The sequence below is a fragment of the Hesperophylax consimilis genome, chromosome 2, assembly GCF_061612785.1.
Source record: "Hesperophylax consimilis isolate HC1 chromosome 2, BYU_Hcon_1.0, whole genome shotgun sequence".
Taxonomy (NCBI): domain Eukaryota; kingdom Metazoa; phylum Arthropoda; class Insecta; order Trichoptera; family Limnephilidae; genus Hesperophylax; species Hesperophylax consimilis.
Window position 1 is genome coordinate 1,450,518 of NC_142837.1, and position 144,179 is coordinate 1,594,696.

General features: G+C 35.6%; 2 protein-coding genes across 2 annotated transcripts; both read left to right on the top strand.

Moving 5' to 3' along the window:
* Positions 1–1,155: 1,155 nt before the first annotated feature.
* On the top strand, positions 1,156–63,218 carry Mfap1 (Microfibril-associated protein 1). Its single transcript, XM_089640815.1, has 9 exons — positions 1,156–1,389; positions 1,992–2,194; positions 20,990–21,237; positions 43,274–43,446; positions 45,137–45,321; positions 47,863–47,984; positions 50,326–50,469; positions 52,554–52,650; positions 58,125–63,218. The coding sequence occupies exons 1-9, from the start codon at positions 1,320–1,322 to the stop codon at positions 58,317–58,319; spliced, it is 1,437 nt and encodes a 478-aa protein (XP_089496941.1). The 5' UTR covers positions 1,156–1,319; the 3' UTR covers positions 58,320–63,218.
* LOC149425616 (uncharacterized) lies at positions 15,587–16,453 on the top strand. The gene is made up of 3 exons (XM_089644184.1): positions 15,587–15,650; positions 15,740–15,817; positions 16,174–16,453. Exons 1-3 carry the CDS (start codon positions 15,587–15,589, stop codon positions 16,422–16,424), a joined length of 393 nt encoding a protein of 130 aa, XP_089500310.1. The 3' UTR covers positions 16,425–16,453.
* Positions 63,219–144,179: the final 80,961 nt, after the last annotated feature.

The window sequence follows — 144,179 nt, forward strand, 5'->3', positions numbered from 1 at the left end:
GTTGTAGGTATACATTTATTATATTGTTATTATTGCTATTGTGTAGTGCTTTTATTGATTGCTTCTGTGTTGAAATTTTACAATACATAATGTTTTGAATTTTAGCTGGTTATTAGTATTATAGCTGGTTATTAGTTACAAACACAGACATAGGAATTAATAGACGAGAAGATAATGGCGAGGGGTAAAATCAACTGTTGAAGAACGAAGGGGGTTAAGCTGACTGTGATTCGTCAATAAATCAATCTGACAGTAAATAGGCATCTCGCATTATAATATCACCATTTAGTTCTTAAAAGTAAAATCTGCTTTTAAATGAATAGACATTTTTACATGGGAGCGCAAATTACTCGCCACGTTATGAACTAATTTGCGAAGTCCAAATTCGGCAAAGTAAATTTCTTCTGTTTGCAGAGTCGTAGTTAGTTTCAGAGTATTTAGTTAAGACACTTTTATAAATGTTCATAATTTACTTCCCAGCAACCAACCAGCTTTGTGTTTCGCGTCCAGACGTTTCTCGATGTGATAGTAACAACTGATTCATATTATACGATGTGAATATGCTTAAAATAAAGTAAAATAATGCTTTTATATGGAATGTAATACGACAATTGGGTTTATTCTCTTTTTCACAACTATTTTTACAAGTTTTCATAGTACAAGTCAACATTTTGCCGTGTTATTACGTAAAATGAACCGATGATGCCTCGACCATAGTTCGCACAAGAATGATGACGTCACGTTTTCAAATTATATTTGAGGCCATACGCGAGCCCAGCCGGCTCAATGGAACCGGTATGGGGAGTGGGGATAATACGCTTTTAATCACTTAGGGCAGGTCTACTAATATTCATATGTCTATGGTTACAAACAATATAATTTTATTAAAAAAATATGAAGTTAAGGGTTAGTTTTAATCTTGGCTTAATACTATTCTTAAAATGTAATTCTTCGTTCGTGAATTCAAGTCACGTAGATACTAGTTGATTTATGGTAGATACCTAGGAACATATCAATATTATAAATGTTTCGATCCTGCAAATCACTACCACAGAGCATAAATCAACTATCTCTGCAGAGTGCCAAAAATAAGTCTCTCTGGAAACCATTTTTGTCTATACTCGTCTTGTTTATTGAAGTTTGTTGTGAGTGCCTTTATTTATGAGTTTATTGTTTATGGCATCAATCTGTCAAGCAGTCAAGATTCAAGATCCGAAATCTAAATTCTCAATATTTTGGTTTGATTTCGATGTAACTGAATAATATTAACTTGCCTATTTTTCTATTCTAGTGAGTTTGTTTATTCTAGTTGATAAAAGATGAATAATTCCTCGCTTCAAATGGGGATTCAAAGTACTGCTGGGGCCATTCCAGTGCGGAATGACAAAGGTATTGCTTGCGTATTTCCATAACGAGTACTTCTCTCCACATTCTGTTGGTTTTATCTTAATAATACTATATTATTAACAATATATACTCGATTTTAACATAACAATGTCTATATGAATTCGTAATAACTCCTTCGCTTAACCTCAAAAGCGTTTATTTACATCAGCCACAACAAACCGTTTGTAATTCTCGAGAGAAATGTTTAATTTAGTAACTTAATAAAACAATAGCGGTAAATGTTTTCCCGACCGCCGCACTTTTCATAGGCACAGATTATCCAAATTCACTATTCTAAATTCACTCCTTTATCAAAGTTCAAAATTTATCTTTTATCACGATCCCTTTCCTTTACCGCCATTTCGGACTTTTTGTATGGAGTGACAATAGCGAAAGTTTCGTTTCAATCTAAATACACATAATTTACTTAATTAACCCAAACTAAGAACCCATTTTGTCGATAGTCGTTTCTCTTAGTAATAATTGTTGAAACAAAGTGTAACTTCCAAATAATTACGAAATTAACATAATACATCAGTCTCATGTACGCTTGTTAAATTTAGTTATTAGAAGTTGTGATATTCACGTAATTTCCAACATTCAAGGTGAGGTGTCTATGCAGAAAGTAAAAGTCCAGAGATACATTTCTGGAAAGCGGCCTGAATATGCGCCAGCCTCCTCATCTGACGAGGAGTCCGGGGCGGAGGACTTCATGGACCAGCAGAAGTTGGAGAAGAGACATCACTTCCTCCCGCAGGTGATCAAGGATCTCAACAATGAGCCAATGGATGTGGACGATGAGAAAGAGGTAAATTGTGTGAATTTTTTTCAAAATATTTTGATCATGGACAGGGCATATAGTAATGTAGTAGGTACATTACTGATTGTAATAGATACGGTCTATAGTACACAACTGCCACCCTGTACAAATCGCAAGTGAGCTCCAATGTTGAATAGCCCTAAGGTACTAGAAAAAACCCTTGAATGTGCAGAAACAGGCCGCCCTTAACCTTTCCACTTTCTTTTGTTAAGGAAATACAAGTACAGTCAAACTTGGTTATAACGAGCACGAGGAGACTGTCTAAATTTGCTCCTTATAGCCGAATCGTTACATCCAAATCGGTTTTTTAAAAGTCGTATGTACCTACCTAAATGCCTCTACTATCATATTTTATATATGATTATATTATATCAGATATCAGTATATTTTCAAAATACGAGTAGGTATTACCAATTAAAAAAGAAATTAGAAAAATACACTTGTGTTTCTTTAATTTATTATCTATGATTGTTTTATAGATTTCGCTTTCTTGCTTCAAAAAAATCAGCCAATTATAACTATCATCGCCTGTTTCAAGGCTTCCAAGAAAAATATCACTAAAATCTTTTTATCACTAGCTTGTGCGTGGTAAAATTGTTTTGGTTTTCGGCTGCAAAAATTTACTTGTCACAAACCTGTGATGCACAACCTGCAGTCTCATTATTGCGGCCCGCATATCAATTTCATATGGCCTTCTTGGCTATGGAGAAACATGAAAAATCATAAAAGAAAAAGACAAGTATCAATTTCTAACTGAAAACCGTACTCGACTTAAATATATTTTTCCATGCCCAAAATTAAACACTTCCTTTGCACAAAATTATTACACTTACTGGGCAACAATTTTTTTCAATCGACTACCTGAAGAAATTAGAAACATTAATGATAACTTCCAAATAATAAACACTGTGAAAAAATATTTTAAAGACAAACTTACAAAAAATAAAAATGTTTCCAATTGAATTAATCTTAAGAATACTCACTTCAAATAAGTTTAAAATCATTTTATTTTTAATTACTTACTTATTGTAATAAAACAATGTACACTCCTCTTCCAGCCACAAGCTAATGCTTCTATGGAAGAGGGGTCTTGAAATATTTGATCATATATTGTAACAAATAAACAAAAATGTACTTATATAATAAATAAATAATAATATTTAAAAAAAAATAAAAAAAATGTAAATGTTTTGGGTAATTGAAAACCCTGGCTGAGAACATTTTTTTATAAAGTTTTGGTTAATTTATGTTGCATTTCGTAAATGGAACCAAATTTGAAGAACTGATTTGCATAACACAAAATTTAGCAGAACTCCTCTTGAATTTTGCTGTACACCCCCTCCCCCTCAAGAAAACAAAAAAAAATACCAGTAGATATGACTTTGGCTAAGAGCAAATTGATTAGAAATGTTTTTCCGTTAGCTTCTGATAATGTGTTGTCCCAATGAGAGTCATCTTTCAAAAGACTGATGTTTTGCATGCTGCTTGATAGGTATTATAAGTAATTTCCTGTATGGTTTTGATGTATCAAAAGATGTTGGGCCTTTTACAACAAGAACAAGAAGTAACATTCTCAAGTAAAAACATTCGCTTTTGTTGGGATAAAAACCCTTAGACCCTCCCAAGAGCATCTGTTTTTTTAACTCCAGTAAAGCCATCAACTGGAGTACTTTGCTTTCTCCGTTGGAAGGTTTTGGCAGTCTGATTCCACGCATAATAGCTTGGAACTTTGTCATACATCTCTGTTTTTGCGAAATCGTCTTCGCACATTATTTAAAAAAATACTGTTAGTGTTGTATGCCGCAGATTGGTAACAACATCATTAATGTTGTATTAAGTAAAATAAAGCCTCTGTCCATTTTCTAAATGAGCGGCAAGGTGAGCAATCGTGGGTGCTCGATCATGCACTTTGAATGATAAAATCTTACATACTGCTTCGGAGCTGCAGATGTAACGACCAAAATATCATTTGGTGATTGTATGCGGAACGTAGCTTGATCGGTACCTTTATTTATATATTTAGTAAGGTATTGGATTGATTTTACTGAACTGCACAACTCAAAGTTGATGGGAGCGTTGAAAATTTTAATAACTAGTGAGTTATAGGGAACGACCTACCGGTTGTCAATTTCATGGTTTCGCACAGTGGTAGATTGTCCACCTTCGTCTGGCGACTGTCGACGATATTTAGAATATCCGAATAGCCGGTAGATGTTAGGCTCTGGAATGGTTTTGGAATTTTTTTAATACATTTGCCTTCCCACATACATGGAGAATAAGGATTTAAGGTTCCGCAAGGGCCGTGAACCAGGTGTTTTTTAACAATTTCGTAGAGGGTTGGGTCTTCTTCTTTATTCGGTAACTCTGCTGAAATAACGCTGTCAATTTGGTCCGGTCTAATTTTATTCACTAACTACACCAGCAGATGGACATGTGGTGAACCACGTTTCTGTCATTCTTTAGCGTTCATGTGGCATCGCGGTGGAACAACTATATGAGCCTTGTTTATGAGGTACATATAGGAGTTTCTGTACTTTTAAATGGAATACTCTATTCACTATATGGTAACTGTCTTGTGGAGGTAAATAGATGATGTTATTTTCCTTGATTTCTGTCCAGTTCGGGTTACATGTTTCAGTTATAAAGAGATCAGATTTATCGTGATGTCTGGCATAAGTCATTGCGTCCTGCGATTTTTAGTAGTACATATAACCAATTGTCCAATGTCGCTGCTGTTATGCATTCGACCTTAAAGCATCCTAAAGATGAATGTAATTTTCTACTCTCAATTTATGTTGGTTGTTAGGGATGTAAGCTAATCGCTCTGATTTGATATTTTGCACATTTATCGACCAAGGTTTGTTAACATTCCATATCTAAGTAAGGGGTTAGAATTGTTGTATTGTATACGATTGTAGTTAATGCATGAAACCGTCTTACGTAGAGGTGTTCCACTAATCGGGTCAACTTGAGAAAAATTAATGGCGTATCCGTTTTCTCCCCGATGTAGCATCAAAAGATACTGTGAGCTGTCATAAGATCTGAGCAACTCTGAGATTTCTTGCAAATTGTCATCACGTCTGCAAAATATAATTTCTCTTTTATCAAATTGTTCTCCAGCTATCACAACTGCTACTTAACTTATGTATGGGGCATAATGACGGCCGCTGTGTTGATTATGAAATTGAAGTCGCTTGTGCCTAGTGGAACGCTCTTAAGGCCCAGTAGTAAGCGTTCAAAGATGGTTTGAAAGGGAGATATATAAATACGAGAGGGCGCACTAATATTAAAAAATGATAATAATTAAATGAAAATGGTGAAAATATTTAATAAAACACGACTCGTTTGAAATAGAGCAAAAATCTCTTGACAAATGCTTTAGTTACATTTAAAGATATTGTTAATTTTTTCATGCCTTTAACATATTAAATAACAGAACAAAATGTGTTTTTAAAAATCTTCGGAGCTTACTCTGTGATTTTTTTCTGTCGCGGGAATTTCACATAATTAAAGTTTCGGCACATCAAATGTATAGATATTTTCTTAAAAAATAATATATATTTTTTGGAACTTAAAAACTTAAAGAGTTAACGTGAAACGTTGTTATAAAACGGTGGAAATTGGGTATGCGGAGGTTTAATAGCAGTTTTGAAAGACTGCGTGTAGTTGTTATGGGAATGTAACATATGTTGTAGAGATCTTACCAAACCACCATCAATTGGTTGTGCGACACTGTTAGGCCACGTCCGCACAGGCAGGCGGCTTGCTTAGCGCCTAGAGCCTAGTGGCTTGCATTCTGGCTACTTGCTAGGATACACGGTGTCCGGACTGAAGGTGGTTTGCGTGGTGGGTCGCTAGGTGTCTTGGTCATTTGCTTGTCGTCTAGTTGACGAGATGTCACTTTCAAAAATAGCTCTAAAACTGCTACTTACAGAAAATTCATCTTTAAAATATACCATTTCACGGCCTTATCCATCATGTTGGGTTCATGACATAAATAAGCCACGGTCAAGTCATGGGCAGTTTAATGTTCTGTATAAATAATTGCGTAATTTTGACGAATTTTACCAGTGTCCAGCCCAGAGAATCATTTGATATACTTCTTAGTATACATAATCCAACGCCATAACCATAATTAACGTCTCATTGTAAAAAAAATTATGACATAATTATTATTATTTTTTTTTAAGACAACTACATTTTTATGTAGTTCATTAGCTGGATTCCACAGAGGTTCTCTTTTAAAAACAGATGCAATTAATATTTCGTCCATTTTTCTCTTCAAAAATGCCTCGCGCCTAGTGACAAAAAACCAACACGTTCGTTCACTTCGATACCCGCAAAGCGACTAGCATAGCGACTAGCTAGACGCCAAGCGCGCAGTGCGGCCAGTCGCGAGTGTTCTAGTACGTTTGTTTTACTAAGCTACTCGCTAGGTGACTCGCTAGACTCTAGGCGCTAAGCAAGCCGCCTGCCTGTGCGGACGTGGCCTTACTCTTTGTTGATGCTTGTGTTTCTGGATCTGAGATAAAATAAATTTGCAGAAATTTTTGATCATTGTGCTGATATGATTGGTACTCTGCTAAATGATAAAATGCCCCTGAATTTTAAATGTAGGCATACAATCCCGCTCAACAACCTGCGTACTCTTAAAAGAGGTAATTTGAAACGCGTCGTTTTTTAGATATAGGATGATCACCCGTCGGAAAAGAGTGTAGTGGTTCGGGTGGATTTCCTTGATTTTTTTAATTAATTCCTTGAATTTCCCCTAACGTTACCTTTCCCTGCAAGTAACACATACCTTTAGATTCATCCTTCCATTTCAGAGCAGAGCAATGTTCAAAGACAACAGACATTGTACCTATTGAAACTACAGGATCATTCTTGTATTCAATTAAAGAATCGTAATTCATTGCAGCATTAACTTTATTTGAACACAAATAAGAAACCTTCATGAACCGGTGGTTATTTTGTCTATTTTGGAAGATTCTCTGGCTTTCTAGGATCTATGCCTATCCCGATTAAGACTTAGGCGAGCCTCACATTCAACAGACGATTCTCTATCTCTTAGCAAAAAAGTACTTTCACTGCTTTTTTTCCTTTCTTCTCCATTTTCATCATTAAGACGTTCCAAATGCATTCGTTTTGCATTCCTTGAACCATGACCTATATTCAAAATACTATGTTTTTGACACATTTTTTAGATACAAAACTGTGATCAGGAAAATAAGCGACAAATAATTCCAACTCTCATTCAAAACTCACAACAATATTTTAACATTTAAATCTCAAATAAAAAGCTGGATACAAAACATGGGAGATCAGAAATAGATAATATCGTCAGTATACTAATAAAACCCATTAAATTCAGGATTAACGTTTTTGAGAAAAATCAATTTGAAAGATTGACTGTCTAAAAGTCATGTTCACATCATAAATTTACAATTATGTAAAATGCTGTTATACCAATAGTTTTATTAACTAGCAATTTTTATAAATCATTTCATCTTACAACATTGTTTAACCTCCAAAAAAAAAAAATCCAAAGATGAAAGGGTGAGATTTTAACTGTTTTTATCAGTACACAATGTAAACCAAAACTTTGAATTTATTGCTCAAGAAAATGTTAAATAGCTTTAGAGGATTTTATTTGTACATACATTATTTTATTAATCCCTCATTCTCATTTTTTATTGAGTGTAACAATAAAATGTTGAACAAAACAAAAAATTACTTTTTTTTTGGTTTTGATGCAAATCGTATGAAGCACTCAAAAGATTATAATATAAAATATTTTGATGTTATAAGGTAATATTAAGCAAGAAAGATTGAATTACTGTTGTGTTTTCTCATCCTCATATTCAGCATTAGCAGCCTCAGGAACTTGATCCTTTACATCGATATTAGTACGGAGTCTGTTGTACTATCTAACTCCCTTGTGACATAGTTTCAGTAGGTCAGTTTTCTTGGCCTGACTTATCGCCTGTGGTTCATCATAGATTTGTTTCAAGTCCCGGAGAATAATATGGGAAACTCTTTTTATTTGTGAGCCAGGTGAAGTAAGAGAAGATCTTGTAATTAACTTTCTATTAGATCTTCTGCAATATGTATGTGATGAAATGTGTCCGATGTATAGTAATTAAAGAAGATTTTGTTAGTTTTCCTTTCACATACCGGATTCTTTTTATTTTTAACCATTTAATTTGGTTACCTTGGTCGTCCATTGTTCTGCTCATCATAACCTTGTTAGTGAGGTCTTTCAGATCGATGAAATCGTTATGTTTGAACTTCGTTAACTTTGTATGGGCAGACGGTAACTGTTTTCTGGTCAATTCTGCCCTTTTTGTGATCTTGCTCGTTTGAAGATATTAATCCAATCATGCATAGTATACACACCAGAGTTCTAATATGTTCTATGCTACTATGCATTGAATTTGCTTCCACATTCGTGTGACCAGATTCTAGACATTTCAGCTCAATTATGTGGATGTGCTAAAAAAGTTGTACGACCCAAAGTAACATTATTGCTACATATTGGTTCCGGTTCTGCCCTCCACATGTGTCGGGGAACAGGCTTATATCCCTAATATTGTGTGGATATGTTATTTTTTGAGGTAGTAGTACAGGAGAGAGCCTATTTCGTAACTCCCATGCTTTCTATTTATTTAGGACCATGGAAAAAAGTAAGCATTGTTGGGGGCAGGTGTCTCATATAATGTGAGATTATACACACACAATTTTCTTACATAGTAGAGAAGACCGACTTTTCCGCTTGGGATTTGTAAAACTGCCTGTAGATCAAATGTTAGCGACATGAAGTTTTTTCTTTGTTCGATCTCTCTTTATCATTTTCCTTCTCCTTATTGCAAATATCTTTCCTTTCCACGTGTTTTTTGTAGTTTTGTCTTAACAGTAGTAGAGATTAGGCACTGATACTTCTTTGGTACGAAGAAACTTTAATTATAATTTTTTAGAAAATATTCATTGATACGTTATTTTTGTAACAGGCTCGTTAATATCCATTCCTTTGAAATAATCCAACTACAAAGCCTGCATTTTCCTTATGAAGAGAGAGCTGTCTAAATACTCACGCTAAGAGGATTTTCTCACACAGTGAGGCTCCACTCTTGGAAATGATTTAATGTGTGATCTCACATGATCTAAGATGTTCGTCATAGTTTTATGTGGAGGCTCTTTTTGGTTTCTCTTGTCATCTTGAGCTTAAATTTCTAGTGCGTTTTTATTTTTTATTGCTTGTATCTTCCAGAATGCGACTATTACATATTGCTCAGTAAAATTTAACCTTCAGGCCAGTTCTCACAGTTCGTATTTTTAAAGTTAGTGTAGCTTCCCACATTTGCAGATTCGACCCTACAATAAAACAATTCTTTGGCCTGGTATTTTTATAAACATATTGTCTTATTTGTATCATTTATGATTTAAGAACTCGTGACATTTTATTTCAAGCGGCGGCAGCTTTCAAATAGAGCTGTTCGCTCTCTATTTTATGATGACCCTAGTTAAACCATTATGCCTAAAAATATTTTCCAATACCTTTCCCACCCCTGTCCTATAGTAATAAAAACCCCAAATAAAGTTTCATCTCCCTTAAAATATTTGTATTGTTTAAGTCACGTTTGTATCATTAAGAATAGTTAAGTGCATTTTATTTTATGTTAAGAATGTTGTTTGCCAACGAGCGGGTGGAACATCTTTATTTTGGTAAAATGTCCTTCAGAATTTAGTTTAAATACAGATACCTCCCAGAAAAAGGACAGTATTACAGTATTGCTATAACGGGTAGGTACAGACGTACCTACGCAGGAGCTAGTATTGATATAACTGGTAGGTACATGTGTACCTACGCAGTCAGTTGTGAGATAATTACTAGGTTTATGTAAACCTAGAGAAAACTGAAGAATAAAGGAAACTAGACCTTTATTTCTATCAGTTTAAGTTTGAGCAGAGGAAAATAAGATCCTCTGCAATTATATTGTGAATTAATAAATTTATATGTCAAGAAGAAGAAGTGTTTTCCTGCATTCCATCTGACGGCGTGTTCTCGTACCACGATAGCAGAAACATTGCTAGTTTTGTTACTTCGGGCGATATGCATATTTGACGATGAATTTTTGACAAACTGCTATCTTGTCATTCCCTTTAAGGAGAAAACATTTTTTCGATTACAATCTTGGTTTTTTGTATCTTACAACCAGAAAGCATTTTGTTTCTTGAAGATGCACATTAGCTAACAAGAAATATTTATTGCCTTTGAAGTCAAGCTCCCAGTAGTAGTGTCTGTAAAGTGTAATAAGTTCATCCAAAGAAAACTTATCATTGCATCTATACCGGCATTTATCACAATTAGCCGGCTTGGGCACCTTTGACGGATATAAAAACAAATGGACGCACGCGTGAACCAAAGTGACAGTAAACATTGGTGTGTTATAACTCACGGTGCGATCGGCACATTCTGTCTTGCTCATGCACTATAGACATTCCGTAAGAGTGAACAGGACGGTATGAAACCTGAGTAAACATGGCATCGTCGCAACTTTGCGACCGTACCTTCATTCATGAACACTGAAATATTCCTCTAAATGACAAACTGTCAGATAGTTTTGCGCAAATACAACTTATCAAAGCTGATAATGACTTATTTCAATAGTCAATACTTAACTGTTAAAACGTCGCTATTATGGTCTGTTAAAATCACTTATATGTAGAGACACCCATTCATAGCTTTAATTTTGCATGTTGGTGCAAGCCTACTTTTACTTGCTAAAAGAATAGCATCTGATCGCTGGACATTCTGACCTACAATCGCAGGATTAAACATTTAACCTGCGTACTCCAATAATAGATTAGTGCTGTTGTCTTGACGGTTCAGCATATAAGATGCCAGTTTCACAGAACTCTTCTGACACCTCCCTCTTATTTGGGTTAAGACAACCTGGTTCTTTCCCCCCTGCACAGCCTTCAAGGTTTTGGCAGGGAAAACACCATCACTCAATTTTTAAGTAAGGCTTACGGACACCAAGTCCTGCAAAAGCAAACGAGCGTATGGATATTTTGACCCTTCTAATACATTTACCAATTTGACAGATTGGCCACACACTTCGTCAACAAATGTCAAATGAATACATATCAGAGTTGCCCTACTACTATCTGCAAACTGCTCTCAAATGTAATCAATACTCGAGTTTTTGGGTTCATACTCCTTCATGAAATGGATGAGAGCATCCTTTTATTCAGCTAGATATTCGACTGCATCAAACCACGTGTTCATTTCAGGATAATTCTCTTTTAAGAAATATAAATACGCTCTTTTTCTGCCCGAAAACAAGCACCCATATAAGGAGCAGAGTCAGACACAAGCCCGTAAATGTTTTCCCACTTGATATCATAACTGCGCAAACAATCCATGATGGCTTGAGCACATGAGGAAAAATCTGCTCTGTCCAGGATGGTGCAGGAAGCTAGCTGAACCTCCTGGCTTGCAGTAGAAGTAATAGTCCTAAATATGGTTGCCAAGACACAGCGTCCTTTGCAGTCAGTGGTTTCATCCACAACGATGACGATTGGTTTGTCCTTGAAATTCTGGCCCACTTCCTCACGAATTTGCTCACCACAGTGATTTAGATGTGTTCCCCGTAATGTTTTCGCCGTAGGTAAATCCCCAAAGCCTGGTATGTAACTGTCAGTGACTTTCAAACTAATTAATACTTGTGCCAAATAATAATAAATTAGGAATTAGTAGATGGTAAACGTGTCATATTCGATAGTCGCAAAAGTCAAAAAACAATCTAAGTTCATAATTTCATAAACAATAAAAAAATTAACATTTTAGAAATACAAGCAAAAATTTAAAAAAAAATACTTGATTTCAACAAACTACAAATACGCAAAAATTTTAAATAAAAACATACTCGATTTCAACTTAAACCTCAAATACGCAAAAATTAAAAAAAAACATACACGATTTTAACTTACACTACAAAAAACAATAATTATTGGATACCACTGACAACGGTCAATACACACTTTTTAAAAAAAACCTTTTTATTTAGCTTAATTACTATTAAAGATAACTATTTTGCATTAAGGGCGATGGAAAATATTGCATTTTAAATTTTAATTACTTTAAATTAAAATTGGCTTTCGTCATACGATATGACAGCCGCTTACGACCATTTACTGTCATTTTGATTTTGCCATGTTGGTAATCCTCAATTTAAGGGCCAGATTCCTAGAACAGAGCTTACTTGTTAAGGTATTCTCGCATCGCAAGATGGTTCAGTTTTTCCAGAACAATGTTCGCTTTCATGCACAGCATCACAGTGTCGTTTATGAAAGAAGTCTTTTCTGTTCTCGATTTTTTCATTTTTCGTTCAGGTCTTGTAATGTAGCCTGTCGTTTATGAACCAAACCAGCTTCTTCAGCCTTCTTGGCAACAACTTTTATGTTAGTATACCCATAAGTTTTTATGTTTTTGTTTAATGTATCCACTTTCTCCCAGTCCAAACGGCAATTACAGTAACCACACATTAACACTTTTGAACCACTAACAAAAAATTTATCGCCTTAAAGCTAGTAACTCGATCGTCAATTGTAATAGATTTTACTCGCCCCATGATGCTAGGTAGTACGGTACGGTGTCAACGTTAACAGTCAGAACGGCATGGCGGCTAGACAAAAGTACATTTTCAACTGATTTTTACAAATTTTGTCATTTAACTGGTTTTAACAGTATACTGACGAAATACTGACACCAAATACAGGCTGAAACTGAAACCACTCAACTGAACCAAAAAACACCCTTTTATTTATTTATAATTATTTCAGAAAAAACACTATTCAATATAAAAAAATAATTATAAGCAATAATAATTAGTCATCCGAAATACCAATACAAATTGAAAATATCTCCCGAGTAAAAATAAATGCCACCAACGGGAATTGCACCCGTGCCTTCTGATGTCCGGTCAGGTGCTCTGAAATCACTCAGCGATGTCGGCTTATTTCCAACCCGCCAAATGATTCAATATGTACTAGTACCTCAATCAACCATTACTGCTTATTATATTTTTTTTCACCTGTAAACAACCAACTTTATTTTTGTAGGAAATGCTTTGTTAGTGCTAAATTTCCCACTAGATGGCGTCGAGACATATGATATCTTCATTTATTGGTGAAATATTTTTGACTTGTTCCCGTTGGCTGCATTTATTTTTACTCGGGAGATATTTTCAATTTGTATTAGTATTTCGGATGACTAATTATTGCTTATAATTATTTGTTATCCTTTATGCTATGCATAAAACCTTGTCTTATAAACGTTAGTTTATCAATAACTATTCAATATATTTAAAATTACTTTATATTATCTGGATCTTCCAGAATGCGACTTTTACATATTGCTCAATAAAATTTAGCCTTCAGGCCAGTTCCCACAGTTCGTATTTTCAAAGTTAGTGTAGTTTCCCACATTTGAAGATTCGACCCTACAATAAAACAATTCATTGGCCTGGTATTTTTATAAAAATATTGTCTTGTTTGTGTATCATTTATGATTTAAGAATTCGTGACATTTTACTTCAAGCGGCGGCAGCTTTCAAATAGAGCTGTTCGCTCTCTATTTTATGATCACCCTAGTTAAACCATTATGCCTAAAAATATTTTCCAATATCTTTCCCACCCCTGTCCCATAGTAATAAAAACCCCAAATAAAGTTTCATCTCCCTTAAAATAATTCCTTTAAAATATTTGTATTGTTTAACCTGTCCGGTGGTGAGTTTCTGGAAAGAAAACGGTCCCGCTGGAGGGAGTTTTTTCAACAATCAAAATATACAAAAAAATAAATGCCACCTCGTAGAAGGAAAAAATAAAAACAATTTGGCAGAAATCGCCAACCATCGAAATCGGAGCAGATTTTTGTGTTTACTTAATAAAAATCAAATTCACTTATAATCAGATTACTTCACAGTATTTTCATTATAGTCAATAATTACGATAAAAATAACACTATTCTAATTATTATGTACACTATCTTAGGAATAAAATTGTCTTCACTAACTAATACTGCTTTTTCGTATGGTAGTCTTCGAAACATGGATATACGCAAAATGCTAGATTGCAGTCGGTGCACATATATTTCGTGTCACTTCTTTTTTGAGCTCGAACTGCTGTATGTCTACACACATGGCATTGTCGTTGAGTTCGCTTTCCTTGGGCTGCAGTTTCTGGTACAGGAGGAGAAAATGTTTTCCTAAAAGGCTAGTTGGTTGATCCACTACTCTCCTTCCTCCAGATGATGCCGGCCTTGGGGTTTGATATTTTTCGATCATTTGAGACACTAAGTTTTCCCGGAATTCGCTAAATGATAAAACCTTTTGCGTTTTCAAACGATGCAAAAAGAAAGCATTTACACCCATATGCATAGTCGGTTCCTCGAGACCTCCTCCACTCGACCTTAGTCGAGGTCACCTCAAGGAAATCTTAAAAACTCCCTTGAAATCCAGTTACGGCTTCACCCTCCAGTGAGGAACCTCCAGTAAGTCGAGTTGAGGTTGAGTGAAGGAATGACGTCATTAAATTTCTTATTATTATGTTGGCAAACTGTAGAGAATATGTTTATGGTTCACTTTTTTTATCTATGGGCTGTCTTCCTCTGAGATTGTGTTCTGTTTCTGTGGTGCTATCTGTCAATTCTGTTATTCAACTCAACGAACTCAACTGTCGAGTGCGAAGATAATTTGGTTAATTTGATTTCGTTCGTTTAGTGAGACAATTGTTATGGCCGGGAGGCAAGTTTTTAGTGAAATGGAAAAGGCGTGCTTGAGGGAATTAATTATAAAGTATAAATTGAACACCACGGGAACAATCGGGGCAGGAAATCCGAATGTAAACAAAATAGCATGGGTCCGGCTTACCGAAGAATACAATTCTATTGAAAATAACAGCAAAGTAAGTAGAATACTTTACAATTTTATTTATATATTTAACTACTACCTATAATCTTATAGCCTAACCTAAATAATGTTGTTTATTTTAGAGAACAGAAGTCCAACTTAAAAAATGTTGGGATAATTTGAAGACAAGGAGGAAGCAAGTCCTAGCCCTAGAAAAAAGGGAACGAATGAAAACTGGAGGCGGGGCATACATACCTACACCGAGTTCCCAGGACATTGACGATGCCCTTCAAGACCAGACTGATGTGGAGATGCAGTTTGTCCGTGACAGTGACTCTGTGCTAGATGAAAGTCAATGTAATTTGTGTTACTTTTCTCCCTGTAGAGTTATTAGTTCCCTTGAGATAAACAATTTTTAGCTTCAATACAATATCATTAAAACATTTCAGGTATTGAAGTGGTGGATGAAATGCAAGATTTCCATCATGTTCAAGCTCCAGGTCAAAGTCTTGAGCAAGAAAGCATCGAACTTGGTTAGTTTATTTATGCTTATATTTGTCATTAGTACCTAATACATATATTTTTAAACTTTTGGATAAACATGAGATATATCTTTTGACAGGACGATCTGTGGAATCTCCTCCTCGTCGACCAGAGTCACAATTACCTGACCATGGTGCTCAGGCAACTCAAAGACAAGGTGAGGTTTTGGATTTTATTTTATATTATACAGTGTGTAACAAAAAGGTAGTCATATTTGAGGGCATGATCCTGCTAGGGTCATATGTTTGTATGATGAATACTGACATTTTTACCTGACTTATGGATGTTTATATTTATAATGTGTTTATATCAAAGAAAAAGTATTTATGTAGAAGGTATATTAACCATCCAGAATCTACAACACAAGCATGTAGTTGTTACAGTAGAACTGATGGCGCTCTGTGTACAATTTCCAAAATAAAAAAGTATTATTTATTTATTAATGTACATTAGTAATTAAGGGAAACTCATTGGTACGTGATCAATCTGCAATTGTGTATTTACTCATTTCAGGTGCAACAAATACACGTGCCCGTGTTATTACGGAAGAGTTCAACCTTAGAAAAGCGCAATATGATAAAAATCAGCGAATGGATGAAGAGCTACATAAATTGAAGGTTGCTGAACAAGAGTGGTTAGTAAAGGCGGCACAAGAAAGGTACAATAAGGCTCGCCTGGAGAGAGAATGTGCAGAAGAGCTTCTCCGTTTAAACCAGGTCCAACGGGAGGAGGCGGAACTTAGGTTACAAAAGTTAAAAAAATGATTTTTAAAATTTTATTTATTTTGTTGTTGTTGTGTTCTACAGAAAAAATAAAAAAAATAAAACACAAACCATTGTGTTTAAATTTTGAAATTTTATTAAAAATAATTAAGTAAAATGTCTTATAATAAAGTTATTTCTAATAATGCTACCACGTTCATTTTCCTGTACCACAGGTAAGGCAATCTCTGGTTCTCTTAGTGGCTCTGGCAATTCTTCATTCGTTTGTATACTAATATTATGCAAAATAGCACAAGAAACAATAATATTTGGAACAGTTGTGATTTTGTTTTGCAGTTTCCTGCTTAGGCATGCAAATCGCCTTTTCAAAACACCATTAACCCTCTCTATGATGTTTCTTGTGCTGATATGTGATCTATTATAACGCTGTTGTGGTGGTGTTTGAGGATTGAGAATCGGGGTAAACATGTAAGATGTTTGGGCATATCCATTGTCACCTAACAGTATACCACTATTTCTTAGGTCACCCTCTTCAAATCGCATCCTGCATCGACTGTTGGTAAATATACGCGAATCATGTACAGAACCTGGCCATCTTGTCACTATGTCATATATTTCCATATGTGGGCCGCACACAATCTGAACATTTAAAGAAAAAAATCCTTTTCTGTTCCGATAAACTTCTCCATTTTCCCTCCTTGGGTTCTTGATTGGTACATGTGTACAATCTATAGTACCAACAACGCCAGGAAATCCAGCCTGTTGATAAAATTTTCTTTTAACATCTGACCTCTCGTCTACATTGGGAAATTTAATGTAGTGTCCGATTTTCAATGCAAGTGCTTTAGATATTTTAGTAACTATTCGAGATACCACAGCTTGACTCAGTTTGTGGAGATCTCCACATACAATCTGCAAACCAAACAAACAAAATCATATAAATTGTTTGTGTTAAAAATAGATTATTAGAAGGTAGGTATACATATATTTGCTTGCATCACAATACCTAGGTAAATAAATAAAGTTGTACCTAGCCATGTGTATTGTGTACTCACCTGAAAGTTCCCTGTGGCATAAAATCTCACTGCTATGAGAAGTTGCAACAGAGGTGGTATTGGAAGACCTCGGTTATTGGCACTCGGTGTTAAATTCAAAAGTGGCAAGAGGACATTTATGATTGTATCTTTTCTAAATCGAAATCTTCTTCGGAATTCCACATCATCAAAATATTAAAGCGGATTTTCTGCATCCTGTAAATACCGCTTTGTAGGACGATATTGGTACAAATCTTCATAAATGTAGTCAATAAAATCATGGAAATTATTCATTATGCTAATTAACCTCAGAAATAATGTGGCTGCGCGCTGTTAACAAGCTTTGAGGAGGCCTCAAGGTAGATCGCGATGTACCTTGAGTTTGACAGTTCATTACTCGACTCGACTGAGGAATTTGCTCAAGTCGAGGATAGTTTTTTCAATTCTGCATACCAACTTTATCCTTGAGGTTGAGTCGAGTCACAGTCGAGTGGAGGAAATCTCGAGGAACCGACTATGCATATTAGTCTTAGTGTTCCAATGTCTATCAATCTAAAGAAAATTTTCTTATACCATTATAGAGACTTCCTGGAACTGCTTGCGAAGCCCAATATGCGGTCCACTTTGTCAACAGCTCCCATATTCTTGGTATAATCTAAAACTACCTCTGGTTATATTTTATTTTCTCCCGTAGAGAATTCAATTTTATCAGTAAAAATCATTGCATCTGTATGTATGTTACTAAGCATAAGTAAATCCCTTTTATCGTGCCATTTCAGCGCCATGAGAGTGTTCGAATTCAAAGACTTCATTTTCACTTTTTTCATATTCTCCTTACCAAATTCGTGCATATCTTTTCGGTTTGCTCTAGCCGTTCCACATGCATTAGTTTTTTGTTTATGCAGGAAATCGAACAGGGAAAAATAACTTGTATACCAATTATCTACAAACATTCTGTGACCTTTTTCCAAATAATCTGCAAGCATAGTGGTAACGACTGATCCTGATATACCAATGTCGGGATTCATTTGTATGTCTGATTCAGAGCCAGTGTACACAATTACATCCAAAACATAGCCGGTGAGTGCATCACAGTGTACAAACAATTTGATCCCAAATCTATGTCGTTTTGAGGGAATATAAATTTTGAATGAAAGTCTTCCCTTCCACAGCAAGATACTCTCATCTATGCACAGATTTTGATATGGGTAAAAAGTTGATTTGAAAATGGTCTTCAATGGTTCCAGAAGATTTCTTATTTTATATAATTTATCGGTTGTTGCAGTATCGTTATCAGAAAAATGAAGAGCTCGGAGCAAAAAAAAAAATCTATCTTGCGAAAATAATACTTAAAAAAAAGGTGTTTCAATTATATTGGATTATTTGTCCAATATTTCTTCAGCGAGTTTTTTCCCACAGGTCCCATAAGCATAATCGTGACTAAAAATGTATATATTTCAGCCTCCGTGGTTACTTTCCACTTCATCATTTTATACTTCATAGAAATGTCTAAAGAAATTTTTGCTGCGTATTTATTTGTTTCGCTGACAATTATTTTTACTATATCAAGTGTGAAGAATTAGTCAAGAATATTTGCTCTTATACCTGAGTTAGTTGAATCGAATTCATGAATAATGGGCGTAAACTTACCCTGATCCCATTTACGATGGTCAACTTTTCTCTTTTTGGATGTTGAACAACTAGGGAGAGTTTCATCCTCATCAGATGTATCAGATTCGTCGGATGAGCTATCCGAATGTATTGGCAAATCATTAAGATCCTCGTAAACATCTTAAAATATCAGCAATGTCTTGTTCATTCAAAGGGTTAACCATTTTTTATAAAAGTAAAATATATAAATTGAACAAGTTATTAATACAAATCACAAAGTCAAATCACAGTAAAACACTGTCCAAATTATGAATAACCTAAAATGATAGAATGTCAATGATAATAACAATATAACGAATAATATTTCATAGCACTAAGATTCACTATTGAATTTTGTTCAAACTGTCAAAAACTGTATTCAAACTGAAAACAAACACTGTCGGTACAATATATGTAATAAATATTCACATTCAAACACGTGAGGTAATTTTTAATGCAAGACGATTAGGTTATTCAGTGTAAAAACAAACAAAAACCACAAATTTCACTTCACAAAAGACGTCGCTCCCAATAAAAATGTTGTTTACCCCCAACTACTAGACGGTGACGTCACGGAATATTTTAATTGTGAATAACTCCGTTAGTAATGTACCAAAATCGCTAAAAACTTTTGCAAGTTATGACAAATTGTCCCTAGATGGCAGTAACTATCGGTATTCCGGAAGAAATTCAATAATTAATTAATTTTAGGCGCAACCGTACGGGTACGGTCATACTCCTTACGAGGAATTTTTTTCTCACCGTACCTGTACGGTCATACCACCGGACAGGTTAAGTCACGTTTGTATCATTTAGGATAGTTAAGTGCATTATCTTTTATGTTTAAGAATGTTTTTTGTGGAACAACTTTATTTTTGTAATATGTCCTTCAGAATATAGTTTAAATACAGATACCTCCCAGAAAAAGGATAGTATTCATATAACTGGTAGGTACAGGCGTACCTACGCAGGAGCTAGTGTTGAAATAACTGGTAGGTACATGCGTACCTACGCAGTCAGTCGTGAGATAATTACTAGGTTTATGTAAACCTAGAGAAAACCATGAAGAATAAAGGAAACTAGACCTTTATTTCTTTCAGTTTAAGTTTGAGCAGAGGAAAATAAGATCCTCTGCAATTATATTGTGAATTATTAAATTTATAAGTCAAGAAGAAGAAGTGTTTTCCTGCATTCCATCTGACGGCGTGTTCTCGTACCACGATAGCAGAAACATTATCCATACTACAAAATTTTTAACATGTGTAAATGAAATCCCCAGCAAGGGAGATCCCAGTGAGGATATCATTGTATCCATTTGTTATATCCTTCACAAAAAAAGATAATACACTAACTTTTATAATACATTTATCTAATTAAATATGTTTTTTTAGTTTTGTGTAAAGTGGTAATTACCTTTTACACAATAATAACTATCACGGAGTGACATTAAAAACTATTTATATTTGCATTCAAAATTTTAATTATGTTGTGTTCGTACAAACAGATCTTCAACTCGTCGTGGAAGGAGTTTTATGAATAATTGGTTCTTTTATATTAATCAGAAATTTATTAATACTCCGCTTATTATATTGGTGACTCGATAGTCGACCTAACTAGAAGCTTGCTAATTGGAATCTGGGCCAGTGAGAGCCTTCGAACTGGCCCTGGCGACTACTGGACACTGGCTCCATCTTGCGGACTTCCCTGCAAGCTCTATGCACTGCCATCTGTGCGTGCATCTATAAAGCACTTACTTCCCGACAAATTATATGTCTATTTGTATACTCAAATCTGAAAAAGTCTTTCATCTTTCAAAACCTGTATTTGATTTTGAAATAAGTTCCAAAACAACAAATGTTCTGGAATCGATGTAATGCGAAAATATTTTCACAGGTATTCACTTAATATACCGTCTTTCTCCAGACCGACGATCCCCGTCTCCGGCGCCTGCGAGCGGCGCGTGCCGCCCCTGACGAAGAGGCGGGCGAGACGGGCTCCCGGCGCGCCCGCCACACCGTGGAGCCCGAGGTGGTGGCTGTGGCGACGGAGCCCAGCGAGGCGGAGCTGCGCGAGCAAGAGCTGCAGGAGCGCAGGGGTGCCCACACCAGCGGGGACGACAGCTCCGGGGAGTCCGATGAGGACTTGGATGAGGAAGAGATTGAACTCAGAAGGTAACCATTATTTTATGCTTATAGGTGTTTTGGTGTTTTAAACTCCGAAAACGAAAACAAGGGTAGTATTCGAGAAAATGGATTTAGTTTTTAAACAGCTATACCGGGTGTCCGGGGTGAAAGTGCAGTAACTTCAGGGTGGTGAGTCTACATGATGGTAGAAGTAAAAAAGAAAAATAAGTTTTTTGAAATTTCAACTTTTAGATGTACTTTTCAGCTATAAACGAAAAAATTGCGCCAGCGTGTGCGTACTGCATTATTATTGCTTTTGGATCATTTGAAATCGACTGGCCGATCCTATCACTTTACGTTTACATACTTGCATGCAAGCTGAAGGTGGACATTTTAAAAATCTTTTAATTTAGTAAAAAAGCGATGACATTAGTTAAGTGTTTAAGGCGTCTTAACCAGCGGACGAGAATTCAAATTTCGTTAAAAGACGGTCTCGCGATCGGAAGTTTTTTTAGAACGACACAGAAATACCGAATTCATTCCGCTGCGAGCCGTACAGCCGCGCGGCTGACGAAAACTACAGCATGGTTCCGATGAAATAACAATTATTGTTGTTAAATTCTCGGTTGTAGCTTTCTTCCTAATAAGTAGTTACATACATATTTGTAAATTATACGTCGGAGTGCCTAAACATAAATAAATATAAATGCAGTGCGTTGACATGGTAAATATTACATGGTAGATTTAAATGCTTCTACATTAATTTAATCAAAAGTATAATAAAAAAGTTAAGTGGATCACTTCAGTTTGTGAAATAAAGTGTAGTTTTGTGCTGGCTATCGCTGTGTGATTTTAGCTTCTCAATTTTACACCCACAAGTTTCACAATTGTGTTTTTAAATTAAAACAAAAAACTGCCCACCAGAGTTTTAATAAATACTAAATAAAGTTCATCAAAAATCAAAACAAAGTGATCAATATTGAATAATTTACAATATTCGGTGATTGAATTCACATTTTTCACCATAAAATATGGAGAAAACATGCAGTACGACCAGTTCTACTTCTACTTCTAACAAAGAGAACTCTGCAATTCGTCACCTCAGTGCTTAATTGTCCAAACGACCATTTGCAAATTTTACAGGAGGAGGTTTTCTTTAATTATTTCAATGAAACATTATGACAGGTGTTTAAGATGAAGATATTTCTGTCAAGCTAAAGGTCTCATCAGTTTAAGTAATTCTTTGTAAATTGACTAAGGATAGTTTTTGATACTTTTTTTTACATTTTAAAATGGAGATTGAACAAAAACGCACCACCAGAATTTTGTAAAAGGAGATTGAACAAACTGGAATTGGAGATAGGGCAACTTTTGCGTAGAACTTTCCGTGCTTGTTTGTTCAAACGACCACCTTTAGTTATATACAGGATGAGTTTTTTTTCAATATTTCTATTTTGGATACTGACAATTCGTGGTGAAATCTATATACACGGTGTCCGGAAACTCGTAGTACAAGCGGGAAACTGGAGAATCTACACTACATGGGGAACCCAAAAAAACATAAAGTTTTTTGATTTGAGCATTTTCAAAAAAAAACCAAAAAAAAATATTTTTCGGCTATTTTAGGGTTAAAGTTTTTTCTGGTGTTTAGGGTTGAATAACAGATGTTTTAACCCTGCAGAGCAGAAATATTTTATGATTACACCGGGTTAAATGAAGGGTGATTTCAAAATAATGCTTCAAATCCGAGTTTCTTCATTTGTTTTACTTTCAAATAGTTTTAATTAGTTGGGTACTTTGATCTTCAGTAATAATTTATAAGAATTTGATTAAAAAAAAAAAAAAAAAAATCAACTTCAAACTCGATTTACTCGATAACGAAAGCTCAAATAAAAAAAAAATATACTACAAAATCGACTCCAAATGTGATGTAGATTCACCAGTTTCCCGCTTGTACTACGAGTTTCCGGACACCCTGTATATAACAGTATTTATAAAAGTGATTTTTTCTTCGTTTGTTCCTTCTTATTTCCTATACCTTTTCTATACACAAAAGTGAGCTCTGGCGTTATGAAATTTATGTACAAATTCACATCTTATTTCCCATACCACTCTACCGACTGCGATAAAACTTTGTAACTTTGAGTTGTGCGCACGCCCGCGAAGGTTTCCCTATATTATATTGAACTATAGGGTTGTGAAATTTGTATAAAGATTCTCTTATTATTTCCCATATCATTCAACCGATTGTGATGAAACTTTGGTGAGTTTCTTTGCGCACGCCGGCGATGGTTCATATACATAAAGGTGAACTCTGGCGTTATGAAATTTGCATTCAGATTGTATAATAGTTGGCGCTCGAGTTGTTATAAAAATGTGTGTATTATTTCTTGTAGCTTAGCAGTAGGGACTGAAAGAGGGAAGGGTGAGGGTAATCCGTGAGGGGAGAGGGTTCGTGGCATGCGGGACAAATCTTTCTTTGAGTGGCATTGAAACACGTGCCAGGTACTCGACAGTTCCATTATAATAATTTACTTCCATGATAATAATATATCAAACAATGTCCAACTTTTTTTATTAATGACCGTGACCGGGTTTAGCCTATCAACCATCTTTAGACTTCCATCTTCGTTGTTACGACATAGCAACAAAAATGGGATATCCATATAATTTGAATAAAATCATTGCATTCCACCCCTTTTAATCCCCCTCCCTAAATTTAATGTATATAAACCACAGTTTAAGGAATATCTGTACCAATCTGAAGATGACCTCAGTAGGCTGAATCTCTTACTCCTCACAAGAGCGTCCCTGCCAGTGTACAGACAGGGGAAGTATGTAACCACCCGGTTGGGCGGCGTTGTGAGGCGGGTTAAGGTAGGGGCTGTAGAAAGGGATTTATTAATGCGGGCCTTGAAGAGGCTCGGATTATAGGAGAGAGATGCCGGTAGCTCGTTCCACATACGAGCCGACTTACAAAAAACGAGTCGTAAAAACGACCCGTTCTCATGAAGCTAACGTCAACCGTAAACGGGTGTTCCGCTCGTGTCCGTCGTGTTTCGCGCACGTGCACCGGTGCATCAGGGAAAAATGCTGCTAGCTCCTTGGAGCAGGTCCATTGAAATACCTGTAGAACATACACAGCATGCCCACATTGGGTCTATGCAATAGAGAAGGCAATCGGTCTGTTAACAACGGATTGTCAATCAGACGGATCGCCCTCCTTTGCACAGATTCAAGTAGGTTAATTAAGTATTTTGGGGCACCAGCCCAGAGGTGGCTCCCAAATTCAACTGTTGGGCGGACTTGAGACTTGTACATGGTCAGCAGCTGGTCACTGTTGAAGAATCTCCTAGCCGTGTACAAGACGTCCAGCTTCTTGGAAGCCAGATTTACTTGGGCTTCTATGGATCCTCGATACTTGAGCCGGTCTGATATAGTAACTCCATGCATTTCAATGGAGTCTTTATTGGGGAAAGTGCTCCCATCAAATTGCACCAGACTTTCAACGATATATTGAAGATATCAACGATAGCGTCGTCATATACTTTCATGATGGAGACTTTATTACCTTTCTTTAAAGAAAGGTCATCAAATAAAGAAGGTGGATGCGAAGTATATTGATCTCCCTCTTTGCCGAAATCGTACACGCTTGGGTTTTTGAGACGTTGAAACTGACCAAGTTGGCCTTACCCCAGGCACGAACCATCTCGTTTTTACTTCAAAACTTCCCGAGTTGTTCGGACATCATAGGTGGAAGGAAGCCTGTCAAAAAGATAACCCTCGTGAACGGTGCTGTCATCAGCGTAGCAGGTGCACATTCAACGAGATCGTTGATGTGCAACAAAAACAGCGTCGGTGACAGCACAGATCCTTGTGGCACCCCCACATTGATTTGGTGCGGTGAGGAAGAGGAGCCGTCAACCACGGTTTGAATTGTTCTTCCCCTCAGAAAGTCCGCAGTCCAACTATGCAGGGTTGGGTGGATCCCATACGATGGGAGAGTTGCGATTTTGTGGCACGCACGAATCTGATCATAATATTAATTTATTAAAAGTGGATGGTAAATGTTCTATAACGCTCTTTAAAAATTTTACTAAGGCGCTTGCCAGATCGTCTCCACTTCTGCCATTTGTTGTTTCATCCCACAATGCGTTATTCTCTGGTCTTAATTTCCCTTCAATATTTATATATTCCTCACCTTCTTCTCTCAGTTTTTTTAATACATTTCTTTTCTATTAGTCCGGTTGCCTTAATCTTTTTCTCGTTGGTGATATTATCTGTTTATTAATTTTGATTTCGTTATTTACAATATCATCGTATTCATGTAAACCATCATTGGACAACGATGGAATATTATGTGGTGTTTCTATAGGAAGGAAAATAACATTATTTTGACAAACAGGTTCAGGTTCACCGGGTCCATCGTTGTTTTTGTCGTCAAAAAACAATATTTTTTTCACTTTTGTGATCCTGTAGACAAAACACACAAAAGTGATGAGAATCAACACTAATAATACAACATTCTAACAAAATCTGATAGTACTCATTCAGGTAATTATTCCATAAGCCGCCGACGTTTTGGTATAACTTATTGAAACTACACTTCGCTTCAACAATAACTATATGAAACAACAGTTTACAAGCACAAAATAGGTTATTAGGTTCGGTGTTTGGGTAAATTATGTAAATACAGCACATTTGAGCAATAGGCGGCTTATGGAATATTTACCATTAAAAAAAAATAAAACATAATTCTATGATTAGGTACAAAGGTAGGAACTGACTTACCAAGCCACAAGTAACTTTTTTAGATTTTATTATTTAGGGTGGATTTCATAAAATATAATATGTGATATCTACACATAAAAAGTAAAATTTAGTACTCTTTTTCGTTTTTGCCGTCAATTTCAAATTCATTCATCAAACTTCAACTAGGAATTGCGCCTAAACAGTACGCGTGGCCAAAAAACTAAATCACTTAAATTATATGAAATTTATGCAAATTATTTCAGTGAATAATATACCCATACATGTTTTTTTGGCTAAAATTTAAAATCCTACCCTTTTTGTTTGTAATACTCAGATTAGTAATCAAAACCCCAAAACACACAAATGAGGAAAAAATCAGAATTATAATTTATTATATAACTATCATTTATTATATAACTACAATTTATTAGGTATATATCTATAATTTATTTCATCAAACTGCCTAATCACTATAGATCAATTTGTAAATCTCAAACGGCTACATACAAATACGGATATACTGAAAATTTCGAATTGAAATACTAAGTTTAATATGAATCGTCAGTCAACAAAACCAATTTTGACAGCAAAAACTTGCAAAAAGTAGAGTCTGAGCGAAAACAGAAAAATGAACACGCTGTATAGCAAAGTTCATTGCAATGTAAAACACAAAACAAATTTGGTATTGATAGAGATATTTAAAACTAACACTTACCGCTCTATTTCCGCACTGCTGCGTATGTATGCACTTTTGTAATTAGTTATTGACTATTTTCCTGTTGTTTTGTCAATCAAAAACTCCTTGGTATATATTTAAATGCTTTTTTACTTCCGCGTAACAACATAAAACAAACACCGTTGGAATGTAAAAACATAAGATGGCGGCATCACGTGATCCTCGCATCGTGCTGTAATTGGTCGGTTGGTGGAGTTTGAACAAACTAGCACGCAATTTTAACTCTCGACTCTAGGAGGTTGGCCTAATAAGGAGATTGGCCAAACAAGGACTCACTTTTAGAATATCGTTGTGGACATTGACATTTTAAAATGCTTATAATTAATTGTAGCAGGCTGATAAAACTATTTTTTCTTCATCGAACGACGCGTAATTTGATCCTTAACAATATTGCGTTAAAAAGTCATTTTCGCTAAAATGGTCGTTTGGACAATTAAGCACTGGGGCGACGAATTGCAGACAGCGGTAGTAAACCAGGCTCACCTCCAGGAGATAAACAGTACTCACTCATTATGGAAGAACTCCGTTCAATTAAATCCGATCTTCAAGGATTTAAGAACATACAAACTAAAGTGGCAGCATTATTCGATGAGTTTTAAGAATTTAAGACCTCGATAACCTTTTTTAATACAAAAATGGAGGATTTTGAGGCAAATCTGAAAAAAACAATGGAAAAAATTAAAAATATTGATGTTGTCCAAAAAAAAAATTCGGAACTTGAGGCTAAAGTAATGATGCTCGAGGCTAAAATGGATGACCAAGAACGACAACAAAAAAATTTTGATATCGAAATAAGAGGTGTACCAGAGATTGAAGGTGAAAATTTGCAAAATATATTATTCAACATAAGCAAAGAGATTAACACAACCAGCACGACAAATGACATCGAAACCAGTTTCAGGGCTCCGGGCAGAACCATTCCAACAAAAACTAGACCAATAATCGTAAGGTTCAAACACGTACATTTAAGAAACGATTTTTTAAAGTGCACAAAAAAGTATAACATGAATGCAGTATTGAAGGAAGATAAACTTAATACCAGCTCCATTGGCCTCTCTGGACCTCGAACCCCTGTATTTATCTCGGAAAACCTAACATCTACCAATAAACGATTATTCTACCTAGCGAAGAAGACGGCCACAGAGAAAAAGCTCGCATACGTATGGATAAAAACGGGACGTGTATACATTCGTCAAACCCCAGAATCGAGAGCTCATCACATCAGAAAACACCCTTCTAACTCTATGACTCAATATGACAACTAGAGAAAAACAAACAAATGGCCGATACAATTGCAAAAAAGGAAGATACTGCTCCAAAAATAGGCGACAAACTGTATCCTTTAATACTCTGCTCTACCTTACAATTACCTTACCACCTTTTACCATTAAATTTAACCCTTCTGCATTTTGCTGGTACTCATGTAGGACTGTCTATGCAACTACTTGGGAATATGTATTTAAACCATAGACATATGAATATTAGTAGACCTGCCCTAAGTGATTAAAAGCGTATTATCCCCACTCCCCATACCGGTTCCATTGGAGCCGGCTGTGCTCGCGTATGGCCCCAAGTGAAATTTGAAAACGTGACGTCATCATTCTTGTGCGAACTATGGTCGAGGCATCATCGGTTCATTTTACGAAATAAAACGGCAAAATGTTGACTTGTGCTATGAAAACTTGTAAAAATAGATGTGAAAAAGAGAATAAACCCAATTGTCGTATTACATTCCATATATCGTCGACGGCAGTGGCGGTTTTCTCTAAAGTGCGTTTGTGCGGCGAACCCCCATTAAAAAGATGAGAAAATAAAACAAACTTGTTTTATAATAATATAAGCACATTATAGATAGCACGCTATTAAAATTTCGCCTTCAAAACCCGCGCCACCGAAAAATACGATACATATTCCAAATTTTGTGCGAGTTGAAATCCGCGCCAAACTCTTCATACAAAAGAATTTTAGCCGGTACAGATCCCTATGACGGTGACATATACAAAATTTGGTCTTTCTTTGCAAAAGTAAGACAAATTGTGTGCGCCGAACACGCGTTGTGTTATCACGTGACCTCCGAACATTGACGAATGTAACCGAAGAAACCCGAGAACTTCGCGGTCGACGTTTGACCTTTAGGGAAGCAAGTGTTATTTTTTATGTTATATTATGGTATTTAACTTTGTAGTCATTTTTGTACATATTTTTGTTTTCTTGTTTCTGCATTTCTCCAACCGTTTGCTTATGGCATTTGCAAATCTACTACCTATTGAAGTAGACTTAGTAAATTTATTTCGTGCCACCTTTATTTGTTTTTTTTTTATGTTTTAAATATCTATTATATGTATATTCTACGAAATTATTCTTCTCGAAAAACAATAATAATTAGCAACATACATTGAGTGCTATAAAAACATTAAACAATTTAATTCCTATAAAACTTTTCTCATTATCTAATATTTGTGTCTAGTGAAGTGATTTAAAAACAATAATATGTAGGTACCCCTCCCACTAACTTTATTTAAGTTGTGTGACTGCTGCCGTATTCGACTATTTGACGAAGGACAACAGTAAGTAAATTTTAATTAGATATGTTTATCTTCTCTTGAATTTCTGAACCCCCTGTTAAAAAGACCACGAACCGCCACTGGTCGACGGCAATCCATCACCGCGTAAATCATATTTGGCAACTTTTCAGGAGAGACATAAAACCACTTTTCTTAATATATTTACATCGAAATCACGGCAAATCATTTTATTTTTCATGTTCAATTGTCTTTACAATTATTTATTTAAACACATATACGTTTTTAACCGAAAATAAAATAATAAATGACTTAAGCGGTGATGTTCAGTAAAATACGGCAAAAGTTTAGACTTACGCGGAAATTTATTCTTGTTGGGAGTTAGGTATATAATATCATTATAGTTTTAAAACACGGGAACGTGGAAACAAATGTTATTTTTTTTATTTTTAATAATAATAATATTTTACAACAACGTAATATTACGTTACATGACATTATTTAGACAAATAAAATAGTAGATAGGTACCTTATCATAAAAATACACAAAATTAGTAGTTACTCGATGACACCGACAATCATCAACGTAAAAATTTAGCTCATCAATTTTTTTATTTAAAAAAAATAAACTTACACTGTAGGTACCTCGTGTAATGTTAAAAATATATAAAAAATAAAGTTATTGTTATAGTAATGAATCATAATAGCTATTACAATCTTGCGGTATTACAGATTTCAGTTCCTGTAAATGTTTCCACTTGGATTCTTTTATTTTAATTCTATCTTTGTAAAGTTTTGGAATCTATATTATCTTTAACTTTTTCTTCATGTGCCTTATTTTTACGTACGATGTGTCTTTTCCAAACCTCATCGCTAATATTCCCAACGTCGTGACCACAACATGTGTCACACCGATCTTTTTTGGGCATAAAAATACTCATGTTTTCTTTTTTAAACACATTTTCGAAAGTTCTGCAACTCATGGGACTTCCTACATTTTCCTTACAATAATCTAAATAAATATCATACAGTTGAGCCAAGCTTTTGATTATTGGTTCTAAGTACAGCTTTTTTGTAGATTTACGACAATAGTGCGATTCAAGTTTTGGAAGATCGTGAAAAAACTTTAGTAATAACATTTTTTTAGAATTTTCTCATGTTGTTCGTCGCCTGTTCTGATTCGTCATGGATGACATCGGAATCATTGCAGATTCTGATTTTTCTGCCCAATACCTCACGGTCCATTCCTTAATCTCCAGGGTATTCAAAAACGACATTTTGCAAACTTGGGCTGTAATATTTTCAATGGGCAAAAAATACACCGACGTGCCTTGTCTACGAGAAGCACTTGTTTTCGATCTTCTTTGTTTGGGTTCTTTTTTCATTACATTAGATGCAACAAATTGTTTTCTCTGATCCCAATTTAGTTTTGACCAAAACATTTTGAAAATAGATTCTCTAGAACCTTGGTTAAGTTTGGGACAGTTTCGTAGTTTTGATCGAATGCACATTTTGGATTTGCAAGCTGGACCCATTTGACGAGCTTCTTTAGGCACATTGTGTACCATGTTGAATTTCCCATCTTGCAGTAAACTTCTTCTGTAGCCTAAATAATCTTTCCCTTGCATCCTCAATTTCTTGTTTAATAATCTTGATGAATCTGCGTATATGTCGCCATCACTCGGCCGATTTGATGGGGATGCTATTATTTCCGAAGGAGATAATATAGTACCTGGTGTAGGAGTACTGTAATCCACCACCTGCATTTCAATTGAAGTTGAATCAACTATAATCTTTTCATTATTTATTATTACAAAAGATGTTGAATTATTATTAATGCTATGAATATTTTGGCATATGTATTCAGGAGATACCATCGAGATCAACTCCGCACTGTCATCTGTTGTTGGTGGCTGATTTTGGGAATAATCAAGAAAATTCCAAATTATTTATATCAATGTTTTCTATATTTTCATTTGTAGAACATTCACCAACTTTTTTTCCACTACCCTGTTTGTCAGATAATGTATTTATTCCGAGTTCTTTGCACATGGCATCAACAAATAACTCATCATCGCTAGAATCGAACATTTTGTTACTGAAATAAAAAAATAATTAATATATTTGTTTCGCTATATACTATTAGTAAATTAATAGTAAAGTATAATATATAATTATTAGTAAAGTCACAAAAATTAAAAAGGACAAATCAAAAAAGAATGAATCAGCGCGTATCTCACGTTTTCCGATACAATGAAACGAATCATTGCGAAGTGTATCAACGCGTAAGTTCATAATGATTAATAATAACGTCTACCGTGTACACAAAGCAATACATAATTACTTAGTCTCATAATACATACCTTTTGTAAGACATCCGATGAACAGAAAAAACATAAATTAAAAAAAAAACTGTTGTAATCAGCAAAATAACGTGTTGCGGCAATGACTGTTGGTCAACGACTGAGATAGGCGATGATTTTACCCAAACGGAAGGCAAATGAGATGCGCGGTGATACTATTTTCGTTGTACGACTATTTCCTTACATTGAAAAAATCCTATAATAATCCCAACTATGTAGGTTTATGACCGCCGTCGAATGGCATTTCAGGATGACTTACGCGGTGATGTTACATACGCGGTGATGGATTGCCGTCGACGATATAAGCATTATTTTACTTTATTTTAAGCATATTCACATCGTATAATATGGATCAGTTGTAGAAACATAATATACTATCACATCGAGAAACGTCTGGACGCGAAACACAAAGCTGGTTGGTTGCTGGGAAGTAAATTATGAACATTTATAAAAGTGTCTTAACTAAATACTTAAACGAAATATTCGACTCTGAAAATAGAACCGAATTTTTTTGCCGAATTTGGACTTCGCAAATTTGTTCATAACGTGGCGAGTAATTTGCGCTCCCATGTAAAAATGTCTATTCATTCAAAAGCAGATTTTACTTTTAAGAAGTAAATGGTGATATTATAATGCGAGATGCCTATTTACTGTCAGATTGATTTATTGACGAATCACAGTCAGCTTCACCCCCTTTGTTCTTCAACAGTTGATTTTACCCCTCGCCATTATCTTCTCGTCTATTAATTCCTATGTCTGTGATTTAAACATATATTATTCACATGCATTGATATTTCACATTCTTTTAACTTATATGTAATTATGATTATGTCTTACACTCCTGTCAAAAAAATAAATTATTATTTGTTTTACATACCAGTTGAATTTATTTTTAATTTGTTTTATATAAGTGCTTTATTTTTTTTATTACGGTCTCTATACAGGGTGTATCGGCACTAACCCGACAAACTTTAACCAGCTATTCCTTAGCACATTTGGAGTAAAAAATGTTATGTACACTTTGCTGTCCGGTAACATTTTTTTTCTTTTAAAAACAAAAAATAAATAAAATTTCCACACTCCGCTACTGCCCACAGTATAGGGGTAAAATAATTGGCAACGCCGCGCTACTGTCATCTCTTTCACACATATTCTGTCTCAAGTCCCGTGTGGTTCCCGCCACCCCGTCTCGTATCAGTGGTCAGTGCTGTTTTGGGAGTTCGCATGTCATCAAGTTTCTAGTTTCGTTTTTGTTTTGTTATCTAAGTTTTTACTGTTGAAATATGCCCCTCAATTATCCACCTGCCGAGCAAGCAGATATTGTTTTTGTTTATGGATTTTGCAATGGAAATTCACGAGCAGCCGTAAGGGAGTATCGCATGAGGTTTCCTGGAAGACGCGTCCCACACCATGCTACCTTTGTCCAGGTTTGTACCCTATCAATTGTTTATTGAAACTATTTACATTCATTGATAATGCCAAAAAGCGCTTTTGAAATTTAAACTGGGAACATTAAAAACATAACAAGGGGCCACCAACTTTAAAAATGTAAATTGTACTTTAGGTGATTTGTGTTCAGTGGTCACTAAACGGCGTTTTAAAAAGTTAATTAATTTTAATCTCTAATAAATGCATCATTCACTGCAATTGAATTCACTCCCTTTCTCACCATGGGATTATTTAAATTACTTGAATTCAATTTCACCCCTGTGAATCCAAGATATCAACCGTACCTAGTTAAGAAAATTATAATTTAAAACACTTTGTTATACATTTTACTATAAAAAAATGAAATAAATGAAGAGAAAACGTAAGTTTTCTGATATGTGCCTAAAATAAGTGTTCTTTAAAAATAAAATGAGTGAAAAAGCCCGCGATTGTTTATTTGACATTATTACTGAGCTGAATAATAAAAGCAGTTGTTATTTGTTGTTTTGTTTCAGATGTATCAACAATTGCGTGACTGTGGCATCGGACGGATTGAAGGCGCCGGCGGAGGACACAACATCGTTCCTGTGGCAGTTGAGGAGAGAATCCTGAACTTAATTACCGAAGACCCCACGCTGTCCGTGCGTCGGGTCGCTCTGATGATAGGACACAGGGAACACATGGCGGTATGGAGAGTTCTGAAGAAGCACGGGCTCAAACCTTTTCACTATAGGCGCTGCCAAGGCCTCATGGAGAATGACCACTTTTCCAGAGTCGTGTACTGCAGAAGAATGCTGCATAATGTCATAAGAGATGCAGACTTCATGAAAAACATATTGTTTACCGACGAAGCACAGTTCACTAAAACAGGAGTGCTAAATGTGCACAACTTGCACCATTGGGCTGAACAAAACCCCAAGCTTGTTCGGGAGTCGTCGAGCCAGGACAGATTTTCCATCAACATGTGGGCAGGAATCCTGGGAAATCAAATACTCGGTCCAATCGAGTTGCCTCCCAGACTAAATGGACCGATGTATTTGGAGTTCTTACAAGTGCAACTGGGCGAGATTCTGGAAGATGTGAACCTCGAATTACTACGGAGAATGTGGTTCCAGCACGATGGAGCCCCACCACACTATTCGATTGCCGTGCGGAACTACTTGGATGTCGAGTTTCCTGGTCGTTGGATAGGCCGTGGAAGTCCGGCCATTGCTTGGCCACCAAGATCACCCGACCTGACCCCCCTGGATTACTACCTGTGGGGGGCTCTCAAGGAAAAAGTGTATGCTAAGCCAATAGCCTCAAGAGAGCAACTGCTCGAACGAGTGATGGAAGCCGCTGCAGAAATTAAAGCAAATCCTGCAAACTTAAATAATCAAAATATAACAAGACTACACGCTTGCATCGAAAATAATGGTAGTCACTTCGAACAAATGCTCCAATAAAAAAATTAACATAAACTACATGTCCGCATTTTCATTTATTATTTATTGGTAAAATTCTCACAATGTCATTCATTTACACATCAATATTACCTACATATCAATATTTAATAAAATCTGTAGAAGAGTATGCCCGTCGGCATTCAACAAGTTTTTCGACAAGTGTGTCGAAAAGCGTCTTCTCTCTTTCCTACACACTAAATATTAATGGTTAAAAATGAGACGACTGATGCTTGTAAGCGCGCCAATACGTAAAAACAACGAAACTCGAATAAGAATTGCCAGGTGGGTTTTTTAATCGCTTTAATCTGACTTTAAACAATAATTAAACACGTAAAAATTATTTAATATAATATTACAGTACAGTACTTTGAACCTTCGCAATAAATTTATTTGATTTTAAGTTTAGTTTGTAGAACTCCATTTCAATTTAGAGATTTTTTTTATTTTAACAGTCTTATTAAAAAATTTATAAAAACAGTGTGTTTATAAACAAGTTCTGCTAGTTGTAATTATTATTACGCGTGACAGCTGTTTCACCTTCTGACGGCATTATCAAACTTTGGTAAAGCCACTTACAGACGACGTAAGTGATAACTTTCTTTTTTTATTATTCTGGCTTTATTGATTTCCGAGTAAATTGTCGTAAATTATTATTTGCTAATCCCAATATTATTTGCTAATGCTAATAATTAAGTGAAATTTTAAACAATGCAATAATAGGATTATTGCATTGTTAATTTCACTTAATGTCGTTGGTATTTCCAACTGATGACTCAGGGGTTTATTTCCCTGAATAATTAAGTATTTTGGGGTCTAATTATTATGCATTTCATTACATCCGATAATTTAAACAATTTTTATGTTGAATTGGGGTAAGTTTTATGGCTAAGGGAAGGAGTGGAAGGTGAGGAAGTACCTGGATATTCAGATCTGGTCACCAAATACGGCTAGTCATTTCAAGCAACGTTTAAATTCTAAACCTGGATATTCAGATCTGGTCACCAAATACGGCTAGTCATTTCAAGCAACGTTTAAATTCTGAACCTGGATATTCAGATCTGGTCACCAAATACGGCTAGTCATTTCAAGTAACGTTTAAATTCTAAACCTGGATATTCAGATCTGGTCACCAAATACGGCTAGTCATTTCAAGCAACGTTTAAATTCTGAACCTGGATATTCAGATCTGGTCACCAAATACGGCTAGTCATTTCAAGCAACGTTTAAATTCTAAACCTGGATATTCAGATCTGGTCACCAAATACGGCTAGTCATTTCAAGCAACGTTTAAATTCTGAACCTGGATATTCAGATCTGGTCACCAAATACGGCTAGTCATTTCAAGCAACGTTTAAATTCTAAACCTGGATATTCAGATCTGGTCACCAAATACGGCTAGTCATTTCAAGCAACGTTTAAATTCTGAACCTGGATATTCAGATCTGGTCACCAAATACGGCTAGTCATTTCAAGCAACGTTTAAATTCTGAATTAATTAATCAATTACGAAAAAGCGTGGGGTTAAGAATATTTTTTTTAAATTATAGTTGTAATTTATTGTCGATTTTTTAAAAAAATTGCGATATTTTAAATAAAATTTAATAATTATTGTTTAAATAAATTAGCAATCTGGCAGCATTCATTTGCAGGTGGTCAATCCAATGCAGTCATGACGTTTGTGTGAGTGCTTTCCTTTGTCTCAGTGTGTTGCGCAGCAGTTTTATATGAACCGTTTTTTGATTCATCGGGATTGTTTTTAAAACTATACATTCTTTGTACCTTCAAATTAGTGGAAATAAACTTAAGTGTGTCAAGCTGCTCGTTATATTCCGGTAATTCTGGAAGGCTTTTAACATAAGCAATAATATTCATAAATCACATTCCGCGAAGTTGTAAATAACTAAATTTATTAAAAAATATACGTTGTAGGATAGCCTAGCAAGTAACATTTTGACAGAGCACTTACGGTGATTTAAAAAACAACGGCGCTGTTCAAATAATCCAATTATTATTATTGATAAGTACCTAAGTGAGGAAAATTGTTTTTAAAAGTGCTCAGAATTATTGGACTTCGATTATAAATTCAGGAAATCTACTAATTAGTTTCTTAGTTTCAAAATTAGACTATTTAATACGTGAAACGCGTAAGAGGTGAAACCAAAGCATTCCAGAGGTGAAAAAATTTAGATACAAAAATAAAACTGATGTGTACAATACAAGAAGACAATCAGTGATTCGCATACGAAAAATGTGAATAATCATTATTGTTAAATAAAATATTTCTTTTCTGGTACTGGATTATGTAATACGGGCTTCGTTCGCAGCAACACGCGAGAGTTGCGATGTTGCTTTCAAATTTTGACAAAGGATAAAACAGTGGTGACATGTGGTGAAAATATGTTTAATTAATTTTTTATTAAAAAAAAACGTTACCGGACAGCAAAGTGCACATAACATTTTTTACTCCAAATGTGCTAAGGAATAGCTGGTTAAAGTTTGTCGGGTTAGTGCCGATACACCCTGTATATATATAAAAAAAATTATTAACGGTCTTACCTATCAAATAAAGTTATTTTTTATTCGGGGCCGTTCAAGTATTACGTAAGCAGATTTATTACAATTATTTACCCCCTCTCCCCCCTTGTCATCAAAAGTAAGCAAAGCTCTTACCCCTCCCTACCATGCTTACGTAAAAATTGATACCTATATGCATTTTTCTGTTAATGTATTCTGTTTTTTAAGCGAGTACCTAAACGTATGAATTATGTGTGGGCATCCCCGAATATGTATTCGGTTTTCAAACATAGACAATGTGTAGGTTGCCAATGTGTAAAAAAAAATAACTACTGCTGAGCAGTGCTGACGTAATCACTATCTCGACCCCCCCACCCCCCCATGTCATCAAAAATAAGCAAAGCAAAGACCCCCCTGTCCCCCTATAGTGCTTACATAATACTTGAACGGCCCCTTCATTCTTTACACCAGTTAAGTTTACATTCAATCAGTTTTCAATTATTGTTAAAATTAAATTTTATCTGTTATCTACATCTACTATATTATCTTATTATCTCATGTTATTTATTAAAACTATTGATTTTCTATTCCCTATACCATATTGAATTATTTGTTACTTATTTTATATTTTATCATAAGTTGCTGTTTTTGAGGGTAGTCTTAGCTACTCATCGTCAAAACTTTGGAATAAAATACCACTGCCTATTCGAACAACAACATCGTTGCAGTGCTTTAAGAAGCTCTGCAGCGAATGGTTGCTGACAGCACAGTCAACCGCACAACATCATCATTGATCGAATTTAAAATGAAAACCTACTTGTGATTATTTTTTATTTTATTTTATCTGTGTATTTTATGTAAATTTAATCCTGAATTTATATTTTATTTTATTTTAAAGAAATTTGTATTTTTTTTATATTTGATTTATTGAATTTTGATGTTTTATTTAAATTATTAATTAAAAATTAAATTAAATTTATTATTAATTGAAAAATTGAATTATTATTATTATTAATTAAAATGTTTTATTTAAATTAAAAGATTTATAACACATTATATTAAAGGCACTGCTGAAAACCAGCTACATTCCCGGAGAAATCCGGAATGTACAGCTGAGCAGTTGCCCTTTTGGCAATATAATCATCTAAATGTATGTATACTAACTATATGCAAACATGTACAAATTATTGTCAAATAAACGTTATTATTATTATTATTATTATATAAAATATGTAGGTATATACATTTAAAAAAAATTTCAAATATTTGTTTAATTTGTTTTTGAAAAATTTATTTTACATAGGTTTTCCAAAGGTGAGTAAAAATCTTTTGTTTTACATATTTATTCGTTTGTCCGAAAAGTATTACCGGTAAGTTTTATTTATTATTTATTTATATTACATGATTTGATACGTATGACATTGAAAATTGGGTTTATTCCTTACAACTGAAGTATAGTATAGTAAGTATAGTATATATATTAAAACTAGGTTTTATTTCCAACTATTTTCTACGGTACCTACCTACATAATATGTAGTTATGCGATTGCATAATATAGATTAGGGTACTCATCTAGCCGTGTAACGTGTAACGTAACTGATACTGTATCAAGTGAGTACGTAGGCGCGAGCCTACTGCGAGCCGCTCGCGGGTGGAGCGCAGTGTGATCGCAGCGAGCCGCCGACGGCGGATTCACTGCGATCACACTGCGAGCACTAAAGGCGGATCCGGGAGCTCGTAGCTGGATACGCGGTTACCGTGGACGAGCCATACCCACTTGCAGATTGATACAGTATCAGTTACGTTACACGGTGCTACACTCTTGGTGAGTACCCTGCTTTGTATCGCTTTCATGTATTTGTTTTCATGGTTAACGGAGCGACCTGACTCGTCTAATTTTCGAAATGTTATTAAATTCAGGTAAATTTCGATTGAAAAATCATAGGTTAGTATGTCAAAAATAACCTTGTCTTTTTTCCTAAAACAAGAAGCTCAATTCACAATACATTATGAAACTGACAAAAAATATTAAATATTGTACTGGACGGGAGTCCGCACAAGACTGTAGATTTGGGCGCCGGTTCCAAACCGTGTCTTCAACCGATGAAAATGCTCCTTTACGGCCAATGATGATTATAGTTGAACAAATTTATGAAAAATCTGCCTCCCGCACCCGGTGCTTGGTGAATGTTGGGCACTGGGTGTGCTTTCGTCTCTGCTCGCTTCTGGCGTTGGCGGTTTTCCAGAGTAGGGCCGGCTGATCTTGATGAGGTAACGCCAGAAGGTTTGGAGCAGAAGACTTGGCGAGGTGAGGCAGATGGTGGGCAGGAGTCACTTTGTTGATAATAAAACGCTTGTTTCGGTGGTAAAGATGAACTGACTTTTATTTTTTTATGTTGCTGCTTATATGCAATAAGCTTGACTCGCAGCCGACATTGGGCTGTGAGTCAAAAAGTGGTGGGGATTCTATCCGCGCCAGTAATGTGTTTATATGCCCCGGCAAAATGTCGCATATTCATTTTGCCGGTGGTATAGCCGAAGGTAGACGCTTAAATTTGCGAGTTTGTAAAGATTTTGCAGGCTCTCCTGAATAAAAATTACATAGTTTAATTACATAGCAGTTATAAGAATGTGTATCTTGACAACTAGATTATTATTTTGCCAAGATACGACAGAAAATAAGAAAAGTTTGTTAATAAAAGTGTAAAAATGATCTTGAAGCGATCAAATTTGTAAATATGGTTATGTTAGTATTTTTATCAGGTCCCCTGTAACATAGCGCTCAGAAAGAGAAAAGATTCACTATGCTACGAGGTTCCTGGATTTTTGTACAGGCAAAAAAGGTAAAAATAATTGTACAAAAATGGTTATACAAATATGTTAAAAACAGCATTTTTAATATCTCCTCAGTGGTAGCACATAGCAAATAGTGTTTATTTAACTACCGCCGAGGAGATGTACAAGTAAAATATAGACATTTGCAACATTTAATAAATTGATATTTCTTAGTAAATTGTACATAGTAAAATTTGATCATCGTTCCGCTCGGCAGAGGTAGGCGCGCGATGCGGTATCGACGCCTTTCGGAATCAAAGTTTTCAGGCCGGTTTGTCCGAAAACGGGAACAAAATGACCAGTGGCGGGGAGTGATGATTTCGCCAGTGGCGTGGGGTAGGCACATTTTATAAATGTAACATATTTTGATGAAAATAAAAATGTGGCCAACGACGTCCGTTACAAATATGTTGAATTATACCAATGTAATAGTGAATTGGACAATAAAATAGAAATTATGAACAAAAAAATGATTTGAATCGCACATCACAAATCGAAATTCATTTGGTTCGTGGCACTTTTTGACTACCAATCACAAACAGTTTCACGTACTTTGGCATAAGTTTTAATATTTATTCATGAAACATCGATGACAGACATAAACTCCTGTCCATAGTTGATTATTTTCACTGGAAATTAAACAACACAAAATTATCTCCAAATGTTATAAAAAATATGTGCTTATTCTGACTGATTCTTTCGAACGATCCTGTAGCATATAAGTACGTACAATGTACACGGATAATTAAATATCACTAACCTTTGTTTTTTCTGAAAATATATCTCCCACGTACGTTTTTGATGTCGTAATTTGTGCTTTCTAATAAAACTTTTTTCCAAGGGTATTTTCCTCACCATTTTTAAGCGAGGAATTTCTTTAAAATGTTATCAACTAGACCGGCGTGGAATAGACGTCCGCTCGCCGCCGTGTCGCAGCGAAGAATGATAAAATTTAGGCTTGCGCCAAGGTAATCACAAACAACGAACAAACAACAAACGCGAATCGAAATTAATTACTATTATATACTTTAAGAATATATTTTTTGGTCATAAATTATTTCTAATGTTTCAATAATGTCTTGGTAAATTATTTTTCTAAAAAAATCTGAAATACACCAATTTGTAAGACCATAAATTAATTACTATTATATAATTCAATTGAGGGATTTTCGTCACAAAACGCGTACTCGGATTTATTTATTAGTAATTTTATTTGAAATAAAAACAAAATTCTTTTACATACATGATAGATAATTTATTGATTGTTTATACTGTATTATTATATGATTTGAAATATTTGTTGTACAATACAAATTCACCTTTGAAAATGCAACAAATCTGCGCATCGTCCAACGGTAACACTTTATTATGATATGAAAATAATATTATTTTTCAAAATTTAACATCTTACTTTACTAGATAAAATAACGATCTTTCGAAATCAATTTGTGTTTTTTTCTAGAAAAGTGTCCATATGTCTAAAACTGGCCTCAAAAATGCCAAATATCAGGTCAAGTCTACCTATTTCGCCTTAAGTACTTCAATTATATAAAGATTTCTTTGATAAGAATAATAGCCACAGTTAAATTTAAGCAAAAAAATTGCCCTTGAGGTGGTTTCTCAAGATAACGGCGCTATATAAATTAGCCAAATATTATTATTATTAATTATTTATGTGGGAGTACTAACCGTACCATCAGTTCGAACTACAACAGGACAACATCAGTATTTATTTAACATTATTTAATAAATTACCCCTCGATATATCTGAGGAAAATTACCTAACTGAGAAACCAATTATAGATTTCCCCAATATACTATTCCATTATGTATCTACAAATTACACTATACTTACAACAACTAAAAAATATTAAATTTATCCAAGAAAGCAAACACTTTGTGGCTTGACATTATACAAAATGAATCAAATACTTTGTTTTCAACCACTTTATGTTAATTTATTTTTCTTCGACCGGTTTCGATTGAACCCAAAGATCGTGTTAAATATAGACATGAATATTAGTAGACCTGCCCTAAGTGATTAAAAGCGTATTATTCCCCACTCCTCATACCGGTTCCATTGGAGCCGGCTGGGCTCGCGTATGGCCTCCCTTGAATCTTGAGAATGTGACGTCATCATTCTTGTGCGAACTAGCATCAAGCTATGGTCGAGTTCATTTTACGAAATAACACGGCAAAATGGTGGCTTGCGCTATGAAAACTTGTAAAAATAGAAGTGAAAAAGAGAATTAACCCAATTGTCGTATTACATTCTATAGGTAAGCATTATTTTACTTTGTTTTAACCATATTCACATCGTAAAATATGGATCAGTTTTAGAAACATATACTATGATGGACGCGAAACACAAAGCCGTGCACAAGAATCAGGGATGTGCCTTCGCCTTTTGCGCTTTGATAAAATACATAATAGTATCATTTGGAACTCCGTCGTATTAAGAGCGATGTTTTCGCGGACGAAATTTCGACTCCCGCGATATGTGAGATTTTTTCAAAAATATCTTTCATTTGGTCACAAAAAATTGCCAAAGATGCCTCGTAAAATCGTCATCTTCTGGGGCCTATATTCTATAATTTAAGGCAAAAATCGAAAATCTGATCCATATCTGTACTTTATATATACCATGTCTTTTAATTAAAAAAAAAAAAGTTTACTCTAGTATTTTAGCCGTAAATCCAAATTTAAATTTTATATGTCACTAATGTTTAAGACAAGATATTTATGCACAGCACAAAAGGTAACAATTACTACAAGCAATAATTTTTAGCCTGAAACACTAAATTTACGCTATGTAACAAACAAATAATATACGCTCGGACGCCAACATAAATTATTCAGTATGGACGTGATACCTTTATTAGAAGAGTTAGCAATATACGGAAGACGTAACAATTAAATTAGAGTGAAAGGACGTGAAACCTATATTAAAAGGAACCTTTAATATACAAAAAAATATATACCCGGACGTGAGTATGTACGTGACGCAAGAAATGTATGAAAGTATAATAAACATCAAAACCTGCATTATTATGAATATTAAAAAAAATATGATATAAGCGATTATTGTGAGAAATACATAGTGCAATATTCACAAAAACAATCTAAAAAAAAGAACTAGAAGTGCTGGACGCCCAAAGACGGATTTACGCACGGACGCAATAAATCTAGCGGGGCCTATATATATATATATATATATATATTATAGCTACTAGTAGTACATTTTACTTACACTTTTTTTCCTACTTCTCTTGATTCTATATGTATTTCTACAATAATATAATGTACACTCCTCTTCCAACCACAAACTAATGCTTCTCTGGAAGAGTAGTATTAAATATTGTCATTGTAAATTGTAAACCTTATTATTTATATGTACTTTTTCCTTTAATAAATAAAAAATTTAAAAAATTCCTTGGCACCCTAAGGATTGAAAAAAAAGTAATTTTTTGTGTGATTTATTTGTATAGGAAACTTCTGCGTCAGAAGCTCATGTCCCGGGCAGTAGAGGACGAGAAAGAAATCCTTGAGAAGGAGGAGGAGGGAATCCTGCCCGGAGTGGCCCCGCCCCTCCGAGATGATGATGAGGATGCTGATGACGATGCTGAAGATGATGAATACACCGACAGTGAAGAGGATACAGGTTATTTATTGTCGTTCTCCATTCTCTCGAGAAATCTACTAAGAGAGTTTCACTGCAATACTTTTTAGTACATAATTTAGGAGGTATTTCACCTCCTCAGAGCTAAGTCTTGTAGAGCACTACTCGTTGAGTAGCTTATATTATCTGTTTTACCAGGGTTGAGTAATGCTACCCATCATGTAAATGTGTGTTACTCGATGAGTAGTTACTCAACAACCCTGAAATACCCTCTTATTCTTTTGATTGTCTGCATGATGATGAAAAGTCACCATATTTCTTCTGCTGCTCTCTCCTAGGTTGGCTCTCGGAGGTTGGCTATCATCAGTGAAACCCTGCAGTCTATTACCATTCTAACAACTTAAAATACATTAATGCAACTAGTAGGAAACCATCCTAGATATGTCTATTAAAAACAATGGTATTTATGACTCTCGACTTAGACGGGTCACATCTCTTCACCTTGTTTACTTACTTTTATATTGTTTATCCAATATCTTCAATATAATGGTATTTATGACTCTCGACTTGGACGGGTCACATCTCTTCACCTTGTTTACTTACTTTTATAGTGTTTAATATGTTCAAAACATCGCCCAATGCTATACACATTTTTTAATCAGGATTCCTAAATTAAATAAAATAAGTCACTTTTACACCATTTCTCCACATGCGTGTAAGCAGAGAGGAAGGACCACCAAACAACTCTGACTTGGCACACACTCCTTGATTCATCCAAATTCATACATACTCTTGATTGTTCCGTGTCTCTTGGGCATTCACGACTTCTACTTGTGGCGGAACAATATGGACTAGATAAGCCACGTTGTCGCCATTTTAACATAAATATTTTAACCACTGTTGTAATAATTTCAAATAACAGTAAACCACGATAGGTTACCTTGTGAATATTGTGTACGGGAACCAACATCGGGAAGTTACAAATGTAATTAATAAAAGAGATAAAATTATAACATTTATATATTACTATTTCGTACAAAAGCCAGAGCAAAACAAGAGATCTCTAAATTTAACATAATTAAAGTTAAAACATAACCCAGGGCGTGTGCGTCAGATCGAAGATCTTACGCATCGGATATTAATGAAAATAGGTAGCAATATTAAAAAGTGTGACAAAGTAAGTGACCAAGTATTCTTACCTGATTAGTGAGAAGAGGGCGCCAAATAACATTTTCCATGTTATTAAATTTAGATTTAAAATAACAACGACCAGCTAAAACGATAATAAACTGCTGCGTAGTATGTCGTAGTATGTCGAAGTATGTCGAAGTATGTCGTCTGGAGTGTCGCTCGTGTCCTTCTGGAGATGGCGTCTATCCCAGCTGGTTGCCGATTTGGTTCTGCCTTCGTAGACCGGACCCGGTCGAGTCGCCGTCTCGAAGTATCTTCTGGGAGTGAGTCCAGTGTTTGCATGTTGCAGAAATAATAATGAAAGGTAGCAGGCAATAAAGAACTGCTACATACTATTCACATTTGCATCATGTATTCTCCTTACACTCGTTTCTTCGTTCGTTTGCTCTGCATGCCCAAACCATCTAAGCATCTCTTTCTTAATCTAGGATTAGGATTATGCAAGGATTCCTCATATTAACATGTACTATGATTTAGTTTAATTTAGCAAGTTTAGTGATTGAATGGATGATGAAGGTAATATAGTATGTATTTATTTCAGGTCCCAGATTGAAGCCAGTATTTGTCCGAGCGAAAGATCGCCTCACTGTCATAGAGCGGGAAAAGGCGGCCCAGAAACAGAAACAGACAGAGACAGAGGCTAAGAGGGAAAAGGAGGAGAGGAGAAGGGAAGCTTTACGATTGGTGGAGGAATCTGTAAGAAGAGAAATGCAAGATAAGACAAAGGTAGACTTTTACTACTTATTTATTTACATATAATAACTTTATATCGAATTAGAAGAGTACAATGTGTAGTAACAATGGTTTTTTCATAAAGACAAAATAATTAAACATCAAATGATACATGGGGCTTGGTTAGAAGTTGAAGAATTGAAAAGGCGATTGAAAAAACAAAATGGTATCTTATTTTATTTGCTGTTTGGGTGGATTTTTCAAATTTCCGTAGATCACAAACAGCAAATAAAATAATGCGAGCTCAAAATAGACAGAATGGTAAAATTTCCAAAGTGGTAGAAACTGTCAGTATAGCCTGGGTAAAATGCCACCATTCAGATATTAGAAACGTTGCATGGCGCTAACGGCTAACCGTGTTTAGTGATCAATCTGAACTGAACTGCGAGGTAATTCCCTTCTCAAAACATACCCGGTTTGGGGATGCTGTAGCCCCACTGGCTCTGGCTCTGGAAAGTTGGTACCTATGTGCAGAATTCACATCAAAAATACAAATGTGTGCTAAATTCATGATGCTAGAAACTTTATATTATATTTATTTCTTCATGTTCTCCATAAAAAGCTTCTACACCAATATACTACGGAGAAGATTACAAATTTGAGGTCCATGTAAGTGTTCGAGGAACGAACAAGGGTTGGGATAGCCGAATTTTGAAGGGCTATTCCACACAGATAAAGCATGGATAAAGCCTATGGCTTATGACAGGCGAATGCGATAACACAATTCGTAAGGTTAATTCACAGTCAACTTAACGTATTTGAATATTCCTTAGTATTTTGAGAAGTTGTTAGAGTGGTACAGGCAATGACTGAATAAAATACACGTGGATACATGCAAATCATTTTAAAGAAACTCTTCCTTGAGTAGTAGGAGTACTGGATTTTAAATTTTTTTTAGTTTTTATTTGGCTAGCTGACGAATAAAAAAAATCTCGTTTGAACATAGTTGTTCAAGCTAGAATTTTGTTTAGTTTGTTTTGCAAAGATCAACTTTCAATAGGATAGAAGAGTGTGTGTAGCCAATACCTCCTAGATCCCCACTCGGGGGTAACAGTGTAGCGCGCAGGTACATTTAATTGAATCATATTTAGCATCTCCGGGAATTGAAATAGTTAACTTATTTATACAGGAATAATGAACCAGTGTAATGCCTTCTTTCATTCAATGAATAAATTTTAAAGTATTAAGATTCCTCTGCATAATTATTAAATTTCGGTGTGGAATTCGGCAATATTAGTGAAAATTCGCCATTTTTTCCATTGTGACATTTATTGGATTTCCCGCGCCCGGCGTATTCCCGCAGTGTTGCCAGCCCACGCGATAAACCAAAGACAAATATAAACATTGAGTACGGTACGAGCAGGATGGCGAATGAAATCTGCATCTCGAGAGGAACGGTGATCGTTGTACGGTAGCACTCGTTATGTTGAATTGGATTGCGATAGTTGCGATAAAATACGTTTAAGGGATTATTCCGATAAATAATCAGCGATAGTACACACATTGGTTTTGACAGGACGAACGTTTTGATGCGATTGTACGGCTCACGGCACTCCGTGGTTATAGCAGACGTGTGTGAATTTAAACTGTACAGTTCAAATTCTGACCATACTATTGGTTAGCACACGGCCTGTCAAAAGCAATCGGCGTGACGGAACATGTAAGTATAAAAAGGTCACGGGGCAGTTTTATTATTTTGTGACATACCCCAAAAGACAGTTGCTGAACTGTCTGTAAGTGATGTCGAAAATATCAATGGTCAATGCAGAATCGTTATGCAGTTGAGTCGCTCTGTTGATTGGCACTTTCTGATAGGCAGATTTTAAGTAAAAATAGAATTATCGCTCGCTTTTAGAGCATAAAATAGTGTTTGAGGTCTCCCATGCGTGTACTTGTTAGGCACGTATAAGCTAACCTCTTCCAAAATAGATGGATTATAGTATAATAATAATAATAATACTTGGATGACTTGTATAGCGCCGTTTTTGTGCAAAAACACCCCAAGGGCGCTGTACAAACTTATAATACATTTCTACAGTGATCTATGTTATTACTTAACTATTTATGGAGAAAATATACAGTACAATACTTACCTGGTAGGTCATTTGAGATTAACACTTTATTAACATTATCTAATTGTTTATTGGCGAAATTTAGATACAGGATTTAGGACTTAATTGAAAAATTGAATATAACTGGACTTTCTCTTAGAATTGGTATATTTAATTTAAGGGTACGACAGCTTAAAAAGGTAAGTTTTTAGTATAGTTTCCGAGTTATAGGTAGTATAGTTTCCGAGATTAACTGGCGGGCTTCTAAAGTACCGAAATCTAACATTCCTGTTAAGAACAAGGATGAATCAGGAATGGATAGTATGTATAATCCCTCATATACAGGTAACGCTTTATGGTTTTGTTCTGCCCATGTTGGGGCCCAAATAATGGAGCTATATTCCAGGATACTGCGAGCAAGTGCTTCATACGTCTTATATCGTGTTTGTTGTTGAAAGTAATATGATGTTTTATTTTATTTTAGGTTGACCCCGAGAGTAACATCAACGACGTGTGCACCGACGATGAGAATGATGAAGTAGAATACGAAGCGTGGAAACTGAGAGAAATGAAGAGAATTAAACGAGACAAGGAAGAGAGAGACACGTTAGTACACAGCCACATAGTACAAATACCAGTATTTCACTTTCTAACTAAATATAAGCTATATGTATAATAATTAACACACAGTTTTTTACTTAAATTTACTTATTCGATTCTCCGTTTTCAGGCATCGGGAAGGAGATTGTAAATGTCTAAACCCTCATGGCCTATGCTCATCTTACCACTTTCAGTCTTTACTGTATAGTGTACAATTTATTATTTGTATAGTTCATTTCTTGGGTGTATCTGGGTTATAGTTTTTTTATACATTTATTCTGTATCGTTTGTAAATTGTTTAAATATGTAATGTGTGTGTTTCCCCATATTTATATTGGATTATTTTGGTGGGACCAGATCAAGCTATAATATAAGCCTCTCTTTACTTCTGTTGGTAGAAGATGAGCGATTCTATATTTGATTTGTAATAATTAATGTGTAAAAAGGCCACTTGTATCACATTTTTTTAAATTTAGTTTTAGTTTTAGAGATGTTCTGCTTTTTTTAGTTTTTTTAAATGTATTTTTTCTCAGCTTTTTTAAACCATGCCGATTTTTTGACGGTTATCCACTGTAAGAAGAATGTTTCTCTTCTTCTTAAAGAGCTCTTTGTTCTAGTCCGAAATGTATTTTTGAAAAATCTCGGATGTCATATATGCTTTATTGTTTACTGTGTAATAGACAAGCAGTTTCTTGTTCTTAAAACATCGGGGTATTAAGGATTTTCCGATAACAAACGGTTTTCGTTTGCCCGTTCCGGTCATATTGGCACACACAAGTACTGTCAAACGAACCTTTGAGCTGTTCCACCAATGCATTTTTCACCTTTGAATTTAAATGTGTTAAATTATATGTCTCATCCTCATTATAATAGTCCTTTTCATCGAAACCCCTTCTCAATTCTGACCAAACACTTTGAACCCACGCAATTTATATTACAGGATCCACAGATGTAGCTTCACTGTTAATTTTCGCGTGAACAGTTATTTAAACGATCAAGCCAACCATTGTTACACTTAAAATTGTCATTTCCGAATTGGTTTGTGAATTTGAGACTTTAATATTCATCGATAGCAAATCCAGCACTTGTTTGTACACTAAACAACTTCAGCAACGCTTTGTCAACATCAGGAAGTACGCACTTTCTTATTTTTCTACAATGTATCTTCATCAGAAGACCACAGAGAAAACTTCCTATACACTTCCCGAATAATATGGACTTAATCGCGAATTGAGAGACACTTCCTCTTGTTAGGGGACATGTTTGCAATCGAAGGGTTTATTTATTACTGATTTAGATTTGGTTTCACTAAACTTACCCCGTGTAAATACATACTTACTCATACCTGCCTGCATGAACATTAAATTTATGGTTTTTAAAATGAAATTTGGAAACCTGATACAAATTTGACATTGAAACAAAAGAAGTTATAAAAGGGGAACAAAATTGGAAAGCACATTTTTCATACGACTTATATTTTATATGACACTTTTACATAGTGCGCAATAGTGCTGGATGGATGCGTTTTGTAAAACGGCAACACGGCCACCACTGTCTTCTTTATGACTTGTTTGGAGAATCGTTTTTTTTTTCAGACAACTATCTATGTATTTATCTATTTAGAAATTGTGTTGATAAAATTATTTGTATTTTATATCAATGAAACAACCACTCTTTTTCCATATTTGTATTTCTAAATCTGAATACCGCACAAGAGTCCCAACATTTTCCTGCTAACCAGAGCCAGTGAGACTATGGCATGAAGGGTTTGGGGAGGGGAAGACAAAGGTGGGGAAGTACCTGGCTATTCAGATCGGCTCACCAAACACGCTTAAAGCCATTTCAATCAATGTTTGCATACTGAATGGTGGTTTTCACTAGGGCGATACTGAAATTATTATTAAATTAGCACGTAGCATTCTGCTGATGCTCTCATATCTGATTTCACAGTAAGTTTAACAGTCATTGAGTTGTTTTAAATTTTAAAATAACTACTCTATTTGCAAGAAAGTGTTTCCTGGGATAAAAGGTGTCCACTGAGATTTACATTTCTGTTCACCTGAAGATACCTTGGATGCCAGGTCAACAATGGTCTCAATCAAGTCACCCCTTTCTTTTAACGTCAGTAATCTTAGTTCCTTGAATCTATCTTCATATTGGCAGTCTTTCAAAGCTCTTGGTATTTGTCATTGTAAATCGTCTCTGTATTCTCTCCATTAGATCTATTTGGAAAGCACATTGCAAGAGAGATCACCGTGTCCGGTGAATTTGCTCTTTTGACAATCCCAGTAGTTGATCAAATCCAAGTCCCTTCCAAATTATTTTATTGAATATTTGTGTTTTTCAGGTTGGAGAAGGAAGCCTTAGAAATAGAGAGGATGCGCAACATGACAGAGGAGGAAAGAAGATTAGAGCAGAGAGTTAATCCTAAAGTAGTCACCAACAAAAGCGCAAAGGGCAAATACAAGTTCTTGCAGAAATACTATCACAGGTCAGTTCATACTTCCCTTTTTACTATTATTATTGCTCAGAATGAGATGTATCAAGCCTGTCACAAAAACACAGTAATGTCCGAAGTTGGCAAATTTGAGTGTGGGAAGTTATTAAGTATCGAATTTCCTACATTTTACGTAAAAAAAAAAAATTTTACTTACTCTTTTTTCATGTTAAAAAAAGATGTTTTGATGTTATCACAATTTCACCGCTGTTGGTATGCAAAAACGCATTATTTCTGTTTCTGTAAATAAAAACTCAGTGACTTTGCTGAAAGCACTGTGTTTAAATTAACATTTACGAATTTTCATGTATGTATTATTATTTATCTACCATCTTGATATGGAGCCAGTGAGAATATGGCATCCCCACGCAGGGTATGTTGTATGTTGTGAGGCTGAAGGTGGTGGGTTGGTGATGGAGATGGGGAAGAAGGAGGTGGAGGAGTACCTGGCTATTTTGATCTGGTACCACGCACGGCTAAAGCCATTTCAGGCAACCTTTCAATTCTGAATGGTGGTCCTACACCAGGGTGATATATCTGCACATTCACATTCCACTCTGGAACATTCCGCAGCCCATACTGTATATTATTTTAAATGTATAAATTGTGAAATAACACCAATTCATCAAATAAAATTTACTTACGCATGCCAGAATTTGAACCCGCGACCTTCCGATTGCTAGTCGATCGCCTTAACCCTCGACCATGGAGGCCATCGAGATAAAATATAGACTGCTCTGAGAAAACTTTGCACGTCATTTATAATAATCAATAAACTTTTATTTATTTTTAACTATTATTAACATGTTCGGCTCCTCGCAAGCTAAAACCCGAAAGCGATCGTGATCTAAAAATAAGCGTTTAGTATTGAGTTAAAATTTAAAATTAAGTTATTTTGCTGTTTCCTAATGTCCTAATAATCACAGATTAAAAATATTTTAGAATATGCATTTTTAAGAAGTCCTGTAAAAATATTTTTAAATTTTGGGTTGTGGATGAATGCACTAAATTCATATATCTAATACATTTAAAACTAGTACTACGTTAGAAAGATACATTCTTTGTCTACAAATTATCAATAAGAATAATTTTGATTTTTTGATCATTTGGTTTGGGAATTTCTCGCCCTCATTCAGAAAATCGTACCTTACAATTTTAATATGGAGACATTTACTTAGACATTGACTTATTTAGTTTAATTATTCGTTTTCCAAAGACATCCTGTTTGCTGCTTTCTAAATTGTGACTTATTAAAACTAGAAACATGGTTTTAAATTAGATATACATATGTAATTACATTACACTATTCCTTTATATAATACTTACCTAAAGTTTGTAAATCCTCATTGACACCATTTGTCAATCGTAAAATTACAGACTTATTCATTCCAGAAAATAAAAATTATATCTGTTTCTTCGTTATAAATTACTCTAACTAAATAACTTCCACAAAAACTGCACAATAAGGTAATTATTGCTGGGTTGTAAAAAGATATCAAAACAACACTCTTTGCACTTAAAAACAAACACACTAAACTTTTGCATCAAAATCGCCTTATTTTTTAATCTCACAACTTCAATTAAGAGAATTCAATAACGATCGCACTGATATACATGTAATATATAACTTAAAACAAACGCTTACTGCATTTTTTAAGATTTTCGAATATTGGAGCAAATAACTACACATTTTATCCAAGGATTTTTCTACAATATTTTTTTTGTTTTTATCGGAGACAAGTTTCTTGTAAACAGTTGGGTGACATAATGGTGAAATCATTATCTCATTTTGTCACTGACCAACAGAGCGGGCTGCAGAGTGGGCTGCGGGAAAGTTTAAATTTATTCTTATTCATTTTGCAAAGTAGTCGCCCATATTGTGGCCGCCTGGCGTTCGAGTATGAAAGCCATATACCCACTTTGTGGGCGCCTAGCACTCCAGTGGATAGCTTGTTTGGTATGCAAATCATTGTGTCTTTTATTTGGAGTTGTCAGATATAAACAATTTGTTGTATTATAAGGTTGGCGTGTGTCAGTTTGAGGTGTAAATTACTTTATTTATGTGTTTGTGTTTTCAGAGGTGCCTTCTACCTGGACAAGGACGAAGAAGTTCTCAAACAAGATTTCTCAGGACCAACGTTGGACGATCACTTTGACAAGAGTGTGTTACCAAAGGTACTTAATTTCTAAAAATATTATTCTAATTATCACCCCATTGCTTTATTATTGTACAGTAGAACCCCGTTAATTCGAACCCCGATAATTCGAAAAAACGCGAAATCGAGATTTTTCGCCAAAAAAATTTCCGCAGAAATTATTTTTCATACAAAATGGTTTTTCAATTCGAAATTCGTTAATTCGTAATTCGAAATTTATTTTTGTCCGCGCACGAAAATTTGTTCGTGTAATTCGAAAAAAATTGATTTTTGCGAAAATAAATCATAATATTTCGTAAATCTGAATCTAAAAGTCAGCCGTGGCGGTAAAACGACGAAAAATGTATTTTTACGTGGTTATACATCGTCCTAATTAGTATTATTATTTTGTAAATCTGAATCGATTTACACTGGAATGTCGTATTTTTTCAAATTTATTTTGAATATCCGAGTTTGAAGGGCCGAGGAAATACGTTTTACACGGATATATGTCGTAGTTTTACGAATTTACACCAATTAACTGAATTTAAAGGGTCGGCTGCGAAATTTCGATTAAATTTATCGTATATTTATGAATTTATTTCGAATATTTGAATTTTAAATGGCCCGCCGCAACTGAAATCGGCCGCGAAATCTCGATTTACGCGTAAATATATCGTATTTTTACGAATATCTGAATTTTAAAGGGCCTGCCGCGACGGAAATTGGACGCGAATTTTCAATTTACGCGGAAATATATCGTATCTTTATGAACTTTACTTTGAATATCCGAGTTAAAAATACGGCGCAGCGGAAATTGGCCGAAAAATTTCGATTCACGCTGAAATATGACATATTTTTACGAATTTACTTCAAATATCTAAACTTAAAGCGCCGGCAGCGATGAAAAACTGCCGATAAAATTCGATTTACGCGGAAATATATCATATTTTTACGAATCTACATCAAATATCTGAATTTAAAGGGTCGGCCGCGATGGAATACGGCCGCGAATTCTCGATTTACGCGGAAATATATCGTATTTTTACGAATTTAAATTCAGATATTCGAAATAAAGGGCCGGCCGCGACGGAAATCTACCGCGAAATCTCGATTTACGCGGAAATATATCGTGTTTTACCAATATCTCAATTTAAAGGGTAGGCCGCGACCGAAATCAGCCGCAAAATCTCGATTTACGCGTAAATATATAGAATTTTTACGAATTGCGAATATCTGAATTTAAAGGGCTGGCCGCTCCGGTAATCGGTCGCGAAAATAAAGAAATAATTGGTATTAATACGAATTTACTCCTAAAATAACACCCAGATTTGAAGATGCGGCCGAGAAAATCGATTTGCGGCATATTTTTTTATTTTTTTTTTCATAAAATTTCGAATTACGTGGGAATTCGTTAATTCGAAATTTGATTTTTGATGTCCCGTGGATTTTGAATTCACGAGGTTCTACTGTAAAGCTAAATTGCTAAATTGTTGCAATGGTTTGTTTCTTATTACGCATTTCTAAATCATTGGCTTGCGAGACTTTTGGCGACTTTTTTGTTTTCTTTCTGCTAATGAGTGCAGGCGTTCGTTTTCCACCAAACGAAACCATTCTTTTCGTGTTAACTACTGCTACTTGCTGTTTGCACTAGATCATTTTACTCTTCATTCAAACTTTCATCTTCTTCTTCGCCCCCAGATATTTCATTCTCTTCGTGGATTTCTTCTTCAATAAAAAATTTAAATCAAGCTCTTCCTTTTCCTCCAACGATAGCTGAAATTATTGACATCAGCTGACGTTCCCATAGCCTTTTTCTTCCTTATTGGTCTATTGCTGTTAGACAGTATGGTATTATAGTTATTTTACTGATTACCTAAGTCCCGTGAACACCTAACGGCTGCAACTCCTCACGTGCAATCACCGCGGTGCCGATGCAATACTCAGGAAGGTACTGAGTGGGACAACGATGCGCTGTGAATTGGCAACGCAGCAACTGCACATAGATTTTGCGCTGTCTCGACAGAGTACGTAGTAGTAGACGTAACGACAGAGGGTTAAGGGGAGAAGGAGAGGAAGTTCTGGGAGGGTAAAAGGTTTGAGGGTTGGGTAGGAATCTAGGGATCAGTATGTCCAGGAGTGACGGACGTATGAATATATCCCTCTTTAATATTGTGGTCAGAAGGATCGAGAAGGTAAATAAACCGTCGCAATTAATACTTTCCATTAAAATTGCGCCGCAATAATGTATTCAGGTTTGGCATTTTGCGAAAACCCTGATAAAAATGCATTATTGGAATCTGAAAAAATGCTTACAAAAAATAATTATATTTCATAGAACCGACTAGCGGTGGAATTTAGAAGTTCGATAAATTTACTTGAAATAATTGAAAAGACGATTTAAAGTCGTTGCATTTCAATTTCAATTTCTAGCAGTAGGTTGGAAACGACCTAACCAGCGTAGATTCTTCATGTGATGTCCTTTGTAGGGTGGTATAAAAGGTATTTTCAAAAAAATTCAACCTGATAATTATGTTTGGTATCTGCTTGGATATTCTACATCAGAATAGATTGGTGTACTGAAGCGATCTTCCGAACAGGCCCTCCATTGATATGCTTGGTGTAACTATAAGTGACCAGCTCAGGTACGGGGGCTCCATCGAAGCCAGAGTAAAGTTGGCCTCTCAGTAGCTGGGCGTACTGTACAGGGCCCGCAGATACTTTAATAGTACACAACTGCTGACCCTGCACAAATCGCAAATGCGCCCTATTGTCGAATTTGGCAGCCATCTCTGGTCCGGAGCCCCTAAATACCTGAAAAAAACCCTTGACTCTGTGCAAAAACGGGCGGTCCGTTTGATAGATTCCCCAATCTTAACAAACGGACTGCAATCTTTAGAGCACAGGCGTCAGGTAGGTATGCTGTCCTTGTTCTATCGGTATTACAATGGAAGATGCTCTGAGGAACTAGCGTCATTGATCCCTTCGGCACCGGTGCGTAGTCGGGATACACGCCAAACGCGCGCCCAACATTTGTACACGGTTGACATTTGTCACATGAGAACGGGTCGCTTCTACGATTCGTTCTTAAGTTCAACAGCTCGGCTGTGGAACGAGCTGCCGGCCTCTGTGTTTCCTCCCTCCTACAACATGAGACTCTTCAAGACCCATGTTCACTCTTTCCTCTCCACAAAAAGACCCTCCACACAGCATCCCCAAAGATGACATAGGCCCTGAGGGAAATTATTTTCTTCAGGGCCTCCTGTGTGGAGTTAATATAAAAAATAAAAAAAAAAATAGGTAGGTACTGTAAATAGTAACTATTTTTGATTAATTATTTAATCAATGGATCCGTAATGAACTAGAGATGAGTATCAAAATATGCGTCTCGACATACATATGGCTGTACCGATTGACAAATTGCTGTTTCTCAATGACGTTTCGTATGAATCATTGTATGCATCAATACACACAATCCCAAGAGTGTGTGTTGCATAGGTAAAGTAGGTAGGTATTGTAGGTTGGTACCGTAGGTAGAGGCCGTAGGTGAGTACTGAAGGTAGGTACTGTATATGCATCAATACACACAATGCCAATAGCGTGTATTGTGTAAGTACTGTGAAGTTTTCTTTAAATATTTAATTGATGGAACCGGAAAGTAGCCAATATGGCTATCAAATAACGCATATAGAAAATCCGTAGAAGTGTGATCTGTATCGGTTGACAAATTGCTGTTTCTCAGTGACGTTTGGCATCAATCATTATATGCATCAATACACACATCCCAAGAGTGTGTGTTGTGTTGTCTGCAACGGGAAAAGGCTAATTGTAGGTATACACTCCTTGTTTCATCCACATTCAAACATTAAGCCCACACATATTGCTTCATCCATATTCAAACATTACATCAAATAATTATTTTTACGTATTAGTTGCCTGCAACGGGCAAAAAGCTAGTCTGGGTTTAAAAACTTAGACAGGAAAGCCTTTCGGCGAGAAACAACTTAGGAACTTGGCCGCGGTGCCCCTCACCGCTGTTACGTGCCTATATTATTATATAATATTTAATCCTCGTGAGCTGCGTTCGACTTCAATGGACTAATCTATACCAGTGGCGGCTCGTGACTTTTGGGTTACTAGAGTTCTAATATTATAAAAAATGGCATTTCTGATGTTGTAGTTGAAAACGATTTTTTATTTTTGTCGAAACATCGATTTTTTGTATGATGATTTTCAGGAAATCCGTGCGGCGCACAACTAAACTGAACATTCCTGATAATCTTCATACAAAAATCGATTTTTCGAAAAAAAATAAAAAGTCATTTTCAGCTACAATATCGGAAATGCCATTTTTTATTATATTAGCACTTCTAGTACGAGCTGCCACTGATCTAGACTACAGTTATGAATTGGTTTCATTCATGTATTCCTTATAGTCGATGCGGCTGGGCATACGAAAGCTATTTGGAACGGACGGGGCTCGGAAGTTTCCTTTGTTTGCCTGTCGAACGCAGCTCTTAGGAAGGCGGTGCGGCGGTTGTTTGAACTTCCTACCACTATAAATTACTAGGCACTCTTACGAAGACTTACATATTATATTTATAAAATAATATAGGTATGCGACAGCGGTGAGGCGCATTACGGGGGTACCTATGAGGTTGGTTTGCATTGAAAGGCTCGCCTGTCCAATCGGACTTTTATCACAATTTTTAAATTTGGCAATCTATGTTTTTAAACGCACATTGAAAAAAAAAAAAATACAGATGATGAAAATAATTCATTAACAACAAAAAAAACTTTTTTTGAAATAAATTTGTACACAAAAAACTGCCGGGATATAGGAGTCGACAGACCAAGAAATTCTTCAATGGGGTGATTTAGACTACTGTTATTTGTTGGTTTCATTTGTGTACTCCATGATGTAAAATTCACTAATTTTTATCCAACTTTAAACACGGTTGCCTGCAAATGCTCCAGGCTGCTGGTTGGCAGACCTGTTTTTTTTTCATCTACTAATCGACCCCTATGGTAAGAAATCATTTCCGTTCATACGTACCTTACTACGTAATTTTTACGAAAAAATTCATTCACTATTTGCATGACCGTGCGGAACTCTCCAAGAGGACCAGCAGACCAACTCTTTTAAGGCTTAATAAATGTCTATTCTCATTACTAAGTAGTTTCATCTGTGTACTCGATGACGTAGGGTTTATTGTATCGGGATCCTCGGCTATAACCTGCCGGGTACACGTCAGCTCGTTACTATTCTGTGAAATGTATCAGTAATATACCCCTGAAATTTTGAAAAACCACCAGTCAAAAATTATATTCTTTATAGTATCAAACCTGTTCTCATTCTTCCATCTAACGTGTAATGTATTATGTATTTAACTAATTTATTAATTAACAGGCACAAAGTTTGACCAAATTTGGTAATTATTCTTTAATTTGGCCAAGTTTGGTCAATTTTCTGTTTATTACCAAACTTGTTCTAATTCTCTTTTTTTCCAACAGGTGATGCAGGTTAAGAAGTTTGGTCGGTCTGGCAGGACCAAGTACACCCATCTGGTTGACCAGGACACGACGCAGTTTGATTCCCCCTGGTCTACAGAAGCCCTTCCCCAGAACGCTCGATTCCACGCCTCCAACAAAACTGTCACAAAACAGGTGTTCGATAAACCCTCACTAAAGAGGGTCGGCCAAAAATAAAAAGTTTCTAATAGTGTAAATGCATAATTAAATAAGCCGAATTTATTAATAATTTCCGTAATATATTTTAGAGTCCGTCTAGAAAGTATAGAAAAAAGTAGATGGCGCCATCATCATTTAAATGGCTACACCAATATGGTTCAGAAGAAAAAAGGTGTAGCTTTGATAAAGCACTATGGTCTTGGTCAGTGGTCGGCAGACCGCGGCTCTTTGGATAGGTGTTTGCGGCTCTACAGACACCAACTCCAATTTCACCTCCACTCAACCAGCTGCCATGAGATGGAGCCGCCGAATGAACTTGTCTCCATCGGCAGTGCCAACTCAGCTCATGCTGCAGTTTATTCTGCACTTGCAGGGCGGCCACAGACCTAGAAAAAACGGTATAGATGAAGATTTGGGTGGGCAAAAGGTATGAGGTGTGAGTAGGAATTAGTGTGTCCAGGAGTGACATATGAATCCATCCCGCCCTCTGAGTCCGGCTGTAGAGGTGAAAGGAATCCCGATCCAGCCGCCACGCAGCGGGTAGGTAGACGCATCCGCCGCCAAGACAAGGTCCAACCTCACCTCATGAACCCGGGAACTCCTTCTAAGTCACTAAACATTGGGAACCACTTGAGGTGACTTATGGCTTGGTTATCCAATTAATGTTTCCCGGGGCGGCGGTTCCCATACCCGCCTCCCAAATTGAATTCTAACAATAAAATTAAATTTGTTATTTTTGCAATTTCTGAAGTTTTAATTTATTACTTTTATTAGTGGCTCAACCTTTAGAACACCAGACCAAGTGTTTAAAGTGCAAGTGATTCTGTTAAAAAATTCTGCGCACTTTCTCATGGCATACATAATACTTTTGGCTGTGAAAATATCAAATCATGGTTTCCTTCAAAATTCATCAGCTGATGGATCCGCAAAGAGAATTTTATATTGAATTCTGAACACGATACTGGATATAGCACCAATCCACAAGCAAAAATTATCATCATACTCGGAACACGTGAATGGTTTTGCTGCTAATTTTGGAGCATTTAGCAACTTGAATTTTGAATTTCATAATTACGCACGGAACAAAAAGATGTTTTTATATTTATTGAACCATTTAAATGAGCAGAAGTATGGTAGTACGGTAAGAATGTAGAATACCCATAGCACCTTGTAATTATTGTTCCCGTACATTTAATACACAATACGATTTTTTACTACCTATTATTGATCCATATACAGTAGAACCTCGTTAATTCGAAATCCAGCGGACATCAAAAATCAAATTTCGAATTAACGAATTCCCACGTAATTCGAAATTTTATGAAAAAAAAAAAAAAAAAAAAAAACGCCGAAAATCGATTTTCTCGGCCGCCTCTTCAAATCCGGGTGGTATTTTAGTTGGAAATTCGTATTAATACCAATTATTTCTTTATTTTCGCGGTCGATTACCGTAGCGGCCGGCCCTGTAAATTCAGATATTCGCAATAAATTCGTAAAAATGCTATATATTTACGCGTAAATCGAGATTTCGCTGCCGATTTCAGTCGCGGCCTACCCTTTAAATTGAGATATTCGTAAAAATATGATATATTTCCGCGTAAATCGAATTTTGTCGGCAGTTTTTCGTCGCGGCCAGCCTTTTAAGTTCAGATATTTGAAGTAAATTCGTAAAAATATGTCATATTTCGGCATGGATCGAAAATTTTCGGCCGAATTCCGTCGCGCCGTATTTTTTCAACGCGGATATTCGAAGTAAAGTTAGTAAAAATACGATATATTTACGCGTAAATCGAAATTACGCGGCCGAGTTTCGTCGCGGCCGACCCTTTAAATGCAGATATTTGGCGTAAACTCGTAAAACTACTACATATATCCGCGTAAAATGTATTTTCTCGGCCCTTTAAACTCGGATATTTGAAATAAATTTGAAAAAATATGACATTCCAGTGTAAATCGATTCAGATTTACAAAATAATAATACTAATTAGGACGATGTACAACCACGTAAAAATACATTTTTCGGCGTTTTACCGCCACGGCTGACTTTTAGATTCAGATTTACGAAATATTATGATTTATTTTCGCAAAAATCAAATTTTTTCGAATTACACGAACAAATTTTCGTGCGCGGACAAAAATAAATTTCGAATTACGAATTAACGAATTTCGAATTAAAAAAAATTTTGTATGAAAAAATTTTTCAGCGGAAATTTTTTTTGCGAAAATTTCGAATCACGCGTTTTTTCGAATTATCGGGGTTCGAATTAACGGGGTTCTACTGTACATCATAAGACTGAGACTGAAATACAGAATCATAAGGAAATTAATATTTAAACTTGTTATTTTTTAACCTTAGCGAGTATGGGAAAGTTTTTTTTAGTGGTTACATTTCAAAGTAACCATTTATCAAATGTCAAATAATTGTGTTGAAAAACACCCATTTCAGGAATAAAAATATTTAAGAAAGAAAATTGCAGAGTACGCAGAGAGAGAGGTTGTACGTATATCATCGACGATTGTCATCTTCCTTCTCACACTTGTACCCGAAGAATCGTTGACGTACATCATCGACGATTGTCATCTTCCTTCTCACACTTGTACCCGAAGAATCGTTGACGTACATCATCGACGATTGTCATCTTCCTTCTCACACTTGTACCCGAAGAATCGTTGACGTACATCATCGACGATTGTCATCTTCCTTCTCACACTTGTACCCGAAGAATCGTTGACGTACATCATCGACGATTGTCATCTTCCTTCTCACACTTGTACCCGAAGAATCGTTGACGTACATCATCGACGATTGTCATCTTCCTTCTCACACTTGTACCCGAAGAATCGTTGACGTACATCATCGACGATTGTCATCTTCCTTCTCACACTTGTACCCGAAGAATCGTTGACGTACATCATCGACGATTGTCATCTTCCTTCTCACACTTGTACCCGAAGAATCGTTGACGTACATCATCGACGATTGTCATCTTCCTTCTCACACTTGTACCCGAAGAATCGTTGACGTACATCATCGACGATTGTCATCTTCCTTCTCACACTTGTACCCGAAGAATCGTTGACGTACATCATCGACGATTGTCATCTTCCTTCTCACACTTGTACCCGAAGAATCGTTGACGTACATCATCGACGATTGTCATCTTCCTTCTTACACTTGTACCCGAAGAATCGTTGACGTACATCATCGACGATTGTCATCTTCCTTCTCACACTTGTACCCGAAGAATCGTTGACGTACATCATCGACGATTGTCATCTTCCTTCTCACACTTGTACCCGAAGAATCGTTGACGTACATCATCGACGATTGTCATCTTCCTTCTTACACTTGTACCCGAAGAATCGTTGACGTACATCATCGACGATTGTCATCTTCCTTCTCACACTTGTACCCGAAGAATCGTTGACGTACATCATCGACGATTGTCATCTTCCTTCTCACACTTGTACCCGAAGAATCGTTGACGTACATCATCGACGATTGTCATCTTCCTTCTCACACTTGTACCCGAAGAATCGTTGACGTACATCATCGACGATTGTCATCTTCCTTCTTACACTTGTACCCGAAAAATCGTTGACGTACATCATCGACGATCGTCATCTTCCTTCTCACACTTGTCTTATATGAAAACGAAAAATAAAATAACTTGTGTGATTACCAGAACGATGAAGTCACATACAATTTCTCTCTGGGACTACTACATATCAATATCATACTATCAAATTCGGTAGTCAATCATAACCTTAATTTGAATCTACTATCATTAATTTGTTCTCAAATCTGTATATTAACTAATTAATTTAGTTCCTTTTTATTAAATTTCACACTTCTCGGACTGTGTGTAAGTTATGACTTTAAAGTGAATCGAATTGGAATATTATTATGGATTAATTTATTCTATCCCTAAAATCTGTTACATAGTTCGAGGTGTGACGCTTTGGTGGAATAGTAAAATAAATTTATCGCATGTTTTTACTCACTTTCACGTTACATCTAAGACGGTCTTCGCACGGGCTCGGTAACGGAAATGAATCGACTAAAGCCAAAGACCCTCCACAGAAAAGTCCCACATTGAACTCACTTTCCTGCTAAGGGCCTGCAGCTATGAAAGCAATCTCCTATTATATTTCCCCGAGTACCTACCTACACGTATATTAAAAGCATTGATTTGTTTTATGAATAAACTTTTGTTGTATCTACCTTAGAATCTTTGCAAATACTTCAGCATTAATTTAATCACATAATTATTGGACTTCCAATTGCAGCAAGAAAAGTTACCCATTTTAAATTATTGCATGTGTTTTAGCAGTTGAAAGTTTTTACTAATCTTATGATGGATTATATCTGAATTGTGTGATCAACTGTCAAGAAATTTGTAAAAAGTCAATAAAATTTTTGTTTCTAACAATTCTCTTACTTATTTAAGTCTTTAACCTTCAGAACGCCGAGATCCCGTGATCTAATTACTTCCGTAGTTTGCCAAGCGTAAATTTGCACACGTCGGCTGAGTTTATTTTTGTAAAAACATGCTTTTTTTAGCAAAATTATGTTTTTGTAAATTGTGCTGTCTTCCCAGATAATGTGTTTATATGTTTATACAAATTGTATATAATGTCTATCATAAGAAGTAGTTTCCCCAGTATTCAGAGGAATAATTTTTGTCACCCATACAAAAATTAAATAAATCAATCTAATTTTATGGTTTTATTGAAATTAATAAAGCGAAATATTCGTCCTTCACAATAAACATAGTATTATGACATAAGAAGACCGTTGCAAAGTCGTTGATGCAATTGCGGCTCACTTGTTCACAGATAAAATAAATATGTTGGCAAGACAAAACGTCAGGATAGAATAATATATTATTTCCTTGCCAAGAGAATAAAATATATTTTAGATTGTTAATATCCAATGAAAGAAAGTAAGTTTAGACATTGTCGGCGCACAAGCGCTAAATCCAACAGGACTGCTTGGATGGTGCAATCTCAGTCTGTCGTACTACATGAGACACAATTTGTACATTTCAAGGACAAAAATTAAATTAAAACATAATAGAAGTAATTTCATTTACCACAGCGCCCTTGAGGTGATTTTTCACAAAAACGGTGCTATACAAATCATCCAAATATTATTATTGAGAATCCATTTTTCATGAAAAACAAACTGTATTAAAAAATGTATATACCAGTGGAACGTTTGTGGGGTTGAAAAGTGGGGAGGCACTAACATATTTGTTTAGTAATGTGTTTACATACTGTGTTATTTATTCTTTTTATATGCCCACGGGGTACATTGAAATTTTTACAATTTTGTACATAAGGGTTACGAGTTATATTCTTAGTATTATGTATACCTACATGCCAACATACCTCGGTAGCGGAAGATCAAATCTCCGAAATTTTATGACATCAAAATATTCAGAGATATAATAATATATATATAATTTATTTTTTTGACCTCTCAGAACTCTTGCATTTTTAATTCTTCAAATATTCACCACGGCAAAACTATGACCTACTTCAAACTATATAAAGAGAATAGTAATATTTGCACCGTCTCTTTAATCAACGCAATATGGTAAATAGAGTTCCCAAAAAACATTCTATTAAATTTTCCACCCCCTACTCCCCCCTTTCTGTCACGCCGATCCCTCCCCCATGTAAACTATTGATAACGCCCTTGAAAATACCCTAGTAAAAAGGCTAGCGATATTATCCAGATTTGCTAACATAGTTAAAATTTTTGTCAATGTGTCGCCCTCATCGCATTTTGAAAACAATTCCACCGAAAGATTAACTTGAAATGGATTTAATCCTAGTATATCCCCTCATCAAATCCAAAGTTATAACGAACATTCCTGATCACATTAAAAATGGCAAATTAAATCTTGGCCGTTTGTGTAGATGACTGGATTTCGATTTTTACCTCTAATGTAGGGAAATTTCCCGTGGAATTCCCTATTTTATTGAAATATAAATTAAAAATATTATATTATGATGAGTTTTAGAACAGACGGGTATCCACGATTCAAATAGTTAGATTTTAGAGGTGAATTGTGAGATTTTTATGGGGTTATAACACTACAATCTATGTTTATTTTTATTTTAAATATATATGTCAAAAAGTTAACAAAATCCTATAAAAATCTGATTCTTCGCAATGCGAAATTAATATTAGAGGCGTATTTATTTGATCACTCTTATATCAAACATATGAACTCCTAATAAAATTAAATGAAACCTTTTCTAATACATATATTATAACGGAAATTATTACAAAACACAAATTGAATATGTAATTAAGTAGAATAAAAAAAAATTAAAACAATTTTATTTATTCAAAACACAGTTTTTAACATAAAAAACATACTCTGCATATCTCACTAGGGCTGTAGCAGTTCTATCTAGCCCCGCTACAGAGCTTTAACAGCGATCAGTTCCTATCACTGATTTACGGCTGTTTTGCCATATGGCAACTTCAAGAGGAAACGGGAGACGGGCTTGCGGACAATGCGGCCATCTTCAGTATTCAACAGGCTGCGGTTCCGGGACGTTGTGACTTCGGGAGGACTCGAGCCACCACGCGGGTCGACATATTTTACGAGCTACCATGACGCCGTAATTAGTTAATTTTACCTTGGTCATCCATCGCTCTACTTATTAAATTTTAGCAATGCTGATTGCACTGCTTGGCGCCCTTTACGTTTATCAGGTCAGTTAATTTTAATGTCACCAACCTTATTGTCAACTTCTCAATGTAATCTTAAAATTTCCACCGTTGCATTTCAATCCTTCGGATGATGCACACCCCTGAGATATTAACTAATGATATTTAAGAGTTCTCATGTTACTAAAGTTGTAGGAATAAATATAATTTTGGAATCGCTTTACCCTTTCTTGTTATTCTACATACTTTGTTCCTCATAACATGTTACAATGGCGGCAAAGTGCCTTGTACCTAATATTCCCGTTATAGGGCATTCCTGTAGCAAGATGTGCAGCTTTACAATTACATAATTAAAAAAATACATATATGGTAACTTAATATAATAATAACATTGAATTTAAACCCAAAAAAGAAAAGTTAATGACACTGTTGTGTCGAGACCGGTAGACAAAAATAAACTAAATTTTTATTAAAATATTGAAGACAATATTAGAGATTTTTAAACGAAAATCTGAAACAGAAAAATCAGAAAAGGAAACGGTCACATCTGGGACTCGAACCCAGGACCCTTGTCTTTCCGTTTAAATGTTACAATTTGAGGTTTTACTCAATAAAGTTATTCCGAAAAATAAATATTCATTCTAGACTTGCAGAAAAAGTCAACAGATGTCGCACATTAAAAATAAAAAATAAGATAGGTTTATCTAAAAGACGCTGTCTGGATTGCATTTAGTTCGGGTTGAATCTTGCTATCATACATAAAGATAGTTGCCAATAAAAATGTGCGGTGAAAAAATGAAGACAATGTTGGTAGTTCTTATTCGAAGTATGATACAGTTAAAAGTGACCGAGGGGAATAGGGTCCCATTAGCGCAGTTGGTAGAGCATTGTCCCGGAACGACAAGGGTCCTGGGTTCGAGTCCCAGATGTGACCGTTTCCTTTTCTGATTTTTCTGTTTCAGATTTTCGTTTAAAAATCTCTAATATTGTCTTCAATATTTAAATGTTACAATTTGAGGTTTTACTCAATAAAGTTATTCCGAAAAATAAATAAATTTTTATTAACAAATGTACAAAAAATAAAACAAAAATGTCAACAAAAGAAGCATTGGGCAGTATGTTTATAGTAAGTTGGCAACAATAATAGTCTTCTGTTAACTAAAGTACAAGGTACCTGTGCTGGCTTATCAGACACAAGCATAGGGTAACCATACTAACAATTACAGGATGGATGGTATTAATGATAAATTATAAGAAAAAATAAAATGACTAAACAAAAATAGGTAAATAATAACCGATAGGTAATAAGTAAATAATATTTGTACGAAACAATATACTGTCCGTACAATAACTGTAGATACGAAGGTAGCTGGGTACACTTGTCAGCGTTTTCAGTCTTGGTAGAGGTTGTAGATATTGTAGAAGTTCGTGGTAGAGTTTAAAGCCACGATCAGAGAGGAATTTATTTCCAGATCTGAACTGACGAAAAGAATTTAATACTTGGAAAAACTGAATTTACTACTGAATAAAACACTTGAAAATATTTCTTGAGACTTTTGGAGACTTGGAGATGGTTCTTCAGGAGAGAGGATTCTCTTTCAGAGGTAGTTGTTGAACTGACTTTGTATGGAATTCGGTTCTCTATTTATAGAACGTTTTCAAATCGAACCCTCTCGGAGGCGTTCTATTCTCTTTCGTGAGGAGTAAAGTGGTTAGGTATTTTTCCTCTCTGCAATTATCTTGTTGAGAGGAAAGTTATATTTTAATATGATACCTTTCACCAAGTCAGTTCAATCTACCAAAACCATCTCCCGCAGTCCCGTTTATTTATTTTATAAATAATTATACAAATTTTCATATTGGGTTTGAAGTTAAATATCTTTGGTTTGAACATTTCCCAAAGGGTAACAAATATAGTTAGATATAATTATTCATGTTATTGTATTAGTATATAATCATTTCTTGATGTTGATATTTATTTCGTAGTTATATCTTGCATCATTTTTCCGTAAATCCAGTCTGATGATATCACAATTAATCACATTTGAATCTGTTATCAGTGTTTGATAAGAAAGTCAAGGTGACATGCTGGGCTGTGATTGGTTGGAGACGGCGGCCATCATGGAATTCCATCCGGGGAGTAGTGGAGGGGGTCCTACGTAAATACTGAGTAGCCTTCCTAGCCGCGGTCACTTCGTGGGTTGGTGTGTCCGAGGGAGGTGATGGATGATTATTTTCAGATGTGTTTCAGGTTCTGCTATTATATTGCTATGTAATTATCTTGATTAATCACATATAATACATCATTTGATTGAGTTATTTTGATGTAAAGATCTCCAAATGTGTCGGCGACACGGTATCAAGCGGTTTCGGGGTTTGAGTGTTTTTGTGATTTTGGCGTAAATATGAATTCTCTTGAAATATTCTGGAGGTCTGGATACGTATGATACAATATTAATAATAATAAATAAGTAAATAAATTAGCTAGATAGGATAATGAAAGATTTTTTAAATATTTATGTTGAGGGATCAGTAGGATTTATAGGCCCTGTTAAGAGTTCTACCGAGCCGAACCCTCTGATATGAAAATATCTGGAGTCAGTGAATTATTTTCCCATTTGATCTCTGGTGAGTTGACGTGTTCTTGTATTGTTTTGTATTTATTTGGCTTATATAATGCACTTGCATAGTGTTGATTGACTAGATGATCATTTGTGGAAAAGTGTGTGGAACGGTTTAGTTTTTCCCATGGGGAAGATTTAACCCGGACATAAAATCGGAAAAAGTAAATAAGTACATATGCAGTAAGTATATAAGGATTGTACCGAAACAGAGCTTCCACACGGAACAATAATAAAACACAAGTGACAATTGAAATTTAGTAGAAACACACACATATCTTGACGCCTAATTCATTATTAAATTCAGTTACGCTTGCTGCAAAGAAATTTATTTCCAGATCTAACTTAGTTAATTTCAGTCTTATGTCCACTCTATTAGTTATATCCAATCGATTTAACATACCTATAACTATGTGCATACAAAATACCACAATACAATTATACAGCTTGGGCCCGGTACCAATACAACATCTACAGCTACATCCGTTTCTGTGTTTTTAGATAATTATTGTAATGTGTTTCATTCTATTTTAAGTACACTTTGGCATATATTTCAATTTTTTACACCTCAGGCATTTTTTTGTATGACCGATGAATATTCCCCTTTATATGTGGAATGCTTACGTGTCTCATCTCTGAAGCGTGGTGCCCCACCTGTGAGGCATTGTGCCCCACCTGTGAGGCGTTATGCCCCACCTGTGAGGCGTTATGCCCCACCGAGTTAGTCGCTGTAGATCTGTCCTCTTTAAATCTATAAATCTATGCTGCTGTTTTATGAGAAAAGATTCTACCTTGCAATAGATATGTTTTTATATTATTGTAGAAAGCAATCACTTTGTGGTTTGACATATTTAATAAAATAAAATACTTTTTGTTTTATTAGATATGTTTTTGTATGATAAGTTCAAATTATTTGGCTGGTGCTGAAAGAAACGCCACAGGTCTGCAGTTAGATTTTGTGTAAGAGCGTGACCTTTGAGATTTTCCATCGGTCATGGAATTATTTAATCTGGTCCAACAGACATTTTTGGTTTGAGTTTTTTTAATTGCGGCTAGGAAATCATTTTTATTTACACTAAAATGTAAACGTCTTGAGCCAATGGTGAGTAACCACCAGGAACATACTAGTCAAATTCAGCACTTTGTTCGCCATAGACTGACTTAAAGTATTCCGGAATATCGGAACCAATGTGAGTACGTCCATTCCATAAGAAGAAACCATCTTTCCTCTTTTCAGATACAAATTTCCACAAGGATTTCATATCACTCTTGACGTTATTAAATATGAACGCCCGGTCATATATGATCCTAAAAAGCTGGAAGGGTTTTAAAATCACCAACAACAATCATTTTTCATAAGGTGAGTCAGGGTAAGTGCTACATATAAATCGTCGAGATGGACTTTCAATTGGTCTCAGAATAGATGTGATTGTCATATTCCTTTAAAATACAAACACAAACCTACGTTACTTAAAAACATTGATCATTAATAATTTCTTAAGATAAATCTACTAAAAATGTTTAAAGATAGATGCACTTCCCCTAGATTTGGGGTAAGAGTACGCATTTATAAAATAACGTTTGAACATTGATATTAATAAAAATAAAAAGACGTTAGATAAAAAAGATAAAAGACTACAAATGATTTACAATGATATAATAACGATACTTGAATAAAACTGAAAACAATATTAGTTTGTATTATTACTGAATAAAGTAGATATTTTAAATGTAAATTCTTCTCTTCTCCCAGTTAAAGGAGAGGTAAATTCGACAGTAAAATATATTCATTATATGTTGCGTATACTTCTTTACTTTTCGATTATGCGTGAAAGAGTGCACTTTAGACTCTTCTTACAGATGAATTTTCAAGTTGGTATCCAGTCACCAACTGTTTTTGCGACCAGACCAGTATGAGCTTATACCTGTACTTTAAATCCTTTGCACAAATTTTCAGACAGAACTTCATCCAAATATTTATTCATTGTTTTTTTCTCCTATTAGAACACTTAATATATTCTCATCCGCAGAACTCGATTTCCATTCTGATTCTGATGATGGTTTCGGCCGCTTTGTATTACTTTGGAAACTTCAAGTTATTTGTCAACTTCTTTCTTGCCTGTTCTGTAGTATTCTTCATATTATTAATTATTAATCATATTATAAGTCTTCCCCTTTTTGGAGGCTGTATATTATCATTATAGGTAATGACTTCGGCTCCTTGGGCTAATTTAGATTTTTTGCCTCTAGAGAGGTTCATTTCTATTTATTTATTTATTTTAATATCAACGGTATAAAATATACCATATACAGTAAATTATAAACAGTGACATCAGAAAATGTACAATTAACAGAAACTCTAGATGGATATAAAAAGTTAGAGATACAAGTACGTGCAAAACTTATAGGTAGACTAGGTTACATTAGTATTGATTGAAATATATGATACATGATATATAGATTACGATGCGATAGCTAAAATGTATGCATTTATTTTCAAGTATTGGTTGAAAGTAGGTAAGTGCCAATCAAGCTGTTGGTTCACCTTATTGACCCATGTTTCCTCAGTTGCCCAAGGCCAGGCAGTTCATTTTATATACATATTTATTTAACTTTTTACGTAAGTATGAGTACACTATATTAGTATTGGTCATGATTTAAAGAATATAGAAATTTATAGAATATAGTAAAATTTCTTCAATTGAAATATTCCTCGGGATATGACAGTATTTGGAAACAAATTTCCCATTGTCGAATTGGGAGGCTTGATTTGTTATCATACGCCATATTACTAAATATTAGTAAGTAGGTAATAGAATATTATTATAGTAGTTTTAGAATAGATATACACTAGATATAAAATGTTTAATTTTATACCTAATTCAAAATTTCCCAAAGGTAAGAGTTTTATGGAAATATAGAATTAGAGAAAATTTTCGGTACATTTTCTATGAATATCGGTAGATTTTAGCTGACATCGGTAGATATGTATTTCGGTGGGAATGGCATCAATTATAATTTTATTAATAAAATTTTACTAAAATATGTATTAAAAATACTTTTGAGAATTCAAACAAGCGACAAAGTACCAACCTATAATAAAAAATTAACAGAAAATAGTTTTAATTGTCATTTAAAAAATTAGAACTGAGTTGTCGAAAATTCCGTCTTTTCCTGAATTTTCGAAACGTAGTACACATATCTAGGTGTAAAGATTGATAAATTTTTAAGATGGAAAGACCATATAGATATGTTAACAAAGAATATCAGGAGACTTACATTTATTTTCAAAGAACTGCGACACATATTGGACAGGGAGAAATTAAAAACTGTCTATTTTGCCTTAGTCCAATCTCGACTTTCTTATAACATAGTATGCTGGGGATCATGTCTAAAGTCCAATGTTGAACCACTAAATATTACTCAAAAATTGATCCTTAAAGTAATGTACAAAAAAAATTCTGTTATCCATCCAACCTACTTTATAAGGAATGTAATGTTATGTGTATAAAACAGCTATATATCACTCAAATACTTTGTCGATTTTTTATCAATATTAAATTTGCTGAAAGAACACAAGAAATGCGGACAACTAGAATTAGACATCAGACTAAATAACACATCTGCCCTGATGATGGACACTGCAATGCTGTCCGAAACGTTGGATAAAGAAGGAGTTAAAAACAAATAACAAAAAAAAAACTAGAATTAGCTCTACATTGAACTTTGTGGCTGTACATACTAAAACTTCTTTTGGTTAAAGAAATTATTTATATCAGGCACCACTTATGTTTAATATTCTTCCAAATCATAGTAAGTCTACCAATTCCTTAGTTAAGTTTAAAAATTTAATTAAGATTTTTGTATTGACAGACAATTGGCTTAATATTTTTTCATCCTTGTCCTTTCTTAACTCTTAAACCCTACCTGGGGTACTGGAGTACCCCACTGGTGTTTAAAATATCAACAATTTCAACAATATTGCAATGTTGCAAAAATTGCTCTAGCTAATCTACTCTCGATAATTGGCGCGTAAGAACATCAGTAAGCCGTGACCACCCGGAAAGTGCAGTCGCGTCCACAGGTGTTCCGGGGTACCCCAGTACCCCGTGGTAGGAATAGTGTTATTGTAAAATCGAGGATTTCCGGGACCATTCTGAATTCGCATCTCACGAAGACGGTGATCAAGATAGTGTGAAAGGAGATGAAGAGTATTTAGGTAGGCGCTTGGTTCGTGTGCTAGATTCTCCATTAGTTCTGTACTGAAAAAGTCATAATAATCGACGTAAGTGGACTGGTTTTAAGCATTCTCGCTCAAGAATGCCTCGCCGCAATATTTTGTTGCACCCACCTGGTAACGTCTTAACAGAAACCTGACATGTGACAATTGGTTCACGTCTATACTCACAGCCGAGAAGTTACTGGAAAAAGGTATAACATTAGTTGGAACTGTAAAGAAGAATAAACGACAAATTCCTCCTGTTTTCATGAACAATAAAAATAGAGAGAGATGCACATCACACTTTTGTCGTTTTGTCCTCTGAAGTTAGCTAAGAAGAAAGTTGTAACCATGCTGTCCACCATGTATAACAGTCCTGATAAGGATAATGAAGTATACCTTCCAGAAATAATACATTTCTATAATAAAACCAAATGCGGGGTGGATGTGTTCGACCAACTTTGTAAGAAATACTCGACGTCCAGGAAGATCAAAAGGTGGCCCATGTGTCAATTCTAAGGGATGCTAATTGCCGTTGGTGTCAACTCTTGGGTCTTATTCAAGCTGTCAACTAACATTGATAAAGGGAAAATAACCAAGCTGCGTGAATTTCTTAAGAGTTTGTCAATGGCACTCATAAAGCCTCATATGAGAGCAAAATTACAATTACCAAGTTTACCCCGGGATATCAGAGAAACTATACGTGCAGTCTTGAATATTCATAGTGAAGATCATAGGCCGGTTCCTGATAATCCCAAACCTGGTCGCTGCTGCTTTTGTCCGCGCACAAAGGACAGAAAATCTCGATCTGTCTGTAACACTTGTCGCCGCCATATTTGTGTTGACCATCAATAGAAAATCTGTCCTTCATGTAACGACAAAAATGTCTATTACTTTTTATTAATAATTTTTTATTGTCTTTTCTTATTACTTTGTCATAATAAAATAATATTCAAAAAAATATCAAAGACTTTTATTTTATTAAATTTTTTTGCGTGGGGTACTTCAGTACCCCGTGGTAGGAATAATTACATTCCCAGAGTGGTAGGGTTTAAGAGTTAAATAATAAGATTTTATATAAGTCCCATTTACTAAAAACTGAATGTCACCCTATCTGTCTTAATTATCTACTTAGCTTCTTCTTTTGAATAATGATTAATGATTAGTTATGGTTCAAATATTGATACAATATACTGTCAAATTACCCATCTGGTAACAAATCTAATAGGTACTTATTTTTTCTTTAATTTTGAAATATTTTGTGTTTGTATGTAGAATTACTTTATGTTTGTGATTACTCTTATGTTTGATTCACTATAATGTAAATTCTTAACCTCGATACAGGCTCAGTCCTAGTGAGGTTGATTTTTATGAGAAAAAAGGTGTTTTATGTATAGTGAGATGCAATAAATAAATAAAAATAATAAATAATATTGAAATCTATAAACATTTAACACTTCAAACAGAGTTAAGTTCGACCCACGATTATGCCCAAGCTGGTTACGTCAAATCAACACTTATATTTGAAGGGGGTGACAGATTACGCTATAAGTTGTAAGCGTGATATATAACTCCATATTGCTCGCTATACACTCCCATACAGACCTGTCACACCTAAAAAGATGATGTGTTATAAGTGTCAATTAGGGGAATTACGCGGCTGTCATCTGTCAAAGTGACCGATCCCATACATAGAAATGATATTTCGCGGCAGTCCACCAATTGATCTGACCCCCTCTCCCGAGGAAGATTATAGCGTAGTGTGTCAGCCCTACATATTTATTTATTTATGGGCGCATAATATAGCGTAATCTGTCTAAGGCCTGAATCTTCAAGATAATCCTCACCAAGTATATAATCATAAAAAATACAGTGTGTGGCAAGCCTACGCACGACGGAAGTGAAACTTTTAGTATTCTTCTCTCTCTCTTTTCATTTCATATTATTATTATTCAGAATGCTGTACATTATAGTTTTAAAAAGCATAAATTTATTTAAAGGCGTGTTGTTAACAAATGAACGTTTAACTAGATTCCTAATATTGACATATTTATAAGTAGCATGTGATAAAAAAAATAAAAGTTATAAAAATATGGGATTCGAACCCGGGTCCTGCATAACGAGTGTCGAACGCTCTGCCTCTAGACCGCGAGGAAAAGTATCTCGCGCGACGAGAACCGCGTAAACAACGTGTACTCCTCAATTGACTTGTCCCGCGCTTATTTTTATAACGCAGTTTGTATATGATATTATATTACGATACAAAATTCGCTTCCTTCAATCGATCGTTTCAAACAGAATTAGAAGGTTCGTTCGCAAAAATTCTAAAAATAAATTACTAAATAAAAAAAATATAAATGTGCATTTTTGACAACAATCATGTAGATACGAGTATCTTCTTATATGTATGCCTGACAAAGTCGCAGCACGAGAGCATTTTATCACTTTTCCTCGTATTAAAAAAATCACAAAAAGAAAAAAAAAAGTTAAAGCGGGGGGTATCGAACCTCGGTTCTTCACGACGAGAGTCGGGCGCTCTGCCTCTAGACCGCGAAGCTGAGTTTGGAGGGTGACCTAAACTAGGTATATAATATTAGCTAGGCTCCTATAGCGAAATGATTACGGTTTTTCGTGACGGTCATGAGTCGGTTTTACTCCGGTCCTCGAAAATGCATAACGCGCATAAAGAAGTTTCACTTCAAAAGTGTTTTTAAATCCCATTTTCGAGCGATGAAACCATGGAACTAGGATTCAATCCATACTCTTTGGATGAAACCAATTCCTGATGTCGTAGATTTATAAAAGTTTGGCTTATTTTAATTTTATTTTTTTTGTTGTACTTATATATTTTTTGGTTTTCTTTTGACTTTATTATCTTACAATATTTTTGTTTTTATATTGATAATATATTCCATGTATTATATGGAACTAGTGGGATTGCACCACTCTCCCCTGGGGTATTTCACCATCCTCTTGATAGCTTATCGATAGGATAAGTCCGAGTTTACTATTCGGTACTCGAATTTATGAATAGTGGCTAATATATTATATACCACACAGACACTCCGAGAAAGATTTTAAATGTTTTATTTTATAGTTTTGCTCGATTGCCGGTAGGTAGGAACTTAATATTAATGTAATGACATTGAAAACAATTTCCTCGGCAATTTAATGTACTTTACTTTTCTTTTAAAGAATTCCAGTTTTAATAAGGATTCACTCATTTACGACCGAAGCCGAGAGGGGAATATTAATAAGGGGAATTTACGCGGCGAAAGGGTTATGTTTTACGACATATTTTTACATTTTGAAAGCAGTTAATTACGTTTGCGTCCTTTTAAACCCTTTTAATCAAAATTCCGAAATGAATTTCACTGTAGAACGTGCTGAAGTCAAAAAGGTTGAAAAGGTCTTTGTTCGGCAAGTTTTTTATGACGCTAAAAGGTGGTGGGACAGATCCGAATGAAAAAAAAGGTAAACATTCAAATTTGGAAACAAACTCGAACATTTCGATTTGTAGTTAAGTTTCAAGCAGCCGACAATTTAAGCTAGCCGTTGTAAAAATGACTAGTAAGGGCCCGTTCCCACTTCCGTTTTAAAAACGGAGGCGGGTCCCGTTTTAAAAACGGATGCCCTAGTGGCTGTAGTGGATGTATGGAGCTGTTCACACTTGTCCGACACGATTTGAAAACGGATCCGACATTTTTTGTCGGATGTATAGCCAGCGCAGCGCGTCTGTTTTCAAATCGTGTCGGAACACGCTCGCTCATAGTGTTGTATGGAGCTGTTCACACTTGTCGTCTAGTCGTTCCGGCGAGTCCCCGCCACACTCCCACCCCTCCCCGCCCGCACCAAGTCGCAAGGAAGCAGGCACGCTGCGTGCTTGTATTTGGTTATTTTGTTAAGGAAATAAATCCCAAAAATTTAATACCACTGGTCGAAGAAAGAGTAAAGTAATATTTTATTTTTAACTAAATAAAAACAAAACACTTGGTGTACACAACTTTTGTATATCAAAATTTATATTTTAATTTTTTAAATTTACTTTTTTTTTAAATTTTAAAGCTTTAATGAGATGCACGATGCACGGAAGAGCGTATTAGTTTAATAAACACATAATAAAAAATATTTGAGTTGTTATTGTTTTCTTACTTTAAAATATCGATAGCCTTTCTTCAGGACAAATGCACTCTCTCAATTTTGTATTTTGATATGTTAAGCTCTCTGAAACTCATTCCAGTAGATGGTTAAAGGATGTGATAGACATTCTCTTAAGCAATTAAGCGCCCTTGAGGTGATTTTCTCACGGTGAAAACGGCGCTATATAAATAATACAATCATTATTTTTCTAAAATAATTAAAGAACTTTAGTTCATCACTTCTCAACTCACCAATTAACACTTGGAAAATTCCCAAAGAAAATCATTCAGCTATGATTGGGTGTACCCAAAATTTTCTTTTCACTTTTTCCTTCTTTTTAATAAGTACCACATGACAACAAGAGCTTCATCGTCGTCCATTGCGCACCATTACTAAAGAATGAGCAAATAACATGGTTTGGTTGAATCGACAATTATTTTTTTTCGTAGAGTATGGTCCGTTTTTAAAACGGAAGTGTGAACAGTGCCACTGGCCATCCGTTTTTGAAACAGGACCCGCCTCCGATTTGAAAACGGAAGTGGGAACGGGCCCTAATTCGTAATACTACGTATTCATATGCGAGACGAAATGCCGAGCTGAATCTCAACGAATGGGAAAGGAACGAAGCAACCGCAAATGTGCGAAACGCCGCTTGCAGTTGCTTCGGTCTTTTCCCTTTATTTGTGGTTCGGCTCGCATTTCGGTTGGCAAATGTATTTTATTTTCGAGGACTGAATAGTGATATTACAACGCGAGTTGTCTTTATACTATCAGATCAATTTATTGACAAATAATAGAAAGCAGTAGCGGTTTGTGGGGTTGAAAAGTGGGGATGCTATAAGAATCTCGTCAGCGGAAGATCAAAATAACGCGACGATGTTTCATAGCAGCAAAACAATCAGTGGCCATCATTTGTAGTATCAATAATATTTATTTTGATGTAGTTGTATTTAGTCTATGATTCAACACCGTAAAAGTATTACCCACGCTAAACTATCATAATAATGTGCATTAAAATATTAAACACGAACAATTAATAATTACCAGCGTCAAACTAATATAAATTTACAACTAGGTACTAAACATGAACAAATTAATTACTTTCTAATAATATTCTTTGACATTTTCACCGCCAAAATTATTATATTGATTTATTTTTGGAGGTATTATGCCATGTTGTCAGATGAGTCTCACACATCTGCTCCGATGATGGACACTGTAATGCTGTCCGAAACGTTGGCTAAAGAATGAGGTAGCGCAACACGGCATAATACCCTACAAAAATAATCACTATAAACCTTCTAACAGTGTACATTAAACTATCAAATGAATTATATTATTAGTAGAATGTTTAATTGGTAGAACCTACAGACAAGCTGCCATATGACAGCTTTGTGGGACTACCGTAAATTTTTACAAATTGTTTTTATTTGCTTGGTAAATATTTTAAAAAAAAACAAGTTAACTACTCATGTCAAATGTCAAATTATTAATAATAATGTGCACGATCAAACATTGACAAGTTAATCACTCGACACACAAAAAATATCGACCGTCAACTGCAAAAAAATCGCTGTATATTCAAAATAGCCATACTTACTCCGTCCAAACCAAAGATATTAGAATAACTAATATCTTTGGTCCAAGCTGCCGCATACATCACAAATCCAATCGAAAATGATCGGTGCTACTTCGCAACTGTTCGTTGTTTGAGGCGCGCCTCCAGCTAAACAACACGTGACCATATTCGCTATCGTCCATTTCTATTCCACGGGGCTTCCCCACCTCCCTCCGCCTACATGAAATCAGCGGCTCTCTGAGGCGGCCTCACACCTGCCTCCTGACGTAGTGTAGATACCTACTGCGTTGTGTAGAGTGTAGTGCGTAGTAGCTTTTATTATTATGATGAGTTACATATTATAAAGACAACCACGGGGTATCAGGGGTAGACAAATTGGTGAACAAAAAGAGGTTTATGAGTGACACCAAAACTACAAATCTGCTATTTTATATTAAATGTGACAAGTATAGTGCCAAATAAAAACGTAACGCGTAGTCTCGGTCAGGGCCGGCCTAGGCACCCGGCCAGGGACAGATACTTATTTTATTTTTTAACATTAACTCCACAGAGGAGGCCCCGATGGGAAATACGTTTGTTTAAGGCATACTATGTCGTCTTTGGGGATGCTATGAAAATAAATATAAATAATATTTTTTGTGTCTGTGATTATAATAATTCATTTTTCATTCTTCACGTACACCGCATACTTATCCCAATTGGGGAAAACATGGAAAAAATCCGTGTTTATGTTACGGTTGTAACGGATTTTCCACTCCTTTGACTCTCGCCACTTCTTACGTTGGGGATACCAGGCTTCGAGATTATTGAGGAATTCGGACTAATGTGATATAATATACGCAATTATATAATTTTTTTTTAAACTTACAAGCTATATATTTAATTTAATTTTTTTTTGGGTATTTTGGCCTCAAACGTTCGTCTTAACGGCCCTCGCTATTAAATGTTTCTAGCGCGAATTCGAATATCTAACTCGCTGCACCAGCAGCTGGCAGGTGCGTTCCATTCAATATCAACATATACGCACAGAGCAAAACAAATTATTATTAATTAAAGATATTGTGATTATGAAAATTGTGTTAAAATATATTTTAGAGCGTAATGCAATATTACAATAGATACAATTCATGGAGGAGGTTCTCAGTAACAACATTTGATATAACTTTTTATTTGGATTTTTTTTTGATACATACAATTATAAAGAGTGACAAAAGGCTTCCCTTTGTTCCAGCCTGGTTTCACAATGCGGCAGGGCACTGTTACTAAATTGTCTAGTTTGATAAGAGGTCACGGGTTCAAAAGCCGGCGAGGACAAAGAAATTTAATTTAATTTATATAAGTATTTCATATTGTAGAATTAAAATAAAATATAGGTATAATGAATCTGTACCTCGTTCAAAGTGGAAGATACGTTCAGTATCACCCTGGTGAGAGACCATAATTCAAAATTGAAAGTTGCTTGGTAACGGCGTAGATATGTTTAGTGACTAGATCTGAATGGCCAGGAACTTTCCAACCCTCCTCTTCCCTATTTCTAAAAATGTGGACTGCATACATTAGGAATATAAAATAAATTTCTTCTGAAGACACTTCAATGAAAATGTTATTGATTTCTTCTTAACAATTCATTCTTACATGTTTTGGTTTTAGCTGAAACCAATTTTACTTTACTTCTTTTCGGTATTATGCACTTTGAATTACTCAGGATTTATATATTTATTCAGGATTATTATGTCCAGGATCAATTAATTCGGGTAGCATGCAAAAATTGTAAAAGCGATTCAGCTGTTCAACCATATTAGTCTGCCAACATTCGTCATCCCGTAAAAATTTTTCGATTTTTATTCCGAGTTCAGTCCATACAAGAAACATACAAATAGCTTGTTTTGTTACGTGCAATTGGCCCTGAACTTGGTAAAACCAATCGTAAGATGTATTTACCAGCATTTCTCCATTTTTGTTAAGTTTAAGGTATTTTTTTGGATTTTACTGCTTCATATATGAGCATGCTGCGTGCTGCGAAAGGACATTTAATTTCAATCACGGTGTCTTCAGAAGAAATTCCATCTGGGGTCGCACCCATATACGGATACTCTTCATCTATGAAAAGACCACACTTTTCTATGGTAATGCTTTCTAGCTCTGCAAGCTCCTTCAGCACATTGTATTCATCTTTTTGTCCGTGTCGAATTGAAGGAATATTTGATAAGGTTTGCTGGTATAGTATATTTTTGACTAATGGAACCCAACTGATATTTTGCTGCCGTTTGCACACTTTTCCAAACCACGATGCCGTAATCATATTGCGGCGTATCTCGATCCACTTTCCACTAGATGTAAGTACTGTCTCCCTTTCAATTGCTTGCCTATCTTTGGCTATGCTAAAAAGCCTTTCTACACATCTTTAACTGCCTCATACGGTGCTTGGTCCACATCAGGTTTTTCTGCATTGGGACCATAATGCTGATCTTTTGCTGGAGCGAGCTGCAGGGTTTTTCTTTTCTTTTTTTTACTTAATACTTGTTGATTATTTTTCTGAAATCTTCTTAATTCTAATTGCTTTATGAGTTTTCCGGGACTATTACCGGTTGCAAATGTATGCAAAGAATAATGTGGACGATTGGTGTTGAACGCCACTACTGCTGCAGCGCACCTTCCGTTGTAGGACCGTTTTAGAAAATAGTTGATACGCTTTCCACAAACAAATTTAGCAACATTATTATAGCACTCCACATTATTGCTGGCATGTATTAAACTTCGAGCATTAGATGCCAAAAGTCGAGCGAGCTGTATGATTCAGGACATTATCAAGCTCGAAGTCATATTGGGTACTTATTTAGTGTCGCCAGTTTACCGTTTGCAAAAGTATGCCCGTTCCTTGCATAGAGAGTGGTCTCCAAATACATGTTTTGGACCATTAATATATCCAAATATAGCTGTTTTATTTTTTCCTATTGACTACAATTCATAGCCTTCCGGTACGTTATTGCACAACGTACAGCCCTTCTCAGGCGTAAAATACGGCTTGACATAATCTTCCTACATGCTAAGGGATACTTTGTATTTTCTTACAGTGATCTAAGTTTTTTGCAATAATTTCGGAGTAAGTGATTTCGGCATTCGATCTTTTCGACTGAAACATTGTTATACGGATGTGCTTCATTTATTTTATTATAAGTGATGGAATATTTTATATACTTTCATATTTTAAAAATATCAAATTGTTTATTACCTAGAAACCCGAAAAACTGTTAACAATAAATTAATTCTTGATAATACTATTTGACACTACACAGCTTCGACGGAAACTCATAGATGAAACATAAAAAAGGCGACACACTATTATAGTCCCTACGCGCAACTCATAGAGTGGAATATTGTTGAAACGTCACATGGAAGTATAATAATTACGCGAAATTTCGAACTTTGAAAAAAGATTGACACGACGGGCCGTCGAAAGCGTGCATTCACTGCATTCACGGCCACCTCTTATAGCCGAATGAGTAGGAGAATTCTTAGATGTTCATTATACGTATAGTAAATTGTCTTTAAAAACATATATCTCGACAGAAAAATGTATTTATGATAGCTTAACGTGACTACATTATCGATATTTTGACGATTAATAAATTAGATTGTCGTTTGAATCTGACAATTCATGATTCTCCATACAACGATTGAGATCGCTAATAAGGAAGGCCCTTAAATGTTTTTTTTAAACAAAAAATCATTTAAGATATTGTCACAAAAAAATTTGACAAGTTTGCTGACTGCCGTTCGAGTCTTAGATCCCTCATTGCTCGAGTGGGCCCCTTCATGGCCCTGGTCATAACCCCGAGCAACGCCGGGTCCACGTCACCTTGTATGTAAATATTTCTTGATTATCCTGACGAATTTCTTGTTCCTTCCCTGTAAGCTCTATAAAAATTTGATAAGTTTGCTGACTGCCGTTCGAGTCTTAGATCCCTCATTGCTCGAGTGGGCCCCTTCATGGCCCTGGTCATAACCCCGAGCAACGCCGGGTCCACGTCACCTTGTATGTAAATATTTCTTGATTATCCTGACGAATTTCTTGTTCCTTCCCTGTAAGCTCTATAAAAATTTGATAAGTTTGCTGACTGCCGTTCGAGTCTTAGATCCCTCATTGCTCGAGTGGGCCCCTTCATGGCCCTGGTCATAACCCCGAGCAACGCCGGGTCCACGTCACCTTGTATGTAAATATTTCTTGATTATCCTGACGAATTTCTTGTTCCTTCCCTGTAAGCTCTATAAAAATTTGATAAGTTTGCTGACTGCCGTTCGAGTCTTAGATCCCTCATTGCTCGAGTGGGCCCCTTCATGGCCCTGGTCATAACCCCGAGCAACGCCGGGTCCACGTCACCTTGTATGTAAATATTTCTTGATTATCCTGACGAATTTCTTGTTCCTTCCCTGTAAGCTCTATAAAAATTTGATAAGTTTGCTGACTGCCGTTCGAGTCTTAGATCCCTCATTGCTCGAGTGGGCCCCTTCATGGCCCTGGTCATAACCCCGAGCAACGCCGGGTCCACGTCACCTTGTATGTAAATATTTCTTGATTATCCTGACGAATTTCTTGTTCCTTCCCTGTAAGCTCTATAAAAATTTGATAAGTTTGCTGACTGCCGTTCGAGTCTTAGATCCCTCATTGCTCGAGTGGGCCCCTTCATGGCCCTGGTCATAACCCCGAGCAACGCCGGGTCCACGTCACCTTGTATGTAAATATTTCTTGATTATCCTGACGAATTTCTTGTTCCTTCCCTGTAAGCTCTATAAAAATTTGATAAGTTTGCTGACTGCCGTTCGAGTCTTAGATCCCTCATTGCTCGAGTGGGCCCCTTCATGGCCCTGGTCATAACCCCGAGCAACGCCGGGTCCACGTCACCTTGTATGTAAATATTTCTTGTTTATCCTGACGAATTTCTTGTTCCTTCCCTGTAAGCTCTATAAAAATTTGATAAGTTTGCTGACTGCCGTTCGAGTCTTAGATCCCTCATTGCTCGAGTGGGCCCCTTCATGGCCCTGGTCATAACCCCGAGCAACGCCGGGTCCACGTCACCTTGTATGTAAATATTTCTTGTTTATCCTGACGAATTTCTTGTTCCTTCCCTGTAAGCTCTATAAAAATTTGATAAGTTTGCTGACTGCCGTTCGAGTCTTAGATCCCTCATTGCTCGAGTGGGCCCCTTCATGGCCCTGGTCATAACCCCGAGCAACGCCGGGTCCACGTCACCTTGTATGTAAATATTTCTTGATTATCCTGACGAATTTCTTGTTCCTTCCCTGTAAGCTCTATAAAAATTTGATAAGTTTGCTGACTGCCGTTCGAGTCTTAGATCCCTCATTGCTCGAGTGGGCCCCTTCATGGCCCTGGTCATAACCCCGAGCAACGCCGGGTCCACGTCACCTTGTATGTAAATATTTCTTGATTATCCTGACGAATTTCTTGTTCCTTCCCTGTAAGCTCTATAAAAATTTGATAAGTTTGCTGACTGCCGTTCGAGTCTTAGATCCCTCATTGCTCGAGTGGGCCCCTTCATGGCCCTGGTCATAACCCCGAGCAACGCCGGGTCCACGTCACCTTGTATGTAAATATTTCTTGTTTATCCTGACGAATTTCTTGTTCCTTCCCTGTAAGCTCTATAAAAATTTGATAAGTTTGCTGACTGCCGTTCGAGTCTTAGATCCCTCATTGCTCGAGTGGGCCCCTTCATGGCCCTGGTCATAACCCCGAGCAACGCCGGGTCCACGTCACCTTGTATGTAAATATTTCTTGTTTATCCTGACGAATTTCTTGTTCCTTCCCTGTAAGCTCTATAAAAATTTGATAAGTTTGCTGACTGCCGTTCGAGTCTTAGATCCCTCATTGCTCGAGTGGGCCCCTTCATGGCCCTGGTCATAACCCCGAGCAACGCCGGGTCCACGTCACCTTGTATGTAAATATTTCTTGTTTATCCTGACGAATTTCTTGTTCCTTCCCTGTAAGCTCTATAAAAATTTGATAAGTTTGCTGACTGCCGTTCGAGTCTTAGATCCCTCGTTGCTCGAGTGGGCCCCTTCATGGCCCTGGTCATAACCCCGAGCAACGCCGGGTCCACGTCACCTTGTATGTAAATATTTCTTGTTTATCCTGACGAATTTCTTGTTCCTTCCCTGTAAGCTCTATAAAAATTTGATAAGTTTGCTGACTGCCGTTCGAGTCTTAGATCCCTCATTGCTCGAGTGGGCCCCTTCATGGCCCTGGTCATAACCCCGAGCAACGCCGGGTCCACGTCACCTTGTATGTAAATATTTCTTGATTATCCTGACGAATTTCTTGTTCCTTCCCTGTAAGCTCTATAAAAATTTGATAAGTTTGCTGACTGCCGTTCGAGTCTTAGATCCCTCATTGCTCGAGTGGGCCCCTTCATGGCCCTGGTCATAACCCCGAGCAACGCCGGGTCCACGTCACCTTGTATGTAAATATTTCTTGATTATCCTGACGAATTTCTTGTTCCTTCCCTGTAAGCTCTATAAAAATTTGATAAGTTTGCTGACTGCCGTTCGAGTCTTAGATCCCTCATTGCTCGAGTGGGCCCCTTCATGGCCCTGGTCATAACCCCGAGCAACGCCGGGTCCACGTCACCTTGTATGTAAATATTTCTTGTTTATCCTGACGAATTTCTTGTTCCTTCCCTGTAAGCTCTATAAAAATTTGATAAGTTTGCTGACTGCCGTTCGAGTCTTAGATCCCTCATTGCTCGAGTGGGCCCCTTCATGGCCCTGGTCATAACCCCGAGCAACGCCGGGTCCACGTCACCTTGTATGTAAATATTTCTTGATTATCCTGACGAATTTCTTGTTCCTTCCCTGTAAGCTCTATAAAAATTTGATAAGTTTGCTGACTGCCGTTCGAGTCTTAGATCCCTCATTGCTCGAGTGGGCCCCTTCATGGCCCTGGTCATAACCCCAAGCAACGCCGGGTCCACGTCACCTTGTATGTAAATATTTCTTGATTATCCTGACGAATTTCTTGTTCCTTCCCTGTAAGCTCTATAAAAATTTGATAAGTTTGCTGACTGCCGTTCGAGTCTTAGATCCCTCATTGCTCGAGTGGGCCCCTTCATGGCCCTGGTCATAACCCCGAGCAACGCCGGGTCCACGTCACCTTGTATGTAAATATTTCTTGTTTATCCTGACGAATTTCTTGTTCCTTCCCTGTAAGCTCTATAAAAATTTGATAAGTTTGCTGACTGCCGTTCGAGTCTTAGATCCCTCATTGCTCGAGTGGGCCCCTTCATGGCCCTGGTCATAACCCCGAGCAACGCCGGGTCCACGTCACCTTGTATGTAAATATTTCTTGTTTATCCTGACGAATTTCTTGTTCCTTCCCTGTAAGCTCTATAAAAATTTGATAAGTTTGCTGACTGCCGTTCGAGTCTTAGATCCCTCATTGCTCGAGTGGGCCCCTTCATGGCCCTGGTCATAACCCCGAGCAACGCCGGGTCCACGTCACCTTGTATGTAAATATTTCTTGTTTATCCTGACGAATTTCTTGTTCCTTCCCTGTAAGCTCTATAAAAATTTGATAAGTTTGCTGACTGCCGTTCGAGTCTTAGATCCCTCATTGCTCGAGTGGGCCCCTTCATGGCCCTGGTCATAACCCCGAGCAACGCCGGGTCCACGTCACCTTGTATGTAAATATTTCTTGATTATCCTGACGAATTTCTTGTTCCTTCCCTGTAAGCTCTATAAAAATTTGATAAGTTTGCTGACTGCCGTTCGAGTCTTAGATCCCTCATTGCTCGAGTGGGCCCCTTCATGGCCCTGGTCATAACCCCGAGCAACGCCGGGTCCACGTCACCTTGTATGTAAATATTTCTTGTTTATCCTGACGAATTTCTTGTTCCTTCCCTGTAAGCTCTATAAAAATTTGATAAGTTTGCTGACTGCCGTTCGAGTCTTAGATCCCTCATTGCTCGAGTGGGCCCCTTCATGGCCCTGGTCATAACCCCGAGCAACGCCGGGTCCACGTCACCTTGTATGTAAATATTTCTTGATTATCCTGACGAATTTCTTGTTCCTTCCCTGTAAGCTCTATAAAAATTTGATAAGTTTGCTGACTGCCGTTCGAGTCTTAGATCCCTCATTGCTCGAGTGGGCCCCTTCATGGCCCTGGTCATAACCCCAAGCAACGCCGGGTCCACGTCACCTTGTATGTAAATATTTCTTGATTATCCTGACGAATTTCTTGTTCCTTCCCTGTAAGCTCTATAAAAATTTGATAAGTTTGCTGACTGCCGTTCGAGTCTTAGATCCCTCATTGCTCGAGTGGGCCCCTTCATGGCCCTGGTCATAACCCCGAGCAACGCCGGGTCCACGTCACCTTGTATGTAAATATTTCTTGTTTATCCTGACGAATTTCTTGTTCCTTCCCTGTAAGCTCTATAAAAATTTGATAAGTTTGCTGACTGCCGTTCGAGTCTTAGATCCCTCATTGCTCGAGTGGGCCCCTTCATGGCCCTGGTCATAACCCCGAGCAACGCCGGGTCCACGTCACCTTGTATGTAAATATTTCTTGTTTATCCTGACGAATTTCTTGTTCCTTCCCTGTAAGCTCTATAAAAATTTGATAAGTTTGCTGACTGCCGTTCGAGTCTTAGATCCCTCATTGCTCGAGTGGGCCCCTTCATGGCCCTGGTCATAACCCCGAGCAACGCCGGGTCCACGTCACCTTGTATGTAAATATTTCTTGTTTATCCTGACGAATTTCTTGTTCCTTCCCTGTAAGCTCTATAAAAATTTGATAAGTTTGCTGACTGCCGTTCGAGTCTTAGATCCCTCGTTGCTCGAGTGGGCCCCTTCATGGCCCTGGTCATAACCCCGAGCAACGCCGGGTCCACGTCACCTTGTATGTAAATATTTCTTGTTTATCCTGACGAATTTCTTGTTCCTTCCCTGTAAGCTCTATAAAAATTTGATAAGTTTGCTGACTGCCGTTCGAGTCTTAGATCCCTCATTGCTCGAGTGGGCCCCTTCATGGCCCTGGTCATAACCCCGAGCAACGCCGGGTCCACGTCACCTTGTATGTAAATATTTCTTGTTTATCCTGACGAATTTCTTGTTCCTTCCCTGTAAGCTCTATAAAAATTTGATAAGTTTGCTGACTGCCGTTCGAGTCTTAGATCCCTCATTGCTCGAGTGGGCCCCTTCATGGCCCTGGTCATAACCCCGAGCAACGCCGGGTCCACGTCACCTTGTATGTAAATATTTCTTGTTTATCCTGACGAATTTCTTGTTCCTTCCCTGTAAGCTCTATAAAAATTTGATAAGTTTGCTGACTGCCGTTCGAGTCTTAGATCCCTCATTGCTCGAGTGGGCCCCTTCATGGCCCTGGTCATAACCCCGAGCAACGCCGGGTCCACGTCACCTTGTATGTAAATATTTCTTGTTTATCCTGACGAATTTCTTGTTCCTTCCCTGTAAGCTCTATAAAAATTTCTGCTCCCCCTAGTTGAAGCTGAAGACGCTCCTGAAGACAACTCGATACTAGTAAAATTCAAAAAAATAAATGGGTAATTTTTAAATTTATTTATTAAACCCCCGTAGGGCTTTTACAGACATTGTACTGGACACCTACGCCAGTGACATTGACTGTAATATGCTGGTTTCCTCTCGGGGGTACCTCTGGGAAGGATTTGACAACTGACTGATTGGGCCAGTAGTTGGCATATTAAATTTATTGGGTTAGAATTCAACAGTTTCTACACGTGTTAATGTGCAGCAATTATTCTTATCTCTAAACAGGAAGTATGAGAGCATTAAGGAATCAAGAAAAATAACCTAAATTTAATTACTACGGTTAAATACCATTAGACACATGATAAGTGTACGGTGATAAGCCTCATAAAGGGTTGATAACATAAATGTGTGATAACAGATAATATTAATTTCCTTAATTGTTTTAATAATTATTTAGGTACATTCACCTGCTGTCCAGTACAGACATAATACAGTTAAAATAACGCAGAAATTTACATTTTGCACATCCAGCATCAATGGCTAATTCAGTTGGTAGCCAGGAAGAATTGGTCGGCTTCTAGGTTTTCAGCATCAATAGCTAATTCAGTCGATAGCCAGGAAAAATTGGCCAGCCTCTAGGTTGTCAGCATCAATGGCTATTTCAGTCGGTAGCCAGGAGGAATTCATCAGCCTCTAGGTTGTCAGCATCAATGCAACAGGGATTGGCCAGCCTCTAGGTGATCAGTGGCAGTGGGCAGTTTAGTCGGTAGCCAGCAGGTATTCGTCACCCTTAAGTTGTCAGCATCTGTGGCTGGTTCAGTCGGTAGCCAGGAAGAATTCAGCGGCGGCATGGTCATTTGATCATAAGAGCCGGCACACGGAGACGCCCCATTATTGTAATGATGACAGATGCGTCTGGCTCAGCTGATAGAGTGCCGGCCGTAAACAGCTTGTTGCAAATAGTTGTAATATTTAAAATGATTGTGCCGTGATGGAGGAACAGAAGCGACCACAGATTTCAGTTGACACTCAGGAATTTATAATTTTTAATTATAATTAACAGATCGCGTTTTAACTGGAGGTGTTCCGTCCACTCGTGTTAATTTTTGAAATTTGACTGCCAATATTTTGGTTAAATGGCCTATTTATAATGTCTTTCTACCAGCGTTTGTGTGGCGTCAGCTTGCAAAAACATGTTTACGTTTTTCAAAAGGCAGGTATTTTTAGGTGCCAATAATAATTTCGCCCACCGATTGTATTGTCAATATTTTGATTTCGTTTTAGAAAATATTGTTATCGAACTGTTTTATGTTAGATTCAGACTTTTTGCGACCTGGTAACAGATTGATAGATATTTTCCAACTGGTAAATATTATGATTTTAAAAAGGGGTCATCAATCTTGCAGGTGTTCAACTTTAGTCGCAATTAAAATTAAATGCAATAAAATCATGTTTTCATGTTCGATACATATATAATGTTTTGATAGTGTAGAAATTATGAAAATCATATGATAATCTTAAAATAAATCCCGAAATTTTCAAAGATTTGTTGGGTATGATTTGTATATGCTTTATAAAATTTCATATCAAAGTTTCATATCAAACCATGTACGCAAGTCATTGATTTCCTAGACAGATACTAACCATATATCACTAATAGATCAATAAAGAAATATAGAATTCTTTATTCGATAAAACCTCATAATTTGACATTTGTTTATGTTGAGTTCTTTTCTTGACACCATATAAAAAGTTTGGACAAGTTATTTGACAAAAAATGGCAATCATTAACATGCCTTATTGCCTTGAATAATTTTAGATCTTTCGTAAACATTAGGACACGAACATCATCGAAATATATAAAACATTGTGGGACCACTTTATTTCATCCCACATGTGGCAACACTAACTTAAATTAATCCGCCGCTAGACGCAAGCGGGCACCAGAAGAGAAATCTTCATTCCGGTTTCAACCTTCGATTCTACCGCCACTATCTTTACTTTGTCTACCACAGTCTCCGCGTTCTGTAAAATTGTAAATTCATCCTCACGAATAAATTTAATTAATATCGCAGACACTCATTTTTTAATCTCCCATCTCCTGAACACGATTTACGGTTCCGGCAGCCACCGTAAATTACAAATACACACACACACATTACAGCCACAACATTATTAACAAATATGTATCGAACGCATTACGCAATGCTACCCAAAGGCCGCAAAGCAGCTTTCCGACCATAGAGGATAAGAAAGCTATTATTTACATCGTATCCCCTCCCCAGCTGGAGAGCACTGGGCACAACGCAAGTCGCGGACACAGTATTTACGTCGCATCCCCTCTCCTTTGCCCAGGCCAAACACTGAACGGCGACGGTCAGCCAATCACCGCAAAGCACGATAAAGCTAGAAATATTTCTCTTTCCATATATATTTGCGCAAATTAATGTTAGATTTGCGTGAGTCTCGCCGCAATAATGCTAAATAAAAATATACAGGTTGAAAGGTTGGACTCGCGTCTATATTGTAAAGTAATATTGAAATATGTAAAATAATTTCCTCACACCATTGTCGGTCTGAGGACTCACTGATTCATATTGTACAATTTATTATAAAAAACATTAAAAACGCTAGGGAAAAACAGCTTTCATGAGATGAAACGGCGTAAAGAGTACTATTGAATAAATAATTTTAATATTGACTATTAAAGTCATATGAAAACAGACGCAAATGCACAAAAATGCACCTTGTTTACGTAGGACGGTTCAGACGCGCGCACACCGATCTGTGCACGCTCCCGCTAGTCCTATATATACCGCGCGTAAAGCTATCTCAAGTCTCTCTCCCGATATCTACTCTGACCGCTTCACTCTGGACTGCTTCTCCCGCTGGAACCATTACAACCGCCTTTGACTTCTGACCTTGCGCTTCCTTGGAACAGGCTCTGAACATAAAGCGGCTCACCAACTAGAAAATCACCCCCCTATTTACAGTCAATGTAAAGGACTTGCGTCTGATACAAAATAACAAAAACAAGATCGGTCCTAAATGTGACCCTTGCCGAACGCCACTCGTAGCAATAAATTTATATTTTGTTATGCCATCAATTTTAACATTAATTAATCAAAGATTATCGGGTAAGGAGGTATATTATCGGGTTCACCACTTTTGCATTGATCCATTAGTTTAAGTTCAGTCAATATATCATTTTTTTCTTATCGAACAAGATATAAATTAAAATTATGATCAGTAACAAAAGGTGAAATTTCAGAGATATAAACATTTTTAAAGAAATCAGCGAAAAGGTCAACGATACTTTGAGTGTCATTGGCTTTTTTCCGCATACTCCAAATTGGTATTTGGAGATGGTATTTGTAGATTGTTGAGCGCCCTTGAGGTTATTTTGCACAAAAACGGCGCTATACAAGTCATCCAATTATTATTTTTTTTTTTTTAAACTTCCGATTTAGTTGTCCGGGTTAAGTCTTCCCCAAAGGAAAAACTTAACCCTTCCACTCACTTTTCCACAAATGATCAGCTAGTCAATCAACACTATGTAAGTGCATTATATAAGTAAAATAAATACAAAACAATACAAGAACAACAACACGTCAAATCACCAGATATCAAATGGGAAAAAAAATTCACCGTCTCCAGATATTTTCATATCAGAGGGTTCGGCTCGGTAGAACTTCTAACAGGGCCTATAAATCCTACTGATCCCTCAACATAAATATTTAAAAAATCTTTTGTTATCCTACATGTATTCAAAATGACCGACTTTTGCATCTTTATATATAAATTTTTTGATAGATCTAATACGCCTAAATTTTTAATTAGAGAGCTAGGTATAATGCCAGTAGCCGAAATAACGAATTGTAATATTTTTATAGTCTGAGAATGCCAAATTCTTTTTATTTCATTTCCTAAATCTGTGTATTTTCTTATTTTTTCACTAACAGATTTTTGAATATTACAGGAATTTGGAATAGCAACATCAATGATATAAGTTATTTTTTTAATTTATCATTATTATTATTATTATTATTGTTATTTTTCATTGATTTTGCATAGTTCTAAAAATGCTTTACATTATTGTTTATTGTTTTTCCAAGATTATTAACAAAATAGTTATAGCATATTTTTGAAAAGATTTTTCTATTATTTTTAAAGTCAATGTAATTTGATAAAGATTGTCACGTAACGAATCGGACACGTTCAAAACTCCCGCGAATTCAAATTAGTTAGCTGTCAGCAGTTTACCATTGTTCGCTGTGCGCATGCGTGCACGGTCAGGTTGGTAAACTGCTCATGCTCGACACACGCCGGGCTGACGAAATCACCAACGGCCCGCCACTCACAATCTAACCTTGGCCTTGTCAACATGTGTGTTTTGCAATCAACCAAGACGCTATCGCAGCGCGCCTAAATTAACGGCTACTTTTGTACAAGTACTTTTGAAACCTGTACCTAATTTTTGTGCCAATTTACAATGGAGAACTGCACGCGCAATGGCGCGTACAGTACAGAAGATAACCCTCCATTTGTGGTTCAACATGTACGTGAAATCTACTGCAAATTCATGTAAGCTGATTAACTATCATTACCCTTTATGTGCCTTTTTATGACTTAAATCATGCCTACGTACAAACTTGCCAGCCAGAACTTTAAACAGAGAGAGATCGTTCCTAACAAACAACTAGGAATATTTAGGATGTTAATAATTCTTCTCACTTGTGTATCTGTTATGTAATCGTGCTTTGTGAATATACTTTAATACCCCCATACTTGTGTTTCCTTTGACGAATATCGAGTGGTTGGTCTGGCATTTGTCCCTCGTGTAAAAGCCCTATTGGCTGACCTAACGCCTGACGATACGGAACTCAATCTCTACCACCTGAGCTAACGCCGATATGTTCCAAGGCAGCCTTTTTGCAATGGACCCCTCGTAGGGAAAATTGCGCTTTTTACAAGATCTACTTCATTATATTTCTTATGTAAATTCTTTTTAAGAGCAATTAATTGAACTAAATCTTTAGTGAACCACCTCGGATACTTGGACTCTTTAAAATGAATGAGTGAGAATTTGTATTATTTCACAACTTGTTCATTTGAAATAATAAATAGTACATTTGCTTTTTTTTTTGTTATTTGTTTTTGGGGTATTATGCCGTGTTGCGCTAACTCCTTCTTTAGCCAACGTTTCGGACAGCATTGCAGTGTCCATCATCAGGGCAGATGTCTTATTTGAGGTTGTGTTAAAATGTGAGCTTAAGTATGAGGTTGTGATACCGTGTTGCCAGCTCCAACCCTCTGAGCTAACATTAACGTATCATTTTTTTATTTAAAGTGGTTTTCTTCGTTTAGCTCTGGTGTATCCGTCAATTACCGGATACCAAGAACTATTAAGCTTAGCTCCATCGTCTCTATTAATGTTTACGGGATTTTTATGAATTTCAATGGCCTCCGTAATCAGCCGTGCTCTATAAGTTTTCGGTCTCCCCAGGATTTCAGGAACAAATCCAAAGTAATGCCCGGTGTCAATCAAATGCTCGGCAATTGCCGATTTGTCAGGGTGGCCGAGTTTACAAGCTCTGAAGTGTTCCGAAATTCTTTTGGAGATAGTCCGCTCTGTCTGGCCTACATAGACCTTGTCACATCCGGAACAGCTGAGTTTATACACTCCATCTGTTTCCAGAGGAAACTTAGTCTTTGCAGACCTCAGTAAGTCCTGTATCTTTGTTGTTGTTCCGAAGACAGTCTTGATATTTTCCTTTCTCAAAAGCTTGGCAATTTTGTCTGTCACATTGTGCACATAAGGCAGGAAGGCACAGCCTTTCGACTCTTGTTCAACTCTGTCTTCGTTTGGTGCAGATTTGGCTCTTATGATTTGCCTTGTCTGACTTGCTGGGTAGCCGTTACGCTCCAGTGCATCGGTCAGCTTCGTAAGTTCCGCTCCGATTTTATGTTCTTCGCATATTCTGGTCGCTCGGGTCACCAATATATGGATAAGTCCTCTCTTCTGCGCTGGGTGGTGGTGCGAATCAGCACATTTATTTATTTTATAGTACATTTGCTGTATGTTTCAGAGTAGAAGATATTATCAGTATCGTCCTGGTGACTAAATTTTAATGTCAAGGTACTTCCACAAACCTTCCTCTAGGCCAACTCCTTCCCCTTCCCACTACCTTCAGCCTTACAAACACACCCAGAGGCGGATTTGCAGTCTTGGCCGCCCTAGGCCCCATACCATGTAGCCGCCCCGTGAAATGAACCAAATTTCCCGTTGTGTCCTCTGAAAGACAAACCACGTGATGCAAGCGCTTTTACACATGCAACTACTCGTTTCAAAATGTTTCTCCAGTAAATTATTTCTTCATCTAATTGTATTGTTAATGCGTGGTCAATGCGACCTAACGTGTTGCTTCGTTCTTTCATAAGCAGGACAGATAATTTGTGAGTAGGCGAATTCTCATGGGTCGATAGGTACTCGGTAATTGGAATTTTTCCAATCATTAAAACCTTCCTTTCTATCAAACTGACTCTCCCCGCCATTAAAAAGAAGACAAGGTCCACAAAAAACATGTCCAGTACTTTTGGAATAAATTAACCACTTTTGCGGAACTTTTTCGCCATTTAGAAGCTGACGTTCGAATAAATGTTCTGACAACTGTCGCACCTTATCTTTGTAAATTCGCACACTCTTAGAAAAATTATTTTGAATGTTTTGATTAGCTCCGTTCTTACAAATGTAATCACGCGTGAACTCGTCAATTGTCCATTTGGCTGGATTGTCGCTGATTTCACACAGTTCCTGGTCCGGATAAGGCTGCACTCCTGGTACTAGTGGAACATTTTTGGCTTCTTCCTGTAATCCACTTGCCACATCGATAAAAATATCTGCACTTGAAGACACTAAAGAAACATCAGTTGACATAACACCGCTACCACTTGGAACGTCGCATGTTGGATCAATGACATATGGTTTTCCAAAGAAATCGTCTAATTTCCGCGTTTTTTTAAATTAAATCCTGTTGTTTATTATCTTTTTCTTTAGCTCGCTTGCGATACTCAGCCCCACTTAACCTTTTCTTTCCATCTATATCTAATTATGCGAACTAACACTTTTTACGTGAGGTATCGTCCACGTCCTGTAAAATATTTAGATTTTTTGTTAATATTGCAGTACATACACGTACATACCTTTAAGAAATTAGAAAAACGCTCGTGCAATTGCTGTACGCACACTGGCATACTGACCACTGCCGGCACTGACTGCTGTCGCCTGTCGCGAGCGGGTGCGTATTTCCAATCCCTATGCGGGTTTGTTCCTCTGGAACGATTTCGGTCGAAAAATGGACAACGGACCACATTTATTTTTCTGCGATTGATTTCGGTCCAAAAATGGACCACATTTCCTACCAATCGTTAAACATTTATTGTAATTATTTAAAACATTTTCTTGGCCAGCCGTTTATTTTAACACGGAGCTATTGCAAATTGCAATGCTTTATCTATTTTGACCATAGATGTCACAAATCCGAACTCCGTAGGCTACTTTAGAACAATGCTAAAAAGAAATAAAAATCCTTTGCCTCTTAATCCTATTCCTACGTTCCTCCAACCCCCCTCCCCCCTTTTTCATAGATTTTAACTAAAAATATATATATTTTTATTTTTAAAGAAAATACCTTTATAATGTCACACTTTATTATTCACTATCATCAGTGGAAAGTTCATAATTGGCATAAATAACATCTTATTATTGTATTATTTTATAATCTCTGATTTATTTATTTATTATAGCTTTTGTAAGGTGATTAAGAGCGTGTTCACACAGAGCTATAATATGCGTGGGATGGCGTATTTCGGCATATCGCTCGCCGTACATTCCAAATTGGAAAGTATGGCGAGCGATATGCTGAAATACGCTATCCCACGCATATTATAGCTCTGTGTGTGAACACGCTATTATGCATAACAATACCTAACGCGGTTCAGTCACTAGCGCAACTGAATCACGGTAAGGATTGGTTGGAAATACGCGAGCGACTGAGCATGATAGGTGTGGCGAGGGCGGCTGCGGGGCGTGGGGGCGCGCTGTGTGCTGTGTATGAACACTCTCTTGCATATCGCTATTTCGTACGTACAATATTTAGGTACTTAGGAAGTAATTTCTTGTTATCATCTGTGACTTTTTTGTCACGATTGGCCGCCCCTAATATCTGGCCGCCCTAGGCCCGGGCCTACATAGGCCTAAGGGCAAATCCGCCTCTGAACACACCCCCAATTGGGAATGCCGTAGTTTCACTGGCTCCAGACGGTTGTGAACAGTTGGGACGCTTGTGTGATATTCAAATTAAAAAATGTAATTATTACGAGAAATAAATCTCCGATCAAGCAAGAAGTTATAACTAATTATATTCTTACATATAAAATATGGCGATGAACACTTTAATTTCATAGACCTCTATATATATTTCAGGCTTAAAGTACATGACGCCAGGCATCTGTATGTAAAAATATTAATTTTTTAATCATTTTTACCTATTTTGAAATGATAGCTCAATATTATACATACAACACTACATGTAAACAGTGCACGGTTTTGTTTCTGCTCCAGTTTAAAACATAAATAAGAATATTTAATTTTATACCTGTGCGCATAGGAAGTACTAAATAACAAGTGCAAATCGAGTTTTAGTGTAGTGATAGAATTCTAAGTGATCCCAATCTCGTAGTTAAAAGATATATCAAAAACAAAATAATTATAAATCTGTCATCAGAACTGTCAATTCGTCAGTTCGCACTTGCTTCTAGTGTGTGTGTACGTAAAGTTATCTTCACATTTACGCATACTATCCCGAGTACGTGATCAGGGCAGCTAAACTTTTTCATATATTATTTTTCTGCTTCGATCTACTAATTATGGATTCGTGTGATCCCTACCATTTTATTACGATGGCAAGTAATATAATAAACTCTATGAATAGTACCATTATGGATCCATCCAATAAATTTACCAAAGAACAAATGTCTAAATTAACTCCTAAAATTTCGGAACTTTTGGGGAATATTAGTGTAGGTGGTGCGAAAGTGGGCTTCCTGGAAGGAGAGCTGAAGGCCTATACAAACATCTCACAACAGAAGCCGTCTCAGGTCCAACCTCTACCTAACACCATCCAAGACCTACCTGGAATTTGCGAAACACTAGCGGAAATGGAGGAGAGAAAATTACGTTCTAAGAATATTATAATGTTTAATGTACCTGAGTGCTCAACTGGTACTCAAACTGACTGCATGAGGGAGGATAAGAACAAAGTTTTGAGTATTCTAAGCAAAGTTGAAAATGTTGATACCTCTTAAATAAAAATGTTCCGTTTAGGTAAAAAAGAAATGGATAAAATAGGTCCGATCAAGATTGAACTGTCAGACCAACATCAAGTGAAACTGGTTCTTCAAAAAAAGGCGATAGATTACAAAAATGTCAGTATTAAAACCAAAAAAGACTTAACATGAGAAACTTAACCTTAACAAGAAATTTAAAATGTATGGAAGGAGTTAGAAAACCGGAAAAATAAGGGAGAAAATAATTTAACCATAAAATATATTAACAACTCACCAAAAATTATCAATGTTAAACCAAAAAACTCCAGCCATATAAACGCCTCATCTAATAGCAGAACGTCATGGGCATCAGAACAAACTAAAGGAGTTCAGAGTAAATGCTCCATTTTTCTCAAAAGATGTCATCATACTCACTGAAATATGGCTAACATCATCAATCTTCTCAGCGGAGCTAGGACTACATAGTCCCCATGTTTACCGAGCAGACCGGAGTCAGAATACCAGCTCCAATACAAGAGGAGGAGGTGTCCTGATAGCGGTCGTCAAAAATATTACTTCGAAAGTACTCAAAATCAAAAATACTGATGTGGAACAATTGTTCGTATTGTTAAGTGGTGATTTCAAGAAAGCTATTATTGGAACTGTTTTATATCTTAGCAATCTATAAAAAACACTGTGAAGATGTTTAGTTAGTAAAAAAAAAATATCCAAATCATCAAATAATTATTTGCGGTGATTATAATTGACCTAATTGCAATTTCAACGTTTTAGACAGTAATTTTAATTCAATACCAGCAACCGCCTGCGAACGAGCAATTCTAGATATGTCTTTACTTTTTAATTTAACCCAATATAACCATGTACGTAACATTAATAATCGTGTTCTTGATCTAGTTCTGTCAAATGAGAGCAACGTAATTATAAATGAATCATTAGAGTCTATTCTTCCGATAGACAACCACCATCCCCCACTAGCAATACTTATCCATTGTACTAAAGAAAGCAATCAAAATAATTCAACTCCTACGTATAACTTTAAAAATGCGAATTATCGGGATATAAAATAATGATCGTCTCCACAAGGAAGATTGGTCATTTCTTAAAGAAGGCGATATTAATCAAAATATTAAATCATTTTATTATTTGCTGGATACAATTATTTCAGATCTCATCCCACTAATTACATTGAATTTAAAAACGTTAGAAAAGATCGTAAAATCTTATCAAAAATATGCTACAATTCTTTTAAAAATAATGTTGTAACTTCAATAAATCATAATGTAAAGTATTTTTGGAACTATGTAAAATCAATGAAAAATAACAACTTTGGTATACCCGCAAACTTGGAATATGCAGGTAAAAAGGCCAAAGACACTCAAAGTATTGCTGACCTTTTTGCTGATTTTTCTAAAAGCGTTTATGAATGTGAGACACCAGTTTCTGCTAGTACAGAATCAAATTTTACTACTGATCATAATCTTAATTTATCTTTTATCCACATAGAATATAATGATATATTGACTGAACTAAAATTACTAGATCAAAGCAAAAGTGGTGGACTAGATAAAATACCTCCTGTATTTTTGAATAATTGTGCTACCAATCTGGCGTATCCTTTATATTTGCTGTTTAATCAGTCTTTACGAACAGGATGTTTTCCTACTAAATGGAAATTCAGCTTTCTTCCGCCTATTTTTTAAAAAGGTGATAAACGCGAGGTGATTAATTACAGACCGGTGTGCACTTTGTCAACGATTCCTAAAGTTTTTGAAAAAATTCTTCTTAAAAAAGTTATTTTCCGATTAAACCACGTCATTTCTCCTAAACAAGATGGTTTCTCTACTGGCAAATCAACTTTTCTCTCTCTCTGGTTTCAATCCTGGGATTGGTTTGCAGCAATTTCATCTTATCTCCTCTTCCATTCTTCCCTGTCTTGTGCGGCTCTTTTGACTTCTGCATATGATGAGCATCGAATTTATTGATTAATTAATTAATCTACTGGCAAATCTACCCTTACTAACTTGTTAACCTATCAAAACTATATATCTAATTCCATGTCTAGTAAATGTCAAGTTGGCTCTATTTATACCGATTTTAGCAAGGCGTTCGATAAAGTCAATCATGAGTTATTGCTGAATAAACTCCATAAATTCGGTATAGGAGGTTCACTATATAAGTGGTTTAGTAGTTACTTGACTAAAAGATTACTGGCTGTTAAAATTGATGGTACATTTTTATTCAAATTCTCTGCTACGAGTAGTGTTCCGCAGGGGTCACACTTAGGTCCAATCCTGTTTTTATTATTTGTCAATGATGTATTGTATATTTTCAATGATGTTCAAGTGTTAATGTTTGCAGACGACATGAAATTATTCAAAGCAATCAGAAACATTAACGATTGCCATATGTTATCAAATAACTTGTCAAGATTAATTATATGGTGTCGTGATAACCGCTTGCAACTTAACATAAGCAAATGCCAAATTATGAGGTTCAATCGAATAAAGAATCCAATATTTTTTGTTTATTCCATTAACAATATGTCGTTAGTATCGTTAATGAATTAATGACTTAGGCATTTGGTTTGACACGAAACTTAACTTTATCAAGCATATTGAAATAATAACTAATAAAGCTTTGAAAATGTTGGGATTTATTTTAAGGGTATCTAGTGATTTCAATAATGTAAATATTGTAAAAAACATTATATATGTCACTAGTAAGGAGTCATGTAGAATACAATTCCACGGTTTGGCCCCCAAATTATGAGGTTCATTCACATGCGATTGAAAAAATCCAAAATAAATTTTTAAGATATGTAAATTTCAAAATGGGCATTCCTAGAGAAAACCTAAATTACCATAACGTACTTTGTTCATTAAATTTAATAAAATTATCTGATCGCAGAATTAATATTTGGCTAATTTATATAGCGCCGTTTTTGTGAGAAATCACCTCAAGGGCGCTATTTATTATTTCCGATTTAACCTGTTTGTATAAAATCATTAATTCAATGTTTGATACCCCTGATTTATTATATGTAATCTCTTTTCATATTCCAAGCAGGTCGGTTACAAGACAGTACCTACCATATTATTGTAGCAATTCTATGTCAACGTCCCAATATCACACTCCAATGCGACGGATTCAACAGCTAGGAAACAAATACTATGATGTTGTTGATATATTTAGTAGGTACATCAATTTCAATATATAAGCATACCTTATTGAAGTTTTTCTAATCAAGTAGTGGAATATTTTAATAAAGGTATTTAATTTGATTTGACTAATTTTGTCAACTGAAACAGAAATGGATTTTTTATGATTTGTGCCTGCATGCTGTGTAGATCAAGTTCAGTGATATTTTGACTTTGTAACGGACGTAGTTGACCACATTATTTAATTTTATAAAATTTGTTTTACTTTTATAAAATGTGCCTACCCCACGCCACTGGCAAAATCACCACTCCCCGCCACTGGCCATTTTGTTCCCGGCCGTTTGAAAAACTTTGTCTACGAACGGCATCGATACCGCGTTGCCGGCTTACCTGCCGCGTGGATCGATGTCCAGCATTTTTTCTATGTAAAATTTACTAGGAAAAATCAATTTTTAAATATCGCAAATGTTTATATTTTACTTGTTCATCCCCTCGGCGGTAGTCAAATAAACACTATTTTCGATATACTACCGCTGAGGAGATATTAAAAAAGCTGTTTTTCATACATATGTACAACCAATTTTGAACAATATTTTTTACCTTCTTTGCGTGTACAAAAATCCAGGAACCTCGTAGCATAGTGAATCTTATCTCTTTCTGAGCGCTATGTTACGAGAAGTAAGGTCAAAGAATTGTGCAAGTTTGGATTGCCACGGTAGTGCCTGATTATTGTTTTGGTTGAGAGTTTTTCGGGTGGCTGCCCTGCGATCGGTTTGACGGGCGAGCGAAAATTACGCGGGTAGGCAGATTGGGGAACAATACGCGGGAGGACGATTCCGCGGTGCGCGTGGCGTTAGGCGAGAAAAAATGGAGATTGAAATTTTGAGAAAAAGATCGCGCGGATACCTTGAACTTATCCTTTGGAGACTTTCCGTTTAAATTTACAAAACATATAACCAACGTTTCAACTCCTGTGTGAGATCGGCCTGTGCTTGTTCGAGTGTTGTGGCTTGAAGAGATGAAAATATACAATTGGTTATTTGGATTAAAAAATGGTTTTATTTGTGAAGCGTAATTCCTTGGAGACTACACTGGATTACCAAGCATGCTGTCGAGGTGACACAAAGATGAATCATCATTGTTCCGTTAAACGTTCAATGGATGCTGTTTAATTAAGGATGGCCTCGCGCATTCCATCAGACGAATCTCTACCCGGCGCAACCTGCTCACCGCTGGCGGACTCTCAAAACACCTTCAGACGTGACAACATGATCAAGGTTCTTCAATGCTGTTATACATTATGTCTTCTTGCCTTAGCCCCATAATAGCCCTGGTGATTGACAAGGGTCCATGCTCATCAGACGCTCATCAGACGCTCATCAGACACTCATCAGACGTGACATCAGACGTGACATTGGCGCCCAACGTAAATAAAGTTTTAAAACAACTTTAGGTGCTCGTATTTAAGCCTATGGCAAGGGGATACTCTCTATCGTATCAAATTTAAGATTAAAAATTGTAATTTAATAATTTTTAATGTATAAATTCTCTAATAATATGCTTAATGTTTATATATAATGTGCATTACGAAGTACTTATGTGTGTGCATTGCGTGGTTGCGTTGTGGCTTCGTTCGCTTTACATTGATGTTTTGTTCGGTAGACGGTGTACAATTTTGACGTGAACTAGCTTCGTTCACTCATTTGCTCAAAACATATTTTTTTAAATTAACTACTGAATGATGTTCGGGTGCTGTTGTTTTATTCCACTGGTAACACGGACCTGTCAGTTGATATTGTTTTGAACATAGTGACAGCGATAATGTTTATTATTGTCGATCATTTGATATGTCATTACATTTGTAAATGCGAGCTATACACTTATATAGAATTTGAACACATTTGTTACGACTTGCGGTAACGTGTTAGTTTACCATATTTTTTTTTTAAATTTAAGAGTTAATGTTTTTTAAATAATTTTTGAAAAATTTCTCAAAAAATTTTTTTTTCCTTTCAATGAAAATGGCGATTCCTAACATCAATAGTTGTACGAGGGAGGAGTTGATGGTACTTTTAGAAGATAGAAAAATTGTTCCAGAAGCAACCCTTACAACAATGAGACAACAGGCACGTAATTTTAATCTATCATTAAAGGAAGGGGGCTCCGAATCAATAGACAAATCCTTGGATCCTCAAGTAAATAATATAACAAATAACTACTATTATTCAGCAAGAAAGGAAGATGAAGTCTATTCATGGCAGTTACGTTTTGACGGGACGTCAGACGTCAGGGTTTTTTTGTACAGGGTCGAGGAACTGAGTAGAGCCAGGAAAACTAAAACGGACAATTTGGTTTTGGGTTTTGGTGAACTTCTTGAAGGAAAGGCGGCGAACTGGTTTCGTGCATTAGATAAAGAGAATTTAAATTGGAGTACATTGAGAAATAAGCTTATAGATCGTTATGAACGCGAAGAAAGCCAGGTAGAAGCAACGCGAGCAATTTACACTATGCGACAGGAACCTAACGACACTGTTGCTGATTTCGTGGACAATTTGAGAATAGCGAATTCCAAATTACTAGAATTCCTATCTGATCAGCAGTTGGTGCGTCTGGCAAGGCATAGTCTTTTAGACAAATATGCAAGTGTATTAGCCTCCAGCGACACATCCGATCTAGAGTCCCTAGTTTCAGCTTGCACGAAAATAGAGATGTGCACTTCAAAGCAACCCTCACATAGTCAACCTCGGCGAGCTGTTCATTTTGAAGGACCGACTTCTTCTTCTTCTCGAAATAATTCTTCCCAGAACAATAGATCTTTTTATTGCAATTTTTGTAAATTACAGGGCCACTCTTGGAATAACTGCAGGAAAAGACAAAATCAAAATCAACGTCGGTTTTCAAAAAACTAAAGGGCGGTTTTCACCATCTTACGTACGAGGATGAGGGGAACTGTACTTTGTTTTCATCTTTAGAGTGTTCTAAGACACGTGCAATGCAGGCATTCACGCCTCTGGAACATTCTAAGGATGACATCAGACCACATATCAATATTAACATTGCAAATAGGATCTTTTCATGTTTATTGGATAGCGGCGCTTTGGTTAGTTGTTTTGGGGGGAATATTTATAATTTTTTTACTAGTTTAGGATTTGAATTAAGATATTTAAATTCTTTTGTTACCACTGCAGACGGTAAACACCAAGATGTAATAGGCACGATGCGAATACCTGTTACCTTTAATGAAAAAATTAAAGATATTTTATTCTTTGTAATTCCGTCACTTTCACCTACGATTATTTTGGGGGTCAACTTTTGGAGACAGTTCCAAGTAGCTCCGCAACTGTTTCCAGAAGTAAACATCACAAGTAATGATTTTGAGAGGGGCATTAATGAAATTAGAAAAATTACTGCAGCTTCTTTTCTCTCTCCAAAAGATAATTGGAAGTTAAAAGAAATCATCAAAAAATTTGAAACAATTTAATTTGAAAAATGTGGGTTAGGACTCACCCATCTTGTGCAACATCATATAGAAACCACGGTACCACCGATAAAGCAACGTTACTATCCTTTGTCTCCAGCGCGTCAACGCTTATTAGAAGCTGAATTAAAGGAAATGTTAGCTTTAGGTGTTGTTCGCCCTTCACGATCGGCTTGGTCTAGTCCAGTGCTTCTAGTAACAAAAAAAGATGGTTCCGCAAGATTCTGTCTTGACAGTCGAAAAATCAACGCAATTATGAGGCGAGATTCATATCCATTACCATACGTGTCACGCATTTTGGACAAGCTTCGTGGCGCGCGTTTTATTTCGTCTGTGGACCTCTCGAAAGCTTTTTGGCAGATTGCTCTAGATGAGTCCTCAGCTCCTGTCACAGCATTTGTTGTACCTGGTTATGGTCTTTACGAGTTTACGCGTATGCCCTTTGGCCTAAAAAATGCACCCAGCAAATTACAACGTCTAATTGATAAGCTATTTGGCCCTGAATTTGATGAAAATGTGTTTGGATATGTAGACGACTTAATATTAATATCGGTTGATTTTGAATCTCACTTAAAACTACTACGAAAGGTTTTCGAACGATTAAAAGAAGCTGGTCTAACAATAAATTTAAAAAAGAGTGAGTTTTGCAAGAAAGAAATAAAATACTTAGGTTACGTGGTAGATTCAGAAGGACTACGGACAGATCCGGTTAAAGTTGATTGTATCAAACAATATCCAATCCCGAAAAACTCAAAGCAAATTAAAGCTTTCATTGGATTGTGCGGTTATTACCGCAGGTTTATTAAAGACTTTTCCACCGTAGCAGCACCTTTAACTAAACTTACTGGCTCAAGAAAAGGAGTAAGTAATTTTAAATGGTCTCAAGAAGCAGAGGACGCATTCAACAAATTAAAAGAAGCCCTTACAACAGCTCCCGTAATGAATTGTCCAGACTTCCTTTCATTATACATTGCGATGCCAGCGCAGTCGGAATCGGTGGAGTTTTAACGCAGAACGGTGAGGAACACCCAGTGTCTTACTTTTCGCGTTGCTTAAATGTTCATGAAAAAAATTATGGTGTCACAGAGCGCGAGTTTCTTGCAGTTTTGGACTCGGTTAATCACTTCAGACCATATATAGAGGGGACTCATTTCACTGTGATTACAGATCACTCAAGTTTGCAATGGTTGGTGTCTCTTTCGAACCCTACCGGTCGGTTGGCTAGATGGTCTACGCGATTGTCGCAATTTTCTTTTGATGTCATACACAGAAAAGGCAAATTACATACGGTACCTGACGCACTATCCCGTATGGAAGTCTCATTATTGTCGACAGGGGATGCGCTTGCTCCAGTTCCCACAAGTACTGATAAGTGGTACAATAACTTGTTCTCTAATTGTCTTAATGCACCTCAAAGATTTATTAATTTCAGAATTCTGGGTAACGAACTATTTAGACACTGTAAGACCCGTTTCGCCCTATGCGAAGATACGGCGTGGAAATTAGTAGTACCTGCAGAGAAACGTATAGATATCCTGAGGAAAGAACACGAATCAGACCTTTCATGTCATCCGGGAATATTTAGGACTTACAAAAAGGTTCATCTACATTATTATTGGCATGGAATGTATAAAGATGTGAAAAATTTCGTAAATCGGTGCAAAACATGCAAAGCTCATAAGATTAATACAGCTGCACCGGCAGGGATTTCTGTTAATCCAAAAATAGTCAACAGACCAATGAAAATGTTGTCCATTGACCTTGTCGGTCCACTGCCAAGAAGTTATTCCGGATTCACATATATTTTGTCAGTCGTAGACGTGTTTTCAAAATACACATGGATTTTCCCACTTAGGAACGCTACCACAAAAAGCATTGTTAAAAATGTAGAGCAGTACATTTTTCTCATTCATGGGGTCCCACAAACATTTGTTTGCGACAGTGGCAAAAAAATTATATCTAATGAATTTAAAAAATTGCTATCTGATTATAATGTTCCGGCACCTTTCTATAATGCTTACTACACGCCACAAAATAACGTCGTAGAACGTTATAACCAAACGATAGGTACTACACTGTCTATTTTGACCGAGTCCGACCAACGTTATTGGTCTAGGTTTCTGCCACAAATACAGTCAGCACTTAACAATACGGTTAACTTCGCGACAGGTTACACACCTTTTTTTTAATGCACGGGCGTGAACAAATAATTGATGGCAATTTTCATAAAAATTTGATCTCTAGCGGTGCGGATTCGAATTTGGAGGAATCAAGAGATAGTTTTGCTAAGAAATTAGAGGACTTGGCTCCGATTTACAATAAAGTTTCGGAGGCCTTGTTGCAGGCTTATAGGAAAAATGCTCAACATTATAATTTACGTAGGAAGTCGGTAAATTATGAAGTTGGAGATGTGGTGTGGAGGAAAAATTTTGTCCAATCGAGTGGACCCAATTTCTTTTCGCACAAATTGGCTCCGAGGTTTGTGCGAAACGTTATCAAAAACAAAGTTTCTAATTTAGTGTATACCCTTGCAGACATGCAAGGCAAGGTAGTATAGGTAGTGATCAGTGGCGCCCATTAATTTAGTTTAGGTCTTAATTCTTTATCATCACTTAAACTTTACTGAGATTTATTCTTATTTACGTTTTGAGTAATTTTCATTTTTTTAAATGAGACGATTCGTCTTCTTACTGTTGTGAGCTTAGTAGTGCAACGCACACACGCACACACACACATTGGTACGTTCCGTCAGCATAATGGACATAAGTTTTGGTTGTCATTATCCTTTGGTCTGAATCCTTCTTTCACAAGTTCATTGGAGTTTTCTTATACTTTTGTCAAGTATCGAAGTTTTATTAGTATCCAAAGAGTCTCCAGGGGACTTGGAAAGAAGGATTCTTATTTTTTTGTGTGTGAAAGAATTGAGCAATTTTTCATTCAGAAGATTATGTAATTTCTATTTTAGTTGTTCAATGACTAGTTTTATGATTAAATATATTTAGTTTAATATATATATTTTTAAGTCTTAGTTTCTTAAGGAAATTCTCAAATTGTGTTGTTTCAAACAAAGGGAAGTACATACTGCTTTGGCGTACTTACCTATTAAATAATTCTGTCTGGATATTATCATTTTACCTCTGCTACGTAAGAGTGTGTCTTTGTACAGTTTTGTTAGTCATAAGTACAATTTGTTTAGTTATAAGTAATATATGCATAAGTATCTCATTGCTAGTACCAGTGTTATTCTGTAAATTTTGTAGTACAAGTGTCGATCTCTTGAATTGTGCTCGTACACCTCGTAACCTGTGTCAATTATCGAAAGCACATAGTTGAACACCAATTATATGTTGTTTGTCCAAGAAATTTCGACTCCTTGCTTACATGGTAAGTGAAATTTTTGTTAGAATGCCATCTAGGTTACTTCCTTAGTCATATTTCTTGAGCAAGCAATGTTCATTCGAAGAGAATATGCTAGGTATTTTTTATATGTAAACCCTGATTCAACCACGATAGACAGGTTTATCTTCTGATTGTAAAACCTCATCTAAAATTCTTGGCATTAAGTTATGTAAACCCTGCTCTGAACATTTTTTTTACATCAATTTTGTAATTGATTTAGTGAAGATCTCTTAGAGATTTGGTGGATTTTTTTTATTTCGTTAAGTTCTATTGTTTCAAGTTTTTATCTTAGAATGGTAAATTTGTTTTATATAAACATAGGGAGAGAAAGAGAGTTTATGTAGTTACTTTATTTATTTTCTGTTAAAAAATATATATGTGTTTTTGTTTTCTTCTTCAAAGAATAAAGTGGGAGCTTGAGTTCTTAATACTCACTGGTGTCTCAGAGAGATTGTCTCTCGATAAGTGAGTAAGTGTTTGAAAATCTCATATTAGAGATATAAAAGTGAAGGTACAATCCCCATGTAAATATTGATAATTATATCGGTTGTGCAACACCAATCTGCGAATTGGTTTTCTCTTTTCGTTTTCTTGGTTTATAACTTGTTTAGTTTTATGGTTTTCTGTAAAAACTTATTTATTTATACTAGTTTTGTCTTTTATGTACATGTCCGGGAAAGAAGGGTATTTGCGTGATTTTTTTTTTGTTTTGGTAATTTTACTTCACTTCGCGGCGTAAAATTTTCGGGGGTTGCGGGGAATTGTAACGTCAAAGAATTGTGCAAGTTTGGATTGCCACGGTAGTGCCTGATTATTGTTTTGGTTGAGAGTTTTTCGGGTGGCTGCCCTGCGATCGGTTTGACGGGCGAGCAAAAATTACGCGGGTAGGCAGATTGGGGAACAATACGCGGGAGGAAGATTCCGCGGTGCGCGTGGCGTTAGGCGAGAAAAAATAGAGATTGAAATTTTGAGAAAAAGATCGCGCGGATACCTTGAACTTATCCTTTGGAGACTTTCCGTTTAAATTTACAAAACACATAACCAACGTTTCGACTCCTGTGTGAGATCGGCCTGTGCTTGTTTGAGTGTTGTGGCTTGAAGAGATGAAAATATACAATCGGTTATTTGGATTAAAAAATGGTTTTATTTGTGAAGCGTAATTCCTTGGAGTCTACACTGGATTACCAAGCATGCTGTCGAGGTGACACAAAGATGAATCATCATTGTTCCGTTAAACGTTCAATGGATGCTGTTTAATTGAGGATGGCCTCGCGCACTCCATCAGACGAATCTCTACCCGGCGCAACCTGCTCACCGCTGGCGGACTCTCAAAACACCTTCAGACGTGACAACATGATCAAGGTTCTTCAATGCTTTTATACATTATATCTTCTTGCCTTAGCCCCATAATAGCCCTGGTGATTGACAAGGGTCCATGCTCATCAGACGCTCATCAGACGCTCATCAGACGTGACATCAGACGTGACAGGGGGACCTGGGAAAAATACTAACTTAACGTGTTTTACAAATTTGATCGCTTTGAGATCATATTTACACATTTATTTACAAACTTTTCTTATTTTTTGTCGTATCTTGGCAAACAAAAAATCTAGTTGTCACGATACACATTCTCATAACTACTATGCATTTAAACTATGTAATTGTTATTCATGTAAGCGTTCAAAATCTTTTCTAACTCGCAAATTTAAGCGACTACTTTCACCAGTGCTGCCGACAAAATGAATATGCAACATTTTGTCGGGGCCTATAAACTCATTGTTGGCGCGGGTACAATCCCCCACCACTTTTAGGCTCCTAGCCCAATGTCGGGCGCGAGTCAGGCTAATTAAATATAAGCAGCCACATAATTGAAAATAAATTAGTTCATCTTTACCACCGAAACCAAGCGTTTTATTATCTACAAGTGACTCCTGCCCAACATCTGCCTCACCTCGCCAAGTCTTCTGCTCCAAGATCTTCTGGTGTTACCTCTTCAAGACAAGCCGGCCTTCCTCTGGAAAACCGCCAACACCAGAAGCGAGCAGAGACGACAGCACACCCAGTGTCCAACATTCACCAAGCCTGGGTGCGGGAGGCAGATTTCATCAAATATACTACTATCATCATCATCATCGGCCGTAAAGGAGCATTCTCATCGGTTGAAGACACGGTTTGGACCCGGCGCCTAAATCTACAGTCTTGTGCGGACTCCCGTCCAGTACAGACTTTATAGTTATTTTTCTGCAATTGTTTTAAATAGTCGCCTGCACTATTTTCATGTATAAAATCTTAAATATTTTTTGTATATATGTATGTAAAAGCCTTAATAGACGTGTAATAAATAAATAAATAAATTATAAATGTTTTGAGTTATTAGGAATCTAAAAAAAAGTTTACCTTGTATGCAGGCAATTTTTGGAATGTCTTAAATAAAGTTTAATAAATTTGACCTCTACAAATTTATTATAACTTTGATATATGGATGAAATTTATATCGTCATAAAAGCATACCTTTTGAAAAATTTAAGGCTTTTTACTATTCGAACCCCTTTTAAGGGTTTAACGAAAGCTTAAGGACTTTCCATACCTGGCCATAAAATGTTCGACAGTGTGTTTCCTCGACTTATCCAGGGGTGGCCATCGAAAGGCTGCGGACGCGGTGCCCGTGCACCTGTTATTATTATTTACGATAATATTCGATTAATGACGGTCTTTGATACCGCACTACATCTGACGGATTAATTATTAAGCTCCCGATAACGCTGACGGTATGACATTAGTATTGGTACCTTCTTGATATTGTTAACAAATAATAAGTCATTTCGCCAGTGCCGTAGCGACCGTCCGAACTCCCTGGGCAGTCTCCCGAGGCCAGAGCTTTTTCTCGCCAAAGCGTGAGACCATGATCACTACAATATTTTTTATTTTGATTTGATATTTGTCAAAAATTACTACTTCGTTCTTTTTCCTTATCTGCCTAGTTTTACGACGTAAGACAAACAAAATGAAATTAAATTTAGAAGCCAACTACATCTACACCATGCAACCGTTATTCATGTACATAATATCAAACCCAAGCTCACCACAATGGATTTTCAGATTTCTTTGGAAGGTTCCATGATATTTCATCAAAATGACAATTACACTTCATTAAAAAGTGATATAGAGTCATTAAAAGTGACGAAATAAAAACTAGGTTAAACAGTTACCTATTTAACCCACTTTTCATGAGTTTATATCATTTTTTGTAGGTATATGTTGAACTGTCATTTTGATGAGATACCCGGTCACCTATTTATTGAGATATTTATTTTATTGATAGCCACTATGAAGGAAAAACTCATCGAAAATAAACTATTTAATTTATTAATTTATTTTTATTTTTATTAGGTACAATATTTTTTACAATTCAAGTTTTACAGTAATGTAGGCCTCACTGGGTGGCTTGCCCGTGCTGAGGCCTTCATTTAATAATATGAAAATATAAACTACATATTGAGAAAAATTATACATTTAAAATTAAAAATACATAATAATATATTTAAAATTAAAAAAAAAAGTATATTGAAAATAATCTTGTGTGTTTGTGAGTGATGTGTGTTTATATTGGTTTTGTGTGTTACGTGTAGGTTTTATTTTTATTTTATGCTATAAAATTTTGGTAATATTGTCTTTTTTGTTCTTTTATCCATTTTGAAATTTTGTGTGTGAATTTATTTTTATTTTCCTCAATTTTAATTTATTAGTTCAAAGGATACATTGGCTTTAAATCCTCAACACTCGAGTGCCGCCATCCATATAGGCGGCATGCGTTGTTTGCCGTATTTCTCGAGTATAAATAAAGTCTTATTCATCAATATTTTTAATATATTGTTTTTTTTTTACTTTTCAATATAATTTAACCAAAATCATATTAGTACAATTAAATAGTAATAAGTTACGGAATTTGATCGAGAAACGAGTGATAAGTCATTAAAATCCAATATATCGTTTTAGTATCAGAGTGATTCTGCACGTAAATATATATATATATATATATAATATATCTGTGAAAGAATTACTTGTGTGTAAAGTCGTAAACATTGCCAAATGGTATATAAGTAGTCACGCTTATTCTTATGCATAAATTCAAGCGTAACTCAACGTGTACCACCATCCCGCTTGAATTGTTTTTGACAGCTGCAGCGTAAAATAAACGAAACGAAAAAGATTCTAATTCTAGATGCGGCATTTTGCTGCCGTGGCACATAGTTGGTGCGTGTATGTATGCATGCACTTCGTTCATTTCATTCCATCTATTGATTCCGCTGTCAGTAGTCGGTTGTCCTTTGTTAGCGTTAGCAAATTTTTGGTCATTCAATTATTCGGAGATTATCGAGGAGGTACTCTATTTGGACGACGCTCTGCTACTCTCTCTACAGATGACCGACTTAATAATAAATAAATTGCACATTCTACGTTCTGGAACTAAGAAGGTCTGTAGAGTATGTTCCAATAGAAAAATTCAAGGTGGTAAAAAAAAAACACGATTGAATTGCGAAACCTGCGAAACTAAACCTGGACTTCACATTGGGGATTGTTGTCCTATATCTTACATACCTATTCTACTAAAATAAAAAAATAAAAAGAATTAAACAAATAAGTTTTTTATTTTAATATATTTTCGTATTTCAATTCAAATTTTTTTTTTTGAATGCTGCGATTTGGCCGTAAGCACATACCAAAAATCTTTTGAGTGCAAAGGGAATATACATTAATATCAATTAGAGATTTTTAAAATTTTGTGTCAATAATAACATATAAAGATCTGTAGCCCTGTAGTATGTTAATTTTTACCCTTTACTTAACCTCTTGTTTTCTTTGTTTGTGCTGTACGAATTTATTATGTTGATTTATTTTGTTCCCATCATATTTTTATATTCCATTGTTTCCTTACGTACCTACCAATATGGATAAATTGTATTGCTAGTATTGTCACATAGTTTGACCCGGAGTGACGTGTATTTTGTGCACGGCTGCTCAAGTTTTACCACATTATGGACGTACTAAAATTAATCGAAAACATAAAAAGTGACCTAAAAAATATAACTACCGTAAAAGACTCGAAAGTGCGAAATAATCTCGAATTAACCATAAACCTATTAGAAGAAACATGGAAACAAGAGAGAAACAATTTCCAGGAACAAATAATAGATCTTCAAAAAAAAGTTATCACCAAACCCGAAAAAAATAATGAACCAAAATCGTACGCAATGGTACTAAAAGAACGAACGGTACAAATCGAAGAACCCAAATATGCCGTTATGATTGCTGCAGAAGGCAAAGAAACATCTGAGGACATAAAGAAAATTATTACTAAAACAATCAAAGCACCTAACCTAGGAATTGGTATAAATGGGATCAAAAAAGCATCAAACAATAAAATAATTATGACTTGCTTGAAAAAAGAAGATGCAGACAAACTAAAAACGGAAATAAATAAAAATAAAAATGGAATATCTGCTAAAGAATTAAAAAAGAAGAGACCGTGCATGGTCATTAAAGGTGTGGGAGGGGAGTTTAATGAAGATAATTTTCTTGACGACCTTTTGCTGCAAAACAATGAACTAAGTGATGCCCCAAATGATTCAATTAAAGTAACTAAAATATTGAAAAACAAGAAAAGTGACCAACTGCGCAATGTAATAATAGAAACAACAGGCCAAATCTGAAAGATATTACTTGATAAACAAAGGGTCAATATTGGTTTTGTCCGAGCGCACATAGAAGATTGCAATCCCTTAATGCAATGTTACCACTGCCTTGGTTTCGGACATACATCACTAAGGTGCCTGAACAAAATGAATAAGCCTAGATGCATACACTGTGCAAAAAACCACAAATTTAGTGAATGCGAAAAAACGAAAGATATAGTCAAATGCTACAACTGCGACAAAAACAACAATTTATTCGGAACAAAAAACAATACTGAACACAGTGCTAATAGGGAAAAATGTACTTACCGAAAACGAATGGTTATCATAGCACAACAGAGAATCGATTATGAATAAGTGATGGATGATTTTCTAGGCGAGGAAATTGACAAATTACCAGATGTTTCACAGCACATTTGCGAAGATTCACAACATTGTAGAGATCTGCTAAAAAAAGTCCCAAGTGCTTTCATTGTTCTTCACCAAAACATCCGAAGTTTAAAAAAAAACCTAGATGAGTTTGTAGTAACACTAAAACTTCTTGAAACATTACCGGACCTCATTGTTTTAACAGAGGCGCACTTAAATATAAATAACGCTGACACACTGTACAGTATTCCGAATTACACATATTTTTCGTCAACTACCTATATTAATAAAACCAGTGGTATCGCGGTGTTCATTCTAAATAAATATAAAAATGTCACTGTCACAGAAATTAAAATGCAATTAGCAAACTGTTTACAGCTGAGTGTAAAAGTGAACGAAATTATGTACCATATTATTGCCATCTACCGGACGCACGGATCGAATCCCACAAATTTCATTATAGAAATCGAAAAATTATTACTGAGTCAAAAAAGTACCTTTAATATTATTGTTGGTGACATTAAAATTAATATCGGACACTGGGTACAAAGCAAAACGAAAGATGATTATATAAATGTAATGACTTCGCTAAACTATAAATCATATATAAATAATGCAACACGAAATATCAGCGGACAAATCCCTTCCTGTATCGATCACATATGGTGCAACTCAAATAACACTGAAAAAACATGTCAATATTATGGAAAACCAGTATAACTGACCACTACACCTGCATATTCGTTAACAACATAGACAAAAAAAGTACCAACCCCAACAAAACTGACAAAAAACAACAAGAAAAAAAAAATTTAAATATGAAAACTTTAGAAACAAATCTTAAGATGGAAACCTGGGCATCAATAATTGAATCGGAAAATCCAAATACTTGTGCAGAGAATTTCGAAACTGTTTTCCTAAATCACATAAAACTTTCTACGCAAATACTTAATTCTAAAACAAAATCTAAACACAGATTAATAAAGCCATGGATAACCCATGGATTAGTGATTTCAATCAGAAATAAGGAAAAATACTATCACCAGTCTAAAAAATTCCCTAGCGACGAAAAAATCGCTACTTTCTACAAAAAATACAGAAACAAACTTACGCTTTTAATTAGACTGACTAAAGAAAAATATTTTCGTGATAAATTAAAAAATGCTGGTCAAGACAGCAAAGAGTTCTGGAAAATTATCAAAACAATAATCAACAAAAGCACAAAACAAAAATTTCCCAAAGAAATTACTCATCAAGGAATCAATACTGACACAGAAAAAAACCCAAAACTTTGTGGTGACATCTTTAACAATTATTTTGTTAATGTCGGCGCTAATCTTGCTAGTAATATTATCCTAGAAAAAGAACAAACTCAACATCCAGAGCTAAACCCAACTTTTGAAGAAGGTTTCCACACATTTGCTTCAGTAACTGATAAAGAAGTTGAAAGTAGATAATGGAGAAAAGTGTCTTGGAATCTTCATTGATCTCCGCAAAGCATTCGATAGCATATCACACTCAAAACTCACTGAGAAACTAAAACAAATTGGATTGGACGGAATAGTGCTATCATGGTTCCAAAGTTACCTTAAAGAGAGATTTCAATATGTCAAAATCAATAATACCCTTAGTGAATCCAAAACCTCATCTTTTGGCATACCGCAAGGAACTGTCATCGGTCCAATCCTTTTTATTATATATGTAAATCAAATGTTCACTCTTCCCATTGTTGGGAATATCATATCTTACGCAGACGACACTGTAGTTATCACTAAAGGAAAATCGTGGGAGGAAACAATGAGGATAGCCAATATCAATATAAACATACTCAAAACATGGTTCGACCTAAATTGTCTCTCACTAAATACCGAGAAAACATATTTCATCCCATTCTCTTTGAAGGAAAAAAATTTCGAAAACAATATAACAATTAAAATCCATTCATCACAGTGTGAAAATAAAAAAGAATGCAGCAACGTAAATTGTTTACCAATAACATGCAAAAATAGTATAAAATATCTGGGTATCATAGTAGATAGACACTTTAAATGGAACGAACAAGTCCAAAATACGGCAACCAGAGTAAGAAAACTTATTTACTTATTCATTAGATTGAGAAACATCCTATCATATAATATGATTAAAACTATTTATTTCTCTCTTGCCCAATCTATTCTCCAATATGGTATAATTGGGTGGGAGGGGACTTTCAAAACTAACCTCTTACCCGTAGAAAAGGCACAGAGGTTGATTCTAAAAGTCATCCTACGTAAACTATCTATATTTCCAACAACATAGTTATTTAACTCTTTTAGGGTTCTCAGTCTAAATAATATATTCAAAAAGAACTCATTGTTACAAACTCATAAAGATCATTTCAATCCTACAATAACATTTCCAAAAATAAGTAACCGATCAAGATCACGTGGCAATTTAGAAATCCCTAAATTTAAAATGAGCGCTTCTCAACACCATTATTCTTATCAAGGTATAAAATTTTTTAATGCACTCCCATATAAAATCAAATCTGAAAAAAATTATAAAGCCTTTAAATTACAAATAAAACAACTTCTTGATCAACCAAATAATAATTATAAATTTTAATTTGATTTTTTACATATCTACTGATAACAGGTACATATTAGTAGTAATTGATCAAATTCAAATTTTAATGGTACCTACATACTCAGTATATCATAAACTATTTCATAAAATTTATTAACTAAAAAAAATATATTTTTCTTCTTTTACCATATCCTCTAATATTATATCAGCATTCGAGCCACCAACAGATTATTGTCGCAACTTATTATGTACCTCCGCTTGCAATACTATCAGCTCTGTTTACTCCAAATGAATAAAATAACTACATGTACTTATACCACCTACTACCTACTTATTAATCGAAATGTAATAATATTATTTTATTTTATTTTTATTCTTAAATTAATGTTCAATGTAAATAAATATATTCTTATATTTATTTACATTTACTATCTATCTAATTTAGTAACATCTATTGTAGTCTATTTTAATTATCTATACTTTTGTTATCAAGCTTTATACATTTTGTTTATTTCTTACTTTGTAAATAAAAACTTTCTTTCTTTTCTTTACCCAATATAATATATTGTAATGGCACTACTCCCCAAATCAAACACGAGAAACGTTTTTCTCTCTTGAATTGGGTAGTTACGTTAAAAAGAAAACATTTTTATTGTAATTAGTTTTTTGTTGTAATTTAACATATTTATTTTTTTGTATAAAAGAAATATATTTTTAAATAAAAAAAAAATAAAAAAAAAATGCATATCCAGTTGACGTAGCCGGGAAATATAATACAATGTGTTATTATTGTTCTTAGGTACATTTGTTTTATGTAAAAGCTCTAAGGGCGTTAATATTATTAAAAAAGTCTTCTATATATTTGAATATTATATTATACTACATATTCGTTGTACAGAAACATGGGGTCGGAATACCAAGTCTTAAGCCACTGTTTATTACTCTTATGATCTAGTCATATAAGATTATATTATTACACACATAAGCCTGCTATATCTTTGATGTTTGCTTGAGATTTCTTAAGGGTTTGTTATACCCACCTAACGAAGGCACAAAGGAAACGAATTATATCAAATTGATGGCAATAGGATTAGGCATGGTACAATGTAATAATACATAGGGTGTACTAAGAACAACATGTTTTAGGGGATGATAAGTAAGTGGTTGATCTAGAGCTGGGACAGGGGTAATTTTGATCGCTTTTAATTCATATAAGTACCTACTAAATAACATATCAATCATGCGTTATTGGGTACATGCATTTTCGTGAATATGTTGTAATTAATTTTAAAATGATTTATCATGGAAAGGAAATGAATTCAAAATTCGATCGAATTGACGATCAATTTTTTGGCCTACGTCACTGAGATCAATGGCCTCTGCGAAGATTTTTTGACTATGAAGAGGTGCTAGTATTTATATTCACAGTGTAATGTCAAACAGAAAACTAATAATTTAATATGAGTAACTGCATTATATATATATATAGATATATATATTTTTTTTTAAATTTCAATAACCTTCTAACTTAAATACCTATATATATTTTATAGTCAGTTTTAATGGTTAAAAAAATGATAAAATTTTAATTTTCCAATCCCCACTAACACACCCGTTACGTAACAAGGAGCCATTTGACATCACGTCACAAGAAGACAAGCAGATTTGTTGGACTTTTTCAAAATTATTATAAAATTTCAAGTGAAACGCTGTGTCGACCGCTCCGGTAGCCGTAAAGTATCTGGATTTCTTTATCTAGAGAGCGATTGGTGTCACAGTGTATCTTCAATATTGCCCTGGTGTAAGACTAAAACTCGACTTGACCAGGTCTGAATGGCAAGGCTTTTCTCTACCTTGCTCTTCGCTACATCCTTCCCCTCCACTCCCCTACCCTCCCCGATACCTTCAGTCTCGCAATATACTCCAATTGGGTATTTTCGAAAAATATGCACAACTGGTTACAACATCATTACGACATGATGATGTTGTAACCAGTGCCATTGGTTGATAAGACGGGTGTAAACTATTGGAGATGCGTATTCTCACTGGCTCCAGAAGGTTACTCTTGTGCGGTTTTCACTTAAAAGGGTATGTTTATGAGTAGCGTTTGAATTTTAAAATTACCTTTATATTATTTCCGTATTGACAATGGGATAATTGCGCTGAAATCGGCAGCTATGTCGTTATAACTTATAACACTACACTTATAGCACCGATACATATATTTTTAATTTTCTACCACATAGAAACTAATTTAGCAAAATGAACGCTTAGGACTTCGGACTATCAATTCAATATATTTATGATCGCTACTTACAGCGTCACTCCCTCAAAATAATGCCATGTTTACTGAAGATGCAAATCTTAGGGCTTGTGATTGTTTTATTTTCTATGTCTGGTAAAAACTTCACAATAGTGACAGAGTTCATAACAGTTTTTATGACAACCTCAGTGGTGAGTTTTGATAAGCAAATTGAAAGCGATTTACATTTTAAATTCCCAGCAGCTTTCGGTTTTTTGGTGGCCTTTGTGGAAGCTCTCGCCACCGAGAAATGACTTCGGCACTCTTATTAATCTCTTTAATTACACTTACATGGGAAATCTGTGAGAGCAGAAAAGACTCGAGAGAATGGCAGACTTCCACAACCTTTGAAGCTCAGATTAAACAGAAATACTGAATCGAATAAATATCAAAAACCACAAATTTTATCAATTAGAAAATTTAGGTATAGCTATCACGCACAATTTGAACATACGTCCTGTTTTGATCGACACTGACCCGGTTTATAGTCACGTAATTAGGTAAAGGCATCAACAATAAATTTAATGGGATGTATGGAAATACAAACCGTTTGGCATTTCATCTATCTGTAAATTTGTTTGTTACGGTTTGACGACTGTTCTATACGAAACCACTGAAAGTACTAAATCCTTGAAGGGTTTTACCAAAACACAGCCGAATATGTTTAGGTAGGTTTTGTATGTTTATAAAGAATTAATTGAATTTTTATTTTTAAATGAAACTCAATAATTCCCTGGTTACGATAAACCTGACAACATTTGAGAATCTTCTACTACCACCACAGTTAGCGGAAGGCGTTGTTTGTGTCGTGATGGAGGCAAGCCGAGGAATTCAACTTCAGCAGAGGATACTAACTCTGCCACTGATCGGTCATTCATATCTCCGCTCAGACTAAAACAAAGTTAGTTAAATATATTACATTACGACAACCCCTTTGTCTTTAGGTGCCTTAACATCCCTTAAATATGCTTCTTTTAGTTTTCTTGGTACATACTACAGAGAATAAAAGCTCTTTAGTGTAAATAAAATAATAAAAGAAGAATAAAAACTCTTACCAAAGTTCATTGTTTGATTTGAAAATGAGAATACTTCTTTGTATTCATGACTGCATGCGAGTATTCGTTTCTATAGGTGGGTTACTCACATGTGAACAGTGATCAAGACTTTGTATTCATGACTGCATGCGAGTATTCGTTTCTATAGGTGGGTTACTCACATGTGAACAGTGATCAAGACTTTGTATTCATGACTGCATGCGAGTATTCGTTTCTATAGGTGGGTTACTCACATGTGAACAGTGATCAAGACTTTGTATTCATGACTGCATGCGAGTATTCGTTTCAATAGGTGGTTTACTCACATGTGAACAGTGATCAAGACTTTGTATTCATGACTGCATGCAATAATTCGTTTCTATAGATAGGTCACTCACCATTGATCCAAACTTTGAATAGAGTAAGCACCTATTTTGATAGAGTGAACGATTCAATACAACAACAGTTGTCAGTGAAATATTACTGATCATTAAGTAGGTAGATTTAAATGAGTATTTTATTACTTACACAATTCTGCCACATAACTTTCCCAATATTAGGGAAATACTAGCTGCAGATAGGTTTTGTTGATATTATAAAAATAAATGTAAGTTTTGAACCCTGCATTATTGGGATGTGATGTGTGATGGGACCGAAGGTGTGGTGAAAAGGCTCGTGCTTGCTAAATACACAAAAATGACCGAAGAATAGTAAACCCACCGTTGGCGACTCCTGCAGTAGAAAGAGTAGGATTTTGTCGGAAAAGACAGAAGAGTGGACCGGGCCATAAAATTAATTTGTATAAATTATCGCCCCGTTCGTCGTATTTCTCAAGGGCCCTGGAACCTTTAAAATTTCCAAAAGGGTTGAATCCCCTAATGAGATTTCTTCCTACGATACTTTGACGCCATTCGAAATTCTGCTTTCAACGAGTTCATTATTATAATTTATAAACAGCCATAAACGTAGCTGCCTACTCATGCCTGCGATTTATTTTGATCACTCCTGCTTCAGTCGAGAGGTAAACCGTGTTGTTGGCGTAGCTGAAATTTTATTTAAACACTTTCAAATATCCAATTTCATTCAATGTCTGTTGTATGTTGATGTTAATGATGCGGTGGTGATTCGGTGGTGAACAGTATGGAATATCTACATCTACCGTCTCTCGTGTCAGAATGAACAAAGTATGCATGAAGAATGGGTTAATGATGAATGTAAGTAAGTCTAGAGTCGTGCTGTTTATATTTGTGAATGATGAATACTTGGAGCAGGTGGATGAGTTTGTGTATTCGGGAATTAGGTATATTCACGAGAAATTGGAAGTTATCGAAAGGAGGGTAAATGCAGGTAACTTCATTAATTGAGGCCAGAAGGCGGTTGGCGCTAACAAAAAATGAAGCTAGTAGTCCACAATGGAGTGCTGGTACCTACCCTGATGTATTGCAGTGAGGCATGGAGCTGGCAGAGGAAGGAAGAAAGCAACCGAATGCTGTAGAAATGAAATCCCTGAGGGGTGTGTGTTGTAAAACCATATATGATCGTGTGAGAAATGAAGAGATCCGCAAATAATGCATGGCTGATGAAGCGTAATGCGTAAGATTAAGAAAGGGACGCTTCAAGGGTTCGGGCATGTAAGGGGAATGAACGAGGAAAGTAGTGTAGGTAGATTTTTTGACGCGAATGTGATTAGCAGAAGTCGGGGACGCCTGAGGAAGATATGGCACGATTAAATGAAACAAATACTTAAGTCAGGCCATGTCAAGAGTCTCAATAGTAGAAGAGTATGTTTGAGACGGTGTATGAATGTGAAAGAGGAAAGGGATGCGAGCCAAGACCGAGTTGTTTGGCGGTCCGTCCACTCTGCCTACCCCTTCGGAGAAACGGCGTAGTGGTTAGTTAGTTGGTCAATTTATTTCCTGAGCAGATAAACAATTTGATTTACTTTTCTGTGGATAGAACACACTAATTATACACCACACTTCTAGGGTTTTTTTGTTCAGTTGCTGAGACCGATTTCATCGCTTCGTTATAATGTTTATTTCTACATGCACGAGCATGAATTGATTTGGTCCATTTTATTGTAATTATAATGGGCTTATTGCATATTTTGTCGTTTTATTCTAGGTCGCTAAACATCGATCGTTTTCCACTTTGACTGAGCGTAGTGAAGTCCTGTTTTAACTCGACCGTTTGGCATTTTATCTATCTGTAAACCGTTCTAAATGAAATCACTGAAAGTCTCAATCCTTGAAGGGCTACTCTTTCTAATATAAATAAATGACTCATGTATAATTTTCTCATTTGCTGACGATACTGCAATAACAGTTCAAGGAAAATCATGGGAAGATACTACTAGTAAATAATAATAATAATGTTTATTTCAGCTGGACGGCGCGCTGTATAAAGCCTGCCATAAAGTTGACAAATGTATTATTATTGTCAAAGGTGGCTCTAGATAGAAACCTAAATTATGATAAAAATATTTGTATTCCTTTCTATAACACACAGAAGTCGGCTCCTAAAACCAATCTTAATTTGAAGTTTCATAACGTTAATTGTAACCCAAACACATGCTGTAGCTGTAAGGAGATGAAATCTGGAAAACTAATTAAGTATTTAGGTGTAACTATAGATTGTCAACTTAAATGGACCATCTATAGAGAAAAAAAACTGTTAACAAACTGAGATAACGGAACTTTCAACAATCATCTAAAACCATTAGAAATTGCCCAAAAATCAATTATTAAGATAATGTTCCAAAAAACTAAATCCTATCCCTGTAAACAATTTTTCCAAGAAACTGAAATCATGGACCTTAAGCAGACCTATAGTGTTCAATGTCTTAAATTTATTTACACGCGACCAAACAACTTTATTAAAAATTCAAATCGTGCCAGCCAAAGACATATTAGTTTTATTGCTCCAAAAATGTATAATTCTTTATGAACACCCTTAAGGGCCACGTGTGTAAACTTTCAATCTTTTAAAAACTACATCAAATCTTTGCGAAAAAACACTGAACTAGATATTTTTTCTTATAAGTTTTAGCAAAGCCGTCTATTACATTTATATACATAGACAATATATTTTTTATTATTTCACATACATACAAAAAAGTAGATATATTTTATTGTTTGTTGTTTTGTTTGCTAATTCACTTTTTAAGATGTTTTCTTTAAAAACAAGTAGTTATCTTATGTTTGTGTTATTTTAAAACTCTCACATATTTCGTGCTTTAGTTTCTTGTATTGCATCTGTAACTCTTCTAAAATAATTTAAATATATATTTGATATTGCATCTCCACATAAACCATAGAAATATGATAAGAATACATATAACACCCACACTCAGGCTTCGCCTTGGTGGGATGTTTTTTACGTAGGTACATTTATTACAATATTTTTTATACAGTTTTCAATATTTTATGTAACTATCCAATTATGTATCAAAAATTTTTCAATAGAAAAAGATCTTTTTAATCGGTGTAACCAACCCAACCTAACTTAATCGAGTTGATAGCTGTGGGCGGTCCATACATTTTGATACAAATGAGATGTTCTATGTCACATTTAATTAACATATTGAATATTTGCGGCACGTTTTAGAGTAGATATTATCAGTTTCGCCTTGGCGAGACCACAATTGAGAAGTGCGAAATTGCTCCATTGTCCTAAACTCATAAATTATATTTTCTGTAATTCAAAAACAACGATTTTTTCCGTGTTTAGAGATCAGATTTGATAGCCTTCTTCTAAACTTTCAAATTCCATCTCTTTACTTCCACTTAATTCAGCCTCCCAACATCTGCACACCTCAATTGGGGATGCCCAATTAGATGCCCACTAGCTCCAGGCAGTTGGGACTCTTGTGCCGCATTCACACAAATCATAAATAGATGATAAAAACAATTCCATCTCTTTACTTCCACTTCCTTCAGCCTCACAACATCAACACACCTCAATTGGGGATGCCCAATTAGTTGCCCACTAGCTCCAGGCAGTTGGGACTCTTGTGCCGCATTCACACAAATCATAAATAGATGATAAAAACAATTCCATCTCTTTACTTCCACTTCGTTCAGCCTCACAACATCAACACACCTCAATTGGGGATGCCCAATTAGATGCCCACTAGCTCCAGGCAGTTGGGACTCTTGTGCCGCATTCACACAAATCATAAATAGATGATAAAAACAATTCCATCTCTTTACTTCCACTTCCTTCAGCCTCACAACATCAACACACCTCAATTGGGGATGCCCAATTAGATGCCCACTAGCTCCAGGCAGTTGGGACTCTTGTGCCGCATTCACACAAATCATAAATAGATGATAAAAACAATTCCATCTCTTTACTTCCACTTCCTTCAGCCTCACAACATCAACACACCTCAATTGGGGATGCCCAATTAGATGCCCACTAGCTCCAGGCAGTTGGGACTCTTGTGCCGCATTCACACAAATCATAAATAGATGATAAAAACAATTCCATCTCTTTACTTCCACTTCCTTCAGCCTCACAACATCTACACACCTCAATTGGGGATGCCCAATTAGATGCCCACTAGCTCCAGGCAGTTGGGACTCTTGTGCCGCATTCACACAAATCATAAATAGATGATAAAAACAATTCCATCTCTTTACTTCCACTTCCTTCAGCCTCACAACATCAACACACCTCAATTTGCGATGCCCAATTAGATGCCCACTAGCTCCAGGCAGTTGGGACTCTTGTGCCGCATTCACACAAATCATAAATAGATGATAAAAACAATTCCATCTCTTTACTTCCACTTCCTTCAGCCTCACAACATCTACACACCTCAATTGGGGATGCCCAATTAGATGCCCACTAGCTCCAGGCAGTTGGGACTCTTGTGCCGCATTCACACAAATCATAAATAGATGATAAAAACAATTCCATCTCTTTACTTCCACTTCCTTCAGCCTCACAACATCAACACACCTCAATTGGGGATGCCCAATTAGTTGCCCACTAGCTCCAGGCAGTTGGGACTCTTGTGCTGCATTCACACAAATCATAAATAGATGATAAAAACAATTCCATCTCTTTACTTCCACTTCCTTCAGCCTCACAATATCAACACACCTCAATTGGGGATGCCCAATTATATGCCTACTAGCTCCAGGCAGTTGGGACTCTTGTGCCGCATTCACACAAATCATAAATAGATGATAAAAACAATTCCATCTCTTTACTTCCACTTCCTTCAGCCTCACAACATCTACACACCTCAATTGGGGATGCCCAATTAGATGCCCACTAGCTTCAGGCATTTGGGACTCTTGTGCCGCATTCACACAATTGGGGATGCCATAGTCCCGTCCCACTAGCTCCAGGCAGTTGGGAGTCTTGTGCCGCATTCACACAAATCATAAATAGATGATAAAAACAACGAAAGTTCACTGACGCTCATTAACGGGGGCTTGCTCGAGGCTCACGATTTAATTAATTCGTAACTATCTTTCTTTTCAGACCGATACCACGGATGTAAGTTATAGAAAACCAATATGTATTAAGGTACTACGGTAAGTCTTATATCTCCACGAATAAAGGTTATATGGGTAAAAAGTCTATAAATGGTCGATTTAAGCCAAAAGTATTTTTTTTTAAATTTATTTTGTTAATTAATTTTAAAAGAAAGAAAAAAGTCAATGAAAGGAAATTGTCACAAATAAACTCATAAAATATTTTTTAGAAATTGTTTATATGCGATTATAATTTTCTAATTAAAAAAAACATTACAATAATAAACACTAATTTTATTTTAATTGTACTCAAACGAAACGATAGGCATGGTTCCGGTTCAGCAATTGATGACGTAAACCGATTCGTAGAAAAGATTAATCGAAAATGTTGATTTCACTGAAAACTTCGTCTTAAAAGAAAGACAAACATTTCCGCGTTAAGAATAACCTGACAGTATTTGAAAATCTCCCCTTACCACCCAGAATAAGACGAAAATGTTGCGTGTGTCTTGATGGAGAACGTTTGGGTGGGACCCAGACGCGATGCCATCTCAGCCACTGACCGGTCCTTCTACAAACTCCCATTAAACATTGGAAAAATCACTCTTTTAATTGATTGGAAGAGTATTTACCCCTATTCCACTATTAAAGTCCCGCCGTTAACTCCTCTTTCCTCCCGTTCTTCCCCTTATTTCTTAACCCCCGGCCAGTGTTTTTCTTTGTCTTCCGAATTTTAATTCAAACAGTCCAGAATGCTGAGCAATTCAGATGAACGCCTTCATTGTGAAACGATACCCGATTGAGAACCTTCCTAACCAGTGGCGTGCATTGCTCTATGATCAGAAGAAAGCTATGTGAGAATAGATGTGGAGTTTTTCAAGATGTATGATGTTTTCTTCCGCTGATTGTTACGGTCAGCTGAATAAATTGCTTGTTCTTTGTCCAATTGTATATAAAATGTCTTAAATGTAGGTTAATTATTATTTTAAACGATTTTTCCGAACTCTTACAAAACTGAGCAGAAGTAAAAAATCTCTCAGTTTTTCATATTTATTTCATTACATACATTTTATCAAACTAGATATTAATTCTATTAGTAAAAAACACACCACAAATTTCAAACACAATTCAAATTAATTTATTTTTGAAGCCTTGATTTTATTTTAGCAATATACCTATACCATAAAATTTCAGTCGTTTTAAGGCTGTTCTTTTTAATTGATTTTGTGTACCTACATATTTCATAATTTTTGTCAATTTGTTTGAGTGATCCACCATGATTTTCATATTAGAATATATGGAAAAAGGTGCATAATTCATTTTGGGAATATTTACTTCGACGGATTTTCATATCTTTTATCTTTGATTTTCTTTTTACAATTAGTTTTTCTTAGGGTGGGAACAGTTTTTCAATCTTTATGAACTGCGCGCCACTGTTCTACGCGCCAAACTCCGAGGAAACGAAATTATCACTTTATTCACCTAAATAATAATATTTCAATCACGGAAGAATATTTTTTACAAAATGCCCACTAACACTTCAGCCTCATTTTAAGTGCCTAATTTATGTGAGGATTTCTGGTGAGAATCTGAAAATAATTGAAAAGCCAATAACTAGCGCAATTCCGATAAACCACTTCGCCGGTAGGTTAGCTCAGTGGTAGAATAAAACCCCGTTAAGCCTGAGGTCCCGGGTTCAATTCCTAGATGCGACCGAATATTTTCTCATTTTACTGTTTCACATTTTAATATTTCACATAATATTTTTAAATAATCTTCGATGATTAAATTTTCACTATGTTATTCAACTACAGATATATTTAATATTTTTATCTTTTATTTCAGTCATTTATCATTCATTTACTAGAAAAAATTTAATATTTTTATATTTATTTCAGTAATTTATTATTCATTTACTTAAAAAATCTGTGAATGAATTTTTGTCAGCCAGTTACAAAACAACAAGTAAGTAAATAATGTTTGTGCTCCTCGTTACCATTATTCCAACATTAGTTATTATTCCCGATATGGGAGCCTTCTACATTAGTGCTGTGGAAGTAGGCCAGAAACTGGGAGTAGGAAGCCTATTTTTAATGTTTCTCGGCAAACTCACAATATTTAGTAAGATGATTGATGGATGATGTCAGCCGTGCATGTTCAGCGCTGGAAAATATTCTGTTTTGAAACATTTTCTTTAAATATTATGTTTGTGCTCCTCGTTACCATTATTCCAACATTAGTTATTATTCCAGATATGGGAGCCTTCTACATTAGTGCTGTGGAAGTAGGCCAGAAACTGGGAGTAGGAAGCCTATTTTTAATGTTTCTCGGCAAACTCACAATATTTAGTAAGATGATTGATGGATGATGTCAGCCGTGCATGTTCAGCGCTGGAAAATATTCTGTTTTGAAACATTTTCTTTAAATATTATGTTTGTGCTCCTCGTTACCATTATTCCAACATTAGTTATTATTCCAGATATGGGAGCCTTCTACATTAGTGCTGTGGAAGTAGGCCAGAAACTGGGAGTAGGAAGCCTATTTTTAATGTTTCTCGGCAAACAAACAATATTTAGTCAGATGATTGATGGGTGATGTCAGCCGTGCATGTTCAGCGCTGGAAAATATTCTGTTTTGACACATTTTCTTTAAATATTGTCCTTCCGATTGAAAATCCGTGTCGGCTTGTGACGGAGCGCGGGAAAAGTTTTGGCGCGTATATCAATCATTTAAATTTCGAATCATCGGGTCACGGTTTGGCTTATGGGTTTCCCCCTCAACACCTCGACTCCCATCCCCCATTTCAACCACTCCCCCATTCCCCGGAACCCTCTACGACTTGTCAAGACCCCATAAATCACCCGGCCCCGCCCCGCCCTGGACTGGACAGTGGTTAGAAATGTTAAAAGAACTTCCTTTTATATCGCGCTTCACTTTCACGGGGCTTTTGAATATGGTGATCCATTTACTTATCGATGTGCCATATTCAGATCATGCCTTACCTTCTACCTACTAACAGCCGATTGTGGTCTGCTAAAAATACAATAAACAAAAGATACTCCACAGGTTAACGGCCGGGACGTCTCAATTTTCATTTTTTTCTTTCATGTTTCTCACCACGAGAACCGATAAATAATACACTGTACTACATACATATATTGTATGGTCGGTTAACATTTCACGTTTTTAGCAATTAACAAATATCGTTTTTGTTATTTGCAAAGGTAAACCTATTAATTCGCTTGTTAGATGCTCTGTTGATTTTATTATATTATTTAATCTGAATCCGGATATAACGGGTTCGAGTACGATAATACATTTTATGTAATTAATTAGAAACAATATTTGCTACGCGTTCCAGAGTGGAATATACCGTCAGTGTCATTCTGGTAAAAGATCGCTTTTCAGAGTTGAAATGGCTTTAGCTGCCTTTGGTGACCAGCTCTCCACTACCTTCAGCCTCACAAAATACCCAAACCCGGTGGGAGCAGTTGGGACTACCACAGCGGGCAAAAGCATCAATAAAAGTAAAATAGTGTACTTAAACAAGTAGAAATAAATGTGTGTATAATGTGAGAAAATAATATAGTTGGGAAATCCTATTTACTAATTACTTAGCCGTAGCCTTGTAATAATTAATAATTGGTATATTATTTAGTCACGCTTTCATAGTTTATTCTAGAAATCTTATCATGACAGTCTCTCACGTTAATGAAATACCAGTTTCTAGTCTGTTTTAGGTTATTTTGAAGGGAAGACGCCAAGTATTTGTATTAGCTAAGACAGTAACCTAGCGGCATTATTAGCAAAGACAGTAACCTAGCGGCATTATTAGCTAAGACAGTAACCTAGCGGCATTATTAGCTAAGACAGTAACCTTGCGGTATTATTAGCTAAGACAGTAACCTAGCGGCATTATTAGCTAAGACAGTAACCTAGCGGCATTATTAGCTAAGACAGTAACCTAGCGGCATTATTAGCTAAGACAGTAACCTAGCGGCATTATTAGCTAAGACAGTAACCTAGCGGCATTATTAGCTAAGACAGTAACCTAGCGACATTATTAGCTAAGACAGTAACCTAGCGGCATTATTAGCTAAGACAGTAACCTAGCGGCATTATTAGCTAAGACAGTAACCTAGCGGCATTATTAGCTAAGACAGTAACCTAGCGGCATTATTAGCTAAGACAGTAACCTAGCGGCATTATTAGCTAAGACAGTAACCTAGCGGCATTATTTGAATATAGTCATTTATATTACACTTTTCAGAAAAATAACATGTATCAACTCAGGGTTCATGTCAACTCAGTATATGGGAAACTCATTAAAAAGAACAGTTTTCCGTTGAAGTTACTTAGGGCCCCGTAGTAAGCGTTCAAAGATGGTTTGAAAGGAAGATATGTAAATAGGAATGTTAGAGGGAGCGCGCTTATATTAAAAAACGATAATAACTAAGCGAAAATGGTCAAAATATTTCATAAAACACGAGTCGCTTGAAATATAGCAAAAATCTCTCGACAAATGCTTTAGTTGCATTTAAAGATACACTGTGATTTTTTATACCTAAAACATCTTTAATAACAGAAAAAAAAGTGTTTTAAATAACTTTCTGAGCATATGTTGCGATATTTTTCCACTAAGGGAATTTCATATAATTAACATTTCAGTAAAACAAACGTATGGAGATATTATCTTCGAAAACAAAATATATATTTTTTGGAACATAAAAACTTAAAGAGTTAACGAAAAACTTGTTATAAATCGGTAGAAATTAAGTTTGATGGGGCTTAAGGAAGATATATATACACAAAATATGTTGGATTATGACATCATATCGATAAATTTATAGTATCTAACGTTAGGTATTGTTGTTACTATGAGATTTACTACATCTAAATAATTAAATTCATGGGATCCAAAGTTAGGTATTATTGATAATATGAGATTTACTACATCTGAATGGATAAATTGATAGGACCTAACGTTAGGTGTTATTGGATAATATTAGATTTACTACATCTAAATAATTAAATTCATGGGATCTAACGTTAGGTATTATTGATAATATGAGATTTACTACATCTAAATAATTAAATTCATGGGATCTAACGTTAGGTATTATTGATAATATGAGATTTACTACATCTAAATGGATAAATTGATAGGATCTAACGTTAGGTATTATTGGATAATATGAGATTTACTACATCTAAATGGATAAATTGATAGGATCTAACGTTGGGTGTTATTGGATTATATGAGATTTACTACATCTAAATGGATAAATTGATAGGATCTAACGTTAGGTGTTATTAGATAATATGAGATTTACTACATCTAAATGGATAGGATCTAACGTTGAGTGTTATTGGATAATATGAAATTTACTACATCTAAATGGATAAATTGATAGGATCTAACGTTGGGTGTTATTGGATAATATGAGATTTACTACATCTAAATGGATAAATTGATAGGATCTAACGTTAGGTGTTATTAGATAATATGAGATTTACTACATCTAAATGGATAGGATCTAACGTTGAGTGTTATTGGATAATATGAAATTTACTACATCTAAATGGATAAATTGATAGGATCTAACGTTGGGTGTTATTGGATAATATGAGATTTACTACATCTAAATGGATAAATTGATAGGATCTAACGTTGGGTGTTATTGGATAATATGAGATTTACTACATCTAAATGGATAAATTGATAGGATCTAACGTTAGGTGTTATTGGATAATATGAGATTTACTACATCTAAATGGATAGGATCTAACGTTGGGTATTATTGGATAATATGAGATTTACTACATCTAAATGGATAATGGATATAATGGATATACAACAATAACATTCAATGACAGCTATCGTGTTTTTTTTTCACTCTTGAAATATCTCAAAATAAAATAAAAAATTCTAGCTAAAATCTAAAAATCTATATTTTAATAGCTTTAATAGTGAAGTGAAGTTATACTAATTAATATTTCGTGCCAAAATGACTACACGAGCAACTGCAAAAACACTAAATACTACGGACACCCAACACCTCCAACTTCTTGACAAAAAGTTTGAAGAATTTAAGGTACAATTTCTGGAAATCATCAGAAACGAGTATAAAGAAGAAATCGAGGAATTAAAAAATAAAATATTAAATCTAGAAAAAAAAATTGATACGAAAAAAAACAACAACCTTGAAAAAACTCTGGAACAAAACGCCGTAATACGAAGTGAATTTAAAGAATTACAAAAACAATTGGATGCTAACGAAACACACGCACGCATTAATAACATAGAGATCATTGGGATACCAGAAAAAAAACAAGAGAACCCGACGGAGATTATCAAAAGGATCAATTCAGAATTAAATATAGTAAGCGACGACATTGAATACGCCACCCGAGTCACCCCCAAGGAGAAGATTGAAGGAAGACCGCGGAATATTATAGTAAAACTAAAGGGCAGGAATTAGAAAGACGAAATCATAGCAGCAATCCGGACAAGAAGGGGCCTAACAACAGAGGATATTAACTTTAATGGAAAACAACGGATCTATATAAATGAACATTTAACTCATAAAAACAAAGTACTCTACAAAAAGGTCAGAGAGTTTACCAAAATTAATAAATTCAAATTCTGTTGGATCAAAAATTGTAAAATTTATGTAAGACTTAATGAAAACACAAATCACCATTGCATAAATAATTATAATGATCTAGAAAAACTAAAAACATACAATATTTCCATCAACTAACTTTCAATATCGACATCTTCAATTGCGAATTTACTAAATATAAAATGACCTTAAAAGAGTATTTCACTGATGTTTCTTGAATTGATGTTTCTGATGTTTATGTTTCTAGTATTTATATATTTATAATCCTGTTATGGTATGATTTATATGCACAACATTGTCTTCTTATGGTTATGGTTATAATATGATTTATATGCACAATATTGTGTGTATTCTTATGGTTACCAATGTATCGATATTCCTTTATTTTATATAAATTTTAGATTTTTTTTTTTTCCCCTTTATTTTTGTTGTATTATTTTGTTCTATTATTTTATACAATTCTTTTATTTAATATAATTATAACTTCACATTTCTCATAAATTTAATTATTTCTTCTAATGCTATCTTACGTAAAGTCACAAGGAGGAAATCCGTAATTGGTTTTATTTTGGCTATTTCACTTATGTACAATCTGTAAAAATATAAACTGTTGATTTCCCAAAAAATGAATAAATAAATAAAGAAATTGATAGGATCTAACGTTGGGTGTTATTGGATAATATGAGATTTACTACATCTAAATGGATAAATTGATAGGATCTAACGTTGGGTGTTATTGGATAATATGAGATTTACTACATCTAAATGGATAAATTGATAGGATCTAACGTTAGGTGTTATTGGATAATATGAGATTTACTACATCTAAATGAATAAATTGATAGGATCTAACGTTAGGTGTTATTGGATAATATGAGATTTACTACATCTAAATGGATAGGATCTAACGTTAGGTGTTATTGGATAATATGAGATTTACTACATCTTAATGGATAAATTCATAGGATCTTACGATAGGTATTGTTGATAATATGAGATTAACTACATCTAAATGGATAAATTCATAGGATCTAACGTTAGGTATTATTGATAATATGAGATTTACTACATCTAAATGGATAAATTGATAGGATCTAACGTTGGGTGTTATTGGATAATATGAGATTTACTACATCTAAATGGATAAATTGATAGGATCTAACGTTAGGTATTATTGGATAATATGAGATTTACTACATCTAAATGGATAAATTGATAGGATCTAGCGTTAGGTATTATTGGATAATATGAGATTTACTACATCTAAATGGATAAATTGATAGGATCTAACGTTAGGTATTATTGGATAATATGAGATTTACTACATCTAAATGGATAAATTGATAGGATCTAACGTTGGGTGTTATTGGATAATATGAGATTTACTACATCTAAATGGATAAATTGATAGGATCTAACGTTAGGTATTATTGGATAATATGAGATTTACTACATCTAAATGGATAAATTGATAGGATCTAGCGTTAGGTATTATTGGATAATATGAGATTTACTACATCTAAATGGATAAATTGATAGGATCTAACGTTGGGTGTTATTGGATAATATGAGATTTACTACATCTAAATGGATAGGATCTAACCTTAGGTGTTATTGGATAATATGAGATTTACTACATCTTAATGGATAAATTCATAGGATCTAACGTTAGGTATTATTGATAATATGAGATTAACTATATCTAAATGGATAAATTCATAGGATCTAACGTTAGGTATTTTTGATAATATTAGATTTACTACATATAAATAATTAAATTCATAGGATCTAACGTTAGGTATTATTGATAATATGAGATTTACTACATCTAATGGATACATTCTTAGGATCTAACGTTAAGTATTATTGACAATGTAAGATTTACTACGCTTCTTAGATATCTTCGCTGGTTTGCGCCTTGGTCCTGCGACATCTTTACTGGCCTGCATCTTCTAAATTATAATTCGTACTACATTTACTCCAAAATAGGTGTTACTCAGTTTTGACAAGGAAATTAATATTTTTATTGCCATTTATTTTTAGTCAAACCGCATGTTCCATTAGTGCAGGCCCCAACCGTATTGCAAGTTTTTGATAACCTGCCAGATAGGAGCGACATTCAATTAGCAGATTCGCAGATAACCCATCCCGTTCGGAGTTTAGGTTTCCTGGGTTCGGCGAGATATCGAGAGGTTGATCTTTCACGAGTAATTGCGTTTGCCGAATCAATCGATAGGTTGTGTAGCCAGCAGGGGTCGCGGCTCGCACCCCCACCCCCTGACAAGGGTGCCTCTTAGAGGCTATAATTGGAAAATAGCTATCGTTGACGGCCGCCACAAATTAGGGATTTCAAATTAATTGCGGTGGCGTATTCGATTAAGACGCGTTTATGTCCCTTATTCCTAATTCTTGGCACTTAAATCCCGCAAGATTACGACGTTAAGACGGAAAAAATATATTCCGGTTGCCAGTCTGTAAGATATTGCTGTTGGGGCGCTGAGCTGTGTTGCTAATTAAGATATGGCGTTAGTCGTGTTGTGCGTTGTAAGTGCTATCGATGCTGGCAAGGCGTTGACGGCACCTACGCTAACGACCAAATTCTTGCAAAAAGTTGTAAATTTTAAGATTAAATCGAAGATCTAAAGTAAAAAAATCTAAAAATTCCACTTTGTGATTGGAAAATATTATGGGTTAAGAGCATCGGGTTAGATTTATCAGAGTACTGCATGAGACAAATGAAATTATTGGGTAGGTATTTAAATTATGTCTAAGATATCAACCTTTGTAGGCGGCTGGAATAGAAATTAAATTCAACAAGGATGTGTTTTAACACTGAGAAGTTGAATCTGTTAAACAAATGAACAAATGAAAATAGTTAGAAACATCTATTCTGATCGAAATGATGTGGCGGAAGGAATCGTCGTGCTGCAGTCCGAGCACAATTCGTAGAGATATCGCATGCTCTCATCTTTGCTGCTGACGGATGCTGAAACGGCAGTCTGGAGCAGCTGCCAGGACTCCAGCCCCTCGGTTCCTGGTGACGTCCAAATCGAGTTACCAGGGTGGTGTCAGCCAGCCATCTGCTGCCCGGCCGCTGCCGAGACCGTCAGGTTCTTGCCCAGCGTCTTCTGTAGGCCTCAAGCATTTTTTTTTTTTTTTCCTTATTCATAAAAATATATTTGGATACAGGTTTTTTACATGTTTTTCGACTACCACACTAGACACATGTCCGTATTATGGTAGTCGAAATTTGTGTATAATTATATAAATGTAATACACGATTCATTCAGTTGTAAAATAGGTATAGGTAAGTTAAATAGGTTTAACTGAAAATAAGAAAGCGATGAAAATAAAGATAAATTAAATAATTATTTTAAAAAGAAATTTTAAACAGAATTGAAATGAAAAAAAAGAATAATAAAGCAAATGAACTTATTTAATGATGTCAGGTATTCTTTAAAATAGTTCTTTCCCTTCATAAATAACCAATACTGAATATATAATATTATGTACATGATCACATACAGGAAAGGAATTGGAGTAGGTGAATCTTGTAAACATAAAGATAAATAAAAATAAGGTAGGATACAAATAAAAATAATAGATAATGCTAGGGATAATAGAAAAAAAAAATAATCGCATCAGCGTAATATAAAGTTTTTGTTGAAAGTTAATTTAGAGATAAAATTTTTACTCGAAAAATAAGAACACTATTAAGTTGTAAGGCATTTTTCATAATATTTCCTTCCTTGAGAAAATAACCAGTTCTGTACACTAATGGCATTAAGATCATCAGTTTTCGATGTCTTAATATCAATACTCAGTAAGTTGAACATTTTAGGCGCTATATAAGAGAACTGTCGCTGGGCGAAGGCTGTTTTTGTTGGAGGAATTTTACATTTTTGGTGTGATGAGTGGCGGGTGCAAATATTGTGTTGAGTTTTGAGTGTTAAATCATTTTTCCTTATGTGTATAAGAATTGTCTTAACGTATAATAATCTAATGTCTAGGATTGCGAATTTTTAAAAAAAGTGGGTCTGAAGGGTGAGATGGGTGACATTTTAATATAATCCTTAGTAGCAGTTTTTGAATTAAGATCATGGGATTAATAATTGAAGCTGCACAGCCTCCCCATCCCACGATACCGTATGTAGCTATTGATTGGAAAAGTGCAAAATATATGCATCTCATTGTTTGAAGGTTCAGGATTAATCTGAGAGAGAGAAATATATAGCACAATTTGCGGAGTCTTTTTGTTGTGAAATTAACATGATCCTCCCAACGTAGTTGATCATCTATAACAACCCCTAGATATTTAATTTGGTCGGATTTTTTTAGGTTGGTGCACGAGCAATTATTGAGGAGAGGCGTAGGGGTAATATGGTTTTGTGGGCATGAGTGAATGATAAGATTAGGACAGTTTTGAGGAGTAGTGACTTTGCGTATGGAGAAAAGTAAGTATTTTGTTTTGTCAATATTAAGAGTCAGAAGGTTGTCGTCTAACCAATGTTTTACTTTATTTAGGCCCTTATTTGTTTTTTCCATAGTTGAGTTCCAATTATCAGATTCAAAGATGATTACCGTATCATCAGCAAAAGAAATTATAGTTCCATCAATTGCCAATTTAAGTTAATTATCGGTAGGAACAGGCATTCCAAACAGGCGCGCGACTTCAACTTCTTCAATGATGTTTCCCAAACCCAATCAAAAAATACTTTTCCGTAAATAAAATTCTCAATGCTCTGACGGACACGGAAAATAAAAACATGACCAGCCACAGGGATGGTGGCCGAGGAGACTCGTTGTTTGAAATGACTTGCCAGGTACTCCTCCACCTAACTCTTCCCCGTATTTTTTCCCTCCTCACTACTTTCAGCCTCACAAAATACCCTGATTGGAGATGCCATAGTATCACTGACTCCAGAAGGTTGGGAGCAGTTAGGATGTGCGGTATTAAATCCTTTCGAAATTTTATTTAGTTTGTTCAATTATAAATGCATTATAGAGCGGATGAACGAAGTGTAAGGAGAAGGTGTAACGCGAATATGGTACAAGAAGTCGGGTACGCCCGAGGAAGATATGGCACAATGAAGGGAACCAGCGCCTTCGAGGTGATTTTTCACTAAAACGGCGATACACAAACCATCCAAATATAATAATTATTATTTAGTAATTGTGTCGGGCCGTGTCAAATCAGTCAATAGTTAAAAATAATTGTTATTTGAAATAACCGAGTGTCAGGTTTCATGTGAAAATGGAAGGGCTGTGCAAATAAATGGTTATTTTTTATAACTTCACCGTAAAATCTATCTATTAACTCCCTTTGTGAAGGATTCAAACAAATTAAAATAATTATTTTTATAAGCAATACTTGTTCGCCTGAAACACTCATCCACATTGAAAAAATCTCCTGATAAAAAATACATGACGCCAACGGGACTCGAACCCGTGTCCATTCGATTTCCGGTCGAAAGCTCTGACCACTGAGCTATGGGGGCTTATTTCTTACCCGAGAAAATATTCAATATATGCTAGTGTTTCATTCAACAATTACTGCTTTTTACATTTTTTCACCTGAGAACAACCAACTTTATTTTTATATGAGAAAGGCATTGTAAGTGCTAAATCTCTCACTAGATGGCGTTGATACAAATTGTATACATTTTTTAGGTGAAATACTTGGACTTGTCAAATATTAATTATTATTTTTTTGATAAATTAATGTTTTTAAAGACAAGATTTTATTTATGCATAGCACAAAGGATAACAATTATTTTTATAAGCAATAATTGTTCGCCTGAAACACTTATCCACATTGAAAAAATCTCCTGATAAAAAATACATGCATAAATAAAATCTTGTCTTTAAAAACATTAATTTATCAAAAAAATAATAATTAAATTAAAATAATTATTAAGTTTTTCGGAATAACTTTATTGAGTAAAACCTCAAATTGTAATATTTAAATATTGAAGACAATATTAGTGATTTTTAAACGAAAATCTGAAACAGAAAAATCAGAAAAGGAAGTCAGGAGTCAGGAAATCAGGAGGAAAAGTCCCAGATGTGACCGTTTCCTTTTCTGATTTTTCTGTTTCAGATTTTCGTTTAAAAATCACTAATATTGTCTTCAATATTTAAATTAAAATAAGTTTATTAACTTTTTTATCAGTATATTATATATATATTTATGTATAAAATAAAAGCTGATGTATCACTAAGGTTGCTCAGTATTGTAAATAGTTTTGTGGCTCAATTTAAAAATCTAGTTGTACCTAAAATCAGATGAAATTAAATAAATAATTAAGTTGATAAGAATTTAAAAAGATTTTTTTAGAATTTATTTCAATATTTAGGTTTAATTTACAAAACAGATATTTTACAAAAAAAAAATTCCGGAAAAGATGATAAACTTTATATTATACTCGTGAATCTTGGTCTTTCTCGGACGTCCCAGACTTCTTCTACTATTTAAACATCTCTGAACAGTCCTGGCACTAATAACAACGAACTTTGAACTTTCAGCGATATCGCTTCTTCTACCATTTAAACATCTCTGAACAGTCCTGGCACTAATAACAACGAACTTTGAACTTTCAGCGATATCGCTTCTTCTACCATTTAAACATCTCTGAACAGTCCTGGCACTAATAACAACTAACTTTGAACTTTCAGCGATATCGCTTCTTCTGCCATTTAAACATCTCTGAACAGTCCTGGCACTAATAACAACGAACTTTGAACTTTCAGCGATATCGCTTCTTCTACCATTTAAACATATCTGAACAGTCCTGGCACTAATAACAACGAACTTTGAACTTTCAGCGATATCGCTTCTTCTACCATTTAAACATCTCTGAACAGTCCTGGCACTAATAACAACGAACTTTGAACTTTCAGCGATATCGCTTCTTCTACCATTTAAACATCTCTGAACAGTCCTGGCACTAATAACAACGAACTTTGAACTTTCAGCGATATCGCTTCTTCTACCATTTAAACATCTCTGAACAGTCCTGGCACTAATAACAACGAGCTTTGAACTTTCAGCGATATCGCTTCTTCTACCATTTAAACATCTCTGAACAGTCCTGGCACTAATAACAACGAATTTTGAACTTTCAGCGATATCGCTTCTTCTACCATTTAAACATCTCTGAACAGTCCTGGCACTAATAACAACGAACTTTGAACTTTCAGCGATATCGCTTCTTCTACCATTTAAACATCTCTGAACAGTCCTGGCACTAATAACAACGAACTTTGAACTTTCAGCGATATCGCTTCTTCTACCATTTAAACATCTCTGAACAGTCCTGGTACTAATAACAACGAACTTTGAACTTTCAGCGATATCGCTTCTTCTACCATTTAAACATCTCTGAACAGTCCTGGCACTAATAACAACGAACTTTGAACTTTCAGCGATATCGCTTCTTCTACCATTTAAACATCTCTGAACAGTCCTGGCACTAATAACAACGAACTTTGAACTTTCAGCGATATCGCTTCTTCTACCATTTAAACATCTCTGAACAGTCCTGGCACTAATAACAACGAACTTTGAACTTTCAGCGATATCGCTTCTTCTACCATTTAAACATCTCTGAACAGTCCTGGCACTAATAACAACGAACTTTGAACTTTCAGCGATATCGCTTCTTCTACCATTTAAACATCTCTGAACAGTCCTGGCACTAATTACAACGAACTTTGAACTTTCAGCGATATCGCTTCTTCTACCATTTAAACATCTCTGAACAGTCCTGGCACTAATAACAACGAACTTTGAACTTTCAGCGATATCGCTTCTTCTACCATTTAAACATCTCTGAACAGTCCTGGCACTAATTACAACGAACTTTGAACTTTCAGCGATATCGCTTCTTCTACCATTTAAACATCTCTGAACAGTCCTGGCACTAATTACAACGAACTTTGAACTTTCAGCGATATCGCTTCTTCTACCATTTAAACATCTCTGAACAGTCCTGGCACTAATAACAACGAACTTTGAACTTTCAGCGATATCGCTTCTTCTACCATTTAAACATCTCTGAACAGTCCTGGCACTAATTACAACGAACTTTGAACTTTCAGCGATATCGCTTCTTCTACCATTTAAACATCTCTGAACAGTCCTGGCACTAATAACAACGAACTTTGAACTTTCAGCGATATCGCTTCTTCTACCATTTAAACATCTCTGAACAGTCCTGGCACTAATCACAACGAACTTTGAACTTTCAGCGATATCGCTTCTTCTAGAGTTTTGAACTTTTTCTGAACTTTTATATATTAGGATTATAAACCAAAATTTAACTCAACCATTTGGAATGCATTTTATAGTATAAGACGTTGTCCGGCCACAGACCGCCTTCTTTTTATGGAAGTTCACATTTGTCGTTGTATGTATTTTTGGATTAAAAATCGGAAAAAAAAAGTTTGGACCACCTTTAGGTTCATTTTTGCTCGAAGGCAAACTCACATTTGCCGGCCGGGGGAAAAAACCTCTTCGCCCATCGAATTCAGAACACTATACGGTTCATTTTTGCTGTCTGGGAAAAATGACCTATCCATCCTTCGAGTTTAGAAGAGTCTACTGTTCATATTCCCAGACGGCAGATTACAAATTTCTTCCCCGCCAAAGGCAACCTAGGTGCCCCTTAAGTCGAACAACTTTACGGCCCATTTTGAGAATATTGTACAATCTTGTTGCAATGTACCTAAAATTTCTTTGACCGACATAAGTATGCATTACAAGAATTTGGAGTAAATATTTGTTATTGTTTCGAGTACAGCGAGTATTTAAACTTTTTGGGCAGTATTTATGTATGTTTTTTTAGATTGTTTGTGCGTTTATCTGCCGACGTCAAACACATTTATAATAATAGAGTTTAAGTTCGAGTCTGTAATTAGAGGTAGCCTAAGGATTATTTTGATAATGGTTATCTTTGCTTTTATTTTTTTATTTATACTGGGTTTTTACAGACGATCTCACTTACGTAAGAATAATCCAGTTATAAAAAACTCAGTTAACATAAAAACACACAAACAAAGACACATTGATTCTAATATACCTAAATAAAGATTTAAATATAAAACAAATAAAAATTAAAAATAAATATGAAATACAAATATTACAGAAAAGTAAGAGACGCAAGTAATACGTAATATAATCAGTGCAACATATTATTTTACAATAGCAGATTTATTTTTCTGAATCCATACAAATTATCGACAAAAATATCTACTTCAGCACACTCAATCTTACTGTACACATTTGGGTCAGAGGGCTAAAATAGGCGATATTATTTTTGAAAATATTCAGGTGAAAAATGCTATGGTGTCTTTTAAACAATGGGAATTGGGGACATTTATTTCAATATTGCTAAGACATAATGAGGTATCAAGATGGCCGTGGATAATTTTATGCAAACATATTAGGTAAGTCAATTTCTTACTTATTTTAAGTGTATTAACCTTAAAGTATTCACGACGTGCGTCGTACGATCTAAAATGGTCATGTAGTCCACATTTGAAAGATAATAGTCAAAGCATTTTTTTTTAACCGATTCTATAATGTTTTCATACTTGTAATAATGTGGATTCCAAATAGTGCTTCCATATTCAAGTTTACTTCTAATTAAGGCATAGTAAAGGGTTAGGATTGATTGAGGATCTTTGAAAGGTTTAGTTATTCTGTAAATAAATCCCATTTTAAGTGATCTGGACTTAATGTCATTAATGTGTATATCAAATATCAATTTAGAATCAAGAGTGATTCCTAGATCTCTTATAGAAGACACTTTCTTAAGAATAATCTTATGAATAAATTAGGAAAAATTCTTTATAACCTTATTTCGAGTAAAGTTTAAAATGTAACATTTAAGTGCATATCATTGACGTTACACCAGTTATTTAGTGTATCGAGATCCTTTTGAAGCACTAGATGATCGGTAACAGACTTTATTTTACGAAAAATTTTAAGATCATCGGCGAAAAAAGCATAATCACAATTTAATTTCGAGCCAAGGTCATTTATGAATATAAGAAAAAGCAGGGGGCCAAGATATGACCCCTGTGGTACCCCAGAAGTTACAACTATAGGGGATAATTTGTAACCGTTAATAAGCACTAGTTGTGTTCTATTATATAAATATGATTTCACCCAGCGCAATAAGTCTCCATGTATTCCTATTTGTTTTAGTTTCTTTAGTAAGATGGAATGATTAACTTTATCAAAAGCCTTTGGAAATCAGTATAAATTGCGTCTACTTGTAATCTTTCATTAAAAGAATTACACACATAACTACAAAACTCCAAAAGATTTGAGTTGATAGATCTATGAGGAACAAACCCATTTTGTCTAGTGCAGAGAATGGGCTTAAAATGTGAAAAAATATATTTGTATATCAACGATTCAAAAACCTTGGCAAAACATGACAGTATTCTAATTGGTCTGTAGTTTTTTTTTATAAAAAATTGGTCAAATGATTTTAAAAATGGTACCACATGTGATTCTTTCTACAAGTCAGGAAAAGTTCCCGTAGTTAAAGATGCATAAAAGATAATGAACAACGGTAAACACAAAGAATCTGCACAGCAACTGACAAAGAATGGAGGAATTTTATCAGGTCCAGGACTTTTACTCGAGTCTATTTTACTCAAAAAACATTTTTATTTCATCTGCACTAATATGTATTATACCTAGGTTGCTTTGATTGTGCTCAGTAATGTTTGGCATTGAATCAGTAGATAATTTTGACTAAGTGTAAACAGATGAAGAAAATATATTTTATGATTGGGTTTAGTGCAGATGAAGTGCCACCATGCTGTGATTCCATACTCAATGGTAGATTGACATACAGCAAAGTAGATCATTTTCAAGTGTTGTAAGTCGAGAAAGTTTCATATTGTTTTTTTATTAACCATGCACTTTTTCAGAAAAAAGTGCATGGTTTTTCTTATTTCCTTTGCAATTGATTGAGTGTGAAGATTCCATTTTTGGTATTGATCAATGGCGATCCCGAGGTACTTCATATGATTAGTGCGCTCAATGTCGGGGCACTGACAGCATTCATCGCAATTCAGACATTAGTGTATTCGAATAGAGGCACAGTCATGGGGTTGACCTGAAATATTTATACTTGATGTGATATATTTAGTTTTCTTGGTGTTCAGTGTGAGCCTATTTCTATCCAACCACTTTTTTATAATGCTTATATTCATTTCAGCTCTTTTTTTAGCTTTTTGTTTTGTTGCTAGCTAGGTGTCAGCTTCAAATAAGACAGTGTCATCGGCAACACTAACAATTTTTCCCAGAATATTAATGTTGCATAAGTCGTCAATACACAATAGGAACAAAAATGGTCCTAATATGCTTCCTTGTGGTATACCGTAATTAGTTGAGCACTGGTTGTTAAGTATGTTATTTATTTGAACTTGTTGCTTGCATCCGTATCTTTTAAATAAGTTAAGTTCGTTTCCCGTAATACCGAATTTTTCAAGTTTATTTATTAACTTAAGGTGGGGTATTGTATCAAAGGCTCTAAAAAGGTCTAAGAAGATTGAAATACATGTTTTTCTTTTATCGAGGTTTTTAAAAATAAAATCAATAACTGCGGTAATAGCGTCTGAGTTACTCTTATTTTCTTGAAACCCGTATTGCTCACATGAAATTTTAGCAACTGCTCATTTATAACTTTTTCAAATACTTTAGATAAACTACCGACCAGTTTATCTAAAGATTTATATCTGTAATTGTTTATATCTGTTTTGTTACCTATTTTTTACCCGCCTCAGAACAGGAATTTTCTAGTGATTTGGGTTACTTACTTGTTTTTAAATGATATTTTGATGTTATTTCAATAAATGCCCGGGTTGCCGGCAGTTAAAAAATATATATATAGGGATAAAAAAACCTTGTTTCGGGTTTGAGGGAAAGGGTCCCTGAGTGATGCTAAGATTTATTTCTAAGGGCAGTGCAATTTCCGTAGAAAGCGTTTTCAAAATCTTGGTTGTTATCCCATCAGCTCCGGCAGTAGAAATATTTTTTAAGGAATCAAATATTTTTAGAATCTCTTCCCCGGTCACAGTTTGGGGATTGAATTTCCCCCTGGAATAAGTCCTGCTTCAGTAAGTTGATCATTTTCAAAATTTGGTAGAAAAAAAGCAATATTTGATCCAATATTAATAAAAAAATATTGATATGATCCGCAACAAGCTTTGGGTTTTTTGATTTGTCGATAATATTTCCAAATATTATTATTTTTCAAATTTTTAGAGTTTTTTTATGTCCTGATTGTCTTTGGTATTGTGTGTATTTGTGGCTCCTCTTAAACTCTGCCACATTAATTTGACATCATTGTTGCTTCCTTTGAATTTGTCTCTGTATTAGATTTTTTTGCCTTTCCAATGACATCACCGCACGTTTTTTATTTCTTTTATAGATGTTTTGGGATCGGGTGAGGACACACAATGAAAGATGTTGTGGAAGGTCACAGTGTTTTTATTGAGTAAGGATGCAGCATGGGAGATAATTTCGGGACCGATGGCGATGATTCTGAATGCAGGCGGTGAAGTGGTCTAGGCGGTAGTTGGGGACGGACGGACTCGTGGATGTGTCAGAAACTCGTAAAGACCATGGGTCATCCGGGTGCTTCAGTGCTGAACACGGTAGCCGAAGATACGAAGGATCTGGTCAGGGATATGCAGGCCGGCAAGGATGTCGCGGGCCGATGCGCAGACCGGCGAGGATGCCGCGGGGTCTAGGCGCGTGAATGTAGCGCTGGCCAGGGATGTTTACTCCAGGGCGCTATGATGATCTCATAGGAGTCCATAGTTGAACCCTGCAGAGCCGGGTGTATGTACGGAAGTCTGAGCTAAAGAATTTCCTATAGAAAAATACCGCACATTTTTTCATGACCTCTGGTGCATTTGCTTTGCGGATAATCCGTATTTCGGTTAGAGGAACACTTTTCTCAGCATCTTGCGGCTGGCGAGTATTTTGTATACGGAACGCAAAAGACGTCCAATACTTGAAAGACTCGCAGGAATCGCAAGCCGCGCAATACCCGCAGGACGCAAAATACTCGCATGACGCGCAATACTGATAGTTGAATCAATGTACTGAGATACTTCCATATACCAGATATGATACGAACCACGAAAATTGGAATGTTTTTTTGGTGGTTTTATGTACACTGAAAGAAAAAAGGGTGCATATGCTCCGAGGGCCACAAGTAGACACCCAGTTGGCCACCCATGACATAAAAGTTACTAAAGTTGTCAAAGGATGGTGGTTTTGATGTTTATTTTGTTCGTGGTGGTCGACTTTTGACTCGCAGCTTTAAGTGATTAAAAAACTAATTTAGAAAGAGCATTATTTGCTGGGTGAATTTATTGCTGCGGATGATGGTTGAGTAAAAAAAAGGAAGATCAAACAGAATGACCGGAGAGCGTTTGCAAATTTGCCAGCGTTACTCGTGGGGTGACTTATTTTTTTCTCTTTTCGCGTTCATTTATCTAACAAAGTGCGCTGTCCGGTTACCGCGGATGTCGGGGATGTTGATCGCCAGAGGGCGCCAAGTGGGAGGGCTTGCCATGCAGAGGGACTTGGGGACGGACTAGTGTTAACAGAGTTTGT

Bases quoted from the DNA above. Each gene is read 5' to 3' on its own strand.
- Mfap1 (XM_089640815.1), top strand. From the start codon at position 1,320: ATGAATAATTCCTCGCTTCAAATGGGGATTCAAAGTACTGCTGGGGCC. The intron at 21,238-43,273 runs GTAACCATTATT...TTATTTGTATAG, and splicing joins GAAGAGATTGAACTCAGAAG to GAAACTTCTGCGTCAGAAGC. The intron at 45,322-47,862 runs GTAGACTTTTAC...ATTTTATTTTAG, and splicing joins AAATGCAAGATAAGACAAAG to GTTGACCCCGAGAGTAACAT.
- LOC149425616 (XM_089644184.1), top strand. From the start codon at position 15,587: ATGCAAGATTTCCATCATGTTCAAGCTCCAGGTCAAAGTCTTGAGCAA. The intron at 15,651-15,739 runs GTTAGTTTATTT...ATCTTTTGACAG, and splicing joins GCAAGAAAGCATCGAACTTG to GACGATCTGTGGAATCTCCT. The intron at 15,818-16,173 runs GTGAGGTTTTGG...TACTCATTTCAG, and splicing joins TCAGGCAACTCAAAGACAAG to GTGCAACAAATACACGTGCC.